We start from the raw sequence: 114,872 nt of genomic DNA, 5'->3' as shown, positions 1-114,872 counted from the left end.
AGACATACAAGTTAGAAAACACTGTCCTACTTGGTGGGCACTTCATTAGTAGTGTGTGTCAGGGAATTACTGGAACTAGTACACCAAGACTTGGTGTCGTGGGAATGCACGAAATTAATTTCTGGGTCATACCAAAATAGTAGCTGTCTTACATCTTAGCACAGATTTTTAGAACCATGTGAGCTTGATGACTTTAAAAAAATGCTAGGCACATATCACTGAAGAAATCCTACTTCGGAGCCTCATATCTGCTAGTTATCTTGATGGTATTTTCACCTAAAAAAAAAAACAAACAAAACAAAACACTATTTCCCCCAGTGTAGCTCATCAGCCTTCTGCAAGTTTGTAGTTGAAAGTGACTGTTGGCCTAAGCTGTCTAGAAACTTGACAAAATGGCAGAGAGAGCTTTGGGCTGAGAGTAAAAAGCAGGGAAGATCAAATCCCCCAGTCCTGCAATTTACCATCTTTGTGACCTTAGACAGGTGATTTCATCTCTCTGAGACAGAATCCAATATGTTTCTTTTGCTTAGATTCATTTTTTTTTTATAACAAAGGAGGCTTCTAAGTATCAGTAAAACATTTTTTTAAAGAAATGGAGCATACCATTCCCACTTAGTACAATCAAGTCAATCACAAAGCATTAGGTATCATCCTTTCCAAGCCCTCCCCTTCCTTCATACTTGTTCTGTACATGGACCTCATCTGCTTCATTGTAAGACAGTATGGGAACATAAGATCCTGAAATAAACCATTTTCTTACCTCTGCTATTTACCTGCCGGCTGGGTATTTAAAAGGGATTTGTGTTGTCTTTAGCAGCTAACAAAACTTATTCCATAAGTAAGTGTTATCAGAGCATCACATGGAGGTCACACACTTTTCTGCACTCAAACACAAGAGGTTTCATTACTATAAAAAAATGGGGGGGGGGGGGGGGAGAACAAATCACGACATTTTTCACCTTGCTGTTCTTATCTTTAACACAAGGGGTTTCAGTGCGATCTACATTTCCTTGCAGCAATTAAATCCTATTAAATTCAAGCAGAGTAACTCACTTAGGACAAATACACACACACACAAGCATACATGCTCACAATATTTGCCTGATCACAAGGTATAAAATATCCACTAAAGCAACAAGGTATTTACAAAACCAAATTTTGTAGAGGTCTCCAGGAAATCTTTGACTATCCTGTCAAATACTGTAACATCCAGGCTGATTTTCCAAAATTGATGATCATACCAGACATAATTTTCTAGAATAAGTCTCTGGAAAAGATTATGTGAAAGCTATCATCTTTTCAATTATTTAGATTTAAATAATGGCAATACTCCAACATATAAAATGCATTTTAATCCAAATACCAGTACAAAGTTTTTAGTCATGCACTCATGACCATATCAAGACAGTTAACACCACCAGTATTTTTTGGATTAAAGCAAAGATCATACATTTCAATATTGCTATTATGTTTTCATTTCGACCTTGATTCTCACAGAAAACTATGAGACTGACAATGCGGTGAAATGCATTTTTAAATGCTGCCTGCAATAGCCCAGTCACAACATTCTTGTGCAGCATCTGAAAATAGTAGTTCCCAAATCTTTAACTGTGACAGGAAGACTGCTCAGATACCAGAGGAAGTTGATGCATCTGCTATATAGGTAAATGTGCAATTTCATCACATGCTTTTGGCTCAGAAATGAATATTTGGATAAATCAAGGCTAGTAATACTTCACCTATAAGCAGATGCTATATAGTCTTAAGAGTTTAGAAACTGAAAACTGAGGATCCAATCCTGTTTTCAAAACCAGTAAATTGCAATGAAGTGGCCTCTTCATTCCAACACAGCTTTCTCAAGATCACCTAAATAAGAACTTAAGACTTACATGTTTCTATAAATACAAATGGTAAGAGTTGGTTTTTAAAAAGGTAATACAAGTAACATGGTCGTTTCTTGCTAATGTAACACTAAGACTGAATACATTGTTTAAAATGAACATAAGCCAGTGAACATAAATTTTACATTTCAAATTCAATAAGTAAATTTACTCTAGAAAAATACATCTTTTTCATGTAATAATTTCATAAAATGAAATCTGACAATAAAAATAAAAGGTAATCTGGTCAAGCTCAAAGTTTGACGAGTGGCAGTGAAATAGTCACATGACACAAATTTGTACGCTGCAAACATTTTAATGATTATTGTTGAGCATACACATTGGAATTTTTTTTTTTACTTCAAACTGCAACAAGTTAAATAAATGTTTATAATATACAAAGAAAATACAACCAAAAGCAAAACTTGCTTTAAGTGTGCCTTGCACCTAGAACCAGTGTTTTTTTATTTTTATTTTTTAATATAGCTTTATTGTTGAGCTGCACAAACACACTTAAGGATTTGATCTTTATAGCAGGGCATTTAGGAAATAAAAATATACTCCCACTTCAAAGAAATAAAAAGGTTGTGCATGATTATATGCCAAACAGAAGAGAGAACACTAGAATACTCTTATAGTGCAGGCATCGTTTAAAAAGGGAAAGAAAAAGCTTGAGATGCCCATTAACTCTCTAAGTTTTAAGGAAGCAGGTTTTTTTGACCGATTAGCTTAAAAGCCAGCAAAACAGGGATCGGTGATGGCAACTGTAGTGTATGGGGCATGAAATGACAAATTTACACAAATACACTGTTAGAAATTTTTCAGTGAACACTGAAGATTTGAGGAGCTGCTCTTTGGAACAATCAGATGGGACCATCTTATTCCAGTCACATAAGCCCTTGAAGCATCACACAGTGTTCTGTGCTATTTACCTGCCGGCTGGGTATTTAAAAGGGATTCGTTTTGTCTTTAGCAGCTAACAAACTTATTCCCTAAGTTTCTAAGCCTCAAAGGTGGAAAAAAAGGCAAGTGTCATCAGAGCATGGCGTGGAGGTCATACACTTTTCTGCACACAAACGCAAGAGGCTTCACTAGTATAAAAGAAAAGTCTTAGATGTCTTTCATTGCACTCCATAGTTCAATTGAGATGAAAGCCTTTCTCCATAGTAGCAGCTAGTAGGCGTTCTCTCATAATCTCCTCAGAAGAATACTCAGGCAACTTAAGGTAATGCACACATGTATTCACTGATGGGTAACTTGCATCAGTAGCATCAACCTACAGAAATGAAAAGGAAACCAAAAATCATTACTGATCTGCTTAATGGCTAGCAGTCTTTGTGAGTCATTCAATGACAACGTTTCATTTGGAGCCCCACAAAGAGAGAGTGTGTACCTTGCGTACAACAGTGAGACGAGGATGAAGGTTGGCCAGTCCACCTGGGGGCAGAGTTGAGCAGCCAGTGGTAAACTGGAGGAATGCTTTCCTTTCATCTGATGACATACCACACAAAACCCTCACAAACCGCAGGAAACCAGGGCTAAATAAAAAAAGAAAATGTTTTTTAAATTACTGAAACTAAATGCACTAGTGCATTTAGCAAGTATCTTATTCTACAAGCTCACTTTGGTCATGTGCCATCATTTGCTATCTTGTAATTATTTTTAAAATCACTACAAAAATCAATATAATCATCCTAAAATAACTTTTAAAAGCAGAATTAAGTTGCCATATGAGAAAGAATGCTGTCCACATCTAGAGAAAGAACTGTGGGAGTAAAAATCCAGATGAAAAACATGATTTATCATTGTTTACATGGGTATATGATTTAAAGTTTTGATTTTAAAAGATCATTCTATTTCAAAAATGAATAACATGGAAATAGATTTTGAGGGATAATACATATATAATCCAGTGGGATTTCTTGTCAACTCCAAGAGAGAGAAGAGAAGAAGGGAGGGGACAACATGAATCATATGACTGTGGAAAAAAATTAAAGATAAAATAATAATAATAATAATGAAAAAGAATCAAGTAGTTGCAAATGGAGAAATCAAGAAACCAAGTAATCCTCTTGCATTCAGGGGACTCCTGGAAAGCTGTCCAAAATCTTTTATATCACAAAATTCTGAATTTCTTTCCACACTACACAGGAAGCTAAGTATACACTACACACTTCCAAGTAAGCTATAAGCTAATATTAGGAAACTATAAAATTATAAAACCTTAAATAAATTATTATAAGGAAGCCCAATAAGCACTGGCTCTGAAGTTCAAGGACCTGGATTCCAATTCCACATTGGATGCTTCCTAACCTATATAAGCTTGGATGAATCACTTAACCAACCTCCCAAGGCCCTCAATTTTATCATCTGTAAAATAAACAGGCTGGATCTCTTGAAGTGCCTTCCAACTCTAAACCTATGCTCCTCTCTGTTCTCTTCAAGCTCTAAATCCTACAATATTATGAAATTTGCATTTTAAAATGGCTCTGAACTCTGGGAGACTTCTTCCAGGACTTTCTACCCCAACTTCCTCAGACACCTCCCACTTCCTTTGTGGGAGGTGTCTGAGAAGATATAAAAAGAAGAGAGAAGTATGGGTTTTGGTGCCTTTTCTGCAGAAGAGCCTTTTGCCCTGAGACCCTTTTACCCCTGGGCTGGAAATCTAATTTTCTCTAGCCTTTTCAGACCTTTATTTTCAGAGCAAAAATAAACCTATCTTAAGATCCCTGAAGAGTGAAACAAGGATGCCCATTATCACCTCTATAGTTTAACATTGTACTAGAAACACTAGCAGTAGCAATTAGAGAAGGAAAATAAATTGAAGGTATTAAAATTGGCAATGAGGAGAACAAGCTATCACTCTTTGCAGATGATATGACGGTCTACTTAGAGAATCCTAGAGAATCAACCAAAAAGCTAGTTTAGCAAACTTTAGCAAAGTTGCAGGATACAAAATTAACACACATTAAGTCATCAGCATTTTTATATATCTCCAATACATCTCAGCAGCAAGAATTAGAAAGAGAAATTCCATTTAAAATAGCCTTAGACCATATAAAATACCTAGGAATCCATCTGCTGAGACAAACACAGGAACTATATGAACACAACTACAAAACACTCTCCACACAATTAAAACTAGATCTAAACAATTGGAAAAACATTGATTGCTCATTGGTGGGATGAACTAACATAATAAAAATGACAATCCTACCCAAATTAATTTACTTATTTAGTGCCATCCCCATTGAACTACCAAAAAATTTCTTTACAGAATAAGAAAAAAACATAAAGTTCATTTGGAAGAACAAAAGATCAAGGATATCCAGGGAAATCATGAAAAAAAAATGCAAAGGAAGGTGGCCTTGCAGTCCCAGATCTCAAACTATACTATAAAGCAGTGATCATCAAAACAATTTGGTACTGGCTAAGAGACAGAAAGGAGGATCAGTGGAATAGACTTGGGGGTAAATGACTTCAGCAGGACAGTCTATGATAAACCCAAAGATTCCAGTTTGGGGGACCAAAACCCTCTTTTTGATAAAAACAGCTGGGAAAATTGGAAGATAGTATTGGAGAGATTGGATTTGGATCAACATCTCACACCCTACACCAAGATAAACTCAGAATGGGTGAATTTCCTGAATATAAAGAAGGAAACTATAAGCAAATTAGGCGAAGACAGAATAGTATACTTGTCAGATCTTTGGGAAAGGAAAGATTTTAAAACCAAGCTTGGTGATGGAATACTACTGTGCTCAAAGGAATAATAAAGTGGAGGAATTCCATGGGGACCTCCAGGAACTGATGCAGAGTGAGAGGAACAGAACCAGGAGAACATTGTACAGAGACTGTTACACTGTGTACAATCGAATGTCATGGACTTCCCCATTAGTGGCAATACAGTGATCCTGAACAATCTGCAGGGACCTATGAGAAAAACCACTATCCACATCCAGAGGAAACACTGTGGGAGTAAAAACACCAAAGAAAAACACCTGCTTGAATACATGGGTTGAAGGCATATTGTTAGGGATGTAGACTCTAAATGAACATCCTAGTGTAAACAACAACATGGAAATGGGTTCTGATCAAGGACACATGTAATACCCAATGAAATTGCATGTTGGCTGCGGGTAGAGTGGAAGGAGGGAAATGTCATCACTGTAACCAAGGAATAATGTTCTAAATTGACTAAATAAACTTATTCAAATGGAAAAAAAAATAAAGATCCCTGAAGTCTGCCTTGATTTAATTTAATTCCCAATCCATAATTGTACTAAAGAAAAGAAAAGCCTGGTCAATTTCTCTACCAGAGCAAGGGGGGACCCATGACTACCTTCCTTTCCCTTCTTCTCCCTGCCTTTTCCTTCCATTTCACCATGAACATAACACAGTGAGAACTTGCTCTAATTAAGTCCCTACAAAGCACTTACACAGTACTAAAAGTGGCATGCCACCACTTCTCAGCAGAATGAAGCATACTTTTAAAAACTTTGTGAAGGTACTTTACTTGATTATACTTATTTAGGGTTCCCTGGTGTGGGGAGCATGTGCAAAAATTGATACACCCTGGATCAAATGATGCATGTACTTTCTGTATTATCAACTTGCCCAAACATGAAGGAAGGAAGGAAGGAAGGAAGGAAGGAAGGAAGGAAGGAAGGAAGGAAGGAAGGAAGGAAGGAAGGAAGGAAGGAAGGAAGGAAGGAAGGAAGGAAGGAAGGAAGGAAGGAAGGAAGGAAGGAAGGAAGGAAGGGAGAAAGAGAGAAAGAGAGAGAGAGAGAGAGAGAGAGAGAGAGAGAGAGAGAGAGAGAGAGAGAGAGAGAGAGAGAGAGAGAGAGAGAGAGAGAAAGACTTTGATCCTGGATAACTTCCATGGTGATAAACAGCAGACTACGGAGGACACAGCAGAGGGTGACAAACAAGCAAACACATCCAAACTTTCCAAAACAAATGGAAATTGGTCACAAGCTTTTCAGGAACTTAAATTGGAGTTTAATTAAGAACCAAGTGAGAAAGATAAAAGAAACTTGGCAAGAAAAGTGGGAAATAGATAAAAAAGAAAATAATAGTTTAAAATACAGAATCTCCCACTTGGATAAAGAAGCCCAGAAATCAAATGAAATCATAAGCAAATTGGAGATCAGAATTGACCTGTTGGAAGCCATGAAAAGCAGGAAAGAATAAACCAAAAAGGAAAATCAAAAGATTATAGCTGAAAACCAGTCTTTAAAGACTAGAATTGGGCAAGTAGAAGCTAATGATCTCACAAGACAGCAAGAATTAATAAAGCAAAAGTCAAAAGAATGCCAAAATAGAAAGAAACCTGAAATATTAAGATGATGGATCTGGAAAACAGGTCCAGGAAAGACAATTTAAGAATAATAGGTCTACCTGAAAACCAAAATTAAACCATGATATCATATTACAAAAATTATCCAAGAAAACTGCCCTGATATTCTTGAACAAGAGGGCAAGATTTAGATCACCCTCTACATTAAATCCTCAAAAGACAAACCCCAGGAATGTAATTGCCAAATCAAAGAGCTTCCAAGCTAAGGAGAAATATTGCAAGAGGCCTGAAAGAGACAATTCAGATATCAAGGAGAATCAATCAGGATTACATAGGATCTGGCAGCCTCCACACTGTGTAATTAGAATCTGTTACGCTAAAAACTACAATTCCCAGCACCCCACTCTCTTCATGTTACGTGCTGGTGTAGGGAGGATATAAACTTGGTGCAGTCTCACATCTCACTCTCTTGTTTTCCTGTCAGTTTTGGTGGAGTGGGTTTTTTAAATAGGCAAGGAGAACTTAGTCACATGGCCTTAATTTTATTAAATAATTTGGGTTTTTTTACTTCCATTTCCTTTTTATTCCTTCTACTTCAAGTGATTATTAATAAACTTCATAAAAATATAATTCTTGGAATGTTGAAAATGAATTTAAATCTTCTAACACTAAAGGACTGCAAGTCTTGGAATATGATATTCAGAAAGGCAAGAGAATTGGGTCTACAACCAAGAATCACCTACCCATCAAAACTAACTATATACTTCCAGGGGAAAGTATGGGCATTTTACAGAATAGAAGATTTCCAAGTATTTGTAAAGAAAAGACCTGAACCACACTGAAAATATGATGTCCAAATACAAAATTCAAGAGAAACATAAAAAGGTAAATAAAAAATAGGGGGAAATTTTTTTTTCATTCTTCAGTAAGGTCAAATTGTTTATATTCCTATATGGAAAGATGATATTTGTAACTCTCAAAAACTGTACTCACTGTCATAGTAGTTAGAAGAATGGGGTACTAAATGGTTTAAGATGATATGTAAAAAAAGAAAAGTGTGGTGACAGGGGGAGGGGAAGGAATAGAAGATGGCACCAAGAGAAACTTGAAGGAATAAGAAAAATAGGATAAATTATACCACATAAAGAGGTACACTGAACAGTGAGGGGAAGAATACTATTATAAGAAGGAGAGGAAAAGAGTGGTAAGAGATAATACTTAAAACCTTACTTTCAGTGGAATAAATTCTGAGAAGGAAAAGAATCTAGATCCACTGGGGTATCGAATTTTATATTACCCTACAGGGAAGCTAAAAGGGAAAACCAAAGGGGGAGTACCAAAAGGGAGGGAAAGAGAGGGGGGAAGGGAATTCAGTAGACCCTAAAGAAAACTAAGAGGTGAATAAGAAGAGGGAGGAGGGAATGGGAGTAAAATAAGGGTGGGGATTTGGGGGACTGATTAAAAGCAAAACACTAGTGTAGAAGGAAATAGTGAAAGAAGAAAGGGCAGGACTAGGAGAGAAATCAAAATGATGAGGAATACAGAGGTGGTAATCATAACTGAATGTGAATGGGATGAACTCACCCATAAAACAGAAGCAAATAGCAGAGTGGATTAGAAACCAAAATCCAAAAGAAACACACATGAGGAAGGTAGACACACAGGGTAATGTAAGAGGCTGGAACAAAATCTATTAGGCATCAGCTGAGAAAAAGAAGGCAGGAGTTGCAATCATGATATCTGACAAAGCCAAAATAAAAATAGATCGGATTAAAAGAGATAGGGAATATCCTGATAAAAGGCAGTATAGACAATGAGGAAATATCAGTACTGAACATGTATGCACCAAATGGTATAGCATCCAAATTTTTAAAGGAGAGACTAGGAGTTGAAGGAGGAAATAAATAGTAAAACTATACTAGTAGGTGTCCTGAACGTTCCTCTTATCAAATCTAGATGAATCAAATCAAAAAAATAAATAAGAGGTAAGAGATGTGAATGAAATCTTAGAAAAATTAGAGTTAATAGGTATATGGAGAAAAATAAATAGAGACAAAAAGGAATACATCTTCTCAGCAACACATAGGTACATTCACAAAGATTGACCATGTACCAGGGCATAAAAACATTGCAAACAAATGCAAAAAAGCAGAAATAATGAATGCAACCTTTTCAGATCATCCTGTAATAATAATTAGTAAGGGTACATGGAGAGGCAAATCAGAAAGTAATTGAAAATTAAATTATATGATTCTCCAAAATTGGTTGGTTAAAGAACAAATCATAGAAACATTAATTTCATTGAAGAGAATAACAATGAGGAGACATCAAAATCTATGGGATGCAGCCAAAGCAGTACTCAAGGGAAAATTTGTATCTTTGGGTACATATATTACCAAATCAGAGAAGGAAGAGGTCAATGAATTGAGCATGCAAACTAAAAAACTAGAAAGAGAACAAATAAAAAATCCTCAGATAAAAACTAAATTAGAAATCCTAAAAATTAAAGGTGAAATTAATAAAATTCAAAGTGAAAACTATTGAGAGAAGAAAATGAAATTGAAGGTATTAAAATAGGCAATGAGGAGACTTAACTGTCACTCTTTGCAGACAATATGATAGTCTACTTAAAGAATCCTAGAGAAACAACTAAAAAGCTATTGGAAATAATCAACAACTTTAGCAAAGTTGCAGGATACAAAAGAAACTCACAGAAATCATCAGCATTTCTATATATGTCCAACATATCTCAGCAGCAAGAATTAGAAAGAGAAATTCCATTTAAAATCACCCTAGAAAATATAAAATATTTAGGAATCTATTTGTCAAGACAAATACAGGAATTATATAAACACAACTACAAAACATTTGCCACACAATGAAAACAACTGCCTGATCCCATGGTTCGACGGGGATATGATTGGAGATGTAGACTCTAAATGATCACCCTAGTGCAAATATTAATAATATGAAAATAGGTCTTGATCAATGACACATGTAAAACCCAGTAGAACTGCTCATTGGCTACAGGAGGAGGGAAGGAGAAGAGGAGGGAAAGAACATGAATCTCATAACTATGGGAAAATACTCTAAATTAATTAATTAAATAAACTTTTTTAAAAAGTTATGATACAAATCTCCTGTATTGGTCCTAATTCTTTTGCACATACCTATCACGTGTATAACCTAGTTTGGGCTCAGTATAATTGATAATATCTTCAGCAGCCCAGGATGGTGATTGATTTCCACAAAGAATCATCTGGACTTCTTCATGGCTGAAGGAACTCAGCTTCTCCATTGGGAAGACTTTATTAAATCCATCTTCATTATGTAAACAAATTAAAAAAACCTAATCACTAAAAATGAAAAACTCCATTTCTAAATTCTGATGTCAAAATAAAATTTTAAATCATAATGACTAATGCTAACCAAATAAATTTTTATTACAACATTCAAAGCATTAGTGGAAATGGTTATGAATACAATAACAATAATAAAGCTCAGTTATATAAAATTTCTCTGCTAAATTGCTGTCACAAATTTCAACTAAGAAAAGGTAACCAACATGAAATACACAACAATACAAACAAACCCTCCCCACCCAAAGTGAGCTAGACCTGGCAATTATCAGTGCATAACCAATTATACAATCTAGTCACATATTTTCTTTTTTTTTCTTTCTTTCTTTTAAAAAAAATCCTTACCTTCCATCTTAGAATCAATACTGTGTCTTGTTTCCAAGGCAGAAGAGCAGAAAGGACAAGGCAAGGGGTGAGAGTTAAGTGACTTGCCCAGGCTCACATAGCTAGGAAGTGTTTGAGGTCACATTTGAACCTAGGACCTCCCATCTCTAGGCCTGGCTTTCAATCCACTGAGCCACCCAGCTGACCCCTAGTCACACATTTTCTAAGCATTTATAGTTGATAAATATAACTTTTTCTACCTCCTTCCCCAGGAGCAATAAAACATAGCATTTCACTCAAGTTCCAACTCAGTTAAACCTCTTGGATTTCATGATCTTCAAAAACTCATGATTCTAACAGACTAAATGAAATAAAACTCACACAAACTCATTTCCTAATCTGGTTCCAGGGCCTAAAGTCAGTTAACTTTCCCCATCCTCCTTTCTGCTTTTTAGTTCCTTTTTAAGTGTTCTCCTCCATTAGATTGAAATCCTTGAGGGCAGGGATTGTCACATCCTTCTTTGTGTTCCCATGGCTTTGCATAGTGCCTAACCCAGCAGGTATTTAAGAAATGTTTAATGACGCAACTAGGCAGAATGTAGGTATGCTGTTCATTTTATAAAAAATGACAAGAGTTATTAAACTCTATGCCTGGAGTCAAGCAGTTTAGCCAACTTCCAATGAACAGTCAAGGGGTAACAGAAGGTTCTATCAGTCTTTTTGAAGTCCCCTTCAAATCTCACAATATATTTTTTTCACCTGGTGGTGAACTAGATAGGAGATAGGGCAACCCTCTATGGCAGGGATGACCTTTTGGAGCTGGAGTGCTCCTGAGTGTCACTTCCCTTCCCCCACACCACATACTGGGTATACTCCACCCCAGGCAGGGGAGGGAGAAAGCACTCCCACTGAGTGGCTGCTGGGCAGAAGGGCAGGTGATATGAAAAAATGTAGGGAGAGGTAGGAGAGGGGGAGGAGAGGTGCTCTGCCCAAGTCCTTTTAGCTCTCTACCAAGGAACTCTTGGGAGGTGGGGAGGGAGGGTGGCTGAGTCCCCACAGAGAGTGCTCTGAGTGCCATCTCTGGCACCTAATTCCATAGGTTCACTATCACTGCTCTATGTCAAACCTGCAAAATACAATTTCCAAGGCTAGTACCTTGCCAATGCCCTACAATTTAGTTTTATCTCAAAACAAAAAGAAATAAAGGAAGAGGTAGAGAATGAGAACCCAAATATTAACAAATCTCATTGAGGAAAAATTTAAATGTATTCATTTCCTTCATTATATTTAACCTTAAAAGAAAGTGTCCAAAAGAGTCTTTTAATTACCTCTAAAAGCTTCCATCTGTTTCTGAATACCTGTCTGCATACAGAAGTCAAACATCAGATCCACATATTCCTCTGCATTGTCCATTGTAATAATCTACAAAGAAAAAAGGAAATTAGCTATTTCTATGCTTGTCAAAGTCTATTTCAGGAGTTTCCTAATGTACATGATATTGTTCAAGATATTATGAGACAGAGAAAAGAAAATGTGTTTTGGTCCCTGCCCTGGCCCCTGGTCTCTCCCCATCCCCTACCCCGCACAAAGTACAATTATCAAAGTCTAACCACTGAAACAAAACCTTTACCTCATCTTCACCTCGGGGTTTGAGATCTACAGCTGTAAACCCATAAACTCTGGAGGAAGGACAGAACTGGAAATTTAAACTGAAAAGTAAAAAAATAAAGAATTAATTACCAGTCCAAATTGCTGATTGGGTCCTAAATACTGGCTTGTAATTTGGAGTAGGTCCTTTCCTATGGGAACATTTTTTAAAAAACTATCTACCAAAATGGACTCACTTCTTAACATTCTACCAACTATGAAGATATAAAATGCCCATGTAAATTCCCTTTACCTAGATTAATACCCATCCCAAATGAAATTTCAGGTTTTTGCATATTTACTAGGAATAAACCAATTAAGAGGGAAAAAAATACTGCTCTAATTTCTCCAGATTTGTTGGTGTATCCTAATATATTTTTGATGACTGATATATATTTATGATTCCACATTAAGAGTATAAGATTAATACAAAAGTTATTAATTATAATGTAGATTTATTTTAATTCATTTTCAGGATCAAAATTTACTTTGATAAGATACAAAGTGCCCTGCTCCTGCCTTTCCTGTGACACCATCCTGTCTAGTACAACCCCTTCATTTGAGAGATGAGATAACTATGGAGTGAAGTGACTTCCCAAGGTGATATGGGTAGTAAATAGCCCAAAGTGGATTTAAGCCCTGTCCCTAGTATACATACTATCCTCACTGTGTGTCTATGGTTGTCACTTAATGTTTCACAGTGCCTCTAAACAATCCTCTATCAACTAGATAATGTTTAGATCTGCATTGATGAAGGGAATTCCCACATATATAAAATCACAGGCCCCGATCAAAAAAATACAAAGTTATTTATGAAAACCACTGGCAAATAGAAGGACAATTAGCAAAATGAAAGGGAAAAAAAGCCTCTTAAAAAAAAAACATAATCACGTGGAGATAGAACAACAGCAAAACAGCAGAATAAAATGAAAATATTAACAAAACATCTGGGATAAATAGTACATACACAATACACTCAAAAAAAGGCTCCCAAAAGGTATACCCTGCATGTCATATAAAAAAGGACACTAAATATTTGACTGTTGATGTAGACCTGGATTTTAAGCACTTGAACTATGATTTTATTATCTTTGACAATCTAAATTTAGAGATTTTTAATTATTACAGTGATTAATAGTCTAACCTATCAGAAAAAGTAACTCCTATACCAATAATAGAGGTCTAAGTGCCAAAAAGAAATTAAAATTCTTAATAGAACCTATAATTTTTCTGGAGTTTATCTAAAACTGGTCTTGTTTAAGATTTCTTCAGTTAAGACAATTTAAAGGAAAAATATCTTTGAAGTTATTAGGTCTAAAAAGCATACATATAAATCTTACCCTAAATCTTCTATGCTAAGAGGTGGTCCAGAACCTGATGGATTCTTCAGCATTAGATCCTGCAATTTTGTGTTCTTTTCATCTTCTGAAAGACTTTTATTGCCTAAAATTTGGCGTCTTTTAATAGCAAGGTCTTTAATTTCTTTTAAAAATCTGGCTCTGTGTGGATTTACCAGTTCAAAATCTTCCCAAGTTAAAATCCCATTAAACCAAGCAGGGGGCTTTGGTTTGGGTGGATCAAGAATAAACTCTGATTTTGAATCTTCTTCAAAGCTTCCCACTGAGAGTGAATCATGACCTTCTTCTGTAGATGCTTCAGACTGACTTTCAGTACAGTGCAAGTCTCTATCACCTCGTGATTCATAAATCAGTTTACTCATATTGCTTTTAATATCACCCATACACATGAGTTTAAAGAAAGGTTTAGAAATAGGTAAGTCCACAAGTCTATTATCTTGAATGCATTTGGCCAAGAAAATACCAAGGAAATGAAAGAGTTTTGTGATTCTTTCAAGTTCATCACTGTCTTGTGGGAATGGTGCAGTAAAAAGTCCACATGATCTTTGTACATAGTACCCAGGGGGTTTCAATCCACCTCCAAGATCAACCTGAGTGTTATAAAAAGAAGAAAATAATTAAGATTACAATTGACTCATTTAACAAATTAAGAGTACTATCTCACTCTTAGAGAGATAGGTAGAATTCACAAACATAACCATTAGTCCAATAAATTCTATAATGATATTTCTGGTGGCTGAATTATGTTGTTAACAAGCATTAACCTAATAATCAATTTCACTCTCAGAGTATTCAATAGTAAAAGTTTCTCTAGTTTAGTGAGGCATAATTACTAATTATTACTTATTACTAGTTATTTCAAACTATACATATAGGCAAATGGGAGAGGAGGGAAAGTGCCCCACAAGACAAGAGTGGGAGTACAGAAATTTCTAATTAAAAAAAAAACTGAAAAACTCAGGTATATCTTTTCAAAGCAGGTACACTGGCATCTCAATAAAGAACATAGTTTATTGTTACTTCTGAAGTCAGTCTTATGTTCCAGAATTCTATACATCATATGTCTGTAATATCCTGATTTTTTTTTTTGGTGCCATGTTCATGGGTCAGTATTCTAAGATAATGAGTACAACAAGGGGGAAATGGATCTTACATGACGAGATTCATCATCTGGGAAGTCATCGTCACAAAGCCATGTTCCCAGTTCAGTTCTCTGGAATTCTGCTGCCACCAGAGCATAAAATTCTAGTGTAGGTCCCAAGCCAGTTCCTTCTTCTCCCAAAAACTCAACCTAAATGATGAAAAGATTTCGGAGAGTGGGTTTAAAAATGTTACAATTATTTATTTAAATCTTATTTAAAATGTTACAATAAGGTTTATCAGAGTGCACAATCTCATCTTAAATTTTCTATATGACTGAAATGCCATACATGACAAATGAAAAATATCATTCAATAAACACTATAATTAGCTTAATATAAAATAAAATTATTTAATGTCTTTGTTGAGATAAAACTTGATATTTAGAAATTACTATGACAATAGCAACAGTTCCACTAGAGAGGTAATGGAGTAGAATAGGAAACTCTGAGTCAGAACTCTGTTCTTATTCTAGGAATATAATTATGAGCCATATGACACTAGAAAAGACACTCAGTTTTTTCACATGTAAATAAAGAAGTTAAGACTTCTTTCTACTGCAGAAAACAAGAAAACATTCTAATTCAAATGCTGTACCTCTAGAACAGATTTCCGATCTGCATGTATTTGCATAACATTCTCAGCCCACTCCATCAGTGAATCACCACGTGGAACTTTTACTCTTTCATGCTTAAGACGACCAACTCTAAACTCTCCTGGATCATCCCGTCTTACAGTGCTTGTTGTTCTTGTTCGTTCAACAGTAGCCTCACGCCTATTTTGTAACCACACTATTGCTCTGAAAGAAAAAAAAATTGTGTGCTGATGTAACAAAATATTTGGAACTAGTAAATAACAAGATATTAAAAAGGTTTGGTTAAAATTTTTTCCAAAAACAGAAGCACAAATTTTACTATAAACAGCAAATATACAAAAGAAATATGGGAAATCACCACATTAATGCTATGGGGACAAATATTACAAGTCTAAAAATATATCTTAATAGCCTTTTCTTCAACATATTATTTATTATGTAATACCTATAAAGTAAAATAAAATGAGCATTCTTATAGCATAAATATCAATTATACTAAAACTAACAGGAAAGAGTTTGTTACATGTTTATCATGCTTGCATGTACATATAAATATGTGTATTTAAGATACAGACAACACATCAGCATGTGAGCATTAACCCAACCCTCTCAGTTCATAAAAGTGTGTAATGTTATTTTCCAAATATATCAGGGATAAAAAACACCACAGAATTAAGTCACCCTTATCATCATAAGCAAAAAGCTGTTGGGTACCATCAGAAAATGGTATTATTTGTCATTCAACCTTTTGTTTTCCAGTTATCACAATAACTGACAACCTATTGGGAAAGATAAATATTTTACTTTTATGTCTTACAATAGAATTGAAGATACACAGAAATTAATGTTTGGCAAAAAAATATTAACTGACAGTAGACAACTGTAAAATACAACAGAATTTTAAAGAGCTTTTTGACAGATGGACAAATTTTCTGTCCTACAAAACCAAATCATAACATGCAAGGATGATGCCTTTTAACATTATTCAGATGGCAGTGTTTCATTCAATGAGATTCAATTCAATAAGCTATTAGGTGCCTATTATGTGCTGAGCTTTGAAGATGAATAAAACTGTCTAGATTCTTGAGGTATTTATATTCCATCGATTCTTTTACAGATATGACATGTAAAATATTTTATTTTAAAAAAGGAATGCCACAATAGAAAATAAGTTAAGAAATTATGAATTCATCTTTATCAATCACTCAATTCTGAATTGAAATAAATTCCCTACATTTTGACTAGAAGTGTAATTATTTGGAAGTACTGTGGAGCTTTACTAACTTGGGGGTAAGTTTTTCCACTATATTATCAAGGCAAATTCTTTTACCTGAACAAATTTTTGAATTTATATATACTTCTAGGAATTGTGTGTTAACTTGCTATGTGATCCTACCATAAAAAAATTTCCAATTAAACTGAGAAAACATTTTTATCTTTCTTTGGATCATGACTCCTTGCAGAAAATCAGCATTTTGAAGCCTGAGACCACATCTTCTTTATTTAAAATACTCCTCTTTTATACCTCCCTCACCCTTCCCATTTAAACTAGGTAAATCTTATATGTGAGCCTACTAAAAGCAATGGATGCACAATACAAAATCTTTTCTCCCTATTATTCTCCAAATCAAAAGAAAATACTTAAAAGAATATTTCAAACAAAAATTTCTAACCATTAGGCATATACTAAAAGATAATAGCAAGAAGTATCTGGTAGTTCTAACTTGTTAAGAATATTATTATGATGTTAAGCAACTTTTGAAAGCAGCTATATTTCTTACCTGGATGCTCCAAATGCTGTACAGGTGAAATAAAGCTGCCTAGTTTCAAATGGTATTAAGAAGGGACATTTGCTGGTTAACTGTTCACACCAGTCCGGCAGAGCCCCACTTGCTAGTGCCAATGGTTCCTGAAAATTATTATATAATACAATGGTCTCAGTACTATAAATGATTTAACAAAAAGAGTAAATTCTAATATATAATTAGGCAGACGCAAAGCATGTCAAAGTCCAAATGAATAAAAGCAGCCATAAAAAATTACACAGAAAAGAACATGTCAAAGGAAGGACTCCAAAAGCTCAGCACTTACAGTATGCATAGTTCATTGGTCTGGTGTAATTACCTCAATCTGCTGCAAGATTTTCGTAGTGATTTTTTTGCTTGTGAATTCATCTGGTGGAAAATTAAACTGAAGCTGCTCATCTCCTTCTGTAAACATTAATAAAAATATAAAAACTTGACTTGCTTTTTAAATGATGCTGAAGAAACCAGACAAGGTTCCTTACGTACCTTCTTGGGAAGATCTTGAGTAAGGGTCACTTGCAACTATATAAAGAATACGTAACAACTGTAAGACATCCTCTACTCCACATGAATTCTGTCCATTGCCTGCTTTGGCCTGAGGCTGTTCTTTGGCCAAACTAAGAATGTCACAATTTTGAAAAGTAGAAATGGTTCCCTGGCTCAATCCAGATTTTGATCCATGCTCACAAAAGTCCTATAGAAATAATTAGTAATACTGATCGTTAAATCCCATCTTTAGGATAATCAAAGGTTAAATCTATCACTTGAAAAAAGGTTTCCTTGTTGAAAGTTGCAGTGAAGATATGCCTTTTTCTTTATAATCAATATAATCAGACTATAATCAAATTCTTTTAACAATAAATAACTCCTAGTAAGAAGTATATGCTCATAAGAAATCTTAATAGCATCCGAGTCTATAAGGTCAGATTTTAAAATTAAATGTTTGCATATGGACATCATTAAACAAATAAATTTCTTAGAACACCTGATTATCACCCTCCTTCTCATAAAGGAACCTACAAAGCTGCAAAATAAAGCACACAGCCATTCTCGAACAACACAGTATTTGGATAAGGACATATACCTTGTATGCAGCTATGAGCTGAGAACAATTTCTGTTTTTCCTAATACTTTTATTAGTGCCGGTTAATTTCCAGTGGCGCAGGAAAGCAGAGTCTGCATTCTTCTGCAGGTAGGTTATCAAGTCATTCTTTGGTAGTTCATCAGTGCCAAGGTATTGTTCCACATGCTCTATAGACCAGCAACCCTACAACAGGAAGAACCAAAACAATGGTCTTTCCTGATTGTAAAGTCCAAAATAGTTTACATGCAACATACTAGGAGATCTTTAGGAACATGCATTTAATAATTATCAATTTATTTCTAATTTAAAGTTTAAAATGCTGTTAGTACTAATTTTTTTCCCAAATGGTACACTTCACAAATAGCAATATGTTGATTACTGACTAATAGCAAGAAATTAAAAATTAAATAATAAAGAAGCTGTTCTTACCATTTTTCCATTCTCCTTTTCTTTATCAGAATCCTTCATCTCTCTGTACATGATTCTAAATATGAAGATATTATCCAAATTAAGCCTTTATAAAAAGTTTGTTTTAATGAAGTTTATATATATTTAATAAAGCAAGAATCTACCCTTTGGCCACATTGGGGGGGGGGGGACAATAAATATAAAAAATAAATATAAAATCTTAGAGGAAGTTTTATGAATAGAAACAGAACAAGTTACTTCAAAACTGAGAAAGGAATAAACATGTCACTCGTTGTAGAAGGATGAGAAAGATGTATGAACTGATTATTTCAGTATGAATACAAACTAAGCACATATTAACAATAGCAGAAATCTCAATTAAACCATAATATAGTTTGCTGATAATTAACTTGATCAAGTACTGGAAAGAAATATAACAGAATGTAAAACTATTTGCATCTATTAAATAAACATTAAAAGTTGGATTTGGGAAGAGAGCAAAAGTGGAGTGGGGGCAACTCAAAGACTAGAAAAAGAAGTTAAGAGGAGCACTTCCATAAAGCTAGGACAATGTCCTCCACAGTACAAATAAGAAGAAAGTAAATGAGGGGCAACTAGGTAGTACAGTAGATAGAGATAGAGAGCCAGACTTGGAATTAGAAGGACTTTGATTCAAATATGGCCTCAAACACTTCCTAGTTGTGTGAATCTGGCTAAGTCACTTGCTAGGCTTACCACTTTTCTGTCTTAGAATTTGGTATCGATTCTAAGACAAAAGGGAAAGGTTAAAAAAAAAAAGTAACCATTCTGTTTATTTCTTTTCCCTTTCAATAAAGTGATGTGTTCCATAAGAGACTTTGATAGTCAAAAATTACTTTATTTGTTTTTAAAATATCTTATCATTTATTGTTTTTTAAAAATAATTGCAATTCCATTGGATTATACATATATATTATCACTCAAATCCATTTCCATATTATTCACTTAGTAACAAACTAGTTTAATAATGCATTATCACTGTAAAAAATTTCAAATTACAAAACCATATCAATATATTCTTTAACACTAATCAGTTCATAGTCCCTATGACATCAAGTCTGATGTGTAGATATGCTTTAAACATATTTTATACATATACATACATTTATTCTATATGTCTATGTTGGAATTAAAAGGTCATAAATAGGTATTTTTAAACAATTGTTCAAATTCTAGTTAAAAAAAAAAAAAGCAGAACCTGAATTAGTGTCAGAAACTGAGTTCAAATTTCTTCAGCTAATTCTCATTACATACCAAAAAAATCTTTAACTCAAAAAGTCTCTTACGTATATGTTGGTTCCCAAATACGACGGAGTTTATCAGATTTCACATTGCCATTGCAGGAAAACTGAAGTAATTTCTGTACATAGTAAAAGATGGTTGATCTGAAGTTAGTGAGAGGCAATTCAACTTCCCGAGTTGTTCCAAGACCTGTTACTTTCAAAGTAAGTGCTAATCTGGGTGAGGGAGTACATTCGACTTCTTCTAAGAGCTCTGAATGAGGAGTACCTAAGAAATTTGAAAATCATGTAAGAAACACAGCACTATAGTAAAGCATATAACATAATAAAATAGAAAACCCATTTCACCAACAGGCAATAATTAGCTATATGACTTTTGTAATGAACCTTTCTAGCCCTTAACTATTTATTTTGTAAAATGAAATCAAAAGCTTACCATCTAAAGGCCAGAGGATAAACCTGATTATATCTATAAGCCCCTTCTTGTCTAAATACTTTACCTTTATGCACTATGGGTCAGTCAGGTTTATTCAGAACACTACTAAACTATAAAACATGAAACTATCACCAGAATTAAGCAGAAATGCCTTTTTTACCTTTTTAAAGCACATATTTAAATTGTTACTCCTCAATAGAAGTTCAATATCAATTTTTTTTAATTTACCAAAATATTTTCCATAACAGTAATATATTGAAGAATCAATGGGAACAAGTCTTTTTTTTTGTTCTATACATTTTTTTTCTTTGTTCTATACAATTAGCAGAGGTCAAACAGTGTTTACATAGCAACCACAAGTCATTCTAAAAACAATTCTTTTTTAAAATAAGGATTAAGATTTAAAAAAAACCCAAAATCTGTGATTTCAATAAGTTATTTGTTTTTAATAATGAACAGTGACAGCTCAGATTTATCAAAGTCTAATGTATCTGAAACTCTCCTATTTACATGGTTTTATATTTTCAGGATCAAATAGACCAAAGAACATTGTGTTTTTCTTTAGTTCACACCTTAAGACAGCACCATTTTTCTAAGCTCACCACATGGCTATTTTATGTTTAATTAGTTAGAATTAATCAAAAGACATAAAATACATAGTATTTTGTCTACATACCAGGGGGTGGAATTTCTAGATCAGTTGTCTGCTGGACATTAGTACGACCAGGTCTAGGATCAAAAGCAGGTACTAAAGCAGAAAACTGCCGTTTTAGCACATAATCATCATCCCACGTTCTCCGACGACCTCCCTTAGTTTCATACTCTTCTTCTTCCTAATTAAAAAAATTCCATGTCAAACAAACATTACCCAAGTAATAATTTTGTGTATGCAAAAGAAGTGCAACCAGAGAAATGTTTCTAGGCAGCAAACTAGTTTCTTCATAGTGGATAATTTAGTATTATAGCAAAACAATGTGTCATATTAGAGAATAAACAAGCACAAATTTGCATATGTAAAGATTACACATGGGGCAAAAGGAAATATACTATCAAGTTCCCTAGTTCCTTCACTACTATAATTAGTAGTTAAAGATAGCACATTCTCAAAAACTACCACATTTCTCCTAACTTTTATTTCTGACCAACTTTACTAGTAATAACAAGTGATGGGCCTGAAAATGTGATAGTAATTTTTTTTTTAAGGCAAAAAGTATAACCTCCCACCTCAGTTATAAAGAAAAGGGGAAAAAAAAGACAAATTCCCATTCAGCTGTACTGAAACAAAAGCTGACAAACAAAGCATTTTCAATTAGCAAAAGCTATGGTTATATGTCCTACTGGCACTTACATATTAGTTTAGACACTAAGAAACTTTTTTTTTTAAGCATGCCATAAAAAAGTAATGAAATGTGACCTTGAGAGGCAAAGTACTAAATACTAGAAACTTTGCCACTATGAGCTAACTGATCCTCATTGCCAAGATGAAAGAGTTCAAGACATTCCCACTGGACCAGCCCTTAGACCCCACCACTGAACATATACTTTTTCATAAGACTAAGGAAGTAAAATGTCCAGGGACATGTGTTTTCTATCCTTCTGTGGAGATTCCTTCTCTTTATATATTTTTTTTCTTAAATAGTATGTATTCTTCATGTACCTTTTTGTCATGTAATTAAAAAAAATTTGTTAAATATATCATAAGTTGAGGTATCAGGGGTAGGGTTTAGAGATAAAGATCATATGAAGCCTACCTGTTCCCCAAGGGGCCGGCTGCCTGCTCCAGAAGGGACCTGTGGCAGCTGTGATGTGACAGCATGGTGAGTCACATCAGAGCGGGAACCTGCCCGACGTTGCAGGGATGGACGCCTCAGGATCTCAAATAAGAAATGCAAAGATTTTTAATTACATTAAAACTATTTCTTCTTCTCTGACCATATTTTGCTCTGAAACAATCAAAACACACTAAGAACTATTAAAACAGGGAACTTTATCTCTATAGGTCACTTTCATAAAAACTTAAAAGTGAACTGGTTTCTAAGCACCCCTCTTTCTGATCATGCATTCCAATCAATTTATTTATTCATTTTCTAAGTCACAGACACTAAAAATGGCTTCCACATTTTCCCATTAAAAATTCACTTTATTAAATTTGATCAAATATAAGCATTACTATATGGAGGCCTAATCTCTTCAAGTTTCTACAAACAGATTTTTCAGGCACTGGACTTAGTTGAATAACCACAAAAAGGTCTAATTTAGGCTAAAAAGAACCATATATATGGAATGCATTGAGATGCTACAATTAACATAAAATAAAGATATACTTCAATGCCATGGTACAATTCTAAATAGTTGATGCATTCAACTTTTCTTTCCCATAAGTCAAAACATCTACCACTGCACATGGAAAAAACTTTTAATCACCAATTTCTTGTTTAAGAGAGTTTTTCCTTGATTAGGGTACTTTTAATTTAGCATGATGTTGGAGAGACCACTTTCCTAAATTAATGAATAAAACCAACAGATTTTCTATACCATAACTTCTTCATATTCTTGATCCTCCTGGTTATCATCTTCATTCTCATCATCTTCTTCATCTGGCTCAGGCAAGTCCTCATCATCATCTAACTCTGCTAACAATGTACTAGCACGACAGCTATCAAGAAAATCTGAGAAGAGCATTAATAATTTTCACTTTCAAAGTAATTGGTGAACTGAAAAAAAATATCATACACATATATGGCCCAACAAGATAAAAATAAGAAGAATAAAGTATAAAATTGTATATTAAGGACTAAATGACCCAAATATGATTACAAGAGAATCTTGAAGGTAAATTGGCAAAGAACAGGCAAGTGAGCAAGGACAAGATGCAACAGCAAGTAATGTAACAGAATGGATGTAGTAAAAATATATGATTTTATATACTTTTCTCCATAGTCCACTGGAAGAATCTAACTGTACTAATTCTACTCCTTTCTTCAAGCTTCCAGAAGACATAAAAAGGTAACATGTTTCTTTTTACTTCTCTACTTAACGATTCAACCTAATAAAACTTCAAACCAGATATCTCAGAAATTAAATTAAGTCTCATAAATATTCTTATACCAGCATTATGAAAGAATGTTTAATAGATATGTTTTAGAAAAATAAGAAAGGAAAAGCCAAAAGGATATAGCCATGTCTTTTGTATTCTACATTTCCTACATCAGCACTTAACACATTCTCTTGCTGCATATACTTATATGCACACTACATATATACATGTATGTTTATATATGCACACATAGAGGTACATGCATATGTACATATATTAGTATATGTAGTAGCCAAGAATCATGTTATACATTCTACCCAAAAGGTAAAAGCAAAGAAAGTTAATAATTAACCAAAGAACAGATGTTAGTTAGTTAGTTACTAGTTCAGATCCCAAGATAACATACAAGAAAATGGTCAATGTGGTTTCAAACAGATAATTATAATATCACTACAAATTAAGAATACTCAGAAGTTCAAATAATACTATATCCAAGAAAGAAATGAGTAGTACCTCCTCACTAATGATTACTTTCCATTATTATGTATATAGCTTATTTTGTAGATAAGTTAACCAATACTAATATAGTATATTATTGGTTCTAAGGCAGAAAGCATAAGCGCTAGGCCAGTGATGGTGAACCTTTTAGAGACAGAGTAGCAGTCTCACTTTTCCCCACACAGGGGAAGTAGGAAGCACTCCCATTAGGCTGCTTTGGGGAGGTGTGGGTGAAGTGAGGAATATCCTCAGGGAGTGTAGAGGGCAAGAGGGGAGTAGCCCAATCTCTCTTCTGCCATCCAGCTCCACCAACTATAACCTTACCCCCTAGGTGCTCCCATTGGCTGCTGGACAGAGAGGCGGGGATGTGAAAAAATGTAACCAGGGATGGTGGAGAGGCTGAGGGGAGCAGCTCAGCCCAAGTCTCTCTGGCTTTCTAGTAATTAACTGGGGAAGAGGGGTGGGGGCCAATGCTAGCCATCTTTGGCACCTGTGCCATAGGCTCACTATCAGTGGGCTAGGCAATAGAGGTCAAGTGACTTGCCCAGGTTCACTAGGAAGTGTCAGCAGCCAGCAGTCTGAACCCAGGACCTCCTGTCTCTAGGCCTGGCTCTCAATCCACTGAGTCACCTAACCACTCCCTAAGGCTACTAAAATCTTAAATTACACTGAGAAGTCTAGCCTCACCTAGAAGAAGGTGAGAGAACTACAATACTTCACCTAGTCAAATGATATCAACAGTACTGTATTCAATTCTAGGCACTGCATTTTATAAGATCACTGATAAATGGAAAACATCCAGAAGACAAGATTGGTGAAGAAATATGAAGAACAGAAAGAACTGGAAATATTTAACATGAACAAAGGAAGACTTGGGGTATGTGACAGCTACTTTTAAGAATCTTAAGGATGAAAAATACCAAAATTCAAACATAGGCTTGAATGCAATTGAGAGATGGTAGCATCAAATATCCACATTTATATGAGCAACTTCCAGTATAGAAATTATCTCCACTGATTCTGATCAGCAAGTCATATTTATAGCATTGGTCTTCAAAAAGTGAGGACCAGGAACACCCCTAACTCCCAGGTGGTATGTGATGCATCAATGAGGACAAGAAAATGAATTATACACTTTCCATAAAAAATTATAGACTTGTCCTCACCACAACTAAAGCACATCTCACACTTCTGGTCTTCTAGCATTTCAACATTTGCCACAGTCTCAGGGCATCTGTATTATAACCAGACCCCTGACACACACAGCTGCTGGGAGGGCCAAATTCCCTACAACAACCTCATAAAGCCCAGCATACTCCACTTCCATCATTTGGAGCTATGAAGGCCCTCAGCAGCAGGCTCTACAATCTGGAGAAGTAGCCTAAGGAAAGTCCCCTTACACCTACACTTTTCATTTTTCTGTAGTAAAAGATGAATAACTAAAGATAAGGAGGTATAAAAAGGCTGGAATTACATTATCTTTCTTCCCAAACACATTCCTCTTTCAACCTTCTCAATTTCTCTCACAGATGCCACCATTCTTCCAGCTACATCTTGGTATTCGTTGATTCTGATTCCCTGTACTCCTCAATTTCCCTCAACTAATCTAATTAGTTGTTAAATCCTTTCATTTCTATTACCACAACACTTTCTGCACCTATTCCCTTTCCTCCATTTACACTGTTTATCAAAAGCCTCCTGTCTAGCTGTCTCAAGAGCCTGCCCTCTCCAAGCTATCTTCTACATACTTGCCAAAGTAATTTTCCTAAATCATAGGTCTAAACAGAATGCATTCCTTCACCAGTGGCACCAAAATAACTCATATCTCATCTTTACCTGGTCCCCTTTGAATGTCTATTTTGGCACACTTTCTAATGTCTAAAATTATTAATACAGTACTACTAATACTTCTACATGTACACAATATAAAAACAAATAAGCATTCACACATTGGAATGCATGCTCAAAATTTTTTTTTTACTGGTAGAGAGAGGTACATGAGTAAGAGTCAGCTATCATTGGCCTAGCCTACGACACTAAGGGGCTAAATGACTTGGACATGGTTATACTACATCTATGCATGACAGGTAGGACTTAATTTCAGGTTTTTCTGACCACAGGGCCAGTTCTTTATCCACTATGATATACTGGAACTTAAGAATTATACAAGAATAGAATGAGATAGCTACTTTGGGAGATAAATTCCTATTCACTAAAGTCTTCAAGCAAAATGTAAATTATTTGACAGCTTGTAAAGGGCAATTCTTATTTAGTTATTCTGGGAAGATTCTAAAGTCCCTTTTAACTCAAATTCTGCAACTTTCAGAAAAATAAAAAACATTCAGAAGATTTAAAAAAGAAAATTATTTGCCCAAGATCACACATATTTTATATAGTAAGTGGCAGTCAGGATTATAGCTTAGGCCTTTGGCTCCAAATTCAGTACCAAAACAATCTTAAACATTCCTGTTTGACAAGCAACAGCAGTTCACCACTGCTCAGTAAATAAAATATAAAATATAAACTACTTTTTGATTTAGTAACTAAGAATTTTTATAATCTAGCACCAAATTGCATTTTAGTATTATCTCTCAGTATCTTATCCTCTGCTTCAAACTGAAATGATACTTCTACCTCACCTGCATGCTTTGGTGCACTAGAGATCTCTCATGCATCCCCCACTGACCCTTAAGGCCAAGGCCAGGCACCGTGTTTCCATCATCTTCTCTGATCCCCTTTCTTTAAATTTCTTAGCCTACCTACCATATATGATTCTGTACATTTCTATTTTAGAAGTTCTCTTACAGTTATTTAACTATGTCTCATCTTCACTGGGCTTGAAGTTTAGAACAGCCTTAGCTGTGCACATAATAGATGCTTAATAAATATTTTGTGGATTTGAATTTCATTTAGTATTAACAAAATATGCACAGTTACAAACAACAAAATTTAAGTGAGGCCTGATAAATGTTAAAAATCATATGGCTTTTAGAGAGGAGAATCTTCAACATACAGTGTAAAAAACAAACCATATAATACAATGAAACTTCCTAATACAAAAATATTAACTGTTGAAAAATATATGAAGAAATAATCATTTTTATAAAATTCAATTTTAAATTTATCATAGCGTATTCAGCCACACTTTTGTTTTTCTTTTCTTTCCTGATGTTTATGTCAAGTACGGTATTTGCTAAGGCAGTTCTCCCAACCAAACTTAAATGCTTATGCAAGTGTGTTTTAAAAATTTGTACTCTGGGAACTTCATTCCCCAGCATTCTTTATTCTTCCCGTGGTTCCCTGTCTTGAGTCCCTGTGCCCTGGTGTGGGTTTGTTTATAAATTTGCTGACCACGCTGCGGGGGCTTTTGCTTTGGCTGGAGCGTGGCAGGCTTGTGGGTCTCTGGCTCTTTTCTCTGCTCACTCGACTGAAGGAACCCCTTTCTCTCTCCCTTTGTTGTTATTAAATGCTAAGAATTTAAATACTTAAGAGCATTCATTTTTTAGTCTTACACAATCAAGTTACTTTGCATTTTGACTCTTCTATAAATAAAAGAATCTATATATTTACTAATGAAATCATGTCAAGTTAAAATGATTTTCAAATCCTTAAATCAGCACATACAAGTTAGAACATGATAAGAGTATTTCAGGGGAAAGGTCTAAGTTGTACCAAGAGGCAAAAAGAATTTCTATATAAAACAGCTAAATAAAATTTAATAACTTACCATATAATGAATATTCTGCTTCCTGACCTGTGTCACTCTCACTTGATGTTGATGTGAGGCTGGTGGTTAAAGTATTACTTAGTGACTGACCAACTGATAAAACGGTTGTTGCCGTGGCTACATTACTGCTGCTTGTAACACTAGATGTTGACATTGTCACTGTAGATGTAGTACCAGTTGTAGTCAAATTAGGGAAACTTTGGGCCCCCATAAGAGGAGAAGCTATAGATAAAAAAATGGCAAGTTAAAATAAAAAAATATGCCCATGTATATAACAACAGACAAAAAAATGAAAACAAGGAAAATAACTTTTAAGTAGGCTTAGCAATATATATAATGGCTATGAAGATAAAAAAAAGTAACTTGGGGAACCTGACACCAAATTGTTTCATTGTAATATAATTTTCTCAAACTGTAACTAAAAGTGTGGCCTAATATCCTAAATGTTTGACTAAATACAAATAGGAACTAAAATAATTAACATTTTCAGTCATGTTCTCCAAAACAAATTACTTTGAATATTTGGTTGCTTCAACTGGAATCAAAGCATTTTCACAGCTAACTCTAATTAATTTAATCAAGACCTACGCAAAAATTGCATTAAAATAACACTAATTTCAATGAAGCATGTCCAACAACTAACATTCTCTCTTATCAAACTTACCTAGCTATAGTTACTCTAGGATCCAAAGACTGAAGCTTCTAAACTTTAGAACAGGAGTAGCCATGAGCTAAGAATGGTTTTTACATTTTTTAAATAAAGTAGACTGTACGAAAACAGGAGGTGGGATGGATTGGGTCCTTGGGCCATAGTTAGCGAGCCCCAGGCTTAAAACATAATTAATTTTGGCCCTTTGTTATAAAAAGTAGTTCAATTATTATTCTGATAATATGAAAAACTGTGTTATGATTCAGAAGCACTAGAAACCAATTAGAACTCCAGTTTTTAAAACAATAAAATAAGCATAAGTCACTGATTAAAGGTTCTTTTTTACATCACTTAGAGAGTTGAGAAAAGCATTGTCTTCCATAAGGAAAAGCTCACTTACTTGCAGTACTCATTACATTCCTCCCCAGAGTATTAGTGTTATTATCACTGCTGCTTCGACTCAAATTCATGTTGTTTGTAGCATTGGTTCGTGCTATGTTTGCCACTCTCCTTACAAAAGACTCCAAACTAGAAGTTTCTCTAGAGGACAAGTTAGGAACACTTGCACTAGAGCTCATAGGGGCCCCAGCAGCCAACAAAGAACTTACTGAGAGTCTGTTACTCGCTGAAGAGCTAAGGGGTCTTTGTGAAGCTGCTTCTTTGTTAGTCAATTCAGACACTGAACTAACATCAGGAGAGCTAACACTCACAATCCCCATAGATATGGCACTAGACTCTCCAGCAGTACGAACAGAACTATCAGGACCTAACTTCCTTTCAGCATTTTCACTTCCTGTGTCCGCTGTTAAGGTGCTGGTGCTCGCACTGGAGGATGACCCTACTTCAGCTTGAGGCATGCTTTCAGCAGACGAGAGAACAACAATCGGTTCATGGACATCAGTTCCTGAAACTATACTCTGTTCCATTACACTCTCTGATCTCCGCTCCATTTTGGTCGAGCCCAAGCTGATGTCGCTGCTACTGGCCACGCTACACACAGAACTGCTGCTTCCTTTTCTACTTGAGGAGCCTGCAGCAGCAGAGGTCTTGTCTGGACAGTTGTTTTTCACCAAGCTGCTCCATGATTGTGTTGTGCCTGAAACAGTGGATGAAACAGGTTTGGGTGATGCCGCTGTATCAGGGTCGTACCCTGGTGCAAGCTTGAGGTCAAATTTTCCTTCTGCGCCCATACGGTAAGAGTTTGAGCCACCAGCATCCCAGGTGACATCAATCCAGCCTGGAAAGGGACAGGAGTTTGTGAGACCCAGCACAAAGCAGACAGGAGCGTGTCAGACAGAAGCTCCACAATATGGGATCAGCTTTGTATCTCTGAGTTACTAGAAGCCATTAAATAACTTTCGTCTGCCAACTAAAATTAAATAGGATATTTGAAAATCCAATCAATTTAAACACTTTGTCTATATAAAGTTAGCAATGCCAACTGAAGGCCAGTATTCTTTGGGTCATGATTCATAGCAGAACAGTGGAAAAGGCGCTGGAATTGGAGGGAGGCCTGGGTTCAACTAGCTGTGTAACCATAGGCAAATCACTGATCTTTCTGAGCTTATTTTCCTCTTCTTTAAAACTGGGATAATACATGCACTAGCTTAGCTTATGGCTGTTTTAAGAAAAGTTTTTTTTTTATAAAACCATCAATTACTAAAGAACTGTAAACTCTTTTAAGTCAACTATTTAAAAATCTATTACAAGCAAAACTTTTATGTTACATTTCAGAAAAAGACTGGTAAATTCTTCATTCTACTCTTTTTTACTTTTTGACAGTTCATTTTGTTCATATCGATCCAAAATGAAAAGGTAATTTTTTTTCACCACGGGGCTTTGTTTCATTTTTCTAAGTAAATGCTTATAAAAGCATAAGAAAAAATCCTTCATTTTAGCAAATTCAGAAATGAACAAACCTTTTTTTTTAACTATGCTAAAAAATAATACAGTCAGGTGATGGGTCTCTTTCTGGAAAAACACAAAATAACAAAAAAAAAACAACTGTCGATTCACTGCTAATACTTTGCACAAACTGAAACTTTTAAATTTTTACCAATCCATGGGGAACATTACACATAAAGCATTAATTCTTTTTAAAGTAAGAACAAGTATATTTTGGTCAGATTTTGAAGTTCAGAGATTCTTTTTCATGGAGTCTTATTATAAGAAGGATCAGGCACAGAAAATTTCAGTCAGTGAGTTGGTCTGTAATTACATACTATATTATCTCATAGACATGTTAAATGAATTATCATAAAGAATTATAACCCTTCAATTTGTATTAACATATACCTGAAAGAGAAACCAGTTTAATATAAAATGAAGGTAATTAGCAAATTAGTAAAAAGCAAATGAGTTAAAAATAAACATTAAACTGATTTCAGAAAAAGAAAAATTTAACAATCTTTAAGATTTATAATATAACCATTTCATATATAAAGAAAAATGTGTAATACATACTTTCTTTTCTTAAAAAAATTAAAAAAAACCTATTGTCATTTTCAAATTTAAAAGTATGTCTGAGGCAGGTAGGTAGCACAGTGAATAGTGTTGGACTTGGAGTGAGGAAGACCCAATTTAGAAACCTGGCTCAGACACTATATCACCCTGGTCAAATCATTTAACTTCTCTGCATTAATTTTCTAATCTGTAAAATGGAGAAAATAACATTACTTCCTGAACACTGCATACTGTGAGAATCAAATGAAATTGCACATGTGAAGTGTTTTGTAAATATTAAAGTACCATATATACTAGCTGTTAATATTAGTGTAATCTCTAACAGTGTCACCTTTTTATCTGTCTCTAACTCAAAAGATCTAATATTTAAACAAAATATTTGCCCAGGATTTACCCATAAAAAAGTATTTTAATATTTCTAAACCACTTTAAAATGGTTTTAACATTATAAGCAATAGTCAGAAGTAAATGCATAGTCACTTTAAATATTACCAATTCCCTTGAAACATCCCTGATTATATGTAAAATATTTTCTTCAGCTGTTTCAGTTATGCTCAACTTTTCATGACCCTATATTAGGATTTTCTTGGCAAAGATGCTGGAGTGGTTTGCCATTTCCTTCTCCAGTTCACTTTACAGATGAGGAACTTAGGCAAACAGAGTTAAATGACTTCCCCAGGTCATATAGCTAGTAAATGTCTGAGGCTGGACTTGACTTCGAAGTTGAAGTCTTTCTGATTACAAGCCCCAGTGCTTGGATAAACAACTCAATTATCTGATGGAGTTAATTATATGGATTTGAGCATATTCCCAGAAATCTTTTCTGGATTTAATCTATTTTATTTGGCTAGCACCTTAATTTTCTTACTTTGCCTTGCATGCCTTTTGAAATTAACATATTTCTTTTCTTGCAGAGAGAAAGGATGGGAGAGATGAGAAGTTTTAAAAACCTTATTAAAGACCTTTTATACTTTAAGGTTTTTTAAATCATTTTCTTTATAAATATATGCTCTATCTTATTCAGCTTTCCCATGAAAACAAACCACATCTTAGAAACCATTACAGAATCAAAAATTCAATTCTAAATTAAATTTTTTTTGAAACTCAAAACAGATTTTCCCATAGAAACCTCATACCAAATAGTTCTGAGGTCATTCCACAAACTTACCAGTCATAGTATATTATAAATACAGTAGAAGATAACTGATATGTAAACTAACGTTTCTTTGGAGAAAATACAGAATTCTAACTTGGGAGGCTAGGCAGTAGGAATAATGATTCTCTCAACTCTATGATATTGGTGGTAGCTGCCATCAAACCTAGGACAAGAGGTCCAGAAGGGATAAAGAATAAGGAGATAGTCCACTAAGTGGAACTGGGATTAGGGACCTGGGGAATATGAATATGCATCAAGACCTCTTGCTGTTACAAATCATGGATATTACTTCAATCCAACTCAACTCTGTGTTTTCTTAAAAAAAAAAAAAAAACACAGAGGAATTGGAACATCTATCTTCATTCTCTACAGAGTCTTTAAATGTTCACATCACTGATCCAGTTAGATTTTATTATGTTGTATGCTAAATTCAACAAGTGAAAACTTCTCCCAACTTGCTAAAGTACTACAGGGAGACTGAGTATTAGCTTGGTATCTCTTCAAGTCTCTTAAGACTTAGAAAGAGCTAAACTCATTTTCTTCTGTATGACTATCCAACAATTTTTTAATAGTGATTCCATTCCTTAATGTTTCAAAATTTTGTTTATTAAATATTTATCTTGTATAAACATTTCATTCTCCTTCTGGATTCTCTCTTACTTTCCATTAATCAATCTATGCTTTCCCCACTACTCAACAGCTTATGCAATAATTATTTCATAACATATATTGAGATCTCATAGTGCTATTTACATTTATTGGATGTTTATCATGATATCCATTATATTGTCTATCTTATTTTTAATATGAATTTTACTATAAAATAGTCTAATTATATGAAATAGCCCCTTGGTATTTTATTGAAATATCATTAAATTTACAAGTTAGCCTGAAAAAAACATTTTTAGTATATATATGCTCAATCTAAATACGTGTAGTTAAACAATTATGTCTTTTGTCTGTCAAAAATCATTGAAATTATTTTTGTATAACTCTCTTTAATGTTTGTTTAATCAGAGTTAATGCTCAATGGACTGGGAACTTAGGAGGGTGATTATCATTTGGAGAATGATTGAACAAATTACTGTATTAAAATATAATAGAAAATTGTGTTATGAGATGAAGGGGATATTTCTTAGCAAAATCGAGGAAGACATGAATGAACCAACAGAGTGAAATGAGAACTAAGAGAAAAATTTATACTCAAAGATCAATGTCATGAAAAAAATAAAACCAACCCTGGAACATTTAATGACCAACCATGATTCCAGAGTTAACAGTGATAAATCACGCTACCCACTAACTGACCAAGAGGCAATGGGATTTAGGGTACTAAGTATAATACACATTTTTTGATACTGTTGATGTGAAAATGAGTTTTGCTTTTCAGTTATAAGAGTTTTGTTCTTCCATTTTATTTATAGTAGGTAAGGAGAAAGGGAAAGGAAAAACATGCTTTGTTGATTGAAAGAGTTCAATTTTACTTTAAAAAAAATCAACAAATAATTAAGATTAGGATTTTTAAAAAGTTAACCACACAAAAAGTTAATATTCAACATTATGTCTTATTCTTATTAAATAAGTTAAAGGGGAAAGTATGGGTACCACAAGAGTCCTAAGAAACTTTTAGAGAGAAGAGATAATTTATAAAAAAAAGAAAATAATGGAATATTCTTGGAATAGAGAAGTGTCCCTCTAAAGATAAAGAAAAATGGAAAGGGACACAACTTTAGATGATCCAAAATGATCTATCAAAATATACAAGCCTTTCATATTTGACTTTACAATAGGATTAAATTTGTTTTCACTGAAAATTAACATGGACAGATGCAACTTCTCTCCCTAGTAAACATTTGGGAAATAATTATCTTATAAGGAAGCTACAATAATATATATTTTACAAACTCTCATTAAGATAGACAATTCTGGGCAAGACTGTTATTATCATCTTAAGACATCCAAAACCCTTATATATACATAGATATATATTAATATACCTCAATATACCTATAATAACCCAAGCCAGTTGAATCTTATCACTCCACATACTGCTAGTTAAGTCCATTTCCCCTGTAGAGTTGTAGCAGGTACACTTTGACTATTGCTAAATACAAGACAAATCAATTGGTTTTTGCTCTTTCCTTGGCACTAAAATTAATTTCAAGAACAATTTAACTAGGAGCAAAGTGCTCTCATTCAAAAAGAGAATGCTTGCCAAAACATGAAACAAAGAAGGTTCATGTTTTGATTTTTTAAAAATGGTCAGGCAACAACTTTACTGCCAAGGTTCCACAGGAAATTTATTAATGATTTTAGGCCCATATTTAGATCTTTTTTTTTAATGTATTAAATTTAGGAGAATGGAATTAAAGAAGGAAGAAATAAATGAACTTACTGAGGAATTTTACACTGGCATTTCTATTTATATGATAAATTAATTGTTCCTACATAATACCCAATATGTTAAAAATTAAAACAAGGTCCTTTTTCATGCAAAATAGTTACTATTTTAACAGAAAATATATATATAGAAACTTCACTTCCTATTGTTTTTATTTGGCAAGTCTCTGAAAAGAAGGACTCAGATGCTTTAGTTATTTCTGATAGTTCTGATCAACCTTTACTCTGAAAAATCGAACTAAAACCACCAAGAACTTTTTTCACAGTTACAAATAGCAATCTCATGGACATTAACTTTAGCTGCAATACTACAAGGTAATACTGAGGTTAGGTAATAATGAATCTAAGGAAATAAATATAAAGGTCAAATAATCAATGGAAAATTTACTCCATTAATTTAATTCTAAGGGGGACCTCTCACAAAAAAGGAATGATAGGTGAAAATAAAAGTTAACTACACAGATCCTTCAAGTTCTTGTGCAATGGGAAACTTTTAAAAATGCTTTCTAATAAGGTTTACAGTACTAAAAAAGGAATTCTGCATGATCCCAATAAAGTAAAAATGACAAGATATATCTACCAGATGTTACAAAATAAAAGTCAAATAAGAATATCATAGCTGCTAAGTTAAAGGTAGAAAGAGGTATTTGAAAGTTATGTGTATGGCAAAGTAATATTAAAATTTCAGGTACTTTTACTTAAACCATCATAACAATCATATTTTTAAAAATCACAAATATGTAGAAATAATTCAGGATCTTCAAATTTCTCCTAATCACTAAATCACTAAAGTGGTACCTACTTCAATTCTTTGTAAAATATATCATGGCTGCTATTATAATTATTACAATTAATTGTTACAATCATGAAAAAACATTTTAGAAAATACCTATTTGGTCTCTAAAATATTATTAAAATGGAGAGGAATAAACTACAAGTCAGTTCCAAGTTTTAACCAAAAATACCAACAAGGGATCTTTTAAAACCCTATGGCTCTCAAATTCACAGGTACCTACTGACCATTATGTAGTTCTCCTGTGACAGTGCCTTCTCCTTGTGGACTGCCATCCTGATCTCTCCATTTCCAATCAATTCCTCGTATTACCCGGGCTCCTGGAACCATGTACTTCAAAACTTGGGAGCGTACCAGACGCCGTTGCCTTCTTAAATTAGCCTCTGCTTCCTTAGCTGCTTTTCCTATAAAATGACAATTCCAACACAGTCACAAACAACTCACATTTGAAAATAGTTAATTTTCTATTAACATTAGAAAAAAATTGTTACATTATCAATTATTTACCTAGCTGATCTTCACATACTCCATTCACAGTGCCATAAAGTTCAAATCCAGATAAGGAGAGGTAGTGTGTTTGGCCACTAGCATTCTTTCCCATTTGTTTGATTCTCACATGCCTCCAGCCTTGTTTCTCATCCTTTGGTGGATCAAGAGGCCATGTTGCTGTTGATCTTTTTAAGAGTTGAGAAAAAATATTTAAAAATCAATGTTAAAAACTTTAAAATGGGTTTCAAAATGTTACTATTTAATATACTAGGATGATAATTAAGTTAATGGGTGTACCTATTAAATATATTGAATTTTAGACTTTGTCAAGAACTTAAATATTTGATAACTGTTCCAAGAAAACAAAATGTCAACTGAGAAAAAAATTTAAGCCCTCCCAAAATCAAAATTTGACACACAAAATGCAAATATATGATATTTGCCATGAATGCATTTAAACTAACTTTGAAGCAGTACTCAGGACAGAACCTGGTACATAAGTGCTTAAGGCAGGAGATGTGGCCCAGTAGATTGAGAGCCAGGCCTAGAGATGGGAGGTCTTACATTCAAATCTGACCTCAGACACTTCCCAGCTCTGCGAACCTTGGCAAGTCACTTAACCCCAGATGAAAGTTAAGAGTTTAAAGGGGGTAAATTTAAAAATGCTTGTGAATGATGAGTGTTCTATGTTTTTTACACCCATTTTGCTAATATCATAAGTTGAGAGGGCACATTAAAAAATTTTCAAATTCTAAATGCAATTATTATTTTATAATACATATTTCTCTAAAATTAGTAGACAAGTAATTTTAAAATACCACATTACAAAGAAACACAATTTCCCAATTTGTAAAGACACTCTTTAACTAACCCTGGTTCATTCAGACTACAATCATCAACATGTGTATACAAAGTAGTCCAGTTCTGTCCATCTTTGGATACTTGGAAAACCCAGTTTCTAAGTGCAGATCTTCCATAACCACGAGCATGGCGTAATGTATACGCTGATGGGATGACCCACAGACCAAGATCTATGGCAAACCAAGCATTCTTATCATCATTGCTATGACAATTAAGCGCTGAACTATCCCGACTTAAGATGTCTTCTAAGCGGCCATAAGGCAGATTTCTTCCCTCTGATGATGTTACTACCACCAATCCATAGGCTGCTGGATTCACCCACTCATATGCAGTTCTAAAAAGTAAAATGAAAATATTAGGAAAATATTTGTGCTGATTATACTGATTTCTTTTATTTTCTTTTTTACAATGAGGAAGGGGGAAAGGGAAACCTATGAATTAAAATGGAAACGCTATAGGTAACAATATTCACAGTTAAGTACTTTTAAATGTTGCTCATTTAAATTTCACTCATTTTAATATGTTTGGATATGGATATAATGGATATAATATCCATTCTTTGGATATGATCAAATATTAAATGCATTCAAATATATTAAAACCTGGGTGATTCCATCATTCACAATGACTTATTTTCTCCTGCTGACAGATAAATCTTGATACCAAGGAAGGTTACTGATGAAGGGTATACCTTGAAATGCTATTTCGTTTAATCCTTCAATCTACAAAACTGACCTCAGTTTTCATATTGAGTACATTCACATCCTTATAAGTAGCAACATTTGAGAAATGACACATGATTTTGAGGAACAAGTGAGCCTAACAGAGTGAAGTACCACAAAAAGTACCACCCAGCCCCCAACCCCAGGAAAAAAAAAAGAAAACCAGAGAGGGTTTTAACTGCTAATGACTGACATACTATCTAAAGAGACTAGGAAAATTTAATTTATCTTTATGATTACAAAAACTGATGGGGACATGTGGGACATTCAAGTAAATCTGAAGTTTTGACCAAAAATACCAAAGTGATATTTTTTAAAACCCTAAAGCTCTCAAATTCAGGTAATGAATATACAAAAAACAAGATAGTTCTAGCTTTGCAGACAGGTCAGAGAGTGGTAAGACTGAAGACAGAGAGAATTTTTGGTAAAGATATGGCATGATATGATAAAGGTATGGTAATGACATCATTTGTGATTTTTTCCATTCTCATGGATGATTCTTCAAATGTGACTTAAATTGGCCAAGTTATCCTACCACCCAATTTAGATTGTTTTATGTCAGGTCAGGCCCAGGAGTTCTTCCCAACTTTAAATTAATGAAGTTATAAGTTACATAATGCACCTGGAATAGGACTGATAGGGTCTACATATGTTGGATCAATTATTCTTGCCAATGAGAGTATAAAGCCTATAAATGAGACAGATGGGGAGCCTTGCTGGATTCCATTTGGAAAAGGTACTTATTTAATAAAACACAATGGTAATAGTAGATACTAAATATTTATTTTCTCAAAGAATACTGTCTACAAAGGGTATGAATATATACAAAATAAAAACAGAATAAATGTTTCTAATCCATACAACCAAGAACAAGATGAAACAATCTTCCAGCAGTAACCTTTTATGGTATTAAGCCTGGCTATAAGCAGGAGAACATCAAAGGAGATGTGAGGTGCTGAGAACATGAACCATGTGGTCTCTCTTGCTGACCTCATCCAGTTAAGCTCTACCTATATATTTAACTATCCAGCCCCAGAACTAAATGCCATTTGGATATTTCAAATTATATGTCCCAGGCATATCTTAAATTTATATCCAAAACAGAAACTACTGATCTTTCTTAACAAACCTTGACCCTTCCAAATTTCTGTTTATTCCTTGTTTCTGTTTAAAGGTATCATCTTTTTTCCAGTCTCTTGGCATTATTCTTGACTTTGCACTCTATTTCATACCACATAACTAATCAGTTGCCAAATATTGCCACATCTACCCTCACAACGTTTTTTTTAAAACCCAAGCCATTGTCTTTGCTCACAAAGGCCTTGCCTAGATCAGGGAGGGGTTAGCAAAGCTGCAAGCAAAGAGAGGTTTTTACACTTTTTAATACAATAAAATAATATTTTAATATAGAACAGAATTTCATTTGAAAATGTAAAAAAAAAAAACAACTTATAAAAATAGGCAGCCATGGCTTAGATTTCAAAAGCTTAATTAATTGGCTTTCCTGAGTGAAGTATCTCTCCACTACAGTCTATCCTACCATTGCTGTCCGAGGAATTTTCCTAAAATTTAGCTCTGATGATTTGATTTCCCAACTCAAAAGGTTTCATATATAAATAATAAACACCTCAATTTAGCTTTAAAACCCGTTGCTATCAGGCACCATCCTCTCTTCCAAGTCCCCCTGGGCATTACTTCTCCAGCATTCTACAATCCAGAAAAACTGACTTTCACTCTTGCTCAAATAAGGCACTCTAATTCCTGTCTTCATGCCTTTGCACTGGCCATTCTACATGACTAAAATAACTCTTAACTCAATATATAAAGTATACCTAAAACATAAGCATGATCATGCCACTTTACTGTCAAAAGAATGTTATTTTAAGATAAAATACCAGGAAAAAATATTAATTAGAAAAATAAAATAAAATACAGGGAATACTAGCCAAAATGGCTGACTGAATGAAGGCAGGAAACCCAGAACCCACCCTATTCCAGCAAAATCTTAAAAATAACATTATAAAATATACAGGTTAACAAAGTCACTTAATAGATGAAAAATAAAATGATCTGAATGAGTGTATATGACAACTCTTAGTGAAAATGTCGGCTCTCAAAGGCCTCTTCCTTTTAGAAGAACTCAAGCATTATATTCATTATGCATTATATTTATTATGCATCTCCCCCAACTGTTAATACCCTTTCTCCCAAATGATCTTATATTTACACTACTTTATATATATATACACACACATATATATTTATATTTTTTATCTTATATTTGTACTGCATGTATTCACATACATACTTATCTATTGCAATAGAAAAAAAAACAAAAAATTCTGGCAAGTAAGAATTATTTCCTCCTTTGTGCCTAGATGTTTAGCACTTAGCACAATGCCTGGTAGACAAAAGTTTACTGAATACTTGTTGAATAATAGAGGCAAACACCAAATATTTTTACTGTGTTGCCAATGACCATTTATGGGCAAGATAGTATACTAAAGAAAGACAAGAACTATATGATCATAATAACAGATACACTCATCAGAAAAGGAAAGAAAATGTGAATAGCTTGTATCTTAAACTAAGATATTCAAACAACAAAAAACAGTACCAGTTTTCCCCAGGATACTAGGGAAGAACTAGGAGAAAACATGGAAAAAGAATTGCAATAAAAAAAAAGGCACTGAGTGGTGGTGGTAAGTATTTGTTGGGTAGCTTATGAAATCATGGAGCTTTCAAAGTAAGTTTATTACAATTAGTATATATCAAAAGAAAGTTTACTTACTTAGCATTTGTCCCAATCCAATAAATGATTCCATTTTCATCAAAATCATGCTGATGCCGGAATACAAAGTTTTGCCCTTCTCTTAGTTTCCGAACAAAAACAAAAGATGACCTATCAAAATCGTACCACTGCTTTGCTACCTGAAAACAAAGAACAAAGACCATATCAACCTAAATGATTCCACTAACTTCAAAAGGACTAAAAAAGGAATAATGCTCACCATTTTCAAAAGATACTGTTCTAAAGATTCAACTGTTGCTAGGGGTTCCATTTTCAACATTCTTCCAGTTCGGTCTATTAATGATGTTTCCCCAGATGCACGTTCCAAACGAAATCGTAATCTTCTTGTCAAAATCTTATTTAAAAAAAAAAGAAATGGTGCATAAAATGCCTTGCTTGTCTAGAATTGTGAAATATAACTATATGATCACTTTAATAGAAATAGTTTTTGAAAAACATTTCAGCAGCAAAACTGAATCATTCCCATTAATTCTCAGAACTGAATGAAAAATCAGCAAAGATTATCAAGAAAAGCATAGTTCACATACAACCTAATAATTGCTCTGAATTTTCACTTAATTCCAACAAAATGATATGTTGATAAAATAATTTAAATTCACAATGGAAATATTGCATACTGTAGTTGTTTCCCATTATGCCAAATGTTTTTACAATTAGTGTAGCATCCCAAGCATATTCACATCTATGAAATATAGATGACTGTATTATTACTGTGTCTCCAAGCATGAGGCTTTACCGATAAGGTTTGTGAAGGTAACCTTGACCTGATCACGGGACCTATTGCCCAACACAAGCCCATTAACATGTTCGGAGACTTGCCCGGGAAAGCACGGTTATGTCCTACACGCCCAAAGGGTGTTCCCTCCACTATACCACCCAATCTTGATTGTCTAAGATATGTGATGTAATTGTTACGTGATTAGAGGCATCCCTCTGCCTCCTCATCAATAAAAGCAAGGCAACCTCTGGAATTTTCTTTTTTTAGGAAGGTTCTTTCCCTAGCTAGGATCATCATTTCTCTCTCTCTTTCTCCTCCAAGTCCTTTCCTTCCCCGAGGCTGTGACCATCTCAGCCTGCATTCTCTACCTTAATCTCCTCAACCACCTTGTATTCCATTATCCTCATTTTCCGCCTTGAGGAAAATCATAGGGGTTGCCTGCCCTATCCTATCACTGATGTGTCGGTGTCTTTCATTTCCACCCTGGTTCTCGGTTCCTATCTCTCCTCGGTCCCATTACAAAGGTGAGCCCCTTCCCTTGTGGGACCCTGCTGGTCAGGGAAGTCCATTAGGAGCGAACCCACAATTAGCAGTAGTGTGTTATTTTCCATACAGTTCTCAAACAGAAACATAAAAATAGATGCTTAACAACTGAATACAGATGTAGCTTCCAATTTTTTTTTCAATGAACTAACCACTTGAATATTGTGTACACTCTAGTATTTACACGTTATTTCATATTTCTACATTAGTTAAAGTACATATGCGCTAAATAACTGATTATGTGTTTCTTTATATTTTTGTCTCCATTGATAAGGCTGTATGTTTCTTGAAAGAAAATATTCTTTTACTTCTGAATCTATCTTTATCACTAAGTATAGTAATGATATATACAGTCTGCCCTACAACTTATATTGGTGTTGATAGGGCAATGAATTTCTTTGTCCCAGAAACTGTCTTCTATGCATTATGATAACTTTTTCATTTTCTTTGCCAGAGATCTGGTCTAGAAAGCAGTGCCCAAGTACCACTATTCTAGATTATTGCTCTTACATAAAGTCTGACCAAAAGAATGAGAAGGAATTGAGAAACTGAGCCTTAACCAAACTCTAATAAAAGCCTTACTCTCAATTCCTACCTCTAAGTCTATGTGGAATGGCCTACAAGGAAATCATGTATCTATGATTCAATATAACAAGGTACAAATTCTTCCAGGTCTAGGTCCCAAACTCTCTGCTTCAGTAAAAGTACGAAGGTCCCTAAGGATAAAATATAATTCTATATCTAAGTCATGAATCTGGGGTTAGGCATTAATCTGCAGTAATTATTCATTTCTTCTCCTTAGAAAAATCCTTCCCTAATCCCCTCCTTTGCTAAAAAAGTTCAGCCCAATCACCATATGAAATTCTTTAAGATTTGGATAAACATATCTTCAATATTTCCCTGATCTATCAGTTTAGTAACCCTGTAAGAAAAGGAAATGAGGTTAGTGTGGTATAACTATTTTTTGGTTTGTTTTTAAATAAAAAACCTTTCCTTCTGTCTCAGAATTAATACTAAGTTTTGGTCCAAGGCAGAAGAGTGGTAAGGGCTAAGTAACTGGGGTCCCACAGCTAGGAAATCTTTGAGGCCAGACTTGAACCTAGGACCTTTAGGCTTGGCTCTCAATCTACTGAATCACCTAACTGCCCCTGACATAACTTTATTCTTCATCAAACCACGGAGGCTTTTAAAACATTTTGCTTCTTTATAAGATTTTTAACTATCTTCTTTAATGAGCCAAGAAAAGGCAATCAAGTAACCAATAAGAATTTTATTAAAAACCTGGGGGTGGGGGGGAGGGAGCCGGGTAGCTCAGTGGATTGAGTGTCAGGCCTAGAGATGGAAAGTCTTAGGTTCAAATCTGGCCTCAGCCACTTCCCAGCTGTGTGATCCTGGGCAAGTCACTTGACCCACATTGCCTAGCCCTTAACACACTTCTGCCTTGGAGCCAATACACAGTATTGATTCTAAGATGGAAGGTAAGGGTTTAAAAAAAAAAAAGAACTTCTAGGAACTATATTCAGTGTTGATGATACGAAGATAATATAAAAGTTTCTACCTTCAAAGAACTTGCATAGGAAGGTTGTTTATCCTAGGGAACACTCAAGTAAATAATAGCTGTCCTCAATATGTGAAATATGTTTTACATGATAATACAAGTATAATCCAGATCAAATTGCTTACCATCTCCAGGAAGGGAGAGGGAAGTGAGACAATTTGGATCATATAACTTCAAAAAACTCATGTGAAAAATTGTTATTATGTGTAAATATCTTTAATAACATAAATTTTACTAAAACAATAACTAATAAAATAAATAATAAAATTCAATAATTCATATTATATTGTGCAATATATAATAAAATAAATGGGAATAACATAAAATAATAAATCAAAATAAACAATAAATTTAATAAAATAAAACAAAAATAATAAAATAAAATATCTTTACCAAGTAATTCTGTATGCATGAGACACCAAAAGAAAAATGACCTCTAAAAACAATGGGTGGATCCTCTATGGAAGGTATGAGAAAGGACATGGACAAATTACAAAGTATGAGATTAAACATTCACTTTAGAATTTCAATATAGAAGGGGGAAAAGGCATATAACTTAAGGGAGTCTGACTAAAAAGAGCTATTAGAAACTCATAAACAAAGAAATGAGTTACTGTGAAGAAAATGCTGATAATTTCTGGAAAATCATGAAGAAAAGGAAAAGGGAAAACATGTGACAAACTTCTTATTTCAAAAAAAGGTTGTAAAAGTATAGAAACTGGAATGATAGCCTACATAATTAGAGAGAAGATTATTAAATAGCTTCGAGGCACTTGGGAATAGGAATGAGTTTCCTAAGACTAATCTAACTACTAAGCACTAAACTAGTATAATTTTCTTTTTTAATATCATAAACTAATATTTCTTATCAAAAAATATCACAGAATATAACTTGGATTTTAGAAAACTATTTAAACTTTGACATAACAGTTTCATAAGATAGTAAAATAAAGGCAGTTGAATAACCACACTTCAAAAGCAATGGTTAATTGATTGGTGCCAATCTGAACAGAAGCCTCTAGTTCAATACCAAAGGATTCAGAGTGACCCTGTCCAAATTGACATTTTTATAAATTATTTCTATGAAAGATTTCAAAAAAGCCTCTGAAATCTACAAATGACACAGAGTTGAGAGGAATACCTAAAACTATAGAAGGCAGAATCAATAATCAGTTATTTTCAATACTAATAGGCTGGATAAAAATCAGTGAAGTCACAAAGAAAATGTAAAATCATAAGGCTCTTATAAATACTTAAAACAGGTATACATTTGTTTGTAGCATGTGTATGCTTCTTTTTAAGTATCACACTTTCTCACAGAAAAAAATTGAAGGCTTACAAAGGTATTTTATGACTTTGAAATATTAAAATAGTAAAAGAGATTCCCCCTAAAAAAGTGTATAAAGTGACCTTACTTCTCATGTAAAAAAAAAAATCAGTTATTATATTATTTCAAAAGTAAATTTCTTAAAAGTATCATGACATCATGAATATTGGTTGGCACAGGTGGGGATTTACCTCTAATTCCTAGCTCTTTGTATCTTTTTTGGGTAGTGAAAAACCACTTCCTTGTATACTTATTGAGGACACAAAGGTTGACAGTACCAGAATAGTAATTTACAAAGAAGATCTGACCTGAAATTATATAGTCTTTAAAATTTGCCTAAATCACCATCAAATACAAGAAAGGAAAAAAACTTTTTAACATCAGGATAGGAAGTTTGGTTATAAATATTTACTACTTTTACTAGCTCATGTGCTCTATAATTACCTGGAGATTATATGTAGATCCTGGGGTATCATACAAATGGAGAGGTAGACGTTCAATAGATTCTAGCACTGCTATTAACTTTCGGATTAATGCAACTGCTGGGCGACTATGACAATAAAAATAATTGTTAAATGAGAGTAAGAATTTTAAAATATTGTTCAAATAAATTATTAAAAAGCACAATTATGTTAAAAGACTTGTCTAATAGCTAATATCCAATTGGATAAAGCAATAGATACTGAACTAAATGAGATAACTTATTAAGTCAAGATTGGAATCCAAATCTACTAAACAAAAGAACTGATAGTCATGTTTCTTTTTCCATGTGGTAAAAACTGTATGTTACTTCTAGCAAATTTCTGTGGAATGAGACATTTATGCATAATTCAACTTTATTTCTTATAGTCCTAAATAAACTTTATTAATTTGAAGATTTCTGTTGCTAAAGAAAATCCTTCCAGATCAATTGCTTCCACAGTAGAAGTACCATGCATTTTAAAACTAGTTTTGATTTTTTCAAATAGTAGATGAAGAAAAACATATACTTTCTTTAATTCAGTTCAACATTTATTAAGCACCTACTACTAGGAACATTTGGTTCAGAGGAATATTTCAAGGTTTGTAAAGAAAAATTTACACATATATCACAAGGCTGCAATATCACTCTAAATAAAATTACCCCCTTTTTTACATGAGTAGTTTGAAATTAACAGAGATTAAGTATTCTGCTCCCAGTCATATGGCCAGAAAGTACCTCACAGAAACAGGACATAAACTTCCCAGCTCTAAGTGAAAGGTTCTTTCTACTGTATCAGGAAACTTCTTTTTTCCATATAAACTCACACAAATCAAGTTTTATTCAATCATTCATTAACTGAATATAAATATAAATATATATTTCACTATTTAAGAAGCTGCATATTTTGTATGAACAATTAAAGAAAAAAAGTGGCTTTTACCTTTCATCATCTTCATTTTCACTGAAGGCCGTCTTGAAAACATTGATCCTCTCTACTAGCTGACTACAGTCTTGTTTCACCTCTAAATCCACACTCTAAAAGAAAAATAATCTTTTTATATAAAAAGCCATAACAGTATTCTTTTCTCATTGGGTTAGTGATCATATTTGTATAAAATACCTTAACTAAAAAATTATGATATTAAAGATAAAAATACAATATACTTAAACACCAATATTTTTCTATTATATGAACGTCTTTTATGAAACTGCTTAAAAGGTAGTTTTAACAAAACCTACATTCCTAAATGATCACCACATGAGAATGGATTAAAAAAAACTAAGGGTTGATTAAATTCTAGAGGAATTCAAAACAGTGACCAACAGGCCAGAAATCATTTTTGTCAGATACAAAGAATAATCATGAATTTCTCTTATGGAAACTCACAAGTTGATTTTGAGGGGCCTGGGTAAAAAAAAATCTATGCTTGAAATGTACTAAGTGCTCTTGGATTTCATTTACCCTTGTTTTTACATGAAATAAACCAATAAATTAGCTCAAACTCCTGACTAAAAGATGACTTTTCAAATGTTATTTCAATTATTAGGAAATAAAAAGAAAAAGCTAAATATATTCATTAAAACTAAACAAATAAAGAAAAGCTAGTAAAATTTATTAATGAATTGTTTTATTTTACTCAACTTTTTTAGGTCAGATATTACATAGTTCACTTAACACTTCTAATACTTTAGCTTCTGAGGAAGTCCAGGAAAAATAATGCCTTATAGAGAATGAGAATTAAAATATGATACTAAGGGATTGCACTTACTACAGCCTACTTTTCCACTTCCATTCAAGAAGAGATTGCTCCATCAACTACTCTTCATTTTGCTCTCCCTCATTATATCTGAGAAGCATTTCATTTGATTTGCTTTGAATTAAATTTGTACTCAAGCATAAGGCTTTCATTTCTGTCTCTTGAAATTCACCTTATTAATTAAAAGAAATAACGGACTTACATTATTCAGAACTGTAAGAAGTGCTTGCACCAAACCACTACTACACATTTCATATGGTGAAATAGTATTTTCATCCTTCAAGAGTACAATTAAGTTTTCCAAAGCTGTCTTCATTAAATCTCTCCAAGTATTCTCACTCTCAATGCACTAGAGAAAACACAGGAGAAAAAGGAATAAATAACCAAAGGTCTAAGTTCCTAATTTAATTCAATTGTTATCAGCTCAATTAATAATTTCTGTACTATAAGCAAATTGCTTATATACTTTGCTAAATACAAAAATAGAGAGGGAAAAAATTCCATTTCAGCTTCTGAAGATTGATGTTTTGAAAAAAAAAATCTACACATTTTTTAAAAAATCTGGAAACTGTAGAGAACAATTTGGAATTGCACTCAAAATACTCCTAAAATGGTGGTGTTGAAAATGGAACAAATTACTACTAGGCTTCTATACCAAAAAGATCAAAGAAGAAGAAAAAAGAATTATGTGCACAAAATAATTATAGCAGCACTTTTTGTAATTTCAAAGAACTGGTAACCAAAGGGGTACCTATCAACAGGGAATATAGAAAGAATATTAAAAAAAATTATTATACCATGAGAAATTATAGAATCAGAGAAAAACCTGAGAACTTATAAGAATTGATACAAAGGAAAACAAATAGATAGAGAACAATCTATAGAATGACTAAAATAATTTAAAAGAAAACTGAAAAATTTCAGAATTCTCATCAATAAAAAATCTACAAGACTGATAAAAAATCATTCTTCCTAATTCTTGTTGCAAGAGTTGATGATAGAGACACAGAATAAGACAATTTCAGATGCTGCTAATTTAAGGATTTTTTTTTCTTAAATACTTAATTATTATGAAAGAGATTTTAATGAGGGGTTGAGGGGATGAGAGTTTGGGGAGGCATTGTGGATGAGACAGTGATAATAGATATCAAAAGAAAAGTGTTAATGAACTACTCAAATAATAATAATAAAATGAAGAGAACAAAAGCACAGCCAGAAGAGAACATAGAAAAGCAGAATACTATTAATATGTTAAATATGCTAATATTTTAGGAGAAAAATCACAAAATGTTTTGTAATGGAAGACTCAGTTTCATACGCAGTACTCTTTTCTGTCCTTCATCTGGAGACAAATTTACCTTTGTTGATATCTGTCAAGTTCATGAGAAAAAAAGCTGTTTTCGTTAAACTAAGTTAGCTATGAAACTCACTTGTCTATTTGTATGAAGTTCCCAGGATGATTCTAATTGAGTTGCTATATTTCTAAGTGTTACCACAACTCCCCGAGGCATGCTTTCAACAGCTTTAAAGTGATCATCATACAAATCTCTGGCCATAGTTCGTACCTACCAAAAACAAAACAAAACATTGTTATATCACATTTAACAAATTTACCTGATCTTTTCTTTACTCTTCTTAAGTTATCAGAGCCTTTTTTGGAAAACTTGTAGTTTTTTTCCTATTGGCTTACAAATTCAATCACACTTACTCATGCATGTCAAATTCCTAACATAACTATAATGAGTATCAGCAGCCTAACAACATAGTACTAAGCAAAATAACTATTTTTTAAGTTATTTTTATTTTTAGAAATGAAATAGAAAGTTGGTGACTAAGTGAAAAAAAAAACTGTGATACATCAATGTAATGTAGAATAATGTAGAATACTACTAGGAAATACAAAGACTAGAGAGAAAAATAGGAAGACTTATGAAATGATGCAAAATAAAATGAATACAACCATGAAAGCAGCAAATGTAATAACTACAACAATGAAAAGAACAAGTCCAATACCAACAAAAACAAAATTGAACAATTTAAGGAAAATGCAATATTAAGAAATTATAATGACCAAGCTTGGTCTGAATGAACAGATATGACTATATCTCCCTCCTAATACAAAGATGGAAGGACAAGGATATAATATACTGCATAGAATGTTAGACTTGATGATGTGTTTTTCAGTTTTGATTAGTTTTTTCTCTTTTATATTGTTTCTTATAAATGGCTCTCAGAAAAAGGAAAGAAATGAAGTGATATAAACAAAAGTGTCAATAAAAATGAAAAATTTTTTAAAGTTTCTATGATCTTTCTCAGACAACTCAGCTTAAATTTATATCTGATTAATCTATGCAATTTCTATACATATTGAAGTTTAGGTGATTTCTTCTAATTCAAACTAAATTAAAAGATTCTTTGAAGAAAGGGGAAAAAAGAGTTAGCTCACCAAAAATACCAGATTCCAAAATAAAGTTAAGCTACAATATACTTTTTAAGAATCATTCAGTAATAATTTTGAAACAATCTTGATACATATCAATAAAAGGCTGAAAAAGATACAGAAAAACATAAAAAAAAGGATAATATCATGAATATGAGACAAAGAAGCAGTTAAATTGTCAAATGATACTACATAAAAAATCTCAAGGGGCATCATTTTCACAAAACATCCTGCTACTTAATAATGAATCTACTGATGTGTGCTTGTGCATATGTGGACAGGTGTACATTTAGAACATTTGGTTTGGCTAGCATTTCATTTCACAAGTCCTTGAAAAATATGTTTAGGAAGCAGTTAAGTGGATCAAGTGCCAGGCCTAGAGATGGGAAGTCCTGGGTTCAAATCCGACCTCAGACATTTCCTAGCTATGTGACTCTAAGCAAGTCACTTAACTCTAAATGCCCAACCTTTACACCTTAGAACCAATATTTAGCATCAATTCTAAGAGAGAAGGTAAGAGATTTTTTTTATGTTAAAATGTTATTTTAAAAGTTCCTTTTAGAATATGGACAACAAGAGATATTATTCTCATAAAAAGATATGTTGCATGTTAAAGTAGAGGAAATATTAGCCATTTTACTTTATCCTTAACATTTTTAAGAGCAATAATGATGATGTAAAATGAAGAGAAAATAGTTTTACCAATAAAGTTGATTTCCTGCTTTATTTCTATTATATCAAAATTTTACAGCCGCATTCATAATAGGTACTGTGATAGAAAATGTAAATATCTATTAAAAATTATGCCCATTAAAGTCAATTATTATCACCAGCACCAAAACTTAGAAGACAAAACAACAAAATCTCTTAAATCTTTTAACTGTTTACTTATTGCGGCCTTTTATTGCCAATATCTAAGATAAAATGAAGATATAACATTTATATTATATATTATATATATTATATAATAGAAACAGGGATATTTAGAACTAAGTCTCAATATTAACCTGGATGAAAATTAAAAGAAAATTTTAAACAGAAAATAGCAAGAATTATGTTATACAATTAATTACATTATAAAATCTGAATTCAAACTTTCATAACTTGCAGTTTAAATCTTTAATAGAAGTAATGTTAATAACAGAGGGATACAAAAATTCCTTTAAAAATACCTTTTGCTTTGTTTTCTCTAATTTAGATTTTAATTTTCTTCCTCTTTTGCCAGTCCATCCAGTGACAAATTCTGACCCTACCAAAAAAATAGAATATTAACATGTAGAATATGCAAATTATTACATGAATTCTCACCTGTTAAAATTTAATGCATATATATTTACCCAAAGAAGTTTCAGCTGTAAATGAATGTTTAGTTCCTCTATTAGATTCAAAAACAAAACCAGGGAGGTCTTCTTTCAAAATTGTAGCCTGTTGACCATCTGAATTATGTATAGCAATTTCTCCTTCTTTTAAACACGTTAGTGACCAATTGCCCACAGTAAGTTTAGTAGGTCCTGGAACTGAAAGTATAGGTTGACTTGATGTTGATGGTTTTACTTGGCTTCGGGCTCTCTGTAACTTCTCCAAGAACTCACTTCTGCTTTCTACAAAGGAAAAAAAATGTTTTTTATGTTTCCTTCCTTTTAAAGTTTCATCTTTCTTCAAAAGACATTTTCATAATAAAAGTACAGTTCCTCTTTCATGTGGACATTTTGTTGCCAAAAGGATCAGAAAAAAAACATCAGTATAAGGAAATCTGACAAAATAAATTTGAAAAGAAACACTCAGATAAAATGATGTAAAGAGACAGTTGTGAAGACCAGTTAGAGAATTAATGCATTGAGACACCTTGCTAGAAGGAAGAGCAATGAGAACTACAGGGCAAATGTGCATAAAACTATTTTGATTTTTTCAAAGGTTGTTGAAAAAAGTGGAAGGAAGGAAGGGAGGAATGGAAAGAAGGAAGGATCAACTAAATAACTGTTTATGGACTATGGGAAGATTATGAAAGCCTTTTTGGAATCTTACATTACATATTATTAATTAGTGATAGGTCAATGTATATGAGTAATCAGAAGGCATAGAAGAAGTCAACAAAAAGAAAAAAGTCAACATAGAAGTATTCAACAAAAGGAAAGAAACTGAGATGGGTAAAGAAGATGAAAACAAAAGTCATAGACAGATGTCAGAAGAAACCACAAAAGAAGCTTAAAGGGAACAATTGTCCCCCCCTTCCGCTCCCCCCCCCTCCCCCGCCAATGTCACGCTGAGTAAACTGAACAAGTTGATCAAGTTCTGAAGATGCTGAAAACTCACTACAAAAGATCTGAAGCCTGATGTGGAAAGCTGGCTACCTAGGTTCAGCACTCTCCAATGACATCTTGGAGGGGGGTAGGGGGAGTAGTAGCTATGGTTGCCCTCTGCTATACGCACTGGTACTAGAAGAAGAAGAAATAAAAAGTGAAAGACTGAATTTTTAGCAGCTGTGTTGTGAAAAGCTAAGAACAGGACCAAAGTAAAATTCTCCATTACATGAAGAGCTGAGGGTAGGTCAGAAGACCTAGGGTCAAGATTGCCAAGTAACAGGAAGAAGCACAGCCAAATTCTCCCTAAAACAGTGACGGCAGACCTATGGCACAGGTTGAGACTCAGAGAGCTCTGTGGGCATGTGCACCCCGACCCCCTTCAGTTCATTACTAGAAAGGCAGAGTCTTGGGCAGAGCTGCTCCCCTCCCCCTCACCATCCCTGGCCCCTTTGCCCAGCAGCCCAATGGGAGCACATAGGCAGTAAGGTGGGCAGCTCACAGGCAGGAGAGCTGGAGAGGAGCAGAGTGCTCAAGCTACTACCCTTCCTGTCCCTACACTCCCTAAGGACATTCCTTACTTCACCCACTCCTCCGCCCAGCAGCCCAATGGGAGATCTTCCTTTCTCCTGCTGCATGAGGATGGGGGGAAGGGTCCCATGACACTTGGACTCTGGGGGGGGAGATGCACAACACTCAATCTGGAGGGGAGGGAGCCTGGTACTCATCTCTAAAAGGTTCACCACCACTGCCCTAAAACAACCCACCCACAGAGAACCACAGAAAGCACACCAGATGAAATCCTAATGGGGAATTCCAAGAAAAAAGGAAGTGAGCCATTTTCCCTGCCCAAATAGGTCCAAATGGACAGCAAAATCTACAAACAAAGAGGACAAGTCTGGCCAGGAATAGGTCATGCAAACACTGAAAATAGACTGAGGCTGTGAATTAGAGCAGGAAGGGGGCAGGAAGAGGTTATGAAGGTCTCCAACTACTGGAGGAAGTAGGAATGGGTACCAATAGTCAGCTCTGTCCTGTACTACCAGAAGTGTGCTGGAGCCAGCTCAAAATTTTAAGTGTGAGAATTTATCTTAGGAATAGGCAACTTCTACAAATTCCAATTGGTTTATTATTTTACTTATTGTCAGAGTAAGAGAGAAAATGTTAATAAGTACACTTAAGCATGTCATGAGCACATTTCTTTTTCAGAAAGCTAGTTGTCATGCTTGTTATCAGTTTGGTATATGGGATATAAGGTAGCAGAAAGGAGTGGGTGATAAGAAGGAGGATAGATTAAAGACAGGCAAGTGATGAGAAGCAAAATAAAATTTTAGAAAATACTGGATTAAAAAAAAAAAGGATAAATTGAAGAGAACAGGCCAGAGGGAAATAGAGTGTTAGCAATCATTACTGTGAATATGAATGGTATGAACATACCCAAAAAAAGAGAAGTTGAAAAGCAAAAGGATAAGAAATCAGAATCCAACAATATGTTGTTTACCAGTAACATAATGAAACAGAAAGAGACCCATAGTTAAAATAAGAAGCAGGGACAGAATCTTCATTGGTCTTTAAAAAAGAGAGGTATAGAAACCATGATCTCAAACAAAGCAATAGCAAAAATAAATCTAAAGAGATAAACAGGAAAACTATATTTTGCTTAAAAGTATCAATGAATTAAAATACTGAATATACATGCACAAAATATAACGTCTGAATTTCTTTCATTTTTTTAAAACCCTTACTTTTTGTCTTAGAATCAATACTGTGTATTGGTATATTGAGGGACATAATCAAAGCACTATTTAGAGGTAATTTTATCTTGCCAAATAGTTTCATCAATATAAAAGAGAAAAGAATGGATCAATAAATGGGCATGTGACTAAAAAAACCAGAAAAACAACAAAGTTGCTTTCTTCTCTCCTTCCCCCTGGCAATTAAATACCAAAATCGAAATCCTGAAAATCAAAGGATAAATTAACAAAATTGAAAGGGGAAAAAACCATTAAATTAATAAAGTCAGAAGTTAATTTTTGACAAAACAAATAACATAATAAGTCATTAGCTAACTTGAATTTTTTTAAAAAGAAAACCAATTACCAGTTCCAAAAATGAAAACTAATAAGGAAAAAATAAGATATATTATTAGGTACTTTGCTCAATTATATTCCAATAAAACTGACACAGATATTCACAAAAATGCAAAAAGGCCAGATTAACAGATTAATAGACGACTAAGATAATACTATCTTAGAAAAACAAATAGATCAAGCCATAAATGAAATCTCCCATCAAAAAAACTTCATCAAAAACATCAAGCCAAGATGGATATATGAGAATTGTATCAAATATTTAAAGAATAGTAAATTCCAATAATCAATAAACTGTCACACAAAATAATAAAAGAAAAGGTCTTGCAAAATTCTTTCTATGACACGGATGTGTTCTTAATATCTAAATAAGGGAGGATCAAAACACAGAAAGAAAACCATAGATCATTATCTCTAGTGAATGCTGGTGCAAAAATCTTAAAATGAAATATTAGCAAGGAAACTCCAGCAATATATCACAAAATTAAACACTATAACTAGCATGGATTTATACCAGAATGAAAGGCTGATTCACTGTTAGGAAAACTATAAACATAATTGATCATACTAGTAACAAGAATAAAAATCTGTGATTTATACCTACAGATAAAGAACAAGGTTTTAAAAGATACAACATTCCTATTTAAAAAACAAAACAAAAAACCAATGACAATACAGGAGAAACTAACATAGGAATAAATGGAGTTTTCCTTAATATGACAAGTAATATCTATCTGAACCCAAATCCCCATCTCTAACAGAGATAATCTAGAGAGAGGTCTTTGTAATAAGATCATGGGCCAAAGGTGAGTAAAAAGACAAGAAAAACAAATTGAGTGAATAAGGCTTAGTGGAGAGGAAATGAGATCATTACTTTTTGCAAAAGATATGATAGTTTAAACAAAGAACTCTATAAAGATCCAACTAAAACACTAACTGAAACAATAACTTTAGCAAAGTTGCAAGATATAAAATTAACCCATCCAAATCACCAACATTTCTTTAAATTCTTTATATCAATAAAATCCAACAGTAACACTACTAAATCAATTTACTTAGTCAGCACCATACCAAACTGCCAAAGGAATGTTTTCTAAAACTAGAAAAAACATTGGCAGAAATTCATCTGGAAGAACAAAACATCAAGAATATCAAGTATATCAATGAGAAAAAAAAGGGAAGAAAAGGAGCCTGGCAGTACCAGATCTCAAACTATAAATAAGTCAGTAATTAATCAAATTAATTTGGTACTAGAGTAAGAAATAGAGAAGCAGATGAGTGGAACAGAGACATAATACAATATACTGAAGCAAAGAAATATAGACGCCTAGTGTGTTGGATAAACCTACAGATCTCAGCTACTAGGCAAGAACTCACTATTCCACAAAAATTGATGAGAAAAACATAAAGAAGTCTGGAAGAAACTAGGTATTGCCAAATGTATACCCTGTACAAAGATAAGCACCAAATAGGTACATAATTTAGACACGAAATGTGATACTGTGGATATCATTAAAAAAGAGGAGAGGGGGCAGCTGGGTGGCTCAGTGGATTGAGAGCCAGGACTAGAGATGGGAGGTCCTGGGTTCAAATCCGACCTCAGACACTTCCCAGCTGTGTGACCCTGGGCAAGTCACTTGATTCCCCATGGCCTAGCCCTTACCACTCTTCTGCATTGGACCCAATACACAGTATTGACTCCAAGACGGATGGTAAGGGTTTGAAAAAAAAAAGGAGAATCAAAGAATTACCTGTCTTATGTATGAAGAAGGGAAAAGTTTATGACCAGGCAAGAGACAGAGAGGATCATAGGATAGAAAAAGTATAATTGCCATTACATAAAAAATATTTAAGTTCTTATTTTTAAAAAAATTTCAGGTAAAATTAGGAGAAGCAGGTACACTGGGAAAAAAATCTTTGCAATGAGTTTCTGTGATAAAAATCTGTGTGTATGTGTGGGTAGGTAGATGTGGAACTGATTCACATTTATAGTAAGGGCCATTCACCAGTTAATTGTCAAAGGATATGTACAGGTAGTTTTCAGAGGAAGAAATTTAAGCTATTGATAGCCATATGAAAAAGTGTTCATTCACATATCATTAGAAATGTGCAAAATAAAAGTATTCTGTAGGTACCACTTTGTACCAGACTGGCAAAACTGACAAAAAAAGGAAACTGTCAAATGCTGGAGGGGGTTTACAGGAAAATTAGCACATTAATGCACTGTTGATAGAACTGTGTTGGTCCAGCCATCCTGGAAAGCATTTTGGAATTATGCCCAAAAGGATATTAAACTCTGTAAATGCTTTGGACCAGCAACAATGCTACTAGGCCTATATTTCAAAAAAAACTTAAAAAAGAGGAAAAGGAACTATCTGTTCAAAAATAGCAGTTCTTTGTGATAACAAACTAGAGGTCTGGAAATTGAAGAATGTTTTCAAAGTTTATGGTATAGGAACATAAAGAGAACATAATACATTCTCAGTATTCTACCGAGAGTGGATGTGTGCTAAGAGTTTGTCATTGAGAATAGTTCAAGAGTAGCAGAAAAGGGTCACTGCTCAATGGGAGAGCTGTAAGGATCACAAGAGGAGCCAAATAAGCAGTTTTAACTAGCAGACAGGATATACTGGGATATACTACAGTATGTCATTTAAAGAGATTCAGCAATATGGCAGGAAAGGGAAATAATAAATGTTGGAGTGTATGTTGCAAAGTTGGGACACTAATACATTGCTGGTGAAGCTGTGAATTGATACAATCATTCTAGAGGGCAATTTGGAATCATGCCAAAAGGGCTTTAAAAGAATGCACACCCTTTGATCCTGTAAGAGCATTACTAAGTTTATATCCAAAAGAGATGGAAAAAAAAAACTGAGCAAGGACCTGTTTGTAAAAAATATTTATAGCTATACTCTTTGGGAAGCAAAAAAATTGGAAAATGAGGGTGGGTCCCCTGAATGGGGAAATGGCTGAACAAATTATGGTATCAGATGCTGATGGAATACTATTGTACTGTAAAGGAATGATGAACTGGAGGATTTCTATATGAAATAGAAGAACCACCATGAACTGATATGCAGTGAAATAAGAAGAACCAGAACATTATACATAAAGACAGAAACATTATGGGATGATCAAATGTGATTGACTTTGCTACTAATAGCAATGCAGTGATCCAAGACAATTCTGAGGGACTTATGAGAAAGAACACTATTCACATCAAGGGAAAGAACCATGGGAGTAGAAATCCAGAAGAAAACATAAATCACTTGCTTATATGGGTATGTGATTTGGAGTTTTGGTTTTAAATGATTGCTCTTTTACAAAAATGAATAATATGGAAATGGGTTCAAGTGATTATATGAACATACATATACATGTTTGTGTGTATAAACCAGTGGAATTACTTATCAATTCTGGGAGGGGGGAGTGATGAGAGAAGGGAGAAAACATGAATCATGTAACTATGGGAAAAAAAATTTTTTAATTAAAAAAAAAAAAGAGCCAGGACATTAAGTCCTGATATCCTGAGTCAGGCACTGCCTCAGACACATGGGTTTTCCTACTCATCTGCTCCTTGTTATGCAAATCTTCTATGTACCCACTTCCTACCCCCACACCACAAACACTGTGTTCTTTGGTTGCTGAGTGTGACCAAAGTTTATGCATGGACAGTTACATCTTGATTATACCTGCTCTTGTTTTTTATTAAATGCTCTGTCTATTCATTCTCTCTGTCTTCTATTGATTGTTTTAATTATTCCTGCTCATCACTAAGACTCTGAGAGAGAATTTGAGTAATAGGAGCTATGCCTGTGGCTGGACCCCTGCCAGGGGGTGTGGAGAGATACCGTTCACAGCTATGATGGAGACAAGCTAGGAATGAGTGAGCCAGACTAGAGAGATGAGGGGACAATAGATACCATGCAAGCTGCCAAGGACATAGTGCACAGATAGTGCCATATTGCAATAACCAGGCTAACTAAAAAATAAGGCAGACAACATAGATAAATAAAACTACCCTGGTACTCATAAAGTTCTAGTTAGCAAGTAGCTGAAGTACCATCAGGACTTAGTCAAAACCTATGTAAAAACCCTACAATGAGTTAAAATATGGAACTTGGATAATTAATACATGGCAGCACTGTGAAGTTGTTTGTCTTTTTAAAGTCATTTTTAAAAGTACATTACCATTAAAAATAACTAAACTAAAATCAGAAGGGAAACAACAAATTTGGAAAAAATCTTCATAGAAACCTCTGACAAAGGTTTAATTACTCATATTTATAAAGAGCTAAATCAATTGTACAAAAAAATCAAGCCATTCTCCAATTGATAAATGGGCAAGGGACATGGATAGGCAGTTCTCAGATAAAGAAATCAAAACTATTAACAAGCACATGAAGAAGTGCTCTACATCTCTTATAATCAGAGAGATGCAAATCAAAACAACTCTGAGGTATCACCTCACACCTAGCAGATTGGCTAACACAACAGCAAAGGAAAGTAATGAATGCTGGAGGGGATGTGGCAAAGTAGGGACATTAATTCATTGCTGGTGGAGTTGTGAACTGATCCAACCATTCTGGAGGGCAATTTGGAACTATGCCCAAAGGGCGACAAAAGAATATCTACCCTTTGACCCAGCCATAGCACTGCTGGGTCTGTACCCCAAAGAGATAATGGACAAAAAGACTTGTACAAAAATATTCATAGCTGCACTCTTTGTGGTGGCCCAAAACTGGAAAACGAGGGGATGCCCATCAATTGGGGAATGGCTGAACAAACTGTGGTATATGTTGGTGATGGAATACTATTGTGCTCAAAGGAATAATAAAGTGGAGAAGTTCCATGGAGACTGGAACAACCTCCAGGAAGTGATGCAGAGCGAGAGGAGCAGAACCAGGAGAACATTGTACACAGAGACTAATACACTGTGGTATAATCGAACGTAATGGACTTCTCCATTAGTGGCGGTGTAATGTCCCTGAACAACTTGCATGGATCTAGGAGAAAAAAACACTATCCATAAGCAGAGGACAAACTGTGGGAGTAGAAACACAGAGGAAAAGCAACTGCCTAAATACAGCGGTTGAGGGGACATGACAGAGGAGAGACTCTAAACGAACACTCTAATGCAAATATTATCAACAAAGCAATGGGTTCAAATCAAGAAAACATCTAATGCCCAGTGGATTTACACGTCAGCTATGGGGGGTGGGGGGGAGGAAAAGAAAATGATCTATGTCTTTAACGAATAATGCTTGGAAATGATCAAATAAAATATATTAAAAAAAAAAGTACATTACCATTAAAAATAACATAGCTAGAAAAAACAGACTTTAAAATTAAAATAATTTGTTACCTGAACTATCAGATCCACCTTCAGGACTGCCACTGGAATACATAGTGGCAAGTTTTCCATCCAAGATAAATCTGAACCACCCATTGCTGCCATTAGATAATTCCAAAGCTGCTGCATCACTCCAGATATATAAGCAGTCTCTTCCTCTAATAATTGACCAGTCTCTCCAATGGTATGGTTTACCCTGCTGTAATTCTTTAGCATCTTCCTGTGGTTCATCCTCCTATCAAAGTAAGAAAATTAAAATAAAACTAGGAAAATATAATCTGAATTACAAGTGAGAAAATTAGGATACAAAGAATGTCTAAATGACATTCAAATATATGTGTGCTTGTGCATATATATATATATATATATATATATGCGCACACACACATATATGTATATGCACACATATAAAAATAAGTGTACTGACTCACTGGGAATTAACTTGACAGAAATATGAAAAGTATTTAGGCCAAACCAAAACAATTAATTAAACTAGATATATAAGACCAGTGACACAAAGAAGGAATGGCAAGATCAAAATAAACACTGAACTAAATGTCAGAAGACAAAGGTTCCAGTCCCACTTATTCTATAAAATATCTGTGAGACCTAAAGCATGTTACTTAATCTCTCACAGTTGACAAACTTTATGGTCACTTTTTTTTTTTTAAAACCCTTACCTTCCGTCTTGGATGACTCCAAGGCAGAAGAGTGGTAATGGCTAGGCAATGGGGGTCAAGTGACTTGCCTAGGGTCACACAGCTGGGAAGTGTCTGAGGCCAGATTTGAACCCAAGACCTCCTGTCTCTAGGCCTGGCTCTCAATCCACTGAGCTACCCAGCTGCCCCCTATGGTCACTTTTTAATAGCATTACTACACAATAACAAGCCTGTTTTCCAAAAAATACGCTTTGAAATGTTGCTTCTAAGACCACTTACTTTCTCAGGCTTTGATTCCTCTTCATTTTCATCATCAGAAGAAGGTCCTGCCAAAGTAGATACTTTACTTATTACTCCAAGCCTGGCAAGCTGATCCAAAAACAAATCACCACCTTTATCTACTAAATCTCTTATGATCTGCAAAGCTAACAAATGGCCGTCATCATCATCCTACAAGAAAATGAGAAATAAAATGATTAAAACAAGTTCATTAGTTTTGATTAGATAAATTTAGTTATATGCCATAGAGAGAATAGTGTATTCATTAAAATCAGAATTTAATTTACCTTAGAATAATATTATTTCTAAGACATTTGTAGGTAAATAAAGATGTGTTTATATGTATGCATACCCACAAAGCAAAAAATCTTTACTAAATAATTTACCTCTTGATCAAGAACAGTGGCAGTAATTTCCACTAGTATCGTAGGCAAATTGTGACCAGCATCAGAATCACAAACTTCTTTAAGGAGTGCTTCGGAACAAAAATGAATCATTTTTCTAATAAGAGCAAGACTTGCTTTCCTTTAAAATAAAAACAAATTATTCCCATAAAACTAAAATGAAAAAATAAAAACACTCAAAAGTAATTACATGGTAATAAATATTAAGATTTCCCAAATTCATATTTGCATAAATCTACAGAGTACTATAAAGTCACAGTATAAGATATAATAATAATAATAATCATAGGCAACCAAAGAGTAGCTTTAGTTCTTGAATACATATTACCTATTTATGTACTTAGTTTCCTTCAATAGTAACATTTTCAGTTATTATCAACAATGACTACTTTAAAATTTTCTGAAATGTTCCCATAATACTATAGTTTAACTGATAAAGATTTTAAAAGTGTCATAAGATATTGGACTTTAAAAAGAAATGTTATTACTCAAAAGCTTTCATTTATGTAAAAGAGGTTTATGCTGTGTAAAGTTATAAAAAAACATTCATATTCAGCAATCTTTAAATCCATTTAATATAAATTAAAGAGAATTCTCACTCAGTTTAAGAAAGAGAAACTAATTTGGATTTATTTAAAATTTCTTCTCAATAAAACCCTATTATTTTAACATTGTCCATAGGCTAGGAGAAGGCATGGTTATATATTGTGGGACAAACTTAATAGAGGTCATAAAAAGATATTTAAAAATAATTTATCCAAAAAAGATAGGCAAGCTATAAAACCATATTAAAGTATGTTCCAAATCTCTAATAAAAAAATGAAAAATAAAACTATTTTTTAAATTTTCATATCAAATCCAACAGTGTAGCAAAGATTTCAAAAGATGAAAATGATAAATACTTGAGAGGATGTATGAAAAAAAGATACTTTGTGGCTAGAACTCTGAATTGGTCTAATCATTATAGAAACTGATTTGGACTTCTACCAAAAAAATCCACCCACTATTAGGCATATGCCTCCCTTCCAAGAAGGTCAAAGATAAGAGAGGAAAAGGTCCTTTATTAGAAGCAAAATTATTTATAACAGGGCTTTTTTTAATGGCAAGGAACTGGAAATAAAGTTGATATCCTTAGATTTGGGTAAGAGCTAAAAAACTGTGCTTCATAAAGGTAAGGGAATATTACTATATGCATAATAAAATTACAAATTTAAAGTCAGAAAAACTTGTGAAAGTTTGCATGAACTAATGTAGTGTGAAATAATGCTTAAAGGTCAATACATAATAACCAAAATGGTATAAAGGAAAATAAGAATTAAAGATTTCAGAACTTTGATCATAAATACTTATTGCAAAGGAAGGAGGCTAAATCCTGCCTTATAACTCTAAGCAAAGTGGCTAAACAAGAGGTGTGGAATAAGATATTTTCAGACATGCCTAACATGATTTGTTCTTGACTATACATGTTTTGTTGTTTTTTTACCAAGAAGGATTTCTAGATAAAAGAGGAGGATGCAGCAGCAAAATGATGGGATTTTTTTAAAAAATTGAAAATAGCATCAAAATTTAAAGTATTTTGTGGGAAATAGAAGCTAATAGAAAATTATAAAATACACAATGCTTTTTCATTTTTAAAAAAACAACCGCAATATGAGGTATATATGCATTCAGTAAGCAATGGTAGAACAATTAAACTGTTCAAGAAGCAAATACAAAAAAAAATTTATTGGATAATCACACCTAATAATATCTCTAAAAGGTGTTAAGCATAAAATAACAGCTAGTATGAAATTTATCTTTCCTTCCCAAGATGCATACTCTCTCTCTCCCCATCTCTCATATATATATATATATATGTATATATATATATATAAAAAGATATATATACACACACACACATGTGTATGTATGTATATGCGTATGTATATGTATATATGTATGTATAAATAGAAAAACCTGTTTTCCTCAGCTATATTCACAAGAAACAATGGAAATGCATACAAAGGATTTTTGATAAATGAGTCTGGAAACCTATGATGAATTTAGCATACAAGGAATAAAAGAAATGAGTATTTAAAAAAAATCAAGCAAGCTGCCTTGCAAATAATAAGAGTAAAATTAACTGACTAGAAATCAAATTCTTTTAAGTTTTCTTCTATTTTATAATGGTTGCCCTAAACTTGTTCGGTTTTTAAACACCCTTTCTTTCTGTCTTAGAATTGATACTATGGGTCCCAAGGCAGAATAGCAGTAAGGATTAGGCAACTGGGGTTAAGTGACCTGCCCAGGGTCACACAACTAGGAAGTGTCTGAGGACATATTTGAATTCAGGTCATCCTGATTCCAGGCTTGGCACTCTATCTATTGTGCTACCTAATTGCCCTTTGTCCCAAAATTCTAATAGCTTTGATTTCCCTAAAGAGCCACAAAAACAAAGAGCCAGATAACCCAAAACTTAGCATTACTGTGAAAAAAATGATGACAAACATGAAACATTTACCTGATTGAAGGTAACATAGTTTGCTGAAATGTTTGTGCAAACACCGGCAATAATCTTTTCAAGTATATTGGTGCCATTTCTGGATCTCCTTTGGGTTCATTACATTCTTCTTCATCTTTATTTGCATCTTTCTTCTTTTTCTCATCTCCTTTATTGACTGGACACATCCAGTCACCTTTAAACCAGTAGACATTGGTCAATAAAATATATTTCTGAGACTTTTTTTAGCAAACAAAACTTCAGTGTTTAACCAAACTAAGTTTTTATTTTTACCCCCTTAAAGTCTATGTTGTCCTTGCAATCATGCCAGTTATTTTTACTTATCAGACTATATATTTTATTAATATATAATATATAAGAAGTTCTAACTCCAATAACAATTTGACTTTGGGAGCAAATAATTTCAAAATGATACCTTGAGGTTAAATGTAAATGCTAAGAGTAATGTCATGAAGAGGAAAAAAAAAGTCTGTCAACTGAACAGCTATTATTAAATAACTCAAAAATAACATAAACCTCCAGAACCTCAATGACAATGACTCCAGGCATACAGCTCTAATCTGAAATAATATACAACACTATTAATTTCTTAAGATTAGATAACTACTTCCCATTTTAAGTACATATACAAAAAACAAATAGTCAAATTGGCTAGAAAGTTTAAGAAATCACTGAAACGATGAAATGTTACTATTCACCTGGAGATTGAAGAATAGCTACTACTTCACTATGTCCTCGTTCCCGAGCTTTATCTAAAGGAGTTTTCCCATCTTCATCCCTTAAATCAGGGTTTGCACCATGTCTTAATAGGGTCTAGTATGAAAAAAAAAATTAATGAGTTAACCTTTTTTATTTCTACATATTAGAAATTTACAGAATCATAACTAAAAGGAATTGAAAGGTTATGTAATCCAAACTCCTGTCCCTGAACTAATCAGCATTAAGTCCTAAGATTTAAATTTGAGTCACAGATCCCAAACTACATCTTCTACTTGGGACAGCCTATCACCCCCCCAAAAAAAATCAATGTTCCAAATTCAAATCACTATATATCTAAAACATCCCACCTCCACGTTCTTTGTCTCTAGCAAATAATACCACCATTTTCCAAGTTAATGGAGACTAAAACTTTCATTCCATTATTCCTTACATGAAGAACAGCAACAAGTAATCTTCCTTTATAATGTCTTTCATATCTGTTCATTTGCATTGTCATTCTCATTATCCTATTACAAATCTTAATTACCTGTGCCTGGATTAATCCAACAGGTTCCTAGCTATTCTCCCTGTCTCCAAGCTTCATCTTCTTTAAATCCGGTGATTCTCAAAGTGTAGTTCTTGGACCCCTGGTGGTCCCTGAGACCCATTCAGGGAGTCTGCAAGGTCAAAACTAGTTTCATAATAATACTAAGATATTATATGCCTATTAAAATACCACTCCCTTTTCCAACCATATAACTGGGTAAGGCCAAGTGTTCTTCATATACTCCAACCAAAACAACATATCACAACAATGCAGAAGTAGATATAAGAATCCAGCTGTCTTCTATTAAGTCATACATTAAAGAGATTTGCAAAAATCTGTAAAACAATTCTCACTAAATTTTGCTTTGGAAAAGTTATTTTTCATTAAAATGTTACTAATACTAACATGTAATAAGTTTATTTAATATGAAGAAATATTTTAAAGATTAATTTCTAATATGATAAATATCAGTAGATATAACCAACATAAACAAAAGCTCTTTGGGATCTTCAATAATTTTCAAGAGTAGAAAAATGTCCTGAGACCAAAAGGTATAAGAACTGTTTGGCTAAATTAACCTGCACTGGTATTAGATTAAGTTTCCTAAAATACAACTTTGATAATTTCATACTCCTGCTCAATAGTTTACTATCAAGTCCTGATTCTTTTGCCTGATTGCTGACAATTCTATAATATTAATCTTAGACTCCAATTTGTCTAGTCTCATGTAAATTTTATTATCACCATCATACCTTTTACTTTCAAGTTTTTCTCTCTAGTTAAAATATCATCTTCCTATTCTTTTTCCTGTCCAAATTCAGTGCCCCACTTGAGTCTTCCATGAAAACTTAAGACTATTCAAGTCCTTTCTAAGCTCTCCTTTCTAGAATGGGATATTTTATCTTGTACTTTCATCAGATTAAAATCACAGAATTTTAAGTTCTAACAATCATTTCATTTTACAAACTAAGAAGTGACAGCCAAAAGGTTATGACTTATCTAACATTGCCTACTAGTGACAGAACAACTAGAATCCAGATTCTTGAATCTTAGACTAGATTTCTTTTTACTATCATTCAACCAGAAATCATTAGTAAGAACTTACTATTCACCAGACACTGTGCTAGGTCCTAGGGATATAAAGAGAAAAAATCAGAGTCTCTGTCCACAAGGAACTCACATTTCATAAAAGGAAACAATATGGACAATTAAGTATATACAAAATACACACAAGTAATTTTTTTGGAGGAGGAAGCATTATCAGCAACAGACAATCAGGAAAGACTTCCTATAGAAGGTAGCAGATAAGCTGAGCTTTGCAGGAAACTAAGGATTCTAAAAGGTAGCAAAATAAGGAAATACATTCCAGAAATGGGGACAGTCAGTACAATGGAACAGAGAAGATCCCATGTTGTATATGAAGAATACTAAGCAGCCCAAGAAAATCATATGAATTAGAGAAATATATAATAAATCTAGAAAAGTAGGCTGGAGACAGTTGCAAAGAGTTCTAAATTCAACAGAAGAGTTAACATATTATCTCAAAAGGAGCTACAGAAATTTATTGAGTAGAGAAATGAAATGGTCAGACCTCTATACTTTTAGAAAATAATTTTGCAGAAAGAGGTATGGATAGTGGACTGTAAAGGGGGAAGAATTAAGGCAGGTAGATCAGTTAGAAGGCTACTAAAAGCGTCTGTAAAGAGATCAGAGCCTGAACTAGGAGAATGGAAGGAAGGAGAGTAAGAGAAAAAATCTCTTTGCAAATGATTGGATAGATCAGGCAGAACTGACAAGACTTGACAACAACACTGAGTACAGTCATTGATGATTCCAAGGTTAAGAATCTAGATGACCCCAGGATGGACAGTTGTGACCATAACAGAACTAGGTACATTCAGAAGGTAAGTGGATGTGGGGAGGTTGGATTTAGATAATTTAAGTTCTATATGTCTCTGAAACATCAAATTTGAAGTGCCAATAAGCTACTGGAGATGCAAGACTGAAAGATTAGTGCTAGGTAAAAAAATATGGGAGTCATTTCCAAAGAGATAATAACTAAACTTACCAGAAATGATATCACAAAAAAAAAACATGGAAAGAGAAGAATGGAAGTCTAGGGCAAAGCCTTGAGGTACCACCTCAAGTATGTTGTGGATGATTATCCAGAAAAAGAAAATAAGTAGCCAAACAAGTAGCAAGAGAACCAGTAGAGCTGTATCATAAAAACTAAGAAAGAAGTGATGCCCAGGAAGAAAAATCAAATTAGTGTCAAATGCAGTATAGAAGCTAAAAACCAAGAAAAAGTCATCAGATCTGGAAACTAAAAGGTCACTGATAATTTGGAAAGTGTAGTTTCAGTTAAGTAGTGAGGTCAGAAGTCCAACTACCAAAAGCTTCTAAGAAGCAAATGAAAGGGGGTATTAACAATAAGAGCAGGCAGCTTTTTCTAAGAGTTTAATTGTAAAGGGAGTAAAGAAAAAGGACAATATCTTGAGAGGACAGCAAGGTAAAGTGAAGATTTTGTCATTTTAAGAGTGAGGAAGGCTGAGCATGTTTGTAGGCAGTAGGGGAGAAATCAGAGAACAAGGAGAAAATGAAAATTAGAGAGAGAGAGTGAGGAAAAATTATAAGGATAAACAGCCAAGGAGATAGAAGAGAGCAGGATCAAGATTACAGAAAATGAAGAGATAGGTTATGGCAAGAAAAAGGGATAGCCTTTCATTGGAGACTAAAGAAAAAAAGAAATGAGAGATGCTGGCAAAGCAGTCTAAGATGCAGAGAGGCAATTTTTCTCAATAAAATGTGAGATGAGGTGATAGGTTGAGGGTGGGCAAAAGAAGTGTTGTGGAAAGTATACAAAGAGGAAGCTCATTTTTAAACATCTCTGAAAGAATCTACAGTCTCCCTTGCTAATTTGTATTATTAGGCACTTGAAGTCAAAATTCTAATACTATTTAAGATTTGCAAAGAGCTTTCCTTACAACAATTCAATAAGAAAAATTATTTAGTTTTCTCCCCCGTTTTGGTTGTGATTTGTCTGGTCACAGATGAAAGAAAGTATCTGAGATACAATAAGATTCATTTCAAATCTTCACCAAAATTTTAATTCTCAGAAACAAGAATGTACAATTATCAAATCATAAATATGAAATACTATAGTCTTGTAATAACCATGATAAGATTCATGATTGATACTGATAATAAAAAGAAATGTGATTATGTAACTAATATATGTTAATTTCCCCCCTGAATATATGTGTACATAATTTATCATCATAAAGCTAAAATTCATACCTTTGCTACTTGAGGCCTTCCAAAACAGGCTGCATAATGCAATGATGATGACCTTTGACCTCTGTTAACATCAGCACCTCTTTCACACAGAAATTCTACCTGTGAAAATAAAAAGAATGTTAGTTGCTTTTTCTCAAACCTCTGCCTTTGAAAAATTAATAATTTTGTAGTAGCTTACCATTTCCTGAGTTCCAAAAGCAGATGCCCAGTTTAAAAGGGTTTGTCCCACATCATCCATAAAATTCACTTCAAATGCTGCAATTATTAAAAATAATTAAAATATACATTGAGAATCAAACGAAAATGTGGAAATATTTTGTAACTACAAAGCACAATATAGAATAAGATATTTACCAATTCCTCTACAGAAAAAATAAATGAATAGTATTTGTGGGATTCAACTCATGCAGAGAAGAAACTGAATATAAAAGAATAATAATAGTTGAAAAGAAAACTACACTTAAAGCCTGGCATTACTAGTTATCGAGATTAATGTCCGCCTTAAATATAAAATTGATGGAAATTGTGTAACTTGACCAGATTACAAACTACATCTTTAAATCACTTTGCATTACTCCAATTTCCTCATCCTAAATTGTCCCTCCCCAATGTTAAAAAAAAAAAAAGACCAGTATTTTGTCATTCAGCAGCAATCTGCTTGTTCCTATATTTTTCTCAGATTTCTGGATCAATGAAGCATTTCTGTCTACCTTAATTATGAGGTAGCATCACCCTCTAGTGGAAAAATGGACAACTGCAGGTTAACCTAGATAATACAAACTACAATAAAACATGGGGAAGGATAATTTCTTAATCTCCCAATGCAGTTTCAAGAAACACATAGTAACAATAATCAAGATTTGTAATTTCCATTACTCCATGATCTCATTTAAGATAATTTGCATACCTCCTGTGTCAATTGCATCTATAAGTGCATCAGTATCTTTACTTCGGATACAGTCTATGAGCTGCCGATGTGAGCGCTCTCCAGAACTGTCCAATCTACGAAGTCCTGGAATTCTGCCGGTTGATCCAGCGCTGGACTTTGGTAGGGCCTTTCGCCCTTCAAATAATAGCACCAAAAGAAGGTCAACCAAACGCATGGTATCCAACACACATCTTTCATCACCCTGTAGTGCACTTTCAATTGAATCTGGAAGCTCAGACCTTAGGAGATCCTAGAAAAAAGGATGAGATTAGGTCTATTTTAATAATGACTGTCTTGTCATCTCAAAAAATACTTTCTTTTGAAATAAAAGTGAAAAATATTCTTACATGTGTGACTACTGGAGAGCCTCTGCAAAGTGTTGACAGCAAACTTACAATAGTTGAAACCTGATTACTTAATTTGGAATCAGCAGCTGTAGCTGGTGCTCCTGTTGTGCTTCTCCCTGGTTTGCATGCAGATGATGGCCCTGATACAGTACCACCAGCTGCTGCCATTCGAGATAATAGCTCTTCAGTTAGTCCATGTTTGGCTAATGGGGCTGGGTCAACACCACGACGTGTAAATCTGTCAGCTAAGGAAGCAAAACATCGCAAAGCTCCATCTGAAACCTAGATATGGAAAAAGAAAATAGAATCTCTAAATAAAGAGATCATAATCTATTTAACTTGAATAAACTGAAACTCACCTAAAAGACTATGACACTACTTAGACAGAAAAAACAATGTCATTGATAATCCTAAGAAAAATCTAAGCAGATCACTATGGGTTTAGAGAGGGGAAAAAAACATATTTGGTAATATATTGATGTCAAAACTTTCCTAAGTTCTGCCAATTCAACAAAAAAAGTCTGAGAAATTTTGTCATTCTAATTTGCAAGTATTTATTTTAAAGCAATACAATCTAAAAAAAAATCTAAATGATTTGGTTTTTTGGGGAAAAAAACATTTTTAACTTCTCTTTTCCTACAGCAACTATTCCAAAACTTTTATTTTCCTCTTCACTACATTACATTTGTTTACAAAATGATTACTGAATAAACAGAACTCCTGACTCTAGCCCCTCCTGCTATTCCTCAAAATTTCTCAGCATGTTTTCTTATGTTAATCCCAATGACTATATTTGTGACATTCATTCTATTTCTTCCAAGAACTAGGAGTTATGCCCTCTCTCACTCACTTTTAATCTCTAGCAATAAATTTCTATCTAAAAACAAATATATTTATTTCCTCGATGTTAAAAAAGCCTCCCTTGACATAATTGCATTCCTTTCACTGCTTCTCCATTATAACTTTACACTGCTAAAATGCTTAAAAATGTTATCTATACCTAATGCTTCTACTTAACTACCAATCAATTTCACTCAACTCCTTGCAATTTGCATTCTACCCCTCCCAAAATCATCTCTCAACAGTTACCAATAACAAAATTAAGGGATCTTTTTAATGTTCTCATCATCTTTGACCTCTATAGCTACCAAAACTCTTTATCTTTCTCTGGACATTATTCTCCTCAAACAGTCCTTAGATCTCCCTTCTTCTCTTTTTACTTCAAATTTCTCCTCCTCCCTCAACTTCCCTGGTAAAGAAGATATGATTCCATATCTTCTTTATGACCTCTTAGCACAGGCATACCCCAAACATCTGCCCTTAGCAGTCTTTTCTCTATCTATAACTCCTCTCTTGGTAATCTTATTCATGGCCATACCATGCCTTCAATTAACTTCTCTATGAAAATGACTTGACTTTCTCTCCATTCATGAATTCTCTTCTGAGCACTTCTGAGCACTGAGCCTATAGCAGCAAAGGTGCCCAAATGCAGCTCTCATGCTGCATGTGAGGCACTCTCCCCACTTTATCCCAGATAAAGGAGGGAGAAAGCACTCCCATTGGGCTGCTGGGCAGAGGAGCAGGTGAAGTGAGGAATGTCCTCAGGTGTAGGGAGAGGAAGAGGGGGGCAGACCCTTCCAGCATACATGCCATAGGTTCACTAACAGAGGCCTATAGAACAGAGGCCTATAGAGATTCAAAATCTAGGGCCCACAGATATCCACTATTCCAAGAGGTTAGACATCAGTGGACCTGTAAATTTGGATAAGGGGAAAAAAATTACACCTTTACTTTCACTATCCTCTAGATGAAATTTAGTATTTCCTTTAATTATGATTGTAGATAACAAAACCATTATTCTGAAAAGACCATAGACTTCAGCACAACGCCAAAGGGGTCTAGGACACACACTAAAAAGTTATGGACTCCTTACTGAGAGGTTACCTGCATTAAGATGTAACTTCATAGTTTCACGCTAAACTTTCCTAATCTTAGAGTTATCATGGATGCTTCCTTTTGTTTTCCACCTCATAACCAATCAGTTACCAAATCATGTCAAATCTAATTCCACAAAATTATTCAAATCTTTGTCCTTACCTCTAGTCTCAGAAACACTGACTTTATACAAATCCTCATTACAACTTGCCTAAATTACTATGGAACCTTCCAGTGTTTTCATTCCATCCCCTTCAACCTATTCTAAATATTTCTGCCAAAATAATCTCCCTTGCCCATCAATTTAATCATATTGCTCCTTCTTTTAGTGACTCTCTAATGCCTACTGTATAAACTCTTCTGACCATCATGGCCTTCCACAATCTCATCATCTTGCCTTTCAAACCTTATTTCTTAACACCAGAATTTTCAAACTGAAAGGGACTTCAGTAGTAACCATGCAGTATAACTCATACCCCAAAAGAATCCTTATCATAATATATGCATCAGGTAATCATCCAGGATCTGTTTGAAGTCCTTCAAGGAAGAGGAATTCTTCTCTACTTCCCAAGATAATGAAATGCCCTCTGAGATAGCTAATTGTTAGGAAGTTATGCCTAACACTAATTCTAGATTTGTCTCTTTGCAATTTTCCATTGTTAAATGTTCTGCCAGGGTCCCATCCTGGTTGTCCTATTCCTGAATGTTCTCTAATTTACTCTCTCTATAATATCCTTCATAAAATTAATGGTCTTTAATCAGTGTTCTTCTAAAAATATTTGTCAAAACACTGGAAAACATATTTAGTCCCTTCATGCATTTCAATAACATTCTAGTCTTTGTTCACAATATTCTCTATTTTAACACCAAATTCAATTTTGCAAAATCAATCATGTGTTTTATAAGAATTTCAAACAAAAAAGCATTTTAAGCTCTTTTGCTTTTAATATTGTCTTTAATTTACCAAACCACATTAAAAAAAAACCTAAAAAGAACATGATTATAAATGGTGGAAAAACAGAATATTCCAATTCATTTCTCCCTTCCCATCAGCTTGTCCACATACCTGATGATCTTCATGTTTTAATAAACTAGAAAGGGATTCTACACAGATTTCTAATGAAGAATCTTGAGGTTCCATTTTTCCACAGAGTCTTGACACTACAGCCATCGCAGAATGAAGGGTATCTTTATGAACCAGGTGTCCACTATCACGAATGAATGTCAGCACACAGTTTAAACCACCAGCCTCAAAGACAGCTCCTGATTCACGAGTACATATCAATTCTAAAACCTATGAATAAAATAAAAAATACCAAAAAAACCCTGTGTTTTCCCAAAAAATTTTCTTCCTTCATTTTTTGCTGGAGAAGAAGATGTCTTCCAATCCAGTAAATATCTCTAGATGATTTCCCCACCCTGCTTTAAATCATAAACTTCCAATCCAAATCTAGGAAAACCAAGACGAATCAACATGAAGTTTCTTTCATAAAGGACATTAATTCTTTATTCAGAGGATGTCTAACTAATAATTAAAGTTCCTATTGCTTTCACATTGTTGCTAATAAGTCTTTTACAAAATATTAATAAGGAAAGTCCAAAGAGAGAGATCCTTAGAAAGGCACTACTGAGGTAAAGCAGCTAAGTCTGCTGCCTTACAATTGACTAATAATTAGAGTTGTAAATTTTGTCAAGTCCCATAAAAAGCAGGGGGAAAAAATAACTATTTGTTTGTCAAGTGGCTGGGAATATAATGGAATTTGAATTATCTGCTTTATCTTTACCTAGATATCACTCAAACTACAGTAAATCTTAAGAATTAATAGGAAGGTGAAGCAATATGAGAGAAAGCTAACAAAGGCCTGAAAAGTCTCTATCTGTTACTAATCTCCCCCACATTTGAGACTTTTTAACCTAAGCCCTACGAAACTAATGTTTAGAATAATAAGGAAAGATAAAAGTGAGGGGAAAAAAAGAATTTTTCATCTTGCCAGAATACCCAATTTTCTCTACCTACCCATCTTACAAAGATGTGAGTAAAATAAACTTTAAAGTACTATTTGTTAGTTATTAATAATTCTCTTAATTATCTCCATATGGTACAAAGAATCTTGGAACTGGAGGCCAAAGACCTGGTCTTCAGACCTATTTCTACCACTTGCCTAATGGCTAAGAATAGTAATAGTGGGAACACTAGTGATGGTAATGGTAGTAGCAGTAGCAGTAGTAGTAGTAGGCAATAGCAATAATAAAAGCAATAGCAGCAGCAGTAGTAGTAAAGGAGGAGAAGTAAGAGGAATAATAATAATAATAATAATAACACTTTTTTTAGTATTTATGTACCAAAGCGCTATACAAATATTTTATTATCTTATTTAATCCTCACAACAACCCTGGGAAGTAGGTGCTATTATTACTATTACTATTATTATTATTATTATTCACAGTTTACAGATGAGTAAACTGAGTCAAAAGGGGGGCAAATGACTTCCCTACAGGCTTGTAGGTTAGTGACTGGGGCCACATTTGAACTCAGATATTTCTGACTCCAGGCCCAGCACTCTGACCACTGTACCAGTTAACTATAAGAGATTAATTAATGCTTGTTGACTTGGTAAATCTCTCTTAACCTCTTCTGAATTTTAGCTTCTTTGTTTATCAAAAGGGAATTACAATATTTACAACCTCTTCCTCATAAGAGTATTACAAGGAAAGTGCTTTGTAAATTTTAAAGTTCTATGCAAACATGTCAATAAAATGACTTTCAAATGGAACAATTTAAAGTATGCAAATCTGGGGCAGCTGGGTGGCTCAGTGGATTGAGAGACAGGCCCAGAGACAGGAGGTCCTGGGTTTAAATTCGACCACAGACACTTCCTAGTTGGGTGACCCTGGACAAGTCACTTAACCCCCATGGCCTAGCCCTTACCACTCTTCTGCCTTGGAACCAGTACACAGGATTGATTCTAAGATGGAAAATAAGAGTTTTTTTTTTAAAAAACAACCTGTAATGTAAGAAACTTTCCTTTTTTTTTTTAAACCCTTACCTACCATCTAAGAATCAATACTGTGAATTGGTGCCAAGTCAGAAGCCCAAAAAGGGCTAGGCAATTGGGATTAAGTGACTTGCCAGGGTCACACAGTCAGAAAATGCCCGAGGACAGATTCAAACCCAAGACCTCCCATCTCTCTAGGCCTGGCACTCAATCTACTGAGCTACCCAGCTGAACCAAATTTTACGCTGTAAAAGATACCTACCTTCACACATTGTTCAGCTAAGTCTCTACTGGTTCTGTTGTTAAGTTCAACTACCACCAAACGATTACAAAGTGCTTTTATGGCTCCATCTACTCCAACAATTCGTCGAGTACATTCTGCTGATACATCTAGGTAGTAGGTTATGGCACGGGCTGTCACTTCTAATACATTGTCTGGTGCACTTTCATCAAGAAATATTTTACAGAGTGCTGGTAAAAATGTACGAGGTGGGCACCTACGATGAAAAGGAATACATTATATAATGCAAAATACAAACATTTTGACATTAACTTACCAAGACAAAAAAGGTAAGATAAGTAAAAACATCATTGTAGCATGATGAAAGAAAATAAGAATGAATGAAAAAATTTGGAGGATTATTTCCTGCTCATGGTCAGTTCAAACTAACATACAGTAAAACACATCAACATTTCACAAATTCTCTTGCAGATTCAATGTTATTTAAAATGTTCATCTGTACTTTCATGAATTTAAAGACAGAAGAAAAAGATCAATAGAAGACATAAAAATAAAATCCAGCATATGTTAGATTGCTCTTTGAGGGAAGATACTGGTTTTGCCTTTCTTTGTATACCACACAGTTCCTGGCACATAGTAGGAGCATTGTTGACTAGACTTGGTTAAATTCATGATGCAAAAATTTTTGAAATTACAAGAAAATAAAAATTGTTGAAAAAACAAAAATATGGCAACAAATTTATAGTCATGACATGACATATTTTAAAAACCTAGAGTAGATAAAAATATAAAAATAAAATATCAATTGCAGAGATAAATAAAGCATCAATCTTGAAAATGGAAGAAACCTACAGGATAGAAAATTTATGATTCAATGACAAAAATAAATTTTTGCAGGACAAAAAGCAACACCTCAACTAAGTAAAAAATTATCAGATAGAGTAATAAATTTGTAACAATTATTTGATAGCAATCCAACATTAGCTATATAAGCAACTAATAAAAATCTCTAAGAATTTCCCAAGGAGATGATGGGCAAAGAATATTAACAATTTCTAAGAAAAAGAGGAAATTATGAATCAATGTTTGAAGAAACTATTTAAATGTTTTAATAATTCAAAAAAGTGCAGATTTAAAACAATTTCCTACTAAATCTACCCAAAAGTCACTACCAATATAAGATACAAATGTTGGTGGGGCTGCAAATTGGTTAAAACCTCTTCAAAAGCAATCTGGCAGTTTACAATTAGTTACAAAACCCGTCATGTTTACTCTCAGTAGAAGGCCTAAACATGCTACCATTAGAATTATATCATAATGAGTAGAATGGTAGATCAATGGAGAAGATTAGAGAGACAATATACAAGAGTAAATGACATTAGCAACCTAGTGTTTGATAAACCCAGCTTTTGAAATAAGGACTTGGTGGGAATACTGAAAAACAATAAAAAGAGGGATAAATTATACCATAATGGATAAATGAATTAATAGTAAAAGTATTCAATTTAACATTTAATGAAACTTGTGTGTACAAAAATATGCATGGAAGTTTTATGTCAAAAGGAAAGAAATTAAAAATAATCTATACTTGGAGAATAAATACAATATGGAATGTTATCTTTTAACTTTTATTTATTTTATAGGACAGCAGTACAAAAAAAATCCTGTGAGAAACTTAAAAGCAAAATACATCAAATTTAATTCAAAATACAGTATATATAATGATTTTCACCCACTGCAATGTCCACCTAATTGATCTCCCTGTTTCTAATCTCTTACTACTCTAACCTTTCCTCCACTTTTGCTAAAATAATTTTGCTAAAAAGCATAGGTATTCCCCCTACTCATAATTTTTGGTTTTTTAATTTTATGTTAAGCTTCAAATCAGCTTTTACACTCTTTTACCCTCTTCAAGAGGTTTCTTAATTCTTCTTCACTTACTACCATCAGTGATATTTTCTGTGTATCTGGGATTACTAACATGTCTCTTGGCAATCTTAAATCTGGCTTTTGATTCATCCAGTCTGGCAATTCACATGAAGTACTTTGCATATAAGTAACGTACTCTTTTTCCAATCTTAATCAGTTTAAACTGTTGCTTCTTGCCCCATATACAGGTTCCTAACTAAGGAGACAAATAAGATGATCTAGTACTCCCATCTCTGAGTGCTTTGTCACATTTGGTTATGATCTACATAGTCAAAGGCTTTAGAAGTATGTAGTCAATGAATCAGAAGCAGATGTTTTTCTGGAACTCCTTTGCTATCTCCATAATCCAGTGAATGTTGGCCATTTGAACTCTAGTTCCTCTACCTCTCTGAAAACTAGCCTGCTTATACAATTATCAGTTCACATCGCTGAAGTCTCATTTGTAAAATCTGCTGGAGAAGTCCCTTTTGAGAATACCTTGGTCAGCAAGGATGATCAAGTCTGTCAATACTTTAAAAAATTATTTCATATTTTTCACTGGAAGATTAAATACTGAAGCTGGAGCTTAAATACTGTGGCCACAAAATGAGAATTCAGGACTTGCTGAAAAAGTCCCTAATGTTGGAAAAGACTGAGAACAAAAAGAAGAGATGGCAAAGGATAAGATAAAGAGATAGTGTCATGAAAACAATGAACATGATCTTGGACAGACTTTGAGAGATAATGGAGGTTAGAACAGCCTGCCCGGCATGCTGTCTATCGGGTCATAAAGAACTGGACATGACTTAAGTGAACAACAAAATTTCCTCTACTCAAATTCCAGTGGCTCCCTATTACCTCTGGGATAAAATGTAAAATCTTGTTTGTCATTGAAATCATTCTACTTTTGCTGAATCGTCATCCAAGTTGTACCTACTAACGGCAGATGAACCCAAGGTTCTGTCCTGCATCATCCCAATCCTGAATAGTTGGTTGGATGGTCTGACTGCCTCAAGTGTCTCCCTATACCAGTCCATCCATCACTTAGCTGTCAAAGTGACCTTCCTAAAGTGCAGGTCTGGCCATGATTCAATAAACTCCAATAGCTCCCTATCACTTATAGGATCAAATATAAAAATTTCCTATTTGTTGAAACCCTTCCATAACTTTGCCTTTTCCTTCCTTTCAAGTCTTCTTAAGCCTTACTCTCCTGAAAACTCTCCGCATACCCTTTGAACAATAACTGTCCTCACTGCTGTTCTTTAAACAATATACTCCATTTCTTAACTAGGCATTTTCACTTGCTGTCCTCCATGCCTGAAATGCTTTTCCTCTTCATCTCCACCTACTGGCCTTTCATGGATTCTTTCAAGTCTCAGCTAAAATCTTGCCTTCTACAAGACACCTGTCCCAATTCCCCTTAATTCTAATGCTCACTCTTTCTCTTCTGATGATTTTTTTATTTGGTATATGACTTGTTTGTACATGGTTGTTTGCATATCATCTCCCCTTTAGATTGTGAGCTATTTTAGGGCAGAGACTGTTTTTGTCTTTCTTTAAAATCAATTCTTTGACAGATAGTAGGTGCTTAATAAATACTTGTTGACTTTATTAACTTCTCAACCAGGTCTCAACCAACCTTTCCAGCTTATACATTATTCCCCTTTACATATACTATATGGTCTAACCATTTTGGCCTTACTTACACCCAACACTCAATCTTACCACTCTGTGCTTTTGGCCTGGTTATTTCCTTTTTTCTTTTTCTTTTTTAATTTTTAAATATTTTTCCATGTTTCCATGATTCATGTTCTTTTCCTCCCCTCTTCCCTTCCCACTTCCAGAGCTGACAAGCAATTCCACTGAGTTGTACAAATGTTATCACTTGATACCTATTTCCATATTATTCATTTTTGCTATAGAATGATCTTTTAAAGCCTAAATCCCGATTCACATACCCATATATACATGTGATAAGTGATGTCATATGTTTTTCTTTTGCATTTCTACTCCCATAGTTCTCTCTCAATATGATTAGCATTTTTTCAAATAAGTCCTTCAGGAATGTCCTGGCTCATTGCATTGCTACTAGTAGCAAAGTCCATTACATTAGATTGTTCCACAATGTTTCACTTTATGGTACAATGTTCTCCTGGTTCTGCTTATTTCACTCTGCATCAGTTCACTGAGGTTCTCCCAGTTCATATAGAAATCTTCCAGATCATCAATCCTTACAGCACAATAGTATTCCATCACCATCAGATACCATGATTTGTTCAGTCATTCACCAATTGAGGGACAATCCTTCATTTTCCAGTTTTTTGCCACCACAAAGAGTCTGGCTATTTCTTATGTCTGGAATGTTCTGCCACTTCAAATCGACTTCTTGAAATCCATGGATTGATTGAAATGAAATTGATTGAAATTGAAATGGCTGTCACATAAAGCCTTTTTGTATGCACATGTTGCCTCGATGTTAGAATGTGAGTTCCCTGGAAGCAAAGTTTTGCTTTGTATCCTCAGAATCTAGCATATATGCCAACTAATCTCATTTCATTGTCTTTCCTACCAAAGAGCCTCCTCCTGGATCTCCATTTTCTTATATCTTCATTGCCTCTGATTATTGCCTGCTTCCAAATATACTCATGCATTCTCCATTCTAAAAAAAATCCCCAAACTCTCATTTATTCCATCAGTTCTTACTAGATATCATCCCATATCTCATTTCCTCCCTTTTGTTGGTAAACTTCTTGAGAAGACTGTCTATGATAATATAATAAAATCTTCTTCCTTAATTCCCTATGGGATCTGGTTTCCAACCTCATCATTGAAGCAAAATTACTGTCTCCACAGTTATTAATATGATTTCTTAATTGACAAATCTTAAGACCTTTTCTTAATGCTTATTCTTCTTGACTTCTGGGTATTCTCTAATATTTCTGATCATCCTCTTCTTGACATCCTTTATTCTCAAGGTTTGCTTGACACCACTCTCCCTTGGTTCTCCTCCTTCATTTCTGATTGCTCCTTCTTAGTTTTCTTTGCTGGCTCTTTATCCATACTCTCTAATAGTAGGTGTCTCTCAAGCCTCTGTCCTGGACCCTCTTTCTTTTCTCCCTCTATACTATTTTACTTGGTGATCTCATCAACTTCCAAAAATTCAACTATTATCAAACTGATGGCTATCTAATAAACTTATCCAGTCCTAACTTCTCTAGTGATCTCCAATCTTGCATTTCTAACTATCTACTGACCCTCTCAAATTGGGTGTTCAGAAATCATCTTAAACTTAACATACCAAAAACTAAGCACTACATCCTACCAGTCCCACAACCTAGATGTCATTCTTAACTCTTCATTCTTATCCCCCAAGGCCTATCAATTTTACCTTTGTAATTAGTCTATAATCCACTTAACCAAGAACACATAATTATGATTTGTCAAAATATGCTAAAAGAAAAAAAACAGATTAAGAAAACACTGACAGTCTTCCACTTTGTATTAATCCATATTCATTAGAAAATGCTAAATTTCTTTCTTATTTTTAGACTAAGAAGACAAAAATAGATGTTCTGATATTTTCCTTCATCTTACATATATCCCAATGCTCTGGATATCAAATAATAAATATGTAAATCCCTGCTGCATTGTAGGGGGTCTCTCCTGGTGTACTAATGGATATGAAGAATTTGATGGCTTTATTTCTGTTCATATCTTTCATTTCTCACATCATGGATCTGTACTGGTTGTACCCCATGCCCAGAATAAACTTGTTTATCACCTCTGCATCTTAGATTCTCTATTCTCTTTCAGATCTGGCTCAAGCACAATCTTCTATGTAAGGCCTTCCCTGCTCGGTATCATACTGTATCACTTCCTCCCCCCCCCCAAAAAAAAATCACCATGTCTTTTTAGCATATTCCTAATTTAGTCTAGAAATGGCATGGATCCAATGGTATTAGGACATTTAAAATTTCACAAAAAAGAGAAAGAAGACTAAACAGATTCTTTATGGCAATAAGGCAATAAAATTATCATCAGTAAAGGAAATGTGAAGAAATGATTAAAAAAATCATTTGAGGAGCAAAAATGCTGGAATGGTAAGAGCCAGTTGAGCAGAGCTCCTCTAAATACATCTAGAAAATGTATCAGACTGTGAAATCCAGAAAAAGTCACAGTGAGTTATTTGTCCAGCTTGACTTGGCACGGGAAAACTGACCACAGAGGTCTGCCTAAAGACACAGGAAAAAGGATCAGGTCAGAAGTACTATATAGCTCTCAGGGAGAAGGAGATTCCAGATTATACAGGGATTCCATCAGACATAAAACAAATACTAAGGTACAGGCCAGATGCAAATTTGTACCTCTGTCATAAACTATCTGTTTATAATTCGCAGTCAGGGATGCCCAAGAAGGAAATTTTCACATTATGAAGTGCTCTTCCCTAATAGGAAGTAGAAAGAAGTCCCAAAACTAGCAGCAATGGATCTCAGTGTCCAGGTGCATATAGCACTGTCTCATCTCCAGTAGGTAGCCTAACCAAGAGAAGAAACAAGAACCAAGTAGGAAACCCAGATGAAAAGAAAGCCCACAATCTTGCCATTTCTGAACCAACAGAGCTTTCCAGCTAAACAGCTAAGGACTGAATCCAGTAGCAATTTTTTTCAGACCTAAATCCAGGGAAGGTACTTGCAAAGCTCACAAGGGGAGTACAACCATAACATTAAGTCTTAAGTCAAAAGCAAACAAAAAAATAATTCCACTATAAAGAGTTATTACACAATGATAGGGAAGCTCAAGACATAAACCCAAAAGGAAACAATTACTCCAAACCATCTACAAGCAATGCCTCAGAGAAAAACAGAAACTGAGCAAAATTTCAATTAAAATTCTGAAAAGAGATAAAGCAAAAGGATTTTTTTTTAAAGTTTAAAATGATTTTTTTCTAAGTGAAATGAAAGCAGTTGAGGAAAAACATTTGGAAATGAAACAAAAGCTATGGAAGTAAGAAATGGAAAGGAAATTATCTGCTTGGCCCAAGCAACAAACTCTCTAAAGACTCTGATGAACCAAAAAAAGAAGTCAATGACTCAATGAGGAAAGAAAAATGAAAGCCAAGAAGTTGGTAAAATAAAACACAAGGTATAGTAAAAACTGATCAGGAAAACAGATTGAAGAAAAAAGAAAAATCTAAGATTATAATATAAAAATATTACCTGAACATAATGACAAAAAAAAAAGTTTTTTTTTAATATATTTTATTTGATCATTTCCAAGCATTATTCGTTAAAGACATAGATCATTTTCTTTTCCTCCCTCCCACCCCCCATAGCCGATGTGTAAGTCCACTGGGCATTAGATGTTTTCTTGATTTGAACCCATTGCTTTGTTGATAGTATTTGCATTAGAGTGTTCATTTAGAGTCTATCCTCTGTCATGTCCCCTCAACCTCTGTACTCAGGCAGTTGCTTTTTCTCGGTGTTTCCACTCCCATAGTTTATCCTTTGCTTATGAATGGTGTTTAAAAAAAAAAAGTTTTAAGAAATATTAAAAGAACACTGCCTAGAAGTCTTATAACTATGGAGTAAAAATCAGGGTGATTGGTAGTAAAAAGATAGACTTAATATGAATAAAAGAAATATCTTTTTGCATTAACTGGAGACTAATTAATTAGACTGTAGGTAGGTGGCCCAATGGATAGAATGCAGGACCTAAAAGATTCATCTTCCTGAGAAACTTTATCTAGGAGAAAATCCATCAACAAAAGAGAGAAGAGAAAAATTGAGCATGAAATTTTTAAAAATTTTAAATGAAAAAAAAATCCCAATTAAACATAAAAACTGAAGTTCTGGAAAATGAGAACATAGAGAAAAGTCAAATTGTCAATTTCAAAAATAAAAAAGATAAAACTATTTTGTCCAATTATATGCCAACAACAACTGATAAATTGGATATTTACAAAAATATAAAATAGAGACTTATAAGGACAGAAAATGGAATTTTAAAAACCTAATCTTGGAAAGAGAAATTAATAAGCCATAAAGGAACTGTTAAAGAAAAATTCAAAACTAGAGTAATTTACAGGTGAATTCTATCAAACATTTTTTAAAACCTTCCAAATTACACAAATTGCAAAAAAGAAAGAAGGCATTTTACCAAACTACTTTAGTGAGATAAATATGGTCAAGATATCTAAACCAAGGAAAGATAATCAGAAAACAAAACCATAAACCAAGGAACAACTGGGCAATACAGTGGACTGCAGATCTAAGTGGAGTCAGTAGGCCCTCAGTTCAAAGACCTCAAATACTTCCTATAGTTATATGACCATGGGAAAGTCATTTAACCTCAACTGTCTGGCCCTTGACACCTTTCTTAGAATGGATACTAAGACGAAGGTAAGGATCTCAAAAAACAAACTAAAGCCCAATATTTCTAATGTCAATGTAAAAATATGGAATAAATTATTACAAAAGAGATTTGTTTTTGTTGCTGTTCAGTCATGTCTGACTCTTCATGACCCTGTCCACGGACCATCCATGGAGTTTTAGTGGCAAAGATACTGTGGGGGAGGGGGAAGACAACAGCTAGATGGCTCAGTGGATTGAAAGTCAGGCCTAGTAGAGATAAGAGATCTTGGGTTCAAATCCAGCCCCAGACACATCCCAGCTGTGTGACCCTGGACAAGTCACAACCCCCATTGCCTTACTCTTACTGCTCTTCTGCCTTGGAACTAAAAGACAATATCAATTCTAAGACTGAAGGTAAGGGTCTTAAAAAAAAAAAGACTTCTAGAGTGGTCTATGATTTCCTTCTCTGGTTCATTAAGGCAAACAGGTTAAATGACTTTCCCAGGGTCACACAATTTAAGTAAGTGTCTAAGGGTGGATTTGAACTCATGTCTTCCTGACTCTAGGCCAGGTGCTCTTGAGTTCAAATAAGGCTGTAGACAGTTCCTAGTTGTGTGACCCTGGACAAGTCACTTAAAACAAATTGCCTAGCCCATACCATTCTTTTGCCTTGCAATCAAATACTCATATAGATAAGAAGACAGAAGGGTAAGGGCTTAAAAAAAAAACCACAAAAGAGGTTACAGAAATATATTTGAAAGATTATATGCTTTGTCCAGGTTGGATTTATACCAGGAATACAATGCTGGTTCAAATGTTGGGAAAACTAATAAGAGGTAGTAAGCATGGTATAAAAGATAGATCTGACTCTGACACATACAAATCATTTAACCTATTAGTGTCTACAATTCTAGGCTTAGTGAGTTGCCAAGATCACTACAATGTAAAGTTTCCTCTCCTGGGAACCAATGAAATGAGAGAGAGGAACTGTAATGCAGTAGTTCTTAACCTTTTTTTAATATAATAGATTCCTCCCCTACTTCTCTCCCCTTAGCAGTCTAGTCAAATCTACAAATCCCTTTTTAGAATAATGCTTTTACATGTATAAATTATATGGAACTAAAAGAAATCAATCACAATGAAATACTTATTCAAATATTTAAAGAAACAAATTTATAGATTCCAGGTTAAAATTCCCTACTAGTAGAGCTTTTTTTTTTTAATCATGATGCAGGAAAAAAATACATTATATTTTCATTTAAAAACATTCAGAAGTATAAGAATACATGGATCTTTCCTTAATAAGGTAAATAGTATCTATCCAAAACCAAGAGCTAGCATTATCTGTAATCAAGAAACGCCATAAGCCTTTATAAGACACTCGGGGTTGAAGGCATCCTTTATCATCCCTGCTTTTTGATATGATTCTAGAAATGCTAGCATAGCAATAATACAAGGGGAAAAAAATCAAGGGAATAAGCACTGACAACGGGAAAACCAAATCAGCACTTTTATCAGATAGTATGATGGATTACTTAGAAAACCCTAAAGATTCAACTAAAATAGTAATTAAAAATAATTCAGTGCAGTATAATAACTGGTTAAAAAATAAACTCTCAAAAAATGCTAAATTTTCTGTATATTTAACAACAAAATATATAAAGAGAGAAAAAGAAAGTGCTTTCAAAATAGCTACAGAATGTGTGAAATAACTGGGAATATGCCTATCAAGACATAAACAAGAATTGTATGGTAACAGCAAACATTTATATACCTTAAAGATTTACAGAGCTCTTTACATACATATTAAATTTATGAATAAATATGAATATAACTGTAGCAAGTCTATTAGTGAATAGTCCTTTATTAAATAATATTTGTTAAATAATCATTATGCTCTGTTGTTCTCTATCTCCAACTCTTTGTGACTGGATTGGGTGTTTTCTCAGCAAAGATACAGGATTGATTTGTCATTTCATTCTCCAACTCATTTGACAAATAACGGAACTGAGGCAAACTTACTTAATTAAATTACTTGACCAGGGTCATACAATGAGCCCTGATTTGAATGTGTATCTTTCCGGCTCTAGCACTCTGTTCACTACACCAACTATTCACTCTATTTACTACTATGCTCTAGGTCAGTGATTTTAGAGACAGGTGTTCCAGGCCCTACCACACCCCCGCCTTACCTCTTCCCATACCCCAGATAGGAGAGTGAGGAAGCACTCCCATTGGGCTGCTGGAAAGAAGGGCAGGGAAGTGATAAATGTCCTCAGGCACATGGAGAGGGAGAAGGGAACAGCTCCCAAGTCCCTCTGGCTTTCTAGTAACAAATTCTGGCAATTTATGGGCACATGCCCATAGAGAGGGCTGTGTGCCCTTTCTGGCAAATGTGCTACAGGTTCACACTCACAGCTCTACTCAAGTGATATAAAGGAAAGCAAAAACAGAGACCCAGCTCTCAAGAGACATATGTTCAAATAAAGGAGATAACATGTAAATAACTAGGTACACAAAAAAAATATAAGCAGCATAGATAGCAAGTAATCTGAAAGGAATGGCATCTAAAGTGAGCCTGGAGAAATTAAGAGACAAAGATGAAGGAACCAAGATTTACATCAGAGGCACTGTTGCTAGAAACAAACCAAAAAAAAAAAAGGCAAAAAGTTGCCTTAACCTCAAAGGCTTATATTCTACTGGGGCAATCTGATGTCAAATATAAAAATCTAACTTGAGCTGAACCTTAAGTCTTTGCTTTTCTGTCCTGAATTGAGACCCATCACTTTATAGCATTAAACAAATAGCAGGCTTTGTTCTTTATAAACATTTGGAAAGAATTTAGTCAAGTAGTATATAAACTCTGCTGGCAATTCTAGCAATTCAGAAAAGTGACTAGAGGCAATATTAAATGTCATTTGGCAGTAAACATTATGTCTAATATTAATTGGCTAACTCACTATACAAGGCAAACTTTTTCTGAATATCTAAAGGATATCTAGGAATTAACTTGAGAAATGCACTGGTTTTCCTACTTATGAACAATGAGTGGCCACATGGAAAACACTCTACTAGAAATATACTCTACTAGATCTGCCTACTGATTTCTTCATATAGTTAAAATGTGACTTTAATATGATGGATAACACATGGATTTCCAAGACTCAACTTGGAGTTGAGTCAAATTTATTATGTCAATATGTCAAATAAACTTAAATTATATTTCTGAGAAACACTGTAGAGGGTTTTAAATAAGTTTTATTTGACTTAAGAGTCTCTTCTTCTCCAGGTAATTTTTCCTCATTACTTTATATTCGGGATATATATGATATCTCTTCTGGGTTTCTATATAATATATAAGAAAATTCAATTTTTCACTTATTATATTGACCACAGCTATACTGTACATGCTTTTGAGGCATTTCACTATAAACAATCATAATTCCTTTAAAAACTGAAGTAAAAATACACTACCCACATTTCATTTATTAACTAGTTATACAAATATAATGAATTAAAGGACTAACTCACTCTAAGACTCTAATTTTAAAAATTCTTGGGTATCTACTAGGCATATAGCACATAGTAAGAGATATTTCAAGTAGATAAGAAAATGAGGTCTTAAATGACCAGATTTCCAGTAAAATACGCAGTAAGATCATCTGTCGAAAATTAAATAAGAAGGAGACTTATAAGCTTAAAGAATAAAAGATTTTGTTGTTGAGTTGTGTCTATCTCTTTGTGACCCCACTTGGGATTTTCTTGGCAAAAATATTGGAGTAGTTTGCCATTTTCCTTCTCCAGTTCATTCTACAAATGAAGAAACGAAGGCAAACTGAGGCAAAAAGGTTAAGTGATTTATCCAGGGTTATACAGCTAGGTAGGTGTCTGAAGCCAAATTTGAACTCAAGTCTTTCTAACTCTAGGACCTACAATTTTTCTGCTACAATACCTAGCTGCCCCATAAAAGGTTTAGGAACAGCCAAAGCAATAGCATCAATCCTTATTAAACAACATAATTTTGTAACTTTCTTTAACAATATCTGTTAGTCAAATAGGAAGAGTGAAATGGAAAAAAAAAATCAGGAGATACAGCTGAAACAACAAAAGGTAAAGTGAGCAAGGGATTATAGAGTAGTGGCTAGAATACCAAAATTGGTGATCTGGGGACTCTAAAGGAATTAATGAAGAGAGAAGGTAATTAGTAAGGATTTATTAAGCCTACTATGTGTCAGGCACTGGAGATTTAAAAAAGAGGCAAAAGATAGTTTCTGTCTTCAAAGTAACTCAAATTCCCAAAGAAATAAATATATACAGACAAGCTATATACAACATAAACGGAAATAATTTTTAAAAAGCAGCAGCTAGATGGCAACATAGATAAGAGTGCCAGGCCTGAAGTCAGGAAAAGAACTGAGTTTAAATCTAGTTTAAAACACCTGTTAGCTATGCGACCCTGGGCAAGTCACTTAACCCTGTTTGCCTCAGTTTCCTCATCTTTAAAACTGCTGGAGAAGGAAAAGGCAACCCATTCCAATGTCTTTGCAAAAAAAAACAGCAAAATTCAAATGGGGTCATGAAAAGTTGGATAGGACCGAAATGAGTGAACACTAGAATTAAGAGAGGTTGGAGAAGTCTTCCTGTAGAAAATGGGATTTTAATTGTGACTTAAAAGCCAGAGATACAGATATGGAGGAAGAACATCCTGAGCATAGGGAATAGTCAAAGAATATGTTCCAGAAGGACAGCTAGATGGCACAGTAGATAAAATATCAGGCCGGGAATGAGAAGGACCTGGGTTCAAATCTGGTTTTGGATACTTCCTAATTATATAAGCCTAGGTAAGTCGTTTAAGCCTGTTTGCCCTGCTCTTACCCTTCTATCTTAGAATTGTTATTAAGGAAGAAAAAAGAAAAATGTCACAGTCAGATGATAGTGTTTTTTTTAAGGATTGGCAAGGAGACCTGTGATATTAGACCAAAGAGTGTATGCTGGGGAATAACGAGTAAGAAGACTAGAAAGGTAGAGTGGCTTAAATTATGAAGTTTGATGAGTTTGTATTTGATCCTGAAAACAATGAGGAGCCACTGGAGTTGGGGGGCAGAGGGGAAAGGGAGCATAGAAGTGAAATGGTCAGATGGACCTATAGGAAAATCATTTTGGCAGCTAAATGGAGGATAGACTGAAATAAGCAGAGGCTTTAGCACGCAGAACCTTCAGAAGTCTATTACAATAATCTAAGCATAGAGTAATGAGGGCCTGCATGAAGATATGGCAATTATCAGAACAAAGAAGGGTATATCTGAGAGGGATGATTAGAAGACAGACTTGAAAGGTCTCAGCAACAGATTCTCTTTGGGAGGGTGAGATTTAGTGAAGAACTAAAAATGACACCCAGGTTACAAGTCTGGGAGACTGGGAAGATGATAGTAGTCTTGATAGTAACCGGAAAGTTTGGAGCAGGGGAGAGTTTAGGGAGGAAATAATGAGTCCAGCTTTGGACATGTTGAATTTAAGATATCTGCTGGACATCCAGTTAGAGATGGAAGACTGGAGGCCAACAGAGAGGATGGGGCAGGATAAAAGATTTGAGAATTGTTAGTGTAGTTAAATCCATGGAAACTGATAATATAATCAAAAACATGGGAATGAAGTAGGACAATAAGAAACTGGTCACAATGAAAATGAACTAGGTACAGTAGAATGAAGTGGTGGGAAAGACAGAATAAAGGAATAATTTCATGTTTCAAGACCTTGTAGGTAGAGAAGCTTCATGTAACAGCAAGCACCAAAGCATTGTCACAATGGTGAGTAATGCTTGATTCACTGAATCTAAGTGTAGAAATAAGGATATCAAACAATGATTATTCAGGTAAACAAAGTCCCTAAAAAGAGGGGAATGTATAAACCAGAAGTTCTTAACCTTTTTTGTCTCACTGGACCCCTTTGGCAGCCACTGCAAGAATAAGATTTTCAAATGCATAAAATAAGGGCTTTATAAGGGAAATCAATCATACTGAAATAAAGATGCAACATTTTTCCCAGCCAAGTTCAGGTACCTACTGAAATCCATCACAAAAAAGGTTCATAGGCCACAGATTAAAAAAAAAATTCTATAGAAAAATTCAATTTCTAGTACAGTTAGTCAAGTAAAAACAGAATCTATATTTTAACTATAGTCGAGCACACCATTTACCTACAGAATGATTTGGGTTTAAAAAAATTTTATACTATCAACAAAAATCTGCTTTCTCTTTTTCCCACCTCCCATTGAGAAAGACAGACAAGGTAAGACCCCTGTGAAAGTATAGTCAAACAAAATCAAGTCTCCTATGGCCATGTTCACCAAAAATGTCTCCATCTGCAGTGAATCCATCACTTCTCTGTCAGAAGTTGGGCAGCCAATTTCTTCATGAGTCCTTTGGAATTGTGGTTCGTCATTAGTCACTGAGTTGATCACAGTTCTTAACTCTTTCAAAGGTATTGAAGGTACAAATATTGGTTTTATATACATTATCCAAGTTCAGTTCATACAAATCTTCCCATGTCTCTCAGTGACTATTATTATGTATTCCATTACAGAATGGTTTTTTGTTTGTTTGGTTATTTTTTTAAACACTTTTAAAAAGCAATAATAAAAATATTATATAGCTGTAATGGCAAACCTATGGCATATATACCAAAAAGGGCAAGCAGAGACCTCTCTGGACACACCTGCAATTAGTTGCCTGCCAGAGTTTGTTACTAGAAAGTCAAGAGGGACTTTGGGACAGAACTACTCCCCTTTCTTCCCCCACCCCTGCCCAGCAGCCCAGTTGTGGTACTCAGGGGATATGGTACTGGGGGAAGTGGGAGTGCAGCTCACATGCAGTGTGAGGGGACAGCTCAGATGGCAGGCAGCCTGTTTGAGTCTGCGGTGAAGGTAATTCCCATGGAGAGCAGACATGGGGAGTAGAGCACTGGGGCCACCTCCTCCTCCCCTCCACAGGGACCCCTTATCACCTGCGCAGCAGCGCAATGAGAGTGCCCCCACCCCTGTGTGGGGTAAGGGGTGGAGGATGGCCTGGCACTCCCTCTCTAAAAAGTTCACCATCACTGCTATATAAAATAGCAAATAGAATACTATACTAGGATTCTGGAAATGGAGGTTCTAGTCCTAGCTCAACCATAATGAGATACTTTCAAAGGAAAGTTGCTCACAAGCTAGATACCAAAATTCTCAAAAAACACCATCACTATCTCAACAAAAACAAGTGCTTGCTATTTATAGTGATGTTTTAAAACCTGAATTCATATTATATGAACACACAGTACTTTAAGAGTATTTTATATACAACAGAAATTACTTTCAGGTATACACCATAACAAAATAATTGTCTTGAAAGGCCTATTGTAATAACATTGCACCATTTTAATATAAAAGTTTCTATGGTAAGATTTATTCAAAGCAAAATCTTTCTTATAAATTGCAAAAAGCCCAACTTAAATCATGACAAATTCTAAATTTTAAATCCATATTAATTCAGTTTTACACTTTTTAAAAAAAGATTGTTCTTATGGAAATAGAAATGTAGGAGAAAGAGGTATGATCGATCATATGGTTCAATGGGGATAATGATTGGGGAGGGAAGAGGGACTGGAAAAATCATGAATCATGTAATCATGAAAAAAATATTCTAAATAAATAAAATTTTAAAATAAAAAAATTTAAAGATTGTTCTTTGCCTAAAATATTTCAAACCTGATAGCCATATGAAAATTTAACAGGTAAAAGAAATTTCTGGCTCTGAGACTGCTAAATGACAGACTGTTACCAGAGAATCAAATTTAAATGCATTAATCTGTCTAATTCTGCCAAGTAATTCTATATTGTCAAAGTAAAGTAACCAATCCTATCATAAAACATTGGAAAAGCACATATTCTCTAGGAACAAATACGATAGTCTAAAATTCTGCCAAAGCATCAAGATATTAAACAGGGAATTTACTAAACAATATGATTATATCCTGGAAGAATCAAAAGAAATTGTATATTTTGTTCCTAGACAGCAACTACCCTCCTTCTATAAGGATTCAAATTAACACAGTGAACACTAAATTACAAACTATTTTTTTTACAAACTATAAAAAATAATTTTGATTAAATATATTTTAAAATGAAATCTAAAGAGAATAAAGAAGTAACCAAGGATGTAAGTGTCCAAATAATCAAGAGAAGTAATTGTTAGTAAACACTGAAAGTCATGTCCCTTCACCAATGAATCAGTATTTTAGGAAGCACATTGTAGAGGATAGACTTTTGAAAAAGGAAAGAGGAGAAGGCATGAACAGAGTGGAACTACATGACCAAGACTCTATTTACTTTGTATATACTTATAAGTGTGCACATTGTTACCCCTGTTAGATTTTTTTTTTCATGTTATCCCCAGCACCTACAGTTTTTGTTACAATTCAGAGACTTAATTTTATTGATTGGATCAAGACAGGAAGTATCATAGAGAAGAATGGTGACCATACTGATTGTGGGACTTTGGGGAAGTCACTTAACCTCTCTGAGCCTCAGTTTTTTTATCTGTAAATTCAAGAGGTTAGACTAGATGAGAGGTATAAAATACATGAGGCCCTTATGTTACTGAAGCAGATTAAAATGTAACTGGGAAATAGTTTTTAAAAGTAAAAAGACAATAAAACATAGATAAAATTTAAGTAAATATACAGTCACATGGCTCCTTATATACAATGATGGCCCATGTGATTAAAATTCTCTGGAGACCATATCTTAATTTATAATTATTAATTAAATAGTAAAAGCAGGCCAGAAAAAGAAAAAGCACCAGTCTTTTGTGGCCAGCTGCTTTCACAGCCCTGAGCCAGGGAGCAAATCTACTCAGTTCAGGATTCCAAGGAAAAACTCTACATTTCCTCTCCTACTCCAATTTATCTTGATACTCCTTTCCCAAGCCTCTTTGATTAAAGGACTACAACCTCAGTCCCAGATAAGAGGGGAGTCTTTCAGGCTTCTGCAATATGTCCACTTTTCTCTCCCTGACTTTGCTTAGTTTACTTAGTTGCTTCACTATCCAAGACCTGTTTACAGATAAACAAAAAGCTTGTCTTTACTCTAATTCAGCAAAGTTGGAGGACACTTCAATCTTAAGATTAAACTTTTTTTGCCCTTTAAAATCCAAAGTTGCTTTGGGGTGCCCAAAACAGATTAATATTATTTTAGATTTTTAAATATTTTCCCATGGTTATATGATTCATTTTCTCTCCCTCCTCTTTTCCCTCCCCACTCCCAGAGCTGACAAGCAATTTCACTGGGTTATACATGTGTCATCACTTGAATTCTATTCATATTACTCATTTCTGTAATAATTTTTAAAAACCAAAACCCCAAATCCTATGCCCACATAAACAAGTGATAAATCATAGGATTTTCTTTTGCATTTCTACTCCCACAATTCTTTCTCTAAATGTGTATAGCATTCTTTCTCAGTAAGGCCCTCAGTTGTCCTGGATCACTGCACTGCCATTAGTAGCAAAATTGATTTTATTTGATCATTCCACAATGTTACTGTTTCTATGTACAATGTTCTCTTGGTTCTGCTCATTTCACTCTGCATCGATTCATGGAGATCTTTCCAGTTTATAGAGAAATCAAGCACTTTATCATTCCTTATAGTACAATAGTATTCCATCACCACCATATACCACAACTTGTTCAGTCAATCCCCAATTGAGGGACACTCCCTCATTTTCCAATTTTTAAAGCTCTTTGGGCATAATTCCAAATTGCCTTCTAGAATGGTTGGATTAATTCACAACTCCACTATCAATGCATTAGTGTCCCAATATTGTCACATCCCCTCCAACAATCTGCTAGTTGGGAGGTGGTACCTCAAAGCTGCAAAACAGATTAATATTAAATTTCCACATCTGTTTCTATTTGAGTTTGACACCACTGGACCAGATGACCTGTAAAGGTCCCTTTCAGTTCTATATCTATGATCTTATACCTACCTTCCATTCCAAAGGATGAGATGCCTGGGCCAACAAAAAATAAAAATGACTTTGAGAGAGAGGGCAGATGAAAGGATAGAGACCCCCCCCACCAAGTGAAGAAATACTGGCCTCAGGATAAATAACAAGTAGGAAGGGAAAGGATATAGGAAAGGATTAAATCCCACAATATGATACACAAAGTCCTACTGCCTATTCCAGGAACTAATATATTTGAAAATGAGGTTCCTCAAAAGAAGATGAAGGGGGAAATTGGGAGTAATAGGAAAAGAGGGAAGAGATATAGAAGAGATATGAAATTGCACAGACTGAAGAAGTAAAATCTTGAGTACCCTAAACACTACAAAGTATGATGGGAAAAAACAAAGGAGGACATGATGAAATACATATAAACTTCAAGAAAGGAAAGTATGAACAGCTAGATTCTAGAATATTCCCAAAGGAATGAGAAATGGGATGGTCAGGGAGAAAATTCTATATCATGCTCTTACTTAAGATTTGAAAAGGATGGGGTAGAAAAGCCCAGAAAATAAAAATAGTAATTAATAAAGGAAATATGAGCCAAGGATAAAGATGTGAATAGAAACTAAGTAATGACAGCATAAACAATGAGTGGATTAGTTCAAAGACCAAGTCATAGTAACAATTAAAAATATTCTGCATTGTACAAACAAAACTAATGCATCCAAAATGAGAAGGGAAGCAACAAATTGGGAAACAATCTTCATGACAAAGGTCTAATTACTCAGATTTATAAAGAGCTAAATCAACTGTACAAAAAATCAAGCCACTCTCCAATTGATAAATGGGCAAGGGACACGAATAGGCAATTTTCAGTTAAAGAAATCAAAACTATTAATCAGCATATGAAAAAGTGTTCTAAATCTCTTATCAGAGAAATGAAAATCAAAACAACTCTGAGGTATCACCTCACACCTAGCAGATTGGCTAACATGACAGCAAAGGAAAGTAATGAATGCTGGAGGGGATGTGCAAAGTTGAGACATTAATGCATTGCTGGTGGAGTTGTCAATTGATCCAACCATTCTGGAAGGCAATTTGGAACTATGCCCAAAGGGCACTAAAAGACTCTCTGCCCTTTGATCCAGCCATAACACTGCTGGGTTTGTATCCCAGAGATAATAAGGAAAAAGACTTGCACAAAAATATTCATAGCTGCGCTCTTTGTGGTGGCAAAAAATTGGAAAACGAGGGCATGCCATTCAATTGGGGAATGGCTGAACAAATTGTGGTATATGTTGGTGATGGAATACTAGTGTGCTCAAAGGAATAATAAAGTGGAGGAATTCCATGGAGACTGGAACGACCTCCAGGAAGTGATGCAGAGCGAGAGGAGCAAAACCAGGAGAACATTGTACACAGAGACTAATACACTGTGGTATAATCGAATGAATAGACTTCTCCATTAGTGGCAATGCAGTGATCATGAACAACTTGGAGGAATCTACAAGAAAAACCACTATCCACATCCAGAGGAAATACTGCGGGAGTAAAAACACCGAAAAAAAAAAACAACTGCTTGAATACATGGGTCAAAGGGATATGTTTGGAGATGTAGATTCTGAACATCCTAATGTAAACAACATGAAAGTAGATTCTGATCAAGGACACAAGTAATACCGGAGGGAGGGAAATAATGTGCTTATTGTAACCAAGGAATAATGTTCTAAATTGACTAAATAAACTTATTCAAATGGGAAAAAAATAATCCTTATGATCCAAGTAACAACTCTAAAAAAAAATAAAAATAATAAATAAATAAATAAACAAATAAAAATATTCTGCAGAGAATGATGATACAATATACCAAAATTTATGGGTAAAATCTCAAGTAGTACTCAAGAGGAAAATTTCTATCTCCAAAAAGATATATTAATAAATTGTAAGAATGAATAAGCATGCAATCAAAAATAACTAGACAAGTCAACAAATTAACCCCCAAGCAAGCACAAAGTTAAAGTTTAAAATTCAAAAAATATACTTGAAAACACATGAATTGTTTTTAAAAAAAACAGAAGTGGTTGTTGTTATTCATTGTGTCCAACTTTTTTTGATTCTATATGTGGAACCCAGAAATAAAGAGGGTGGAAATAGAGCGGGACACAGAAAGTCCAGAAGTTTCAATGAACGAATAAAGAATTCCTCTAAACTGGTCTAGTAAAAGAATTCCATCCCTGATGACCACTAATAAATGGATGAGGATAGCAAGTGTGTTCCATCCTTCTGAGATCTGCATATCTTCTAAAAAACAACTTCTTCAACTTCTAGCTCTTACCCCTACCCCCACCCCAAGCCCTTCCAATCACTTAAGTTGTCACCTCCAGACCTCCCTCCAATGTCACCTGTAAGTCACATGTGAGCTGCCTCCTTGCTTGTCAAGTTTTCAGTCATCCCATAAAACCAATAAAAACCTCATTTTTTGTTACTTTAAGCAGACTCTCACTGCAGAGCAGTCTCATGGGCATCATTTTCCTTAATAAAATTTTCTAACTTTATTAGGGTGCCACTGTAATTGTTTAAGGTAGGAAATGCTCACAAATCAAGACAGCTCTTTCCATAACATGTGGACCATACTGAGCGTGGATTTTTCTTGGTAAGGATCCTGAAGTGGTTTGCCATTCTTTTCTCTAATGGATTAAGGTAAATAGAATTTAAAACACTTGACCAAGGTCATATAGTTAGCAAGCATTTAAGGCTGGATTTGAATTCAGATCTTCCTGACTCTAAGCCTAGCATTTTTTCCACTAAGTCACTTAGCTGTCAAACAAAAGTAATAAATCATTAACTAAGTTGATTAAAAAAAAGAAAAAGAAAAAATGAACTTGACAAAATGTGAACAAGGTAAACTCACAGGGAAGAGTAAAAGAGAAAGTACTGTGAAAAAGTACTATACACAATTGTCAACAAAATTAAGAAATTTAAAGGAAATGGGTTAATTCTGATAACTAAAGATTAAAATTAATTAAAGGCATCTATGATCAATATAAAGAGCCTTTTTTTCCTGAAGCACCTAAGAAGCATCTCCCCATGAAGAAGACAGAAAACATACACCAGTTAACCTCCATTAAAGGAGAGAACTCCAGACTATTTTTCACTGAATGCATCTGCCCCCAAAATGATTATCTCTTCCTCACTCCATGTTCTATACAGATCCTTTTCCTGTTCCCAAGACAGAGAAATACAGTATCAGAATGGATTAACATCCTTTAAATAGTGGAGGGGATGTGAATGACAAGGTTACATGAATAGCCTCTTTCCCCTAAGGGCACCCAAAAGGGGTGCCAGAGGAAGGGAACAGAAGAGAGTTAAAAGGATGTGTATGCTCAAAGTCAGCTTTCTGGGCACAAATCAGAAACAAGTTCCTGAGAGGGGGCTCTCCGAACCTAACATTTTTTTTAGGCTTGGGAACCCTGTTGAATATTTTGGCAGGTGCTAAAGCACTCTAAATTTGTGCAAAAGTACATGGCAAAAACAGACAAATACTTGTATTTGCTACCCAAAAGGGCCAACTGTTTGTTTTAGAGGTTGCTTCACCAAATTAAATCGTTTCAAAAGTGGAAAATTCAACCACTGACCATTCTAAAGAAAGAAAAGTATTGGTTGCATATTACTGAGCAGTGTTTCCTCCTTACTAAAAAAGAGAGTGCTCATGTTGCCTCTGAAACTAAAAGACCATAAGATAGGGAGGTCAAAGAAAAGCTGAGTAGGGGAGACTACAGAAAGAGATTAGGACTTACTCATCCCTAGTCTTAAGACACTATAGGTCCAACACAGAGGTGATTATTTCTTCAGGAGGCCCTGAAGAAATGCTAACAACTACCATATGGGGAAAAAAAGTTCCATATCACTAATACAAAAAAAGCATATTGAAGCAACTCTAATATCACCTACAATCATAAATTTGGCACAGATGGAAAGAGATGGTAATAATCAATGTTAGGATAACTGTAGAAAGCCAAGCACACTAACTCATTTCTGACAGAGCAATAAACTTGTACAACCACTCTGGACAGGAATTTTGCAAATTAAGTGGCTAAAATTTCCCTATTCTTTGCTAGAGACATAGATTGCTCTTTTAGGCATTTACACCTAGGTCAATGATTTTTTAAAAGCCTCTATATACTCTAAAATATTTATAGCAGCATTTTTTGTGGCAGCAAAACACTAGAAACTAAGTAGATGAACACTGATTAGGAAATGGCTAAAAATAAACTATGCCATATGAATGTAATGAAATATTACCATGCTATATAAAATAACAAAGATAGTGACTACAAAGAAGATTTTGGAAAAGCTTCTGGAAAGACTCACACGAGCTGATGTAGAGTGAAATGTACAGAGCCAAACAAATAACATTCACAATGACTATAACAATATAATTGGAAAGAATCATCACAAAATAATCAAAAAGAAATGTTCTAGAATTATAAAAAATAAGCAAGGTCCCAAAGAAGAAATGCTAGTCAATAACCATTTATTAGTGACTAGTATGAGCCATGCCCATAGGATTGGGATACAAAAGAAAAATTATGAGAACAGAGACAAATTAGAAGATTTATATGAACTGATATAAAGTGAGGTAGCAGAACCAAGAAAACAATATATAAGATGATGACAATGTACACTAAAAAAACCACCACAAAACATAATGAAAAATGGATATTGCAAAATTACAAATAATAAGATTGACTCCCAAAGAAGAGATATGGGAATATACATTCCCCCCATTCTTTTGCAAAGGGGGGAAGGTTCCCCAGGTATGAAGATTGTATTTATTGTCAAATTTTTTCAAAAGATTGGTTGATTTAGCTAATATTTTTCTTGTTTCATTAAAAATAAAAGCCTTTGGTATAAAGTATGGGTGGCATGTAGGAGGGATAAAGGCTTATTGGGAATAATTTAAGTCTTTAAAAAAGATACTAATAAAAATTTACTTCAACGAGCATATAATAAATTCTACTCATTTTTTTAACTGATATTTGATTTCACAACCAGCAAGCTGATAAAAATGAGAAAACAAAAACAAGTAGTATTGAAAGAAAGATAAATACATTAAGTCTGTTCAACCATTCTAGAAACCCATTTGGAATTATATAAGAAAGGTCACTAAAACATTCACATCCACAGACTCTGACCCAGAACAAGGGGTCCCCTATAAAATAATCAATCTTTATGGTAGCAAAAGAATAGGAACAAATTGGTCAATGATCTTAGGGAATAAATGAACAAAATGTGGTATATGAATATAAGGAATGTCACTGTGCTACAAGAAATTAGTAATATAAGGATTCAGAGAAATATGAGAAGATTCATATAAAACAACAGAATGAAGAAAAGCAGGATCATAGAAGTAGAACTGGAAGGGATCTTGGAAGTTTATCTAATTAAAACCCCTCTTTTTAAAGTCAAGAAAACAAAGACCCTCAGATTAAATTACCCCCCCAAGGTCACATAGTAGTAAGAAACAGAACAATTCCAAATTCATGACTCTTTCCAGTGAATCAAGCAATCAGAGCATAATACATATGATGACTACAATAATGCAAATGAAAACAACACTAAGATGCTATAAAACACAGATTAATAGCAATGATTATTCTTGGTCTCCATGGACAGATAATAAAACACTTCCTTCTAAGTGGATATGAAAGGCAAAAATGTGGAATGAATGCTGCATAAGCTTTCAGATGTGGCTGATTTGCTGCTTCAATTTTGCTTACCATTTTCTTCAAACTCAATGAATCTGATAGCCAATACTGGGAAATTATCATAATGTAAAAAACCAAAAGACATAAAAAACCTATAAATTTTATTCTTTATAGGGACATTAAGAAGCAAATTTCCTTTTAACACTTAAAATCAAGATGTTCACAAACAGAATAACCTTAAAATATAGCGTAACAATGGTCAGAGTATAGTCTAAACCAGTAAGTCTTTTGGAAAGTGTTTTGTACATTATTATTTCAACCATGGCAATATCCTTTATTTCTTCCTAGACTATTTCAAAAACTTCTCTAAGCTGCCTTTTTAAATAAAGTTTCATTATTTTTAGACTTCTTTCAAGGGATAAAGCTCACAGTAAATTTGGTTTTCTATGAGTTTACTATTAACCAAAACTATCAGCCAACCTTCTACATTATCTGAAGTACAATTAAATTCATATTTATAAATGATGAGGGGTTGGAAAACTTACATTTCTTTAGTGGGGAAGACAATAAGTATATACAAAAATACAGAGCATAAATATAAAGTTGATAGATACAAAGACAATGGGAAGGCACATCATATATCACATACCTATTTGAAAATTAATTTTACATACATTAAGTTTTTATTAATCAGAAGGTTGGGAAGAAGAAATATGGCATGAGTAAATGGCAAGACATTTAACTTTCTGGGCCCCAATTTTCTCATCTATAAAATGAGAGGTTAGATTCAATGACTTCTAACATCCTTTACAGCTCTAAATCTAGGCATCTGTACCTTCTCTCCTCCTACTCTTCTTAATCTTTTATAATCTAGCTTCTAACCATATCATTCCACCAAAACTTCTCTCTAGTTACTAATGATCAATCTCTTTAAGTTGCCAAACCTAATGGCTTTTTTACCTCAATCCTCATTCTCTTCGACCTCTCTACAATCTTTGACACTGATCACTCTTTTCCTCCTGGATACTCTCTCCTCTCTAGGTTTTTGGGACAACACTCTCTCCTGTTTTCCCTCCTATCTAATCACTCTTTTATCTCTTTTGCTGGATCCTCTTCTCTATCCTTCTAGCCATAGGTTTCCCTTGGGGGTTCTATCTTGGGATTTTTTCTCTATATTACATCACAGTTTCCAATAGGGAAATTCCCCTTTCTGTTCTAACTTATCCTGCCTCCTTTGTAGGCAACCAACAAAGGTCAAGTTTTGTTGTTGTTTCAATCATATCTGACTCTGATCCCATTTGGAATTTTCTTGGCAAAGGTACTGAAGTGGTTGGCCATTTCCTTCACCAGCTCATTTTACAGATAAGGAACTGAGGCAAATACAGTTAAGTGATTTGCCCAGGGTCCACAGTAAGTAAACATCTGAGGACAGATTTGAATATTAAGTCTTCCAAATCCAGGCCCCATGCTCTATCCACTGTACCTAGCTGTTAAATTTTGAATTCCCCTTGAATAAGAGCCGCATTCCAACCTTTCATTGGGGGTGGTAGTCTCACAGGATAAACAGAAATAGATGGGTTGTAGTCCCTCCAAACCTAACCCTTTTCTAAATCTATTTCAGTACATGGTATCACCATCCTTCTAGTAACCAAAGTTCACAATCTTCAGATTTGTCTTCATTTGTTCATTCTTCCTCACCCATATATCTAATCTGTAACCTGGTCTAGTTGATTCTTCCTCTACAATACCCTTTCATCTGGTCCCTTTTCTCTACTCACAGGATTACTACTATAGTTCAGGTTGTTATCCTCATTGCTGGACCTCGGTAAAAGCTTCCTTATCGGTCCCCCTGGCTCAGGTCTTGATTCTCTTCAATCCATCCTCTATAGAAGTGCCAAAGAAACTTTCTTTAAAGCACTGATCTATACCCATCACTCCCCTACTCAACAAACTCCAATTACCTCTTATGGATTCTAGAATCAAATGTTACTTTTATTCATCATTTTAAATTTCTATTTTGTTTTAAAATGTACATAATAATTAGTACAATAGTAAAAATATATAATTTATAAACAAACATACACATACCAGGTGTATATGCTCAAAAACTTTTTACTGATAGAGATAAGCATCCAAAAAAAGTTTAGAAAACATTGTTTTCAAAGATGAATAACTAGATGAGCAACTAGGTGGTTTGGTAGATTGAGAGCCTGGCTTAGAGCATGCAGGTTCTGGGTTCAAATCTGACCTTAGATACATCCTAGCTCTGTGACCCTGGACAAGACACATAAACCCAATTGCCTAGCCTTTGCTGCTATTCTGACTTGGAACTGATACTGATTCTAAGACAGAAAGTAGGGGCTTTAAAAAAGAAAGAATACTTGAAATCTGCCAAAGTAATGCATCACAACTACTTAATTATGAAATTAGTATCACTGAACTATTAAGATGTACATATTCTGATTTTGTAAATGTGGTTTTTAAAACTTCAGTCTAAACCAGCATTCATTATTAACTTTAATCAACTCATTGTCAAATTTAAGTTAACTTTTCTCAAAGTCACATACTTTTGGCTATTTTTAAAACAAATTTAAGATCTAAATGTATTTTAAGATAAAAACCTTAAAAAAGTAAAATTTAATCTTCCTGAACACAGAAAAAAGCAGAGCTGTTCTACAACTACAAAGGAAAAAATTCAGCAAAGATATATATAGATATAGATATATAGATATAGATATAGATATAGATATATATCTTTCCTTCAAAATTAACAAAAGCTACATACACACTGATGCAATTCTACAAACTGAATTTGATTTATTTGGGTTCAAAAGAATATTAAAACAAATATATTTTAGAATATTTATATTGTTAAATAACTTTCCATTCCCATCCCTGTAAAAAAGTATCTTTGAATTAACCAATCTTTATATTCTTTACATTTAAATTCCTTATGCCATAACATTAAGCCTAACTAGATTTTCCTACAACCAACCACAAAACTGAAAACAACCAAAAACCACATCCCCACTGACAAATGGGACCCCCTTTTGAGACTATCCAGTAAATAATTAAGATAAAATATCACCAATCTTTGTGATTCCATCCAAATGACTTAATAATTCACATAAAGGAAAAATCAAAATGACTTCTCCAATTTTCAGTTTTAAATGTGTAACTTCTCATAAAATATGTTGTGGTTCTGCTTCAAATGCATTTCCATAAATGTAATTTTTAAAATATCATTGTATATCTGTTCTTAACAAAGTTTTTATAAATAAAATATAGCATTTATACTTTTAGTAAAAAACACTAATTTCTCAATTAGGTGGCAAGTTAAAAGTTACTTTAAGATTATTAACCTATTAAGTATTTAATTTTTATATCCTCCAAAGTAGAAATCAAAGTAATATCCTTTATATATAGGAAACAATCTAAATAATGGGCTAAAAAAGAAAAGACAGAAGGAATGATAGTTAACTTTAAGATCATCCCAAATATTCAGCACTAGCCTATCATGCAAAAAAAGGATTCATATTAACAGAAATCTAAGTAGAACTAAACCAAGGTTGGAAAACAGCACCTGCAATTAACATCAGAATTACTCTGTGAACGTAAAAAATAGATACAAATAAACAAGTTTAGAATCTTGACTCAAAGCTCTAGGGAGATACAGATTTCACTAGCAACATATAGTATTCATGTCACAATTTTAGCAATGATAAAATAATCCAAGGAACATAGCATAGTGGACAGAAAAGCTAGTTTTGGTACCTTTAAGTCCTGCCTCTTAGAGCCCATGAAGATGAAAGTTAGGACATAACTTGCCATTTTCACATGGGTAGCGATTTTATTCAAGCATCATGATAAAGTAAAAAGTTTGATTATTTTATTTTATATAAATTTGACAACTCTGGATGAAAATTCCATAGTTGGGCCTTTTTAAAAATATACTATTTCTATTACTGCATGAGTAGAAAAAGTTTTGAAGAAGAAAAAATCATTCAGAGTCCATTAAAAATCTTAAGATAAGAGTAAGAAAAAAAGATACCCCTTGTAGACAATAAAAGAAAATTCAAGCAAACATTCTAATATAGGCAAAAAATTTAGTTCATTTATAACCTACTCCAGCCCTCTCCACTACATATACCATCTTGTTTGTACACCCAGCCTGGTTCAATTTGGTACCAGTGAGATAAAAATAACTACTGGAATAGATTCTCTCTCTAATTATAGTTCATACATGGGGGTGAGGGGGGGTGAGGTATGGACAAAAAGTAAAACTCCATATTTACATATATAATCTGTGTGCATAGATGAATGTATCTGTATACATATAAAACACACTTAACTCAACTGACAAGAGATAAGCAGCCTGGTGCAGTGAGAAAGTACAAGATTTGTAGTTTAAAGTCTCAGTTCAAATCCAGGCTCTGTTACTTATAAATTTGGCCAAGTCACAACCTCTCTACACCTCAAGTCTCCATATCTGCAAAATTAAGGGACTATACTAAAAGATCTCCAAACATATACCTTAAGTCTATAATTCAGCACAATCTGATCATACTTAGGATAGTATTTTATATCACACCAGGTCACTAAGAACAAGCCATGAAATGCCTAACAACTCTACCTAATGAAGTTTTCCTATATACTTTGGGATATCTGCTGCAGAGCATGAGAATTTGAGGAGAAAAGAGATGGATGGAGTGGCATTAACAGTAGGCCCACTTTTCTATGATTCTACCATTGTTTAAAAAAGAGAAGAAGGATGGGGCAGCTGGGTGGCTCAGTGGATTGAGAGTCAGGCCTAGAGATAAGAGGTCCTAGGTTCAAATGTGGTCTCAGTCACTTCCTAGCTGTGTGGCCCTGGGAAAGTCACTTAACGCCTATTGCCTAGCCTTTACCAGTCTTCTGCCTTAAATACTATGTATTTAAAAAATTAAAATTAAAAAAAAAAGGAGAGATAGAAAAAAGAAGCACAGTTAAGAGGTTAAAACATTAGTTCCAAGGCAAAACAAAGAGAAGGACACATTAATGTTGCTGCTACTGCTCCAGCTACCAAAGAGAAGGAATAGAGTACTCTCTAGTCTACTTAGGCTTTTTTTAAAAAAACAGACTTAATATGAAGCCATAAGAATTTTTTTTATCAATAATTACTATGACAGCATAATGAATATGGGAACTGAAATAGCTCAGATCCTCCAAATGCTGGGGTTGTTCAAAAAGCTAACAACTTTTTTTGATTGTTGTAGGATTTCATCTATTTGGAGAATTCTGGGTTGTAAATTTTTTTATTAAAGTATGTTAGCCAGTTTTCTAAAATTTAGAGCCTTAGAGAATTAACCTGCCTGTGGCACTGAAAAATTTATTGTCTTAGAGACAACTAGGTGGCTCAATGGATAGACAGCCACGTTTGGAAGGAGGTACTGGGTTCAAATTTGACCTTAGACACTTCCTAGCTGTGTGACCCTGGGCAAGTCACTTAACTCCCATTGCCTAGCCATTATCACTCTTCTGCCTTGGAACTGATAACATGGTTATCAATTCTAAGACAAAAAGTGAGGGGTTTAAAAAAGGGTATTGTTTTCATCATAATTATAAAATGTGTCAGAAGCAAAATCTGAACCCAGGTCTCGTGAATTCAATGTCAACTCTATGCACTAGAGCACAGTGTCTCTCAACATAATCTTAGACTGCATTAACAGAGGTCTACTATCCACAATGAGTAAGTAATAACCTTGGTGAGACCACCTATCTGCAGTTCTGGGAACAATATTTTAGGAAGGACAATAACAAGCTAGAATTTATCCAGAGGAGAATGTCAAGGTGAGAAAATGCCTAAAGATCACACCATATAAAGATCAGGTGAAGGAAAAAGATATGTTTAACCCAAAGGAGACCTGATGAATATACTATATAGAAACAGTTTAGACTTATGATTCCACCCATCTCTGAACAAAACTAAGGGTAATATATGGGAACTTCAGAGAGGTAAGCTACTCTGACTATAAAGAAAAACATCTTAATGATCAGAACTATCAGTAGAATGGACTACATTTAGAGGTGGTAGTTTCTCTATCCCTGGAAGTCATCCAAAAGATCATTCCCAGGGATGTTGATGAGGGGTTTCCTGTTTATGGTATAAGAGTTGTTGAGATCCTTTCCAAATGTGAGTCAATTCCCATTAGATGATATTTTGAATAAGGGTTCACTTTTGTAATGCCCCTAAAATCACACCACTTATTAGATGCCTACCTGGTAAAGGCTGCAGAATCTTCAAATTTCCAATTTCTGCATATTCTTTTCAACTGCTCTCATTTTTCAAAAACTGTTTTCTACAAGATATGCCTAATCATTTATAGACATCAATGGAAAAATGGGATTCAGAAAAGAGAATTTCATCTTACAGGATTATAACAGTTAAATCTATAAAAGACTACTTCTATCTTAAATTATAATATCATTGTGAAATAAATTTTCAAAATAAAAAAGTCGAATTATACCATACCATGAAAAGACTAACTCTTTATCTTACTCCAATGTTGTAATCATTGGCAGATGTGAAATATATGCCACACTACCTATTTACATAGTCTCTAGAATATCAAGAAATTGTTATCAATAATAAGGTCTAAACTATTGTACATTAAACATCCTGCTACTCTTCTCCATTCCCCACTCCCCACTGCAACATATCTCTTTCAGTATATGAAAATAATGTACAGTGATCCCTCGCCTATTGTAGGAGTTAAGTTCCACAGACCCCCATAATAGGTGTAAATCCTCAAAGTAGTTGGAGAGCTTACAGACAAATGCTACAGTCATTCAACCAATCAGCACCCGGGATACAGAACACAGCGCTATGGCCAATGGTGTGCTGTGTACAATCTCATGTTGGCAAACTTGCACAAGTGATAGTGGCATACTGCATTTCCATTGTGTACAGTAGGGTACTCATCTGCAAAATCCCACAATACAGCAAAAACTTTGTGACACAGAATTAGATTTTATTTTTTAAATCTGTGATACAGTAAAGCCACAATAAGTGAACTGTGATAGTGAGGGATGACTGTATTCTGTACAAGTTCAATGTGAGTTTCTTTTTAAAATAAACACTATATGATTTCTGCAAAATCAAGCCTAGTCACAACAACAGAGACACTGGTACTTTCTCATCTTATTGGTTCCCAGTTACTAACATTCCTTATAGCTTATAATGTCCATGTCTATTTTTTTAATATGCCACCAAAAAAGGGGCAGTCAGGTAGCTCAAAGGATAGAAAGCCAGGCTTGGAGATGGCACAGGTCCTAAGTATGTGATCCTGGGCAAATCATTTGACCCCAATTGCCTAGAACCATTCTTCTGCCCTGGAACTGATACTTAGTATCTATTCTAAGACAGGAGGTAAGGATTTAAAATATAAATAATCAGTTTTGAAATGCTTAATGGGTATGCAATCAAACAGTCAACAGTGTTTCAAAGGTAATTCCCATAGAAATCTTTGTAAAATTGACTTCAGGTACAAATTTTGTTATTGGGTTTAAATTTAAAAAGACTAAAATAACTTAAAAGAGCAAAAACCCTAATTCATGTTAAAATATACTTATTTAACATAGTACAGATTTATCTCAAGAATACTAAAACCTTCAGAGCAAAACTGATTATTAGTGTCCTAAAGTCATAGCTTACCCAATTGAATCTATCAAATTTATTTATACCACATTCACAAACTTTAAAAATTTTTATTTGTCCTGTCAGACTACTACACCCAGTAAACTAAGGGAATTTTAGTATATCCTCATCTAAGAAAATGCTCTAAAAGGAGAATGCATATTATGGAAGAATATTTTTTGCAACTTTGAATAAAATGTAATATAATTCCCTACTATTTCTTAGAACTTTACAATTCTTAAGTGAGATAACTTTAATAAAAATTCTTCAAACTCTTCTAAGCTACTTTTAATGGCTTACTGATTAATACAGGACAAAGAAAAAAGATATTTGTAAATGAAAGTGATATGGAAAAAAAGACACCTCTGATTTTTTAAAACTTAAAAGTATATCCCTATTCAAGTCTCTCCTAAATAAAAAATAGACAAAGTTCTTAAAATTTAGTAGCTTTTAAAAGAATTATAGGAAGGAATCAGTATCAGTTAAGATAAATGAGTAAGTAGATGTTTATATGTCAACTACTTTTCCACACACACACACAATCACTTTTGCCATATACAAAAATGGCTCAAAAAACAACCTGATTTCTTCTGAAACCTCAAAGGGCAAAAGAGAGAGGCAAGAGGAAGCAGAAAACAATGGCAACTTGCATTGTCCCAAACATGCTTTGTCTAGCACAAAAGCCATATTAAGGAATTTAATTTATCCATGAAAGCAGAAAGATCTATATGATTCTCCAACTTGCCTAATCTGTAAATAGAAATTATAGGAACCCTCACAAACAAATAGTTAATTTTAATTTTTTTTCCAAAAGGACCAAGTTTAATCAATATTAAGAAATATCTGTATTTTAGAAATTATCTCCTAGAAAAAAGTAAATATATGTACATATATATAAAAGTAATATTTAACAATGATTTTCAACAACAGAACCCATTTTTTTAAATGACTGAACTTTCATCTAATGTGATATTCTCACAGGAATGATTCAAAAACATTTCAAATCTCAGATAACTAAACTTAAAAATCTGAAAACTAAATTTCTTCATTTATATTAACCCAATAGACTTTATCTAATTATGCCATAAAAATGCCACCATTTTCACAAGGATATACAAATACTTTTATGGAATTTAAGGATCTATAGCAGCCTTAGCTGAAACACAAGAAAGCAAGCTACCATTATAGTTATTGTGGTAGGTAGCATGACAGTGAAAATAAGTTTGACCACAATTCTTAAGAACTGGTTTCAGGGGGCACCTGGGTAGCTCAGTGGATTGAGAACCAGGCCTAGGAGACGGAAGGTCCTAGGTTCAAATCTGGTCTCAGACACTTCCCAGCTGTGTGACCCTGGGCAAGTCACTTGACCCCCATTGCCTAGCCCTTACCACTCTTCTGCCTTGGAGCCAATACACAGTATTGACTCCAAGACAGAAGGTATGGGTTAAAAAAAAAAAAAAGAAGAACTGGTTCCAGTCTCAGTCATGCCACTTAAGTGGGATTGTATATGACCTTTTGGACAAGTCACTGAACCTCTCAGTCTCAGCAGCTATAAGATAGGGATAAGAGTCTGATTTAAAAAACTGTAAAGATTAAATGAAAAGATATGACCTTATTTTATATTTTATTAAGCACTATCATAATGTAAGGTGAGTAACTAATACATGCTTACTGACTTAATACAATATAGATCAAGTAAACAGAGAAATCTGAAACCACGGATTTCTTGGCTTTGACAACTAAAGAAGGGATTGACTACATGCGATTAAAAACTAAATTGTTTCCATTTTGGGGGGGTTACAAGAACTTAATTTCTCATAAGTAAATTTCAACTTTGTGAATGAAATCTTAATATGCCACTCAAAAAAAAAAAGGAAAATCAATAAGCTCTTAATTTTTTATTAACAACTAAGTGGACCATATCTTTATATACAAAACTGATTGAAAGGTATCAAGAACACAAGATCCCACTTACCTTCTGTCTCAGAATCAATACTGTGTATTGGTTCCACAGCAGAAAGCAGTAAGGGCTGGGCAATGGGGGTTAAGTGATTTGTGCAGGGTCACATAGCAGGGAAGTGTATGGAGTAAAATTTGTACCCAGGACCTCCCATCTCTAGGCCTAGTTCTCAATACCCAGAGCCACATCACTCCCTCCCACTTTAGCATCTTTCCCAAGAAAATCCCATGGACAAGAAGAGTCAGGCAAGATTGAACATCAAAAACAACAATCCTCTTTTGTAATAATTTATTCATTATTTTTACAATGACATTTATTGGTCTATAGTTTTGGGAATTTTTTTGAGACCCTTACTTTCTTAGTATCAGTTCTAAGAAAGAAGGGTGGAAAGGGCTAGGCAATTAAGGTTAAATGACTTACTTACACAGGTAGGAAGTGTCTGAGGTCATATTTAAACCCAGGACCTAGGCCTGGTTCTCAGTCCTCTAAGCGACCTAGCTACCCTTAAGATCCATTATTTTTAAAAAGAACAATACTGCATACAGACTTAAAAGTCTCTCCTTCAACAAGATGTCTACTATGTATACGAATTTCCTGCAAGATTCCTTCATATAAACAGTAAGAGAAGTAACTTTCCTCAGTATCCTTCTGATTATTAATATCAAGTAAAGAAAAATTGTACCCCTTGTGAAGGATTACTAGAAGGACTTGACCAAAAGTAAGGATGAGGCTTAAGTGGATGATACTGATAGCATTTTAATGGATGGCTCACAGTGATGAGATCACAAATCCATTCAAATTACCAAAGAAAATTTAAACTCTCACTTGGCTAATTTGGCTTCTCTTTTGAGATGGTAATCCACACACTAACCCATATCTGGACAAAAACAGGAAACTGACCTTCATTCAAAACGAAAATTAGATTTTGACCAGTTTACTTTTCAAATGCAAGGAAAAAAAAAAGGAATTCAGAGACATTCTACAAAAATCAATAATATCACTAATTTGTTTCAATAAAAACTATTCTCTATAGCTCTAAAACTATATACTTGCAAGCAATTCAGAATTAATACTTTCATTTTTCTAGAGGTTTTTCTTTTACTCAAAACTAGAATTTGTTTCTCATCTGCTATTATTTTCCATTTTGGACATAAAAATACAGAACAATTTGTCAAGGATCAAAGACTGAAAGATGTAAAAATAGAGAAATGAAGAAGAGGCAAAAAGTAGAGGAACTGTGTACCTGATATTTTTTTTAAATGCCACTAAATGTAAGGTTAACATTTACCTGGCAATACACATTAAGCTTTAAAAAAAAAAAACAAACCTTTGCCCTAACAAATCCACTTTCAGAAATATATCCTAAGCAAGTTTTCATAAAGACAAAGATTAACTGTCAAAATACTACATGTGTATAAATCAACAGTATTTGTCATTTCAAAGAACAAGAAATGACCTAAACGTCCAATATAACCTTTGTAGAAGGCCTGAATTTAGGTCCTAAATGGCAGTCAATATGCTTTGGTAGAGAGTGAGTTTCCTCGACCAGGATTCCCTGCACCAGAGGTGTCACACTATCCCAAGGAAGCACAAAATCAGATTAAAATGTAACTAGAAAATGTTCAACAAAATAAACAAAAATGGTTTTATAAGTCAATATGTGATCTTTAGGGATCTATTTCTATTTGAGTTTGACATCAGTGCCCTACACCTACATGAAAACACAGGTCTGGGGGGCAGCTGGGTAGCTCAGTGGATTGAGAGTCAGGCTTAGAGACAGGAGGTCCTAGGTTCAAATCGGGCCTCAGATATTTCCTAGCTGTGTGACCCTGGACAAGTCACTTGATCCCCATTGTCTAGCCCTTACCACTCTTCAGCCTTGGAACCAATACACAGTATTGATTCCAAGATGGAAGGTAAGGATTTATAAAAAGAAAGAAAACACAGGTCTGAACAGAAAAAAAACAACTACTAACTTAAAAAATCAATGTAATGAAATACAATGCCATTTACTACAATGTCATTAAAAATTATAAACACAAAGAATCAGACATATAAAGTAAACAAAAATAAAGACGAGACTAAAAGAAAAATGTATACCCTAATACAACTCTGTAAAAAGAAAAATTTATGCACACTGAAGTGAATGAACACAAAAAACAATAGAATCTAGATGCCAGTAACTATTAAACTATTATGAACATATTGTAGAAAAAAAATATGTATCTCTAACTTTTAAATTTTAATTATTTTTGTTTTAGTGTTCTCACTTAAGGACATCAAATTTATCTTTAAATAATTTCAGTAATGATCATTATACCTTGTAAACAGTAAGTATTTAATGTTTTTTGAATTTGATTTCAAATTTTGAAAAGCAAGATCAGTTCATTCAAAGAGAAACGGTGAAGAAGGGAAACACCAGAATACCAAAGAACTACTTTAATAGTAAATAAGCATTTACTGTCAAGTAAAAGACAATAGGAATTTAGACTTTTAAAAAGCAGTTTATAAAATTTAGTTAGGTGACAACCATCTAACTTTGAAATCTACGATTCTGCATAAAATAAATATATTAGTTCTGGGTCCTTTGGCACATTCTATTCCAAAAAACACATACTTGGATTTTTAAGGACCTCACTGTCATCTTTCATAAAAAAATGTACTTATAAATCAATGATATGCTAATATTAGAATATACGATGATAGAATATATGATAACACATGGTGCCAATAATGGCAAAAGTGATTTCTAAGGCTTGCCAAAGATTTCACACAAAAAAAGTCAAATATTTAGTGTCACATGAAAACCTAAATACTTCATTTTTCTGCAAAAACATATACAAACATCTTAATGAAAGCCAAAAATAATAAACTCATAAGGGAGTATCTTATTTTTGTGGTGGTGTACTAGAAGTTTGTCATATTAATTCTGCTTTAAATGAGTCACTGAAGGGATTTGGAAACCTTTTCTTGTTAACAAAGATTTTTGTAATAATGGCATTGTCAATGGTATTTCTAAACTACCAAAGATAAAGACAAACAAAACACCTTTATCATATGCACAATACAATCTTTATACCCACATCAAAACTGAATTTGAAAAGGTCATTAATTACATCAAAACCCAGTCAAAATCTCAACTACTTTTCAGGCCTTACTAAGGTAAAAAAATGTAAAAAACTAATGTAAAGAAACTCCTAAATTTTAAAGGTTCTACAATACCTCTTTTCTGAGCAATTAAATAAATTCCTTCAAAAATTCAATGCAAGACCAAGCAGTTTGCCATGAACCATATAATATAATTTTATTTATTTTCAAAGTTTGGGCACAAATTCATGTCCTAGGAAACAAGCTAGAATACCAGTACACAAGTTAAAAACTTTGCTTCACCACTCAATTCCCAATTTATTGTCATCATCATTTCTAAAATTAAATCTCTGGTAGATGTCATCCATTCAATTTTTTACCCTCCAAAATGAAAGCTAAAAGCCACATTTATGTTTTTGCATCACAAAAGAAAAAAAGCTCAAAAATACACAGTCATTATTGTGGAAGGCACCTTTCTGCTAATTTTATGGTATAGGAATAGCTACTTAAAAGGAGAAAAATAGTTATATTCTTCTCTTTGATTATGGCATATTTTGGAAATGAATCAACCAATCAATTTCTTATTTAGTCACAGTGTCATTACAGGTATTTCATGGAATTATTTTCAGTTGGTCAGAAAAATGCATTTCCACAATTCTGGAGGTGCTTTTAAATGGGAAAGAATTTATTTTAAAAACCCATGGGTAAATTTCTAAATACCTAAAGTCAGGCATGTTTGAAAACAGATGCCATTACAGAAACTCCAGTGGAAGATGATGAAGGGCTTTACTTACGTTTCAAAACAACGATCCACGTTGTCAGACATCAAAAGCAGCATACATAGCTGTTCGAGGGCTATTAGTTGCATGTCCCTTTCATCTCCCTGCCCCATCTGTAGCCATTCCAGCAATGTATCCGGGTCCACATCTGCCATGGTTTTTAAAAGCCTCTTTGCTTAAATTAAAAAGTAAAAGAAAAAAAGTCCTTAAAATGCCCAAGCCAGATCAGTGAGCATCAAAAATACATCAACTACAATCAAATTTTTGAGGACCTCCTAGGAATCAAAAAAAGATCCATCAGCATTTATACAATAAATCACTTCATTATTAATAGTTAATCAGTTTTCCTTTTCACTCAGGTTCAATATTCCTTGCTATACTAAATTAAAACCAGTTGTGTCAGAGAACATAAGCTGATTAAATTGCTGCCTAACCAGAAAGCTTCTTTTGTCAAAGATAGTAAAACAAGCTTCAGATCCAACTATTTCCTATTACCAGGGACAGTGCCAAAAAGGCAAAACAACTTTCCTTTTTTCCCCTGGCACGTTCAATTTTTTTTTTTCTTTACAAAATGATCTACAAAAGGTTATCAGATTTAAATTCCCATAATCACCTCACATTTAATAAAATATCGCTGGCATTTAAGTATACAACCACCTTTTCCAAAGGGGTTCAATCACAATCGGGGCAATTAAAGACGTGGGCAGGCACTCGTGCGAAGTTTTGCGAAGTTTAAAAAAGAAAAAAAGTACATCTGAAATAAAAGTAATAAGATGCCACTGGATGAACATAGGTTAAACCATTAACATAGTTAATCCATACCCCCCTTTTCCTTGCCTCCTTCCCCTACCACAACGCGGAAAGAGGGGCCGGAGCAAGCAAAAGATAAAGATCAAAGATAGAGCAGCAACCAGGGCACCAAGCAAGTCATTTACAGATGTTCTTTGTAACTGACACAACAGGAAGACTTTTCTAGTCCTACGTAAGCTAACAGGGGGCGGGAGAGGGGGGGGGCGGAATGAAACCGACAACATGTGCTTTTGTGCACCCCTGGCCGGTGACCAAGCCAGAACCAAACCTTAAGATAGGACAGCACCCCGAGGAGCACCCAACAAAGTCCCCTTCCTCTCTCGCCCCTCTCATCTCTGACACTATCTCAATGTGTATGTCTCTCCACTTTTTAAGTTTATTCCCAAGTCCTCTTAAAGGAGATAGAATAACTTCAGGAGAGAATAATTAGAAGTCTCCCACCCCAACGCACCCTCGCAACAGCAAAAAAGGGGGTACAGAGGGAGAGAAAGGGTTGTGAAAAGGTTTTCCCCCTCTGTTCCAGGGACTCCCGGGCCCGAGGGTCGTGGTCTCGACGGAGGCGAAGGAATGAGCCCCTTCTCAAGGGCAAGCTGACTCCCCCTGGGTCTCGGAGCCATGAGGGAGGGCAGTCGGCTCTGGGTCACCTCCGGGGAAAGGGGGGAACAAAGGGGTCCAAGCGGCTGCTGGCTCCCTCGTCCCCGGGACAGCCTAACCCCGGGGCCCGGGCCTGGACACCTGACTCCGGCTCCCCGAGCTCCGCTTCCCCGCCCACCCCGGGAAACCAGAGCTGCCCCGCTTGGAGCTGACCAGCCCATCTCCACCGCCGCAAGCCCTCGGGCTTGGCCAGTCCTTCCCCAGCCCGGGTCCCGGTTCCCTTCCCCCAAACTCCCCGTACCAGGCCGCGGGCGGAGCCAGGCCCGGCTGCGGTCCTCGAGTTCGCTGGAAGCCGTAGGCCGCGCAGGTCGAGCCGGGCAGGCGCCGCAGGAAAAGCCCCGCCCTTCGTGCTTCTCTTCCTCCTGAAGGGGGCTCGGTGACAGCGGGAGCGAGCGGCCGAGCGCGCACCAGCCCCAGGCGGCGGCAGCCCCGGCAGGGTCCGTCCCCCCGCGGACACGCGGCTCCTCGGACCCCGCTGCTCAGAGGCCCGCGCTGGGGCGGCGGCGACGGCGGCGTCGGGGGCAGCTGGGGGGCCCCGCATCCATAGTGCTCCGGGAGGGGGCCAAAAGGGAGGGAGGGAGGAGGAGGGAGTGACACCGGGACCAGGAAACCACAGAGAGAGAGCGACAACAGGACTTGCCGAACCCAGCGGAGGAGGAGCCGCTTCTGAATCAAGCCGGCGGTGGCGACTCCCACAGACAGCCACCTGGGGCGCTGCGGTGACTCGCTCCTACCCGCCCGCACACTTCTCGATCCACCAACCACAGAGCCAATCCGCGGGCGACCTCGAACTGCGTTTGCTATCTCCGCTTGCGCGGAATTGTACCTACTCTCGCTTCTCCTGTTTATTTCCTGGCTTCTCCCTTCCGAGCGGTCTCTAACTAGTCTTCCCCCATCTTTTTTACTCTGCGCCTATTTGTACCGTGGGCTTTGTTTTTCTTTTCTTTTTGCATTTCAGGAAAAAAATGAGGGAGGCCTGTGGGACGGGTAGCGAAAAAAGGAAAGAAAAAAAGAAAAGAAAAGGGGGAAAGAGTCATTCAAAAAAGTCAATCCATCAACATTTATTAAACTCCTACTACATACCTGGCACCTTGCGAAATGCTGGGAATAGAAAAAGAGAGAAAAGACAGTCCCTGTCCTCAAAGAGTTTATGGTCTAATGGGAGAGACTACATGCAAGCAAATATATACAAAGCAATATACAAACAGGATAAATAGGAAATAACTAAAGGGACTGGAAAAGGCATCATGTAAAAATGGGCTTTCGGACGTCATTCATTTTTTTAATTCAGAGAACAGAATACCAAAAGAAAACACAAATAGGTAAGCTTTGGTTGAATTCATTATACCCTTAAAAAGAAAAGCAAGCAGAACATGAGTGAGAACCTCAGTTTCATGTATGATCTTTTTTGTTTTTCTCTGTGTATAGAAATGCTCAGGGTGTTTTTTGTTTTGTTTTGTTTTTTGGTATGGTGTAATGTTTATTCTTTTTTTAATTAAAAATTTGCATATTATTCATTTTTGTGAGTAATCTTGTAAAACCAAAACCCCAAAACATAAAGCCAAATAAAAAATTTGCATTCTGACTCCAACAGTACTTTCCCTGGAGGTGGGTAAATATTCTTTGTCCTAAGTCCTTCAGAATTGTCCTGTATCTTTGTATTGCTGTGAATAGTCAAGTCTATGACAGTTGATTATTCCACAATATTGGTGTTACTGTGTATAATATTTTCCTGGTTCTGCTTATTTCACTCTGCATCAGTCCATAAAGGTCTTCCCAGTTTTTTTCTGAAATCGTCTTGCTTACCATTTCTTATAACACAATAGTATTTCGTCATCATCATATACCACAGTTTGTTCAGTCATTCCCCAATTGTCTCACATCCCTTCAGTTTACAATTCTCTGCCACCACAAAAAGAGCAGCTATATTTTTGTACAAGTAGGTCTTTTCTCCTTAGAAATGTCCATTTTATTTGGTTAAACTTTTTTAAGAAATTGAAAAAGAAAAAGACTAGCAGAATATCTCTGTAAGCTACAAGTTAATTTGCAATACTTTTTAAAGTAAGCTTTAGGTAATTGAAATCTGCTTCATATAGAATCCTATTTTTCTGTTCTTCATATATATGGAAATGTTCATTTTGGTGTTTGTTAAGTTTGAAATAATTTTTTTTTTAAGTCTTCCTCTGCTGCTTCCTTATTCCTGGTTCTCTCCCTTTCACTTCTCAGCTCTTCTCTCCACAGGGACCAACAGGGTTTTTTTCAATATATTTTCCTTCCAAAATCTGGCTCCTCTGTCTGGCACAGTCATTAATTAGAACCTGTCTTTCTCAATGACAGAAGGGAAGATTTAAGAA

General features: G+C 34.4%; 1 protein-coding gene across 11 annotated transcripts; it reads right to left on the bottom strand.

Annotated features, from left to right (window-relative positions):
- Window positions 1–1,333: 1,333 nt before the first annotated feature.
- On the bottom strand, window positions 1,334–112,891 carry HECTD1 (HECT domain E3 ubiquitin protein ligase 1). Of its 11 annotated transcripts, none has more exons than XM_001364054.5 (43): window positions 112,760–112,891; window positions 111,070–111,229; window positions 73,628–73,862; window positions 71,436–71,663; window positions 68,435–68,716; window positions 68,067–68,337; window positions 67,338–67,414; window positions 67,160–67,258; window positions 63,315–63,429; window positions 62,617–62,791; window positions 60,099–60,237; window positions 59,713–59,883; window positions 58,787–59,009; window positions 50,366–50,629; window positions 50,201–50,277; window positions 48,019–48,153; window positions 46,791–46,937; window positions 45,772–45,866; window positions 44,813–44,918; window positions 40,422–40,556; window positions 40,202–40,341; window positions 36,699–37,022; window positions 35,846–36,012; window positions 35,566–35,742; window positions 28,927–29,763; window positions 27,878–28,099; window positions 23,151–23,284; window positions 22,367–22,489; window positions 21,292–21,448; window positions 20,225–20,447; window positions 18,921–18,975; window positions 18,492–18,674; window positions 17,894–18,101; window positions 17,727–17,812; window positions 17,384–17,511; window positions 15,605–15,806; window positions 15,021–15,158; window positions 13,850–14,457; window positions 12,493–12,571; window positions 12,191–12,284; window positions 10,350–10,500; window positions 3,274–3,418; window positions 1,334–3,156 (listed from the first exon to the last, which is right to left on the bottom strand). In XM_001364054.5, the coding sequence occupies exons 2-43, from the start codon at window positions 111,207–111,209 to the stop codon at window positions 3,019–3,021; spliced, it is 7,833 nt and encodes a 2,610-aa protein (XP_001364091.1). In that variant the 5' UTR covers window positions 111,210–111,229; window positions 112,760–112,891; the 3' UTR covers window positions 1,334–3,018. The 11 variants fall into 11 exon arrangements, with proteins under 11 accessions (XP_001364091.1, XP_007472585.1, XP_007472586.1 ...); XM_007472523.3 differs by having other exon boundaries at window positions 17,727–17,776; XM_007472524.3 differs by having other exon boundaries at window positions 28,927–29,622.
- Window positions 112,892–114,872: the final 1,981 nt, after the last annotated feature.

The sequence above is a fragment of the Monodelphis domestica genome, chromosome 1, assembly GCF_027887165.1.
Source record: "Monodelphis domestica isolate mMonDom1 chromosome 1, mMonDom1.pri, whole genome shotgun sequence".
Classification (NCBI taxonomy): Eukaryota; Metazoa; Chordata; class Mammalia; order Didelphimorphia; family Didelphidae; genus Monodelphis; species Monodelphis domestica.
This window is presented reverse-complemented; position numbering and strand designations above follow the sequence as displayed.

Excerpts from the sequence above, each read along its gene's own strand:
- HECTD1 (XM_001364054.5), bottom strand. The coding sequence starts at position 111,209 with ATGGCAGATGTGGACCCGGATACATTGCTGGAATGGCTACAGATGGGG. Across the intron at positions 67,259-67,337 it reads CTTTTGGAACTCAGGAAATG|GTAGAATTTCTGTGTGAAAG; the intron begins GTAAGCTACTAC and ends TTATTTTCACAG. Across the intron at positions 45,867-46,790 it reads TTCTTACAGTTCTGAATAAT|AGTGTGGATTTAGAGGTGAA; the intron begins GTAAGTCCGTTA and ends TTTTTCTTTTAG.